Raw genomic sequence first — 121,896 nt, 5'->3', positions numbered from 1 at the left:
TTTTTGATTCCTTTTGAGTTTACGTTTGTATTTCATCCTCAAATTGTTTCTTTTTATTTTTTTCTCCTTGCCTTGTTTGGTATCATCCTTTTCTTCTCACTGAATTTAGTTGTTTTTTTTCACTGACATACTGCATTAGTGTTACTGATCTGAAATCACACAAAGAACTTAAAATCCTAGTAGTATTTTTTACTGTAAAAAACCCACAGACATCTTGAGCAAATATAAATTGTACATTTTGTAAACATATACAACTATTTGTCTAAAAATGCAGCCAATACACCTGCCGTTTTTTCATTTTGTACAACCATTTAAAAATATTACTAACTAAAATGAGAGAACAATCAGGTGTCGCAATAAGATGCCCCACAAATGATGTGTGCCAGTAAAAAATAAGTTTGTCCACCAAAAGACAGAGGAGAACAGCACAGGGATAAACCTGCAGGCCTGACAACAGGAGGTGTATCACTCCGCTGGTTTTCTACTTAGTGACAGTGTTTACATTGCAAATGTGCCTTAGTGACATTCATTAGTGCCCTCACTGACACACAAAACAAAACAACGACTACACAACAGAACAGCTACACAAGACAGCACAACACACTAAGTATACACTCCGCACTAAACGTCACAAATCTCCCACATCTAAAAACTCTCTCTCTCTCTCTCACTCGCTCGCTCTGTCTCGCTGCTGTTACCGTCACTCCCAAAACTCTCCCCTCTTCCTAAACAACCATATCCTACGTGTTGACTTTTTTTTTTAAATTGGTCGACATGGTACATTTTTCCACCAATAGGAAAGAGGTGGCTTTTTTTCCTTTCTTTACTGTTTTCGCGCTGTCCTTAGAAAACGCTTAAAACCCACACACACAAAAACGTGACGACAGTATTTAGAAAAAAGCGTGGCTTATATATATTATCATAACTCTGGATTTACTGGCCTGTAATTAAAATTTAAAAACTTTGAAGTCTGAACTTTCAGTGTGGGCTGAGATAGAGACTCAGCGTGGCTGCAGCTTGTTGCTATGTCAGCTTAAATTAGTCATGTGATTTAGAGGTGCAGCGTGTCCGTGGACCACGGAGGGTTAATAACACTCACCTTCCTTCCATTTCCAGAGTGTAACAACCGACCACCTGTGTTGTTCAAAATGTGCTCTGGCACAATCATAAGCATGGCTTGCTACTGAAAACAAGAAAAAAGCCGGTCCTGCTATGGGCTGAACCATTTGTTAACGGTTGAGGGGCGGGACACTCTGCAATATATTCAGTTTTAGCATTTATATTCACTGTTGACTGTAACTACGCTCAAACTGTTAATGCTATCTTATTTTAATAAACAACACTGTCATATGCAAGACTGGGGTGGCACTTGGGGTGGCACGGGATCATTTTAGGATGGCACTTGCCACCCCATGCCACCCTTCTAGATCCGCCCCTGCGTTGCGTACATATAAAAGGGACTGTTTTTGTCCGCTAGAGTGGGATTTTCACGGCATATTCTGCACCACATCTCTGCGCGTTTATCATTTGTTTGAAGCCAGCTAACCTGCTGCAACTACTTTTCCGAGAATACGCGCTTCTTTTGCGGTTCGGACTCCTTCTGACATTTCTTTGGAGGTGGAGGAACACCAAACTAATTGCTTAAAGGAGCTTGCTTCTTCGACATCTTTAAGAGTTCTAAACAAATGTCTGTCCACCTCCAGAAAATCTTATGTAAGCAAACTTCTTATCTAGTGCGCGTCTTTTATTTTGACAGCGAATACGCACCTGCGGACCACTTATGTGCACCCCTGGTTATACTGCAGGAGCATCACAAGCATTTAATATGAAACATTGCCAGCTTGGTGAAAAACACAGGGTGATCCTGAGATTTAATAATGAAACAGCAGCTTCAGATAAGACTTTCTGGTAGCTGAGATCAGCACCGTGTTAAGGACAAACACTTTGACCAGACTTTGTGTGTGTACATTTTTATTCACAAAGTTGTTGAAAGTGGGCAAAATCCATCAGAGTATGGATGACATGTCACAGTAAAAGACACTGAATTTAAACAAATGTGATTAAACAGAAGATTTCCAACAAAGACATAACACAGCTAAAAAAAATAAAAGGGTTAAAGTATTTTTAAAAATTCAAAATGAAGATAAAAAACAACTATTTGTATCAAGTTATGCCACATTTTCTCAAATAAAATAAATACAATAAAGTCAAATAGGTATTATTTCAAATAAAAATGTTAGTATAATATATAAGACAATGTTTGGTTTGTAGTGCCACCTTTTGTGTAGGAACACATGAGTAAAAATGTCATTGATCCAGCGTTGATGAATCATATCAAGAAGTCAAAGCCTTTATGCCTTCGACTTTATGGAAGCAGTTTTTTTATCGTTAATTTCTGAACTCTTCTGCTGTTTTTCCCTAACTCAGTAAGCCGTTGCAGAAATAACAAAATAAGCTAAATAGTGCACAGCGTGCGGTTCCTTTTTGTTACCCACTGATCACCGGTTACAAGTTGACTTCTTAAATTAACCTGTTTTTATTATTATATCAAACGTCATGTATCTGTTTTTTTCTCAACTCTCTCGCAGATTTCAGACAGGAGAACCAACATTTCACCCTCATTCTTGTTCCACTTTATCTGCTGTATTTGCTTTAAAAGCTTCACCACAATGCCGTGACCCGGATTCAAACCGGGGTTGCTGCGGCCACAACGCAGAGTACTAACCACTATACGATCACGGCTGCTCAGCTGCAGGCTGAACGTCCATGTAGTCAATCACCTTCAATCCACACGAGTCCATTTTAAACCCACTAAGCAGGACTGTACATGTTAAGTTTGACACGTTTAGGTCGTATCAACATTGGAACTACAAACATGTTGTGCTTTTCACTGCCAGTTACAGTCTGGATCTTGCTTCTTTTTTTTTTTCTTTTTTTCTTCTTATTTCACCGTAAACACTTGAATCTGCGTGTAACAGCTGACCTGTACGATGTGCAGAAGAGCACCAAAATGTATTTACGGTCAGACCACGCGAGGTCCCAGAGTTAATGCGGATACTGTTACTGTGCCACGTGCGTAAATGTGCGCATCTTAGACACAGAGTTTGAGATCGATATGAAGGAAAAAAACACAATAAAGATTGCAGATGATCATTTTCTGAGCAGCCGTGATCGTATAGTGGTTAGTACTCTGCGTTGTGGCCGCAGCAACCCTGGTTCGAATCCGGGTCACGGCAGAGTGGTTGTGATTTCACTTTGGGGAGCTTCACACTTTAAGTGGTGACTAGTTGTTTGTGTGTGTTTTCATTTTTTTCTTTTGTTCTCTTCTCACTCTACGTCCTGAGTACTGAGTCGGGATGTAGAGTGAGTACTCAGTACTGTTTTTTTGAGGCAACGAGTTTCCAAACATTTTTTAAGTTATGGGAACTAATTAGACTGTGCCTTTTTATGCCTTTGCCGACCTCTTGTGGTAAGATGTGATCATGTGTTTGCTTTGCTGAATTATTTGGCAGTTGCTGCCTTTAGGCTGCACTGATTGACTGATTGTCCACCTGCTCCAACTGCTTATGAAACATATGTGCAATTGAATAATGATTGAAACAATGATCATTATTCTGATGACAGCAGAACAGATATTCAAAATGAAATCTCTATTTTCTTTTAAAAACTTTATGCTCATACTTCTACCGCCATGCGGCATCGCCTGTTCTTTGATCAAGCGTTCAGAAACTGAGGAAACCACTGATAAAGGTATCCGTTTAAAAGGTATACTTTGCCTCATTCTCGAGTTATCGCGTGAGAACATTTTCAGAAAACTTGGCCTCTGACTTTTACCTCGAGGTTGAGGAAAATCCTAGTTGTTTCTTTCTTGAGTTATCACATTCACAAGATTTACAGAAATCTAAAAAAGTGTTCCAGTAAATATGTTGTTATACTCAGGGGTGCACATAAGTGGTCCGCAGGTGCGCACTCGCTGTCAAAATAAAAGACGCGCACCAGATAAGAAGTTGCAACGCACGTTCGCGCAGGGGCGGATCTAGAGAAATTTTCTTAGGGTGGCAAAGAAATCAAATGGGGTGGCAAATTCAAAGCCTTTTTTTCCCCCAAACACATATGCAGGTGATTACATATGGTTAAAATGATTCAAATGCAGTAAGTATACATGTTTTTCATATAAATATAGTCTATAACTTAATTATTGTCTGTAGTCCACATAATTACACACTTTAGTTACATAAAACATGTGAGTTTTGATGTTATGTACTGTATAGCCTGTATAATAAATAAATATGTAGCCCAATAAGTATAAACTCCAGAGAACTACACAACATGGGGTGGTTCATTTACAAACACAAGTCTAACTTAAGTTTCACAGTGTTTTTTGTTAGAAAACAATCACATTGTTACAGCTTAAATTACACAAAATGTCAGAAATCTGCACTGTCATGAACAAAAATTTAAACCTAATTTTTCATGATTTGTTGGATAAACCCACTGAGGTCTGAAATACAACTGCCCATTTTTGATTCCTTTTGAGTTTACGTTTGCATTTCATCCTCAAATTGTTTCTTTTTATTTTTTTCTCCTTGCCTTGTTTGGTATCATCCTTTTCTTCTCACTGAATTTAGTTGTTTTTTTTCACTGACATACTGCATTAGTGTTACTGATCTGAAATCACACAAAGAACTTAAAATCCTAGTAGTATTTTTTACTGTAAAAAACCCACAGACATGTTGAGCAAATATAAATTGTACATTTTGTAAACATATACAACTATTTGTCTAAAAATGCAGCCAATACACCTGCCGTTTTTTCATTTTGTACAACCATTTAAAAATATTACTAACTAAAATGAGAGAACAATCAGGTGTCGCAATAAGATGCCCCACAAATGATGTGTGCCAGTAAAAAATAAGTTTGTCCACCAAAAGACAGAGGAGAACAGCACAGGGATAAACCTGCAGGCCTGACAACAGGAGGTGTATCACTCCGCTGGTTTTCTACTTAGTGACAGTGTTTACATTGCAAATGTGCCTTAGTGACATTCATTAGTGCCCTCACTGACACACAAAACAAAACAACGACTACACAACAGAACAGCTACACAAGACAGCACAACACACTAAGTATACACTCCGCACTAAACGTCACAAATCTCCCACATCTAAAAACTCTCTCTCTCTCTCTCTCACTCGCTCGCTCTGTCTCGCTGCTGTTACCGTCACTCCCAAAACTCTCCCCTCTTCCTAAACAACCATATCCTACGTGTTGACTTTTTTTTTTAAATTGGTCGACATGGTACATTTTTCCACCAATAGGAAAGAGGTGGCTTTTTTTCCTTTCTTTACTGTTTTCGCGCTGTCCTTAGAAAACGCTTAAAACCCACACACACAAAAACGTGACGACAGTATTTAGAAAAAAGCGTGGCTTATATATATTATCATAACTCTGGATTTACTGGCCTGTAATTAAAATTTAAAAACTTTGAAGTCTGAACTTTCAGTGTGGGCTGAGATAGAGACTCAGCGTGGCTGCAGCTTGTTGCTATGTCAGCTTAAATTAGTCATGTGATTTAGAGGTGCAGCGTGTCCGTGGACCACGGAGGGTTAATAACACTCACCTTCCTTCCATTTCCAGACTGTAACAACCAACCACCTGTGTTGTTCAAAATGTGCTCTGGCACAATCATAAGCATCGCTTGCTACTGAAAACAAGAAAAAAGCCGGTCCTGCTATGGGCTGAACCATTTGTTAACGGTTGAGGGGCGGGACACTCTGCAATATATTCAGTTTTAGCATTTATATTCACTGTTGACTGTAACTACGCTCAAACTGTTAATGCTATCTTATTTTAATAAACAACACTGTCATATGCAAGACTGGGGTGGCACTTGGGGTGGCACGGGATCATTTTAGGATGGCACTTGCCACCCCATGCCACCCTTCTAGATCCGCCCCTGCGTTGCGTACATATAAAAGGGACTGTTTTTGTCCGCTAGAGTGGGATTTTCACGGCATATTCTGCACCACATCTCTGCGCGTTTATCATTTGTTTGAAGCCAGCTAACCTGCTGCAACTACTTTTCCGAGAATACACGCTTCTTTTGCGGTTCGGACTCCTTCTGACATTTCTTTGGAGGTGGAGGAACACCAAACTAATTGCTTAAAGGAGCTTGCTTCTTCGACATCTTTAAGAGTTCTAAACAAATGTCTGTCCACCTCCAGAAAATCTTATGTAAGCAAACTTCTTATCTAGTGCGCGTCTTTTATTTTGACAGCGAATACGCACCTGCGGACCACTTATGTGCACCCCTGGTTATACTGCAGGAGCATCACAAGCATTTAATATGAAACATTGCCAGCTTGGTGAAAAACACAGGGTGATCCTGAGATTTAATAATGAAACAGCAGCTTCAGATAAGACTTTCTGGTAGCTGAGATCAGCACCGTGTTAATGACGAACACTTTGACCAGACTTTGTGTGTGTACATTTTTATTCACAAAGTTGTTGAAAGTGGGCAAAATCCATCAGAGTATGGATGACATGTCACAGTAAAAGACACTGAATTTAAACAAATGTGATTAAACAGAAGATTTCCAACAAAGACATAACACAGCCAAAAAAAATAAAAGGGTTAAAGTATTTTTAAAAATTCAAAATTAAGATAAAAAACAACTATTTGTATCAAGTTATGCCACATTTTCTCAAATAAAATAAATATAATAAAGTCAAATAGGTATTAATTCAAATAAAAATGTTAGTATAATATATAAGACAATGTTTGGTTTGTAGTGCAACCTTTTGTGTAGGAACACATGAGTAAAAATGTCATTGATCCAGCGTTGATGAATCATATCAAGAAGTCAAAGCCTTTATGCCTTCGACTTTATGGAAGCAGTTTTTTTATCGTTAATTTCTGAACTCTTGTGCTGTTTTTCCCTAACTCAGTAAGCCGTTGCAGAAATAACAAAATAAGCTAAATAGTGCACAGCGTGCGGTTCCTTTTTGTTACCCACTGATCACCGGTTACAAGTTGACTTCTTAAATTCACCTGTTTTATTATTATATCAAACGTCATGTATCTGTTTTTTTCTCATCTCTCTCGCAGATTTCAGACAGGAGAACCAACATTTCACCCTCATTCTTGTTCCACTTTATCTGCTGTATTTGCTTTAAAAGCTTCACCACAATGCCGTGACCCGGATTCGAACCGGGGTTGCTGCGGCCACAACGCAGAGTACTAACCACTATACGATCACGGCTGCTCAGCTGCAGGCTGAACGTCCATGTAGTCAATCACCTCCAATCCACACGAGTCCATTTTAAACCCACTAAGCAGGACTGTACATTTTAAGTTTGACACGTTTAGGTCGTATCAACATTGGAACTACAAACATGTTGTGCTTTTCACTGCCAGTTAGAGTCTGGATCTTGCTTTTTTTTTTTTTTCTTTTTTTCTTCTTATTTCACCGTAAACACTTGAATCTGCGTGTAACAGCTGACCTGTACGATGTGCAGAAGAGCACCAAAATGTATTTACGGTCAGACCACGCGAGGTCCCAGAGTTAATGCGGATACTGTTACTGTGCCACGTGCGTAAATGTGCGCATCGTAGACACAGAGTTTGAGATCGATATAAAGGAAAAGGCACAATAAAGATTGCAGATGATCATTTTCTGAGCAGCCGTGATCGTATAGTGGTTAGTACTCTGCGTTGTGGCCGCAGCAACCCCGGTTCGAATCCGGGTCACGGCAGAGTGGTTGTGATTTCACTTTGGGGAGCTTCACACTTTAAGTGGTGACTAGTTGTTTGTGTGTGTTTTCATTTTTGTCTTTTGTTCTCTTCTCACTCTACGTCCTGAGTACTGAGTCGGGATGTAGAGTGAGTACTCAGTACTGTTTTTTGAGGCAACGAGTTTCCAAACATTTTTTAAGTTATGGGAACTAATTAGACTGTGCCTTTTTATGCCTTTGCCGACCTCTTGTGGTAAGATGTGATCATGTGTTTGCTTTGCTGAATTATTTGGCAGTTGCTGCCTTTAGGCTGCACTGATTGACTGATTGTCCACCTGCTCCAACTGCTTATGAAACATATGTGCAGTTGAATAATGATTGAAACAATGATCATTATTCTGATGACAGCAGAACAGATATTCAAAATGAAATCTCTATTTTCTTTTAAAAACTTTATGCTCATACTTCTACCGCCATGCGGCATCGCCTGTTCTTTGATCAAGCGTTCAGAAACTGAGGAAACCACTGATGAAGGTATCCGTTTAAAAGGTATACTTTGCCTCATTCTCGAGTTATCGCGTGAGAACATTTTCAGAAAACTTGGCCTCTGACTTTTACCTCGAGGTTGAGGAAAATCCTAGTTGTTTCTTTCTTGAGTTATCACATTCACAAGATTTACAGAAATCTAAAAAAAAGTGTTCCAGTAAATATGTTGTTATACTCAGGGGTGCACATAAGTGGTCCGCAGGTGCGCACTCGCTGTCAAAATAAAAGACGCGCACCAGATAAGAAGTTGCAACGCACGTTCGCGCAGGGGCGGATCTAGAGAAATTTTCTTAGGGTGGCAAAGAAATCAAATGGGGTGGCAAATTCAAAGCCTTTTTTTCCCCCAAACACATATACAGGTGATTACATATGGTTAAAATGATTCAAATGCAGTAAGTATACATGTTTTTCATATAAATATAGTCTATAACTTAATTATTGTCTGTAGTCCACATAATTACACACTTTAGTTACATAAAACATGTGAGTTTTGATGTTATGTACTGTATAGCCTGTATAATAAATAAATATGTAGCCCAATAAGTATAAACTCCAGAGAACTACACAACATGGGGTGGTTCATTTACAAACACAAGTCTAACTTAAGTTTCACAGTGTTTTTTGTTAGAAAACAATCACATTGTTACAGCTTAAATTACACAAAATGTCAGAAATCTACACTGTCATGAACAAAAATTTAAACCTAATTTTTCATGATTTGTTGGATAAACCCACTGAGGTCTGAAATACAACTGCCCATTTTTGATTCCTTTTGAGTCTACGTTTGCATTTCATCCTCAAATTGTTTCTTTTTATTTTTTTCTCCTTGCCTTGTTTGGTATCATCCTTTTCTTCTCACTGAATTTAGTTGTTTTTTTTCACTGACATACTGCATTAGTGTTACTGATCTGAAATCACACAAAGAACTTAAAATCCTAGTAGTATTTTTTACTGTAAAAAACCCACAGACATGTTGAGCAAATATAAATTGTACATTTTGTAAACATATACAACTATTTGTCTAAAAATGCAACCAATACACCTGCCGTTTTTTCATTTTGTACAACCATTTAAAAATATTACTAACTAAAATGAGAGAACAATCAGGTGTCGCAATAAGATGCCCCACAAATGATGTGTGCCAGTAAAAAATAAGTTTGTCCACCAAAAGACAGAGGAGAACAGCACAGGGATAAACCTGCAGGCCTGACAACAGGAGGTGTATCACTCCGCTGGTTTTCTACTTAGTGACAGTGTTTACATTGCAAATGTGCCTTAGTGACATTCATTAGTGCCCTCACTGACACACAAAACAAAACAACGACTACACAACAGAACAGCTACACAAGACAGCACAACACACTAAGTATACACTCCGCACTAAATGTCACAAATCTCCCACATCTAAAAACTCTCTCTCTCTCTCTCTCTCACTCGCTCGCTCTGTCTCGCTGCTGTTACCGTCACTCCCAAAACTCTCCCCTCTTCCTAAACAACCAAATCCTACGTGTTGACTTTTTTTTTTAAATTGGTCGACATGGTACATTTTTCCACCAATAGGAAAGAGGTGGCTTTTTTTCCTTTCTTTACTGTTTTCGCGCTGTCCTTAGAAAATGCTTAAAACCCTGTTGTGGAAGTTTTTCCACTTAAATAAAGCCTGCAGACGAGCGGTGAGCGGTAGCTAACATTCTTTAATTCAAACACACAAAGACATACAAACAAGCTTGTGGAGGGCCTGCATGTCTGCGGGGCAGGGACAGCAGAGTCTCACTGAGAGTAGTGTGTCTCTCAGTTAAATACTTTCTCCATGAACAAAAGGCAGTACACAGCTGTTTCACACCTTCCCAGAGTCCTTGCAGAGACAAAAGAATCTTCCTGTGAAGTGGTCTGCCTCCCCCAACTTCCTAACTAGACCCCCACCATTTGTCTTACAGTATGGGTGTCAGACATGTTAAAATCCAGTGGCACCAAGGCATTACAATAAAATAATGTGATTAATACATAAGTGAAAGAAATTCCTATACAATCCCACCCTTTGATTCTCAAATCAAGAATCACATTAAAAACCAGAATTTCTTTCCCGACATTCTGTATATCACATCAACATTATTTTACACTTAAAGGAGTTTCACACTGTGTATCCTAACTTCACTGGTCTCCCACCACCCTTTGTTCATCTTTAAACTTCCCCCCAATCTAAGCTTTCACATGCTAATGGCAACAACAATGATACAGAGGAAAGGTCTTTTCCAGAGTGTCAAAGTACTTTGCATGGCAAAGTGAAAAAGCATTAGATGGTCATTCTCAGTTCCCGATCATGGCTCCTGGTGTCTGTGCAATTTACAGAGTTGTAATTCCAACGCTGATCTCCCTCTGTGCTGTCACCTTTGGAGCTTGGCACGCTCTCTCCATCCCTCGATTTCCATTCCAACGCGGCTGTAGATTTAAGGCAGAGCACGTCGTACACCTTAGTTGTCTTCCTCAACGTCAACGTAGAAAACTCTTTCATTTTATTTAAGATTTTGCTGTTTAAAATCTCCTCGTGACAATCCTTTGGAAGCCCAGTGGTGTAGCCCACTGTCGTTTGTCTGCTGTCCTGCAGATGATCCCTGCTTCTCACTGGTCCTGTTGAAGCGTTCTCTCCCGGTCGTGGTCTGTATCTGCGTCAATCCTTCCATATCCCTCATGTCACGGTCTCTGTAATTTAAAAATGAAAGCTTCCACGGAAAACCCTCTTTTGCCCTATGTCAGCTTAGCACAATTAGACATGCACAATGAAGTTGTGCATTGTCTCTTAAAAATTCCCAGGGATTCCCCCTGGAGTAGTTTCACTCCAGGCCCTGTCTTAAGAAAAGGTAAAACATTAGCCAGCGGTGTGTCCTGCTGTAAATCATGTGATTGGATCATATGATTAGCCCTCTGCTGTGAAAAAGTGATGTTAGCGCAGCGCATCTGTATGCACACTTTCTCACAGTGACCTCTGCACTGTAAACAATACAAGGTCATGAAAACACACCGCTGGTAAATTCAAAGACACAGAAAGTGGCGATTAAAGGTTAAGTCTGCATGCCCCAAAGGTCACGCAACCTGTTGCTGTCATCTTTCTGCTCCTGTAAAAAGAAACATACATACATACATCCACCCTTTTGTCAGGTCAAGGTGGAGGTGCAATCTTGCATTCTGGTGTCAAGTCAGTCAAAGCTTTTGTCAGTCCAGTCAGTCCCCATTTTTTATTTGCTGACAGTAGAACCTCTCGTGACGCAATAAGTTTCTACTGCCAGCAATGACGTCATTTCAAAAAAAGAAAAATAATTTAGACTGGATTACATCGCTGAATCCTTTTTGGCAGGGACTTGTTTTCTGATTGTCCCAAATAAGTGGCTTTCTCCCGAGCCCATTTAAATTTTTTGGAGAAACTCACTTGCGATTGTTCAACATGTTGTGTAGCGCTTTCGATCCCGATCTTGCAGGCCTGCTTGAAAAGAGAAAATTGCCAAACAAAATCTCAGTGCACTGTTAAAAATCAAAAAATATGAAGGCCTTGTTTTAGAAGTTGTCTAAGCATACTCTCTTGAATTATAGATCAAAACAAAACTAATTGGCAGTTTCAAAGTGGTACCAAAATAAAATGCAAAATCCCCAAAACTTTCATTCACCAGTCACACACCTCACACAACAATATTCTATTAGATAATGAGTTTTGTTTCCCCCATGTAACCAGATGTGTGTTATGATAAGACCTCCCCCACACATCAGAAACCAGAAACTCAATAATCTACTAGTCCCCACTCATCTGACCCCCTGCAGCATTCTGTTCACCCCTGCAATGATTCAATCATCCTTCCCCAAAATAATACTAGTTCACTAGTCTATGTATCACTTCTTAACCCACTAAGTGAACCGGACAAGATGATGGTGACAGCAATGCATGCTTAAAATGCTATTTGGTCTTCATGAGCTTCATCGCATGTGTGTTTGTGTTAGTAGGATTAATGCATTTTCTGTTTGTGTAATTTTTGTGTACCTCTCTCTTTGCGGTGCTCCAGACACTTTTCAATTCTCCACGCAAGGCAGTCGTTTTTTCTTCCCAGTTTCCTAAACCCAAATTTCAGTTCCCACACTAAAACAGCCATGTTCTCCCCTGCTCCTTCCACTGTGGTCTCATCTCATCTCTCCCCCTTTGCAGCAGTCCAGTGAGTCAGTTGTCTTTCAGCTTTGTCCTGTGTTCTCCACTGTCTCATCTTGCCATTTTGCTCCAAGGGTGGCAAATGTCCAACTCAGACAGTCTTTTCAAAGGTCCATTCACACACAGTGAAGTTGCAGCTCGTTGGAAATGCGCATCCATCCATCCAGTCATGATGATGCCATTTTTCTCCTTGCTGTCACTGTCTTGCACAGCTGCTGCTGCTGGACCTTTTCTTCACTGCTCAGGGTGCTGCTGTGAGTTCTTGAGATCCATCTCGTTGTTCTGGAACTGCATTTCTTGTCTTCAGGGAGAGATTCTTGGAGCTTGTGTTCTCAGGGTGACAAACACATGGAAGTTAAGCTGTAAAACAATTCAGCCAGAATTTGGCTTGAGTGTTTCTAATGATGTTAACCTATAATTTCTTCTGACTGCTGAACGTGGAAAATTGATCCGGGTCTGCTCTTCACCTGCAAGTGACACACTGAGACATTTTGATCATTCTTCTCATTGCTTAAAACAACACGTCTCCCCCCTCTGGTTCTGAACTCCCCTTTCTTAAAAACCCAGAAAGATTGTAGTTGTTCTACATTGAAAATCACCAAACCCTCTTCCTATTTTTATTGCTTATTTTCGTCAACAACTCTGCTAAAAAAAAGAAATTTTTGTGTGTTCACCCTAGGGGAGCTGGTGGTCTGCAGTACCACCCTCTCCCGCTAGTTGGAAACAACTTTTGCACACATTTCTACACTCCTCTCTTTTTTTTTTTCTTGTTTTCCTTGTTTTTGTTCCCCATTTTCAACATTTTTTTTTTTTAAACCCCATTTTCACTCTTTTTACACACACAATCTTTTCCCACACAACCATTCTCTACAATCTTACACACCACACATTTACTCAGTTCTTACCATACAGTCACGCATTGAGTTTTGTCCCTGGCCGCCTGGTGGAAGGCCTGCCGCTCTACTGGATCTAGATCCCATTTTACTACACGAGGCGTCCCCCGTGAGGCCCTTGCCTTCTACGGACCAAGGAACGAACACCGCCACTCCGTGCACTATAGTATGCAGAAATGGACTCCGACAGTGTACCCGAACCGCTGTCCCTGTGACGTACTTGGACCGAACACAGGTCTGGGCCGGCTTCTCCCCAACAGCGCGCTCGAGCCAATGTCCTTGTGATGGACCGTACCCAACACAAGCCTGGGGCCTCAAACCACCAGGATTTTCCTCCCGGAGGCTCGAACTCCGGGGGCGGCCAGCGTTCCCCCCCTCGGCCAGACAAAAAACTCCTCATGACTGTATACAAAGTTAGCTACAACTCACCCATCTGCAGGAGTCCCCTCAAAGTTGATGGTCTCGGTGGTGGCTGAAACACGCGGCTCCGTGACTCCTCCATTTCCTTTGCTTCAACAGCTGGTAGGACAAAGGTACCTTTTCCCTCAGGGGTGATCAGCCCATCCCCGGAACCGTTGTTCAGCGACCACACGGACCACCCTGCTCACAGCGCCATTCTGTTGTGGAAGTTTTTCCACTTAAATAAAGCCTGCAGACGAGCGGTGAGCGGTAGCTAACATTCTTTAATTCAAACACACAAAGACATACAAACAAGCTTGTGGAGGGCCTGCATGTCTGCGGGGCAGGGACAGCAGAGTCTCACTGAGAGTAGTGTGTCTCTCAGTTAAATACTTTCTCCATGAACAAAAGGCAGTACACAGCTGTTTCACACCTTCCCAGAGTCCTTGCAGAGACAAAAGACTCTTCCTGTGAAGTGGTCTGCCTCCCCCAACTTCCTAACTAGACCCCCACCATTTGTCTTACAGTATGGGTGTCAGACATGTTAAAATCCAGTGGCACCAAGGCATTACAATAAAATAATGTGATTAATACATAAGTGAAAGAAATTCCTATACAACCCACACACACAAAAACGTGACGACAGTATTTAGAAAAAAGCGTGGCTTATATATATTATCATAACTCTGGATTTACTGGCCTGTAATTAAAATTTAAAAACTTTGAAGTCTGAACTTTCAGTGTGGGCTGAGATAGAGACTCAGCGTGGCTGCAGCTTGTTGCTATGTCAGCTTAAATTAGTCATGTGATTTAGAGGTGCAGCGTGTCCGTGGACCACGGAGGGTTAATAACACTCACCTTCCTTCCATTTCCAGACTGTAACAACCAACCACCTGTGTTGTTCAAAATGTGCTCTGGCACAATCATAAGCATCGCTTGCTACTGAAAACAAGAAAAAAGCCGTTCCTGCTATGGGCTGAACCATTTGTTAACGGTTGAGGGGGGGAACACTCTGCAATATATTCAGTTTTAGCATTTATATTCACTGTTGACTGTAACTACGCTCAAACTGTTAATGCTATCTTATTTTAATAAGCAACACTGTCATATGCAAGACTGGGGTGGCACTTGGGGTGGCACGGGATCATTTTAGGATGGCACTTGCCACCCCATGCCACCCTTCTAGATCCGCCCCTGCGTTGCGTACATATAAAAGGGACTGTTTTTGTCCGCTAGAGTGGGATTTTCACAGCATATTCTGCACCACATCTCTGCGCGTTTATCATTTGTTTGAAGCCAGCTAACCTGCTGCAACTACTTTTCCGAGAATACGCGCTTCTTTTGCGGTTCGGACTCCTTCTGACATTTCTTTGGAGGTGGAGGAACACCAAACTAATTGCTTAAAGGAGCTTGCTTCTTCGACATCTTTAAGAGTTCTAAACAAATGTCTGTCCACCTCCAGAAAATCTTATGTAAGCAAACTTCTTATCTAGTGCGCGTCTTTTATTTTGACAGCGAATACGCACCTGCGGACCACTTATGTGCACCCCTGGTTATACTGCAGGAGCATCACAAGCATTTAATATGAAACATTGCCAGCTTGGTGAAAAACACAGGGTGATCCTGAGATTTAATAATGAAACAGCAGCTTCAGATAAGACTTTCTGGTAGCTGAGATCAGCACCGTGTTAAGGACAAACACTTTGACCAGACTTTGTGTGTGTACATTTTTATTCACAAAGTTGTTGAAAGTGGGCAAAATCCATCAGAGTATGGATGACATGTCACAGTAAAAGACACTGAATTTAAACAAATGTGATTAAATAGAAGATTTCCAACAAAGACATAACACAGCCAAAAAAAATAAAAGGGTTAAAGTATTTTTAAAAATTCAAAATTAAGATAAAAAACAACTATTTGTATCAAGTTATGCCACATTTTCTCAAATAAAATAAATATAATAAAGTCAAATAGGTATTAATTCAAATAAAAATGTTAGTATAATATATAAGACAATGTTTGGTTTGTAGTGCCACCTTTTGTGTAGGAACACATGAGTAAAAATGTCATTGATCCAGCGTTGATGAATCATATCAAGAAGTCAAAGCCTTTATGCCTTCGACTTTATGGAAGCAGTTTTTTTATCGTTAATTTCTGAACTCTTGTGCTGTTTTTCCCTAACTCAGTAAGCCGTTGCAGAAATAACAAAATAAGCTAAATAGTGCACAGCGTGCGGTTCCTTTTTGTTACCCACTGATCACCGGTTACAAGTTGACTTCTTAAATTAACCTGTTTTATTATTATATCAAACGTCATGTATCTGTTTTTGTCTCATCTCTCTCGCAGATTTCAGACAGGAGAACCAACATTTCACCCTCATTCTTGTTCCACTCTATCTGCTGTATTTGCTTTAAAAGCTTCACCACAATGCCGTGACCCGGATTCGAACCGGGGTTGCTGCGGCCACAACGCAGAGTACTAACCACTATACGATCACGGCTGCTCAGCTGCAGGCTGAACGTCCATGTAGTCAATCACCTCCAATCCACACGAGTCCATTTTAAACCCACTAAGCAGGACTGTACATTTTAAGTTTGACACGTTTAGGTCGTATCAACATTGGAACTACAAACATGTTGTGCTTTTCACTGCCAGTTAGAGTCTGGATCTTGGTTTTTTTTTTTTTCTTCTTATTTCACCGTAAAAACTTGAATCTGCGTGTAACAGCTGACCTGTACGATGTGCAGAAGAGCACCAAAATGTATTTACGGTCAGACCACGCGAGGTCCCAGAGTTAATGCGGATACTGTTACTGTGCCACGTGCGTAAATGTGCGCATCGTCGACACAGAGTTTGAGATCGATATGAAGGAAAAAAACACAATAAAGATTGCAGATGATCATTTTCTGAGCAGCCGTGATCGTATAGTGGTTAGTACTCTGCGTTGTGGCCGCAGCAACCCCGGTTCGAATCCGGGTCACGGCAGAGTGGTTGTGATTTCAGTTTGGGGAACTTCACACTTTAAGTGGTGACTTAGACTTGGCATAGAAACTGAACATTTAACAGTGTTTCCTGAAAAGCCTCTGCTGTCTGATCATTTCCTGATTACATTTACAATAATTGATTACACAGCAGTGGAGAGTTGACTTTATCACAGTAGATGTCTTTCTGAAAGTGCTGTAACTAAGTTTAAGAATATAATCCACCCACTGTTATCATCTTCAATGCCCTGTACCAACATAGAGCAGAGCAGCTATCTGAACGCTACTCCAACAGAGGTCGATTATCTTGTTAATAATTTTACCTCCTCACTACGTACAACTCTGGATACTGTAGCTCCTGTGAAAACTAAGGCCTCAAATCCGAAGTACCTGACTCCGTGGTATAATTCTCAAACACGTAGCCTAAAGCAGATAACTCGTAAGCTGGAGAGGAAATGGCGTGTCACAAATTTAGAGGATCATCATTTAGCCTGGAGAAATAGTTTGCTGATTTATAAGAAAGCCCTCCGCAAAGCCAGAACATCTTACTATTCGTCACTGATTGAAGAAAATAAGAACAACCCCAGGTTTCTCTTCAGCACTGTAGCCAGGCTGACAAAAAGTCAGAGCTCTACTGAGCCAACAATCCCTTTAACATTAACTAGTAATGACTTCATGAACTCCTTCACTAATAAAATTCTTATCATTAGAGAAAAAATTACCAATAATCATCCCACAGATGTAATATTATCTACAGCTACTCTTAGTACCATTGATGTTAAGTTAGACTCTTTTTCTCCAATTGATCTTTCTGAGTTAACTTCAATAATTAATTCCTCCAAACCATCAACGTGTCTTTTAGACCCCATTCCTACAAAACTGCTCAAAGAAGTCCTGCCATTAATTAATTCTTCGATCTTAAATATGATCAACCTATCTCTAATAATCGGCTATGTACCACAGGCCTTCAAGGTGGCTGTAGTTAAACCCTTACTTAAAAAGCCATCTCTAGACCCAGCTGTCTTAGCTAATTATAGGCCAATCTCCAACCTTCCTTTCATATCAAAAATCCTTGAAAGAGTAGTTGTCAAACAGCTAACAGATCATCTGCAGAGGAATGGCTTATTTGAAGAGTTTCAGTCAGGTTTCAGAGCTCATCACAGCACAGAAACAGCTTTAGTGAAGGTTACAAATGATCTTCTTATGGCCTCTGACAGTGGACTCCTCTCTGTGCTTGTCCTGCTAGACCTCAGTGCTGCGTTCGATACTGTTGATCATAATATCCTATTAGAGCGATTAGAACATGCTGTAGGTATTACAGGTACTGTACTGCAGTGGTTTGTATCATATCTATCTAATAGACTCCAATTTGTTCAAGTAAATGGAGAGTCCTCTTCACACACTAAGGTCTATTATGGTGTTCCACAGGGTTCAGTGCTAGGACCAATTCTATTTACATTATACATGCTTCCCCTAGGCAGCATCATTAGAAGACATAGCATAAATTATCACTGCTATGCAGATGATACGCAGCTCTATCTATCCATGAAGCCAGGTAACACACACCAATTAGTTAAACTGCAGGAATGTCTTAAAGACATAAAGACCTGGATGGCCGCTAACTTTCTGCTTCTTAATTCAGATAAAACTGAGGTTATTGTACTCGGCCCTGAAAATCTTAGAATTATGGTATCTAAGCAGATTCTTACTCTGGATGGCATTACCTTGGCCTCCAGTAATGCTGTGAGGAACCTTGGAGTCATTTTTGACCAGGACATGTCCTTCAATGCACATATTAAACAAATATGTAAGACCGCTTTCTTCCATTTGCGCAACATCTCTAAAATTAGAAATATCCTGTCTCAGAGTGACGCTGAAAAACTAGTTCATGCATTTATTACTTCCAGGCTGGACTACTGTAATTCTTTATTATCAGGATGTCCTAAAACTCGCTGAAAAGTCTTCAGCTAATCCAAAATGCTGCAGCAAGAGTACTAACAGGGACTAGAAAGAGAGAGCATATTTCTCCTGTATTGGCTTCCCTTCACTGGCTTCCTGTTAAATCCAGAATTGAATTCAAAATTCTGCTCCTCACATACAAGGTCTTAAATAACCAGGCCCCATCTTATCTTAATGACCTTGTAGTACCATATCACCCTATTAGAGCACTTCGCTCTCGCACTGCAGGCTTACTTGTTGTTCCTAGAGTATTTAAAAGTAGAATGGGAGGCAGAGCCTTCAGTTTTCAGGCCCCTCTTCTGTGGAACCAGCTTCCAGTTTGGATTCGGGAGACAGACACTATCTCTACTTTCAAGATTAGGCTTAAAACTTTCCTTTTTGCTAAAGCATATAGTTAGGGCTGGACCAGGTGACCCTGAATCCTCCCTTAGTTATGCTGCAATAGACGTAGGCTGCCAGGGATTCCCATGATGCATTGAGTTTTTCCTTTCCAATCACCTTTCTCACTCACTATGTGTTAATAGACCTCTCTGCATCGAATCATATCTGTTATTAACCTCTGTCTCTCTTCCACAGCATGTCTTTATCCTGTTTTCCTTCTTTCACCCCAACCGGTCGCAGCAGATGGCCGCCCCTCCCTGAGCCTGGTTCTGCTGGAGGTTTCTTCCTGTTAAAAGGGAGTTTTTCCTTCCCACTGTTGCCAAAGTGCTTGCTCATAGGGGGTCATATGATTGTTGGGTTTTTCTCTGTATTTATTATTGTGCGATCTATTGTACAATATAAAGCGCCTTGAGGCGACATTTGTTGTGATTTGGCGCTATATAAATAAAATTGAATTGAATTGACTAGTTGTTTGTGTGTGTTTTCATTTTTTGTCTTTTGTTCTCTTCTCACTCTACGTCCTGAGTACTGAGTCGGGATGTAGAGTGAGTACTCAGTACTGTTTTTTTGAGGCAACGAGTTTCCAAACATTTTTTAAGTTATGGGAACTAATTAGACTGTACCTTTTTATGCCTTTACCGACCTCTTGTGGTAAGATGTGATCATGTGTTTGCTTTGCTGAATTATTTGGCAGTTGCTGCCTTTAGGCTGCACTGATTGACTGATTGTCCACCTGCTCCAACTGCTTATGAAACATATGTGCAATTGAATATGGATTGAAACAATGATCATTATTCTGATGACAGCAGAACAGATATTCAAAATGAAATCTCTATTTTCTTTTAAAAACTTTATGCTCATACTTCTACCGCCATGCGGCATCGCCTGTTCTTTGATCAAGCGTTCAGAAACTGAGGAAACCACTGATGAAGGTATCCGTTTAAAAGGTATACTTTGCCTCATTCTCGAGTTATCGCGTGAGAACATTTTCAGAAAACTTGGCCTCTGACTTTTACCTCGAGGTTGAGGAAAATCCTAGTTGTTTCTTTCTTGAGTTATCACATTCACAAGATTTACAGAAATCTAAAAAAAAGTGTTCCAGTAAATATGTTGTTATACTCAGGGGTGCACATAAGTGGTCCGCAGGTGCGCACTCGCTGTCAAAATAAAAGACGCGCACCAGATAAGAAGTTGCAACGCACGTTCGCGCAGGGGCGGATCTAGAGAAATTTTCTTAGGGTGGCAAAGAAATCAAATGGGGTGGCAAATTCAAAGCCTTTTTTTCCCCCAAACACATATGCAGGTGATTACATATGGTTAAAATGATTCAAATGCAGTAAGTATACATGTTTTTCATATAAATATAGTCTATAACTTAATTATTGTCTGTAGTCCACATAATTACACACTTTAGTTACATAAAACATGTGAGTTTTGATGTTATGTACTGTATAGCCTGTATAATAAATAAATATGTAGCCCAATAAGTATAAACTCCAGAGAACTACACAACATGGGGTGGTTCATTTACAAACACAAGTCTAACTTAAGTTTCAGTGTTTTTTGTTAGAAAACAATCACATTGTTACAGCTTAAATTACACAAAATGTCAGAAATCTACACTGTCATGAACAAAAATTTAAACCTAATTTTTCATGATTTGTTGGATAAACCCACTGAGGTCTGAAATACAACTGCCCATTTTTGATTCCTTTTGAGTTTACGTTTGCATTTCATCCTCAAATTGTTTCTTTTTATTTTTTTCTCCTTGCCTTGTTTGGTATCATCCTTTTCTTCTCACTGAATTTAGTTGTTTTTTTTCACTGACATACTGCATTAGTGTTACTGATCTGAAATCACACAAAGAACTTAAAATCCTAGTAGTATTTTTTACTGTAAAAAACCCACAGACATGTTGAGCAAATATAAATTGTACATTTTGTAAACATATACAACTATTTGTCTAAAAATGCAGCCAATACACCTGCCGTTTTTTCATTTTGTACAACCATTTAAAAATATTACTAACTAAAATGAGAGAACAATCAGGTGTCGCAATAAGATGCCCCACAAATGATGTGTGCCAGTAAAAAATAAGTTTGTCCACCAAAAGACAGAGGAGAACAGCACAGGGATAAACCTGCAGGCCTGACAACAGGAGGTGTATCACTCCGCTGGTTTTCTACTTAGTGACAGTGTTTACATTGCAAATGTGCCTTAGTGACATTCATTAGTGCCCTCACTGACACGCAAAACAAAACAACGACTACACAACAGAACAGCTACACAAGACAGCACAACACACTAAGTATACACTCCGCACTAAACGTCACAAATCTCCCACATCTAAAAACTCTCTCTCTCTCTCTCTCACTCGCTCGCTCTGTCTCGCTGCTGTTACCGTCACTCCCAAAACTCTCCCCTCTTCCTAAACAACCAAATCCTACGTGTTGACTTTTTTTTTTAAATTGGTCGACATGGTACATTTTTCCACCAATAGGAAAGAGGTGCCTTTTTTTCCTTTCTTTACTGTTTTCGCGCTGTCCTTAGAAAACGCTTAAAACCCACACACACAAAAACGTGACGACAGTATTTAGAAAAAAGCGTGGCTTATATATATTATCATAACTCTGGATTTACTGGCCTGTAATTAAAATTTAAAAACTTTGAAGTCTGAACTTTCAGTGTGGGCTGAGATAGAGACTCAGCGTGGCTGCAGCTTGTTGCTATGTCAGCTTAAATTAGTCATGTGATTTAGAGGTGCAGCGTGTCCGTGGACCACGGAGGGTTAATAACACTCACCTTCCTTCCATTTCCAGAGTGTAACAACCGACCACCTGTGTTGTTCAAAATGTGCTCTGGCACAATCATAAGCATGGCTTGCTACTGAAAACAAGAAAAAAGCCGTTCCTGCTATGGGCTGAACCATTTGTTAACGGTTGAGGGGCGGGACACTCTGCAATATATTCAGTTTTAGCATTTATATTCACTGTTGACTGTAACTACGCTCAAACTGTTAATGCTATCTTATTTTAATAAACAACACTGTCATATGCAAGACTGGGGTGGCACTTGCCACCCCATGCCACCCTTCTAGATCCGCCCCTGCGTTGCGTACATATAAAAGGGACTGTTTTTGTCCGCTAGAGTGGGATTTTCACGGCATATTCTGCACCACATCTCTGCGCGTTTATCATTTGTTTGAAGCCAGCTAACCTGCTGCAACTACTTTTCCGAGAATACGCGCTTCTTTTGCGGTTCGGACTCCTTCTGACATTTCTTTGGAGGTGGAGGAACACCAAACTAATTGCTTAAAGGAGCTTGCTTCTTCGACATCTTTAAGAGTTCTAAACAAATGTCTGTCCACCTCCAGAAAATCTTATGTAAGCAAACTTCTTATCTAGTGCGCGTCTTTTATTTTGACAGCGAATACGCACCTGCGGACCACTTATGTGCACCCCTGGTTATACTGCAGGAGCATCACAAGCATTTAATATGAAACATTGCCAGCTTGGTGAAAAACACAGGGTGATCCTGAGATTTAATAATGAAACAGCAGCTTCAGATAAGACTTTCTGGTAGCTGAGATCAGCACCGTGTTAAGGACGAACACTTTGACCAGACTTTGTGTGTGTACATTTTTATTCACAAAGTTGTTGAAAGTGGGCAAAATCCATCAGAGTATGGATGACATGTCACAGTAAAAGACACTGAATTTAAACAAATGTGATTAAACAGAAGATTTCCAACAAAGACATAACACAGCCAAAAAAAATAAAAGGGTTAAGTGTTTTTAAAAATTCAAAATGAAGATAAAAAACAACTATTTGTATCAAGTTATGCCACATTTTCTCAAATAAAATAAATACAATAATGTCAAATAGGTATTAATTCAAATAAAAATGTTAGTATAATATATGTAGCAGCCCTTGGCATCAAGAACGACAGAAGAGTCTCTAACGGGTGCAGCCATTTATTTCCTCACCACATACGGCTCATTCTCTGGACATTGAGCACCGTGAAAACTATAAAATAAGAAAAAATTGATACCCGTACAGTCCTTTTGAAGTATAACAATGAGCAATAACAACAATGAGCTTAAGTTAATTCAGGTAAGTTCAAACAAGTAATTCTGAGATATACAGTCACAGATTAAATAAAACAAACAGGGGTTACTTCAAACAGTATCAAGGGGTTACACAGTTCGGTTAAATAAAATATAACAACAGATCACCTCTCATCACATACCTCAGTCCGCTTGCCAAGGGTGCAAACTCCGGTGAACACTTAAACACTTCGGCCCGTTTCTCATGGGGTGCTGCTAGCTTGCATGACACACATGTCTAAGCTAAAAAATAGCACATGGATGTAAGTAACGTAAGTACAGAACAAAAAGGTTTTCAGATGGCTCACAATACAAACGCAGCAACATACCTTACATTAGAAACACACTTATCATACTTATCAAAGTATTATCGTAACTTACATGGAATTTGTACAACTTATTCCTGCCGCACGACAGACCGCTCATACACGTTACGGGGCATGCCTCTGAGCACATCTGTCCTTAGTGCGACTGCGCATACAGTTCCGACAACCCCCGCAAGGATGACTTATGGTACAGATCAGCGGTTCATTACAATAAATAAGAAAATGTTTGGTTTGTAGTGCAACCTTTTGTGTAGGAACACATGAGTAAAAATGTCATTGATCCAGCGTTGATGAATCATATCAAGAAGTCAAAGCCTTTATGCCTTCGACTTTATGGAAGCAGTTTTTTTATCGTTAATTTCTGAACTCTTGTGCTGTTTTTCCCCTAACTCAGTAAGCCGTTGCAGAAATTACAAAATAAGCTAAATAGTGCACGGTTCCTTTTTGTTACCCACTGATCACCGGTTACAAGTTGACTTCTTAAATTAACCTGTTTTATTATTATATCAAACGTCATGTATCTGTTTTTTTCTCAACTCTCTCGCAGATTTCAGACAGGAGAACCAACATTTCACCCTCATTCTTGTTCCACTTTATCTGCTGTATTTGCTTTAAAAGCTTCACCACAATGCCGTGACCCGGATTCGAACCGGGGTTGCTGCGGCCACAACGCAGAGTACTAACCACTATACGATCACAGCTGCTCAGCTGCAGGCTGAACGCCCATGTAGTCAATCACCTCCAATCCACACGAGTCCATTTTAAACCCACTAAGCAGGACTGTACATTTTAAGTTTGACACGTTTAGGTCGTATCAACATTGGAACTACAAACATGTTGTGCTTTTCACTGCCAGTTAGAGTCTGGATCTTGCTTTTTTTTTTCTTCTTATTTCACCGTAAACACTTGAATCTGCGTGTAACAGCTGACCTGTACGATGTGCAGAAGAGCACCAAAATGTATTTACGGTCAGACCACGCGAGGTCCCAGAGTTAATGCGGATACTGTTACTGTGCCACGTGCGTAAATGTGCGCATCGTCGACACAGAGTTTGAGATCGATATAAAGGAAAAGGCACAATAAAGATTGCAGATGATCATTTTCTGAGCAGCCGTGATCGTATAGTGGTTAGTACTGTGCGTTGTGGCCGCAGCAACCCCGGTTCGAATCCGGGTCACGGCAGAGTGGTTGTGATTTCAGTTTGGGGAACTTCACACTTTAAGTGGTGACTTAGACTTGGCATAGAAACTGAACATTTAACAGTGTTTCCTGAAAACCCTCTGCTGTCTGATCATTTCCTGATTACATTTACAATAATTGATTACACAGCAGTGGAGAGTTGACTTTATCACAGTAGATGTCTTTCTGAAAGTGCTGTAACTAAGTTTAAGAATATAATCCACCCACTGTTATCATCTTCAATGCCCTGTACCAACATAGAGCAGAGCAGCTATCTGAACGCTACTCCAACAGAGGTCGATTATCTTGTTAATAATTTTACCTCCTCACTACGTACAACTCTGGATACTGTAGCTCCTGTGAAAACTAAGGCCTCAAATCCGAAGTACCTGACTCCGTGGTATAATTCTCAAACACGTAGCCTAAAGCAGATAACTCGTAAGCTGGAGAGGAAATGGCGTGTCACAAATTTAGAGGATCATCATTTAGCCTGGAGAAATAGTTTGCTGATTTATAAGAAAGCCCTCCGCAAAGCCAGAACATCTTACTATTCGTCACTGATTGAAGAAAATAAGAACAACCCCAGGTTTCTCTTCAGCACTGTAGCCAGGCTGACAAAAAGTCAGAGCTCTACTGAGCCAACAATCCCTTTAACATTAACTAGTAATGACTTCATGAACTTCTTCACTAATAAAATTCTTATCATTAGAGAAAAAATTACCAATAATCATCCCACAGATGTAATATTATCTACAGCTACTCTTAGTACCATTGATGTTAAGTTAGACTCTTTTTCTCCAATTGATCTTTCTGAGTTAACTTCAATAATTAATTCCTCCAAACCATCAACGTGTCTTTTAGACCCCATTCCTACAAAACTGCTCAAAGAAGTCCTGCCATTAATTAATTCTTCGATCTTAAATATGATCAACCTATCTCTAATAATCGGCTATGTACCACAGGCCTTCAAGGTGGCTGTAGTTAAACCCTTACTTAAAAAGCCATCTCTAGACCCAGCTGTCTTAGCTAATTATAGGCCAATCTCCAACCTTCCTTTCATATCAAAAATCCTTGAAAGAGTAGTTGTCAAACAGCTAACAGATCATCTGCAGAGGAATGGCTTATTTGAAGAGTTTCAGTCAGGTTTCAGAGCTCATCACAGCACAGAAACAGCTTTAGTGAAGGTTACAAATGCTCTTCTTATGGCCTCTGACAGTGGACTCATCTCTGTGCTTGTCCTGCTAGACCTCAGTGCTGCGTTCGATACTGTTGATCATAATATCCTATTAGAGCGATTAGAACATGCTGTAGGTATTACAGGTACTGTACTGCAGTGGTTTGTATCATATCTATCTAATAGACTCCAATTTGTTCAAGTAAATGGAGAGTCCTCTTCACACACTAAGGTCAATTATGGTGTTCCACAGGGTTCAGTGCTAGGACCAATTCTATTTACATTATACATGCTTCCCTTAGGCAGCATCATTAGAAGACATAGCATAAATTATCACTGCTATGCAGATGACACGCAGCTCTATCTATCCATGAAGCCAGGTATCACAGACCAATTAGTTAAACTGCAGGAATGTCTTAAAGACATAAAGACCTGGATGGCCGCTAACTTTCTGCTTCTTAATTCAGATAAAACTGAGGTTATTGTACTCGGCCCTGAAAATCTTAGAATTATGGTATCTAAGCAGATTCTTACTCTGGATGGCATTACCTTGGCCTCCAGTAATGCTGTGAGGAACCTTGGAGTCATTTTTGACCAGGACATGTCCTTCAATGCACATATTAAACAAATATGTAAGACCGCTTTCTTCCATTTGCGCAACATCTCTAAAATTAGAAATATCCTGTCTCAGAGTGACGCTGAAAAACTAGTTCATGCATTTATTACTTCCAGGCTGGACTACTGTAATTCTTTATTATCAGGATGTCCTAAAACTCACTGAAAAGCCTTCAGCTAATCCAAAATGCTGCAGCAAGAGTACTGACAGGGACTAGAAAGAGAGAGCATATTTTTCCTGTATTGGCTTCCCTTCACTGGCTTCCTGTTAAATCCAGAATTGAATTCAAAATTCTGCTCCTCACATACAAGGTCTTAAATAACCAGGCCCCATCTTATCTTAATGACCTTGTAGTACCATATCACCCTATTAGAGCACTTCGCTCTCGCACTGCAGGCTTACTTGTTGTTCCTAGAGTATTTAAAAGTAGAATGGGAGGCAGAGCCTTCAGTTTTCAGGCCCCTCTTCTGTGGAACCAGCTTCCAGTTTGGATTCGGGAGACAGACACTATCTCTACTTTCAAGATTAGGCTTAAAACTTTCCTTTTTGCTAAAGCATATAGTTAGGGCTGGACCAGGTGACCCTGAATCCTCCCTTAGTTATGCTGCAATAGACGTAGGCTGCCAGGGATTCCCATGATGCATTGAGTTTTTCCTTTCCAATCACCTTTCTCACTCACTATGTGTTAATAGACCTCTCTGCATCGAATCATATCTGTTATTAACCTCTGTCTCTCTTCCACAGCATGTCTTTATCCTGTTTTCCTTCTTTCACCCCAACCGGTCGCAGCAGATGGCCGCCCCTCCCTGAGCCTGGTTCTGCCGGAGGTTTCTTCCTGTTAAAAGGGAGTTTTTCCTTCCCACTGTTGCCAAAGTGCTTGCTCATAGGGGGTCATATGATTGTTGGGTTTTTCTCTGTATTTATTATTGTGCGATCTATTGTACAATATAAAGCGCCTTGAGGCGACATTTGTTGTGATTTGGCGCTATATAAATAAAATTGAATTGAATTGAATTGAATTGACTAGTTGTTTGTGTGTGTTTTCATTTTTTGTCTTTTGTTCTCTTCTCACTCTACGTCCTGAGTACTGAGTCGGGATGTAGAGTGAGTACTCAGTACTGTTTTTTGAGGCAACGAGTTTCCAAACATTTTTTAAGTTATGGGAACTAATTAGACTGTACCTTTTTATGCCTTTGCCGACCTCTTGTGGTAAGATGTGATCATGTGTTTGCTTTGCTGAATTATTTGGCAGTTGCTGCCTTTAGGCTGCACTGATTGACTGATTGTCCACCTGCTCCAACTGCTTATGAAACATATGTGCAATTGAATAATGATTGAAACAATGATCATTATTCTGATGACAGCAGAACAGATATTCAAAATGAAATCTCTATTTTCTTTTAAAAACTTTATGCTCATACTTCTATCGCCATGCTGCATCGCCTGTTCTTTGATCAAGCGTTCAGAAACTGAGGAAACCACTGATGAAGGTATCCGTTTAAAAGGTATACTTTGCCTCATTCTCGAGTTATCGCGTGAGAACATTTTCAGAAAACTTGACCTCTGACTTTTACCTCGAGGTTGAGGAAAATCCTAGTTGTTTCTTTCTTGAGTTATCACATTCACAAGATTTACAGAAATCTAAAAAAAAGTGTTCCAGTAAATATGTTGTTATACTCAGGGGTGCACATAAGTGGTCCGCAGGTGCGCACTCGCTGTCAAAATAAAAGACGCGCACCAGATAAGAAGTTGCAACGCACGTTCGCGCAGGGGCGGATCTAGAGAAATTTTCTTAGGGTGGCAAAGAAATCAAATGGGGTGGCAAATTCAAAGCCTTTTTTTCCCCCAAACACATATGCAGGTGATTACATATGGTTAAAATGATTCAAATGCAGTAAGTATATACGTTTTTCATATAAATATAGTCTATAACTTAATTATTGTCTGTAGTCCACATAATTACACACTTTAGTTACATAAAACATGTGAGTTTTGATGTTATGTACTGTATAGCCTGTATAATAAATAAATATGTAGCCCAATAACTATAAACTCCAGAGAACTACACAACATGGGGCGGTTCATTTACAAACACAAGTCTAACTTAAGTTTCAGTGTTTTTTGTTAGAAAACAATCACATTGTTACAGCTTAAATTACACAAAATGTCAGAAATCTGCACTGTCATGAACAAAAATTTAAACCTAATTTTTCATGATTTGTTGGATAAACCCACTGAGGTCTGAAATACAACTGCCCATTTTTGATTCCTTTTGAGTTTACGTTTGCATTTCATCCTCAAATTGTTTCTTTTTATTTTTTTCTCCTTGCCTTGTTTGGTATCATCCTTTTCTTCTCACTGAATTTAGTTGTTTTTTTTCACTGACATACTGCATTAGTGTTACTGATCTGAAATCACACAAAGAACTTAAAATCCTAGTAGTATTTTTTACTGTAAAAAACCCACAGACATCTTGAGCAAATATAAATTGTACATTTTGTAAACATATACAACTATTTGTCTAAAAATGCAGCCAATACACCTGCCGTTTTTTCATTTTGTACAACCATTTAAAAATATTACTAACTAAAATGAGAGAACAATCAGGTGTCGCAATAAGATGCCCCACAAATGATGTGTGCCAGTAAAAAATAAGTTTGTCCACCAAAAGACAGAGGAGAACAGCACAGGGATAAACCTGCAGGCCTGACAACAGGAGGTGTATCACTCCGCTGGTTTTCTACTTAGTGACAGTGTTTACATTGCAAATGTGCCTTAGTGACATTCATTAGTGCCCTCACTGACACACAAAACAAAACAACGACTACACAACAGAACAGCTACACAAGACAGCACAACACACTAAGTATACACTCCACACTAAATGTCACAAATCTCCCACATCTAAAAACTCTCTCTCTCTCTCTCACTCGCTCGCTCTGTCTCGCTGCTGTTACCGTCACTCCCAAAACTCTCCCCTCTTCCTAAACAACCAAATCCTACGTGTTGACTTTTTTTTTTAAATTGGTCGACATGGTACATTTTTCCACCAATAGGAAAGAGGTGGCTTTTTTTCCTTTCTTTACTGTTTTCGCGCTGTCCTTAGAAAACGCTTAAAACCCACACACACAAAAACGTGACGACAGTATTTAGAAAAAAGCGTGGCTTATATATATTATCATAACTCTGGATTTACTGGCCTGTAATTAAAATTTAAAAACTTTGAAGTCTGAACTTTCAGTGTGGGCTGAGATAGAGACTCAGCGTGGCTGCAGCTTGTTGCTATGTCAGCTTAAATTAGTCATGTGATTTAGAGGTGCAGCGTGTCCGTGGACCACGGAGGGTTAATAACACTCACCTTCCTTCCATTTCCAGACTGTAACAACCAACCACCTGTGTTGTTCAAAATGTGCTCTGGCACAATCATAAGCATCGCTTGCTACTGAAAACAAGAAAAAAGCCGGTCCTGCTATGGGCTGAACCATTTGTTAACGGTTGAGGGGGGGAACACTCTGCAATATATTCAGTTTTAGCATTTATATTCACTGTTGACTGTAACTACGCTCAAACTGTTAATGCTATCTTATTTTAATAAACAACACTGTCATATGCAAGACTGGGGTGGCACTTGGGGTGGCACGGGATCATTTTAGGATGGCACTTGCCACCCCATGCCACCCTTCTAGATCCGCCCCTGCGTTGCGTACATATAAAAGGGACTGTTTTTGTCTGCTAGAGTGGGATTTTCACGACATATTCTGCACCACATCTCTGCGCGTTTATCATTTGTTTGAAGCCAGCTAACCTGCTGCAACTACTTTTCCGAGAATACGCGCTTCTTTTGCGGTTCGGACTCCTTCTGACATTTCTTTGGAGGTGGAGGAACACCAAACTAATTGCTTAAAGGAGCTTGCTTCTTCGACATCTTTAAGAGTTCTAAACAAATGTCTGTCCACCTCCAGAAAATCTTATGTAAGCAAACTTCTTATCTAGTGCGCGTCTTTTATTTTGACAGCGAATACGCACCTGCGGACCACTTATGTGCACCCCTGGTTATACTGCAGGAGCATCACAAGCATTTAATATGAAACATTGCCAGCTTGGTGAAAAACACAGGGTGATCCTGAGATTTAATAATGAAACAGCAGCTTCAGATAAGACTTTCTGGTAGCTGAGATCAGCACCGTGTTAAGGACGAACACTTTGACCAGACTTTGTGTGTGTACATTTTTATTCACAAAGTTGTTGAAAGTGGGCAAAATCCATCAGAGTATGGATGACATGTCACAGTAAAAGACACTGAATTTAAACAAATGTGATTAAACAGAAGATTTCCAACAAAGACATAACACAGCCAAAAAAAATAAAAGGGTTAAAGTATTTTTAAAAATTCAAAATGAAGATAAAAAACAACTATTTGTATCAAGTTATGCCACATTTTCTCAAATAAAATAAATACAATAATGTCAAATAGGTATTAATTCAAATAAAAATGTTAGTATAATATATAAGACAATGTTTGGTTTGTAGTGCCACCTTTTGTGTAGGAACACATGAGTAAAAATGTCATTGATCCAGCGTTGATGAATCATATCAAGAAGTCAAAGCCTTTATGCCTTCGACTTTATGGAAGCAGTTTTTTTATCGTTAATTTCTGAACTCTTCTGCTGTTTTTCCCTAACTCAGTAAGCCGTTGCAGAAATTACAAAATAAGCTAAATAGTGCACAGCGTGCGGTTCCTTTTTGTTACCCACTGATTACCGGTTACAAGTTGACTTCTTAAATTAACCTGTTTTTATTATTATATCAAACATCATGTATCTGTTTTTTTCTCAACTCTCTCGCAGATTTCAGACAGGAGAACCAACATTTCACCCTCATTCTTGTTCCACTTTATCTGCTGTATTTGCTTTAAAAGCTTCACCACAATGCCGTGACCCGGATTCGAACCGGGGTTGCTGCGGCCACAACGCAGAGTACTAACCACTATACGATCACGGCTGCTCAGCTGCAGGCTGAACGTCCATGTAGTCAATCACCTCCAATCCACACGAGTCCATTTTAAACCCACTAAGCAGGACTGTACATTTTAAGTTTGACACGTTTAGGTCGTATCAACATTGGAACTACAAACATGTTGTGCTTTTCACTGCCAGTTAGAGTCTGGATCTTGCTTTTTTTTTTTTTTTTTTTTTTTCTTCTTATTTCACCGTAAACACTTGAATCTGCGTGTAACAGCTGACCTGTACGATGTGCAGAAGAGCACCAAAATGTATTTACGGTCAGACCACGCGAGGTCCCAGAGTTAATGCGGATACTGTTACTGTGCCACGTGCGTAAATGTGCGCATCGTCGACACAGAGTTTGAGATCGATATAAAGGAAAAGGCACAATAAAGATTGCAGATGATCATTTTCTGAGCAGCCGTGATCGTATAGTGGTTAGTACTCTGCGTTGTGGCCGCAGCAACCCCGGTTCGAATCCGGGTCACGGCAGAGTGGTTGTGATTTCACTTTGGGGAGCTTCACACTTTAAGTGGTGACTAGTTGTTTGTGTGTGTTTTCATTTTTTGTCTTTTGTTCTCTTCTCACTCTACGTCCTGAGTACTGAGTCGGGATGTAGAGTGAGTACTCAGTACTATTTTTTTGAGGCAACGAGTTTCCAAACATTTTTTAAGTTATGGGAACTAATTAGACTGTACCTTTTTATGCCTTTGCCGACCTCTTGTGGTAAGATGTGATCATGTGTTTGCTTTGCTGAATTATTTGGCAGTTGCTGCCTTTAGGCTGCACTGATTGACTGATTGTCCACCTGCTCCAACTGCTTATGAAACATATGTGCAATTGAATAATGATTGAAACAATGATCATTATTCTGATGACAGCACAAAGACAACAGATATTCAAAATGAAATCTCTATTTTCTTTTAAAAACTTTATGCTCATACTTCTACCGCCATGCGGCATCGCCTGTTCTTTGATCAAGCGTTCAGAAACTGAGGAAACCACTGATGAAGGTATCCGTTTAAAAGGTATACTTTGCCTCATTCTCGAGTTATCGCGTGAGAACATTTTCAGAAAACTTGGCCTCTGACTTTTACCTCGAGGTTGAGGAAAATCCTAGTTGTTTCTTTCTTGAGTTATCACATTCACAAGATTTACAGAAATCTAAAAAAAAGTGTTCCAGTAAATATGTTGTTATACTCAGGGGTGCACATAAGTGGTCCGCAGGTGCGCACTCGCTGTCAAAATAAAAAACGCGCACCAGATAAGAAGTTGCAACGCACGTTCGCGCAGGGGCAGATCTAGAGAAATTTTCTTAGGGTGGCAAAGAAATCAAATGGGGTGGCAAATTCAAAGCCTTTTTTTCCCCCAAACACATATGCAGGTGATTACATATGGTTAAAATGATTCAAATGCAGTAAGTATACATGTTTTTCATATAAATATAGTCTATAACTTAATTATTGTCTGTAGTCCACATAATTACACACTTTAGTTACATAAAACATGTGAGTTTTGATGTTATGTACTGTATAGCCTGTATAATAAATAAATATGTAGCCCAATAAGTATAAACTCCAGAGAACTACACAACATGGGGCGGTTCATTTACAAACACAAGTCTAACTTAAGTTTCAGTGTTTTTTGTTAGAAAACAATCACATTGTTACAGCTTAAATTACACAAAATGTCAGAAATCTACACTGTCATGAACAAAAATTTAAACCTAATTTTTCATGATTTGTTGGATAAACCCACTGAGGTCTGAAATACAACTGCCCATTTTTGATTCCTTTTGAGTTTACGTTTGCATTTCATCCTCAAATTGTTTCTTTTTATTTTTTTCTCCTTGCCTTGTTTGGTATCATCCTTTTCTTCTCACTGAATTTAGTTGTTTTTTTTCACTGACATACTGCATTAGTGTTACTGATCTGAAATCACACAAAGAACTTAAAATCCTAGTAGTATTTTTTACTGTAAAAAACCCACAGACATCTTGAGCAAATATAAATTGTACATTTTGTAAACATATACAACTATTTGTCTAAAAATGCAGCCAATACACCTGCCGTTTTTTCATTTTGTACAACCATTTAAAAATATTACTAACTAAAATGAGAGAACAATCAGGTGTCGCAATAAGATGCCCCACAAATGATGTGTGCCAGTAAAAAATAAGTTTGTCCACCAAAAGACAGAAGAGAACAGCACAGGGATAAACCTGCAGGCCTGACAACAGGAGGTGTATCACTCCGCTGGTTTTCTACTTAGTGACAGTGTTTACATTGCAAATGTGCCTTAGTGACATTCATTAGTGCCCTCACTGACACACAAAACAAAACAACGACTACACAACAGAACAGCTACACAAGACAGCACAACACACTAAGTATACACTCCGCACTAAACGTCACAAATCTCCCACATCTAAAAACTCTCTCTCTCTCTCTCACTCGCTCGCTCTGTCTCGCTGCTGTTACCGTCACTCCCAAAACTCTCCCCTCTTCCTAAACAACCATATCCTACGTGTTGACTTTTTTTTTTAAATTGGTCGACATGGTACATTTTTCCACCAATAGGAAAGAGGTGGCTTTTTTTCCTTTCTTTACTGTTTTCGCGCTGTCCTTAGAAAACGCTTAAAACCCACACACACAAAAACGTGACGACAGTATTTAGAAAAAAGCGTGGCTTATATATATTATCATAACTCTGGATTTACTGGCCTGTAATTAAAATTTAAAAACTTTGAAGTCTGAACTTTCAGTGTGGGCTGAAATAGAGACTCAGCGTGGCTGCAGCTTGTTGCTATGTCAGCTTAAATTAGTCATGTGATTTAGAGGTGAGCGTGTCCGTGGACCACGGAGGGTTAATAACACTCACCTTCCTTCCATTTCCAGAGTGTAACAACCGACCACCTGTGTTGTTCAAAATGTGCTCTGGCACAATCATAAGCATCGCTTGCTACTGAAAACAAGAAAAAAGCCGTTCCTGCTATGGGCTGAACCATTTGTTAACGGTTGAGGGGCGGGACACTCTGCAATATATTCAGTTTTAGCATTTATATTCACTGTTGACTGTAACTACGCTCAAACTGTTAATGCTATCTTATTTTAATAAACAACACTGTCATATGCAAGACTGGGGTGGCACTTGGGGTGGCACGGGATCATTTTAGGATGGCACTTGCCACCCCATGCCACCCTTCTAGATCCGCCCCTGCGTTGCGTACATATAAAAGGGACTGTTTTTGTCCGCTAGAGTGGGATTTTCACGGCATATTCTGCACCACATCTCTGCGCGTTTATCATTTGTTTGAAGCCAGCTAACCTGCTGCAACTACTTTTCCGAGAATACGCGCTTCTTTTGCGGTTCGGACTCCTTCTGACATTTCTTTGGAGGTGGAGGAACACCAAACTAATTGCTTAAAGGAGCTTGCTTCTTCGACATCTTTAAGAGTTCTAAACAAATGTCTGTCCACCTCCAGAAAATCTTATGTAAGCAAACTTCTTATCTAGTGCGCGTCTTTTATTTTGACAGCGAATACGCACCTGCGGACCACTTATGTGCACCCCTGGTTATACTGCAGGAGCATCACAAGCATTTAATATGAAACATTGCCAGCTTGGTGAAAAACACAGGGTGATCCTGAGATTTAATAATGAAACAGCAGCTTCAGATAAGACTTTCTGGTAGCTGAGATCAGCACCGTGTTAAGGACGAACACTTTGACCAGACTTTGTGTGTGTACATTTTTATTCACAAAGTTGTTGAAAGTGGGCAAAATCCATCAGAGTATGGATGACATGTCACAGTAAAAGACACTGAATTTAAACAAATGTGATTAAACAGAAGATTTCCAACAAAGACATAACACAGCTAAAAAAAATAAAAGGGTTAAAGTATTTTTAAAAATTCAAAATGAAGATAAAAAACAACTATTTGTATCAAGTTATGCCACATTTTCTCAAATAAAATAAATACAATAATGTCAAATAGGTATTAATTCAAATAAAAATGTTAGTATAATATATGTAGCAGCCCTTGGCATCAAGAACGACAGAAGAGTCTCTAACGGGTGCAGCCATTTATTTCCTCACCACATACGGCTCATTCTCTGGACATTGAGCACCGTGAAAACTATAAAATAAGAAAAAATTGATACCCGTACAGTCCTTTTGAAGTATAACAATGAGCAATAACAACAATGAGCTTAAGTTAATTCAGGTAAGTTCAAACAAGTAATTCTGAGATATACAGTCACAGATTAAATAAAACAAACAGGGGTTACTTCAAACAGTATCAAGGGGTTACACAGTTCGGTTAAATAAAATATAACAACAGATCACCTCTCATCACATACCTCAGTCCGCTTGCCAAGGGTGCAAACTCCGGTGAACACTTAAACACTTCGGCCCGTTTCTCATGGGGTGCTGCTAGCTTGCATGACACACATGTCTAAGCTAAAAAATAGCACATGGATGTAAGTAACGTAAGTACAGAACAAAAAGGTTTTCAGATGGCTCACAATACAAACGCAGCAACATACCTTACATTAGAAACACACTTATCATACTTATCAAAGTATTATCGTAACTTACATGGAATTTGTACAACTTATTCCTGCCGCACGACAGACCGCTCATACACGTTACGGGGCATGCCTCTGAGCACATCTGTCCTTAGTGCGACTGCGCATACAGTTCCGACAACCCCCGCAAGGATGACTTATGGTATAGATCAGCGGTTCATTACAATAAATAAGAAAATGTTTGGTTTGTAGTGCAACCTTTTGTGTAGGAACACATGAGTAAAAATGTCATTGATCCAGCGTTGATGAATCATATCAAGAAGTCAAAGCCTTTATGCCTTCGACTTTATGGAAGCAGTTTTTTTATCGTTAATTTCTGAACTCTTGTGCTGTTTTTCCCTAACTCAGTAAGCCGTTGCAGAAATTACAAAATAAGCTAAATAGTGCACAGCGTGCGGTTCCTTTTTGTTACCCACTGATTACCGGTTACAAGTTGACTTCTTAAATTAACCTGTTTTTATTATTATATCAAACGTCATGTATCTGTTTTTTTCTCAACTCTCTCGCAGATTTCAGACAGGAGAACCAACATTTCACCCTCATTCTTGTTCCACTTTATCTGCTGTATTTGCTTTAAAAGCTTCACCACAATGCCGTGACCCGGATTCGAACCGGGGTTGCTGCGGCCACAACGCAGAGTACTAACCACTATACGATCACGGCTGCTCAGCTGCAGGCTGAACGCCCATGTAGTCAATCACCTCCAATCCACACGAGTCCATTTTAAACCCACTAAGCAGGACTGTACATTTTAAGTTTGACACGTTTAGGTCGTATCAACATTGGAACTACAAACATGTTGTGCTTTTCACTGCCAGTTAGAGTCTGGATCTTGCTTTTTTTTTTCTTCTTATTTCACCGTAAAAACTTGAATCTGCGTGTAACAGCTGACCTGTACGATGTGCAGAAGAGCACCAAAATGTATTTACGGTCAGACCACGCGAGGTCCCAGAGTTAATGCGGATACTGTTACTGTGCCACGTGCGTAAATGTGCGCATCGTCGACACAGAGTTTGAGATCGATATGAAGGAAAAAAACACAATAAAGATTGCAGATGATCATTTTCTGAGCAGCCGTGATCGTATAGTGGTTAGTACTCTGCGTTGTGGCCGCAGCAACCCCGGTTCGAATCCGGGTCACGGCAGAGTGGTTGTGATTTCACTTTCAGTTTGGGGAACTTCACACTTTAAGTGGTGACTTAGACTTGGCATAGAAACTGAACATTTAACAGTGTTTCCTGAAAACCCTCTGCTGTCTGATCATTTCCTGATTACATTTACAATAATTGATTACACAGCAGTGGAGAGTAGACTTTATCACAGTAGATGTCTTTCTGAAAGCGCTGTAACTAAGTTTAAGAATATAATCCACCCACTGTTATCATCTTCAATGCCCTGTACCAACATAGAGCAGAGCAGCTATCTGAACGCTACTCCAACAGAGGTCGATTATCTTGTTAATAATTTTACCTCCTCACTACATACGACTCTGGATACTGTAGCTCCTGTGAAAACTAAGGCCTCAAATCCGAAGTACCTGACTCCGTGGTATAATTCTCAAACACGTAGCCTAAAGCAGATAACTCGTAAGCTGGAGAGGAAATGGCGTGTCACAAATTTAGAGGATCATCATTTAGCCTGGAGAAATAGTTTGCTGATTTATAAGAAAGCCCTCCGCAAAGCCAGAACATCTTACTATTCGTCACTGATTGAAGAAAATAAGAACAACCCCAGGTTTCTCTTCAGCACTGTAGCCAGGCTGACAAAAAGTCAGAGCTCTACTGAGCCAACCATCCCTTTAACGTTAACTAGTAATGACTTCATGAACTTCTTCACTAATAAAATTCTTATCATTAGAGAAAAAATTACCAATAATCATCCCACAGATGTAATATTATCTACAGCTACTCTTAGTACCATTGATGTTAAGTTAGACTCTTTTTCTCCAATTGATCTTTCTGAGTTAACTTCAATAATTAATTCCTCCAAACCATCAACGTGTCTTTTAGACCCCATTCCTACAAAACTGCTCAAAGAAGTCCTGCCATTAATTAATTCTTCGATCTTAAATATGATCAACCTATCTCTAATAATCGGCTATGTACCACAGGCCTTCAAGGTGGCTGTAGTTAAACCCTTACTTAAAAAGCCATCTCTAGACCCAGCTGTCTTAGCTAATTATAGGCCAATCTCCAACCTTCCTTTCATATCAAACATCCTTGAAAGAGTAGTTGTCAAACAGCTAACAGATCATCTGCAGAGGAATGGCTTATTTGAAGAGTTTCAGTCAGGTTTCAGAGCTCATCACAGCACAGAAACAGCTTTGGTGAAGGTTACAAATGATCTTCTTATGGCCTCTGACAGTGGACTCATCTCTGTGCTTGTCCTGCTAGACCTCAGTGCTGCGTTCGATACTGTTGACCATAATATCCTATTAGAGCGATTAGAACATGCTGTAGGTATTACAGGTACTGTACTGCAGTGATTTGTATCATATCTATCTAATAGACTCCAATTTGTTCAAGTAAATGGAGAGTCCTCTTCACACACTAAGGTCAATTATGGTGTTCCTCAGGGTTCAGTGCTAGGACCAATTCTATTTACATTATACATGCTTCCCTTAGGCAGCATCATTAGAAGACATAGCATAAATTATCACTGCTATGCAGATGACACGCAGCTCTATCTATCCATGAAGCCAGGTATCACAGACCAATTAGTTAAACTGCAGGAATGTCTTAAAGACATAAAGACCTGGATGGCCGCTAACTTTCTGCTTCTTAATTCAGATAAAACTGAGGTTATTGTACTCGGCCCTGAAAATCTTAGAATTATGGTATCTAAGCAGATTCTTACTCTGGATGGCATTACCTTGGCCTCCAGTAATGCTGTGAGGAACCTTGGAGTCATTTTTGACCAGGACATGTCCTTCAATGCACATATTAAACAAATATGTAAGACCGCTTTCTTCCATTTGCGCAACATCTCTAAAATTAGAAATATCCTGTCTCAGAGTGATGCTGAAAAACTAATTCATGCCTTCATTACTTCCAGGCTGGACTACTGTAATTCTTTATTATCAGGATGTCCTAAAACTCGCTGAAAAGCCTTCAGCTAATCCAAAATGCTGCAGCAAGAGTACTAACAGGGACTAGAAAGAGAGAGCATATTTCTCCTGTATTGGCTTCCCTTCACTGGCTTCCTGTTAAATCCAGAATTGAATTCAAAATTCTGCTCCTCACATACAAGGTCTTAAATAACCAGGCCCCATCTTATCTTAATGACCTTGTAGTACCATATCACCCTATTAGAGCACTTCACTCTCGCACTGCAGGCTTACTTGTTGTTCCTAGAGTATTTAAAAGTAGAATGGGAGGCAGAGGCTTCAGTTTTCAGGCCCCTCTTCTGTGGAACCAGCTTCCAGTTTGGATTCGGGAGACAGACACTATCTCTACTTTCAAGATTAGGCTTAAAACTTTCCTTTTTGCTAAAGCATATAGTTAGGGCTGGACCAGGTGACCCTGAATCCTCCCTTAGTTATGCTGCAATAGATGTAGGCTGCCAGGGATTCCCATGATGCATTGAGTTTTTCCTTTCCAATCACCTTTCTCACTCACTATGTGTTAATAGACCTCTATGCATCGAATCATATCTGTTATTAATCTCTGTCTCTCTTCCACAGCATGTCTTTATCCTGTTTTCCTTCTTTCACCCCAACCTTTCGCAGCAGATGGCCGCCCCTCCCTGAGCCTGGTTCTGCCGGAGGTTTCTTCCTGTTAAAAGGGAGTTTTTCCTTCCCACTGTTGCCAAAGTGCTTGCTCATAGGGGGTCATATGATTGTTGGGTTTTTCTCTGTATTTATTATTGTGCGATCTATTGTACAATATAAAGCGCCTTGAGGCGACATTTGTTGTGATTTGGCGCTATATAAATAAAATTGAATTGAATTGAATTGAATTGACTAGTTGTTTGTGTGTGTTTTCATTTTTTTCTTTTGTTCTCTTCTCACTCTACGTCCTGAGTACTGAGTCGGGATGTAGAGTGAGTACTCAGTACTGTTTTTTTGAGGCAACGAGTTTCCAAACATTTTTTAAGTTATGGGAACTAATTAGACTGTACCTTTTTATGCCTTTACCGACCTCTTGTGGTAAGATGTGATCATGTGTTTGCTTTGCTGAATTATTTGGCAGTTGCTGCCTTTAGGTTGCACTGATTGACTGATTGTCCACCTGCTCCAACTGCTTATGAAACATATGTGCAATTCAATAATGATTGAAACAATGATCATTATTCTGATGACAGCAGAACAGATATTCAAAATGAAATCTCTATTTTCTTTTAAAAACTTTATGCTCATACTTCTACCGCCATGCGGCATCGCCTGTTCTTTGATCAAGCGTTCAGAAACTGAGGAAACCACTGATGAAGGTATCCGTTTAAAAGGTATACTTTGCCTCATTCTCGAGTTATCGCGTGAGAACATTTTCAGAAAACTTGGCCTCTGACTTTTACCTCGAGGTTGAGGAAAATCCTAGTTGTTTCTTTCTTGAGTTATCACATTCACAAGATTTACAGAAATCTAAAAAAAAGTGTTCCAGTAAATATGTTGTTATACTCAGGGGTGCACATAAGTGGTCCGCAGGTGCGCACTCGCTGTCAAAATAAAAAACGCGCACCAGATAAGAAGTTGCAACGCACGTTCGCGCAGGGGCGGATCTAGAGAAATTTTCTTAGGGTGGCAAAGAAATCAAATGGGGTGGCAAATTCAAAGCCTTTTTTTCCCCCAAACACATATGCAGGTGATTACATATGGTTAAAATGATTCAAATGCAGTAAGTATATACGTTTTTCATATAAATATAGTCTATAACTTAATTATTGTCTGTAGTCCACATAATTACACACTTTAGTTACATAAAACATGTGAGTTTTGATGTTATGTACTGTATAGCCTGTATAATAAATAAATATGTAGCCCAATAAGTATAAACTCCAGAGAACTACACAACATGGGGCGGTTCATTTACAAACACAAGTCTAACTTAAGTTTCAGTGTTTTTTGTTAGAAAACAATCACATTGTTACAGCTTAAATTACACAAAATGTCAGAAATCTGCACTGTCATGAACAAAAATTTAAACCTAATTTTTCATGATTTGTTGGATTAACCCACTGAGGTCTGAAATACAACTGCCCATTTTTGATTCCTTTTGAGTTTACGTTTGTATTTCATCCTCAAATTGGTTCTTTTTATTTTTTTCTCCTTGCCTTGTTTGGTATCATCCTTTTCTTCTCACTGAATTTAGTTGTTTTTTTTCACTGACATACTGCATTAGTGTTACTGATCTGAAATCACACAAAGAACTTAAAATCCTAGTAGTATTTTTTACTGTAAAAAACCCACAGACATCTTGAGCAAATATAAATTGTACATTTTGTAAACATATACAACTATTTGTCTAAAAATGCAGCCAATACACCTGCCGTTTTATCATTTTGTACAACCATTTAAAAATATTACTAACTAAAATGAGAGAACAATCAGGTGTCGCAATAAGATGCCCCACAAATGATGTGTGCCAGTAAAAAATAAGTTTGTCCACCAAAAGACAGAGGAGAACAGCACAGGGATAAACCTGCAGGCCTGACAACAGGAGGTGTATCACTCCGCTGGTTTTCTACTTAGTGACAGTGTTTACATTGCAAATGTGCCTTAGTGACATTCATTAGTGCCCTCACTGACACACAAAACAAAACAACGACTACACAACAGAACAGCTACACAAGACAGCACAACACACTAAGTATACACTCCGCACTAAACGTCACAAATCTCCCACATCTAAAAACTCTCTCTCTCTCTCTCACTCGCTCGCTCTGTCTCGCTGCTGTTACCGTCACTCCCAAAACTCTCCCCTCTTCCTAAACAACCATATCCTACGTGTTGACTTTTTTTTTTAAATTGGTCGACATGGTACATTTTTCCACCAATAGGAAAGAGGTGGCTTTTTTTCCTTTCTTTACTGTTTTCGCGCTGTCCTTAGAAAACGCTTAAAACCCACACACACAAAAACGTGACGACAGTATTTAGAAAAAAGCGTGGCTTATATATATTATCATAACTCTGGATTTACTGGCCTGTAATTAAAATTTAAAAACTTTGAAGTCTGAACTTTCAGTGTGGGCTGAAATAGAGACTCAGCGTGGCTGCAGCTTGTTGCTATGTCAGCTTAAATTAGTCATGTGATTTAGAGGTGCAGCGTGTCCGTGGACCACGGAGGGTTAATAACACTCACCTTCCTTCCATTTCCAGAGTGTAACAACCGACCACCTGTGTTGTTCAAAATGTGCTCTGGCACAATCATAAGCATGGCTTGCTACTGAAAACAAGAAAAAAGCCGTTCCTGCTATGGGCTGAACCATTTGTTAACGGTTGAGGGGCGGGACACTCTGCAATATATTCAGTTTTAGCATTTATATTCACTGTTGACTGTAACTACGCTCAAACTGTTAATGCTATCTTATTTTAATAAACAACACTGTCATATGCAAGACTGGGGTGGCACTTGGGGTGGCACGGGATCATTTTAGGATGGCACTTGCCACCCCATGCCACCCTTCTAGATCCGCCCCTGCGTTGCGTACATACAAAAGGGACTGTTTTTGTCCGCTAGAGTGGGATTTTCACGGCATATTCTGCACCACATCTCTGCGCGTTTATCATTTGTTTGAAGCCAGCTAACCTGCTGCAACTACTTTTCCGAGAATACGCGCTTCTTTTGCGGTTCGGACTCCTTCTGACATTTCTTTGGAGGTGGAGGAACACCAAACTAATTGCTTAAAGGAGCTTGCTTCTTCGACATCTTTAAGAGTTCTAAACAAATGTCTGTCCACCTCCAGAAAATCTTATGTAAGCAAACTTCTTATCTAGTGCGCGTCTTTTATTTTGACAGCGAATACGCACCTGCGGACCACTTATGTGCACCCCTGGTTATACTGCAGGAGCATCACAAGCATTTAATATGAAACATTGCCAGCTTGGTGAAAAACACAGGGTGATCCTGAGATTTAATAATGAAACAGCAGCTTCAGATAAGACTTTCTGGTAGCTGAGATCAGCACCGTGTTAAGGACGAACACTTTGACCAGACTTTGTGTGTGTACATTTTTATTCACAAAGTTGTTGAAAGTGGGCAAAATCCATCAGAGTATGGATGACATGTCACAGTAAAAGACACTGAATTTAAACAAATGTGATTAAACAGAAGATTTCCAACAAAGACATAACACAGCTAAAAAAAATAAAAGGGTTAAAGTATTTTTAAAAATTCAAAATTAAGATAAAAAACAACTATTTGTATCAAGTTATGCCACATTTTCTCAAATAAAATAAATATAATAAAGTCAAATAGGTATTAATTCAAATAAAAATGTTAGTATAATATATAAGAAAATGTTTGGTTTGTAGTGCCACCTTTTGTGTAGGAACACATGAGTAAAAATGTCATTGTTCCAGCGTTCATGAATCATATCAAGAAGTCAAAGCCTTTATGCCTTCGACTTTATGGAAGCAGTTTTTTTATCGTTAATTTCTGAACTCTTCTGCTGTTTTTCCCTAACTCAGTAAGCCGTTGCAGAAATAACAAAATAAGCTAAATAGTGCACAGCGTGCGGTTCCTTTTTGTTACCCACTGATCACCGGTTACAAGTTGACTTCTTAAATTAACCTGTTTTTATTATTATATCAAACGTCATGTATCTGTTTTTTTCCCAACTCTCTCGCAGATTTCAGACAGGAGAACCAACATTTCACCCTCATTCTTGTTCCACTTTATCTGCTGTATTTGCTTTAAAAGCTTCACCACAATGCCGTGACCCGGATTCGAACCGGGGTTGCTGCGGCCACAACGCAGAGTACTAACCACTATACGATCACGGCTGCTCTGCTGCAGGCTGAACGCCCATGTAGTCAATCACCTCCAATCCACACGAGTCCATTTTAAACCCACTAAGCAGGACTGTACATTTTAAGTTTGACACGTTTAGGTCGTATCAACATTGGAACTACAAACATGTTGTGCTTTTCACTGCCAGTTACAGTCTGGATCTTGCTTTTTTTTTTTTTCTTCTTTTTTTCTTCTTATTTCACCGTAAACACTTGAATCTGCGTGTAACAGCTGACCTGTACGATGTGCAGAAGAGCACCAAAATGTATTTACGGTCAGACCACGCGAGGTCCCAGAGTTAATGCGGATACTGTTACTGTGCCACGTGCGTAAATGTGCGCATCGTAGACACAGAGTTTGAGATCGATATGAAGGAAAAAAACACAATAAAGATTGCAGATGATCATTTTCTGAGCAGCCGTGATCGTATAGTGGTTAGCAAGGGCGTAGATTTGGTTTTGGCATTGGTGGGGACGGATGATTCAACCACCGAACCCTGCCCTGTTTCTTTTCTTTTTCCTTTTTGTCTTTGCTTCTTGATAAAAGGGGACAAATATACTTGCCTACATATGCTATTCTACATGCTTTTAAACCATTTAAAATTACAATTCAATATCCAGCGATTCAATAATCGCTGGATATTGGTGGGGACATGTCCCTTCTGTCCATGCCAAATCTACGCCCTTGGTGGTTAGTACTCTGCGTTGTGGCCGCAGCAACCCCGGTTCGAATCCGGGTCACGGCAGAGTGGTTGTGATTTCACTTTGGGGAGCTTCACACTTTAAGTGGTGACTAGTTGTTTGTGTGTGTTTTCATTTTTTGTCTTTTGTTCTCTTCTCACTCTACGTCCTGAGTACTGAGTCGGGATGTAGAGTGAGTACTCAGTACTGTTTTTTGAGGCAACGAGTTTCCAAACATTTTTTAAGTTATGGGAACTAATTAGACTGTACCTTTTTATGCCTTTGCCGACCTCTTGTGGTAAGATGTGATCATGTGTTTGCTTTGCTGAATTATTTGGCAGTTGCTGCCTTTAGGCTGCACTGATTGACTGATTGTCCACCTGCTCCAACTGCTTATGAAACATATGTGTAATTGAATAATGATTGAAACAATGATCATTATTCTGATGACAGCACAAAGACAACAGATATTCAAAATGAAATCTCTATTTTCTTTTAAAAACTTTATGCTCATACTTCTACCGCCATGCGGCATCGCCTGTTCTTTGATCAAGCGTTCAGAAACTGAGGAAACCACTGATGAAGGTATCCGTTTAAAAGGTATACTTTGCCTCATTCTCGAGTTATCGCGTGAGAACATTTTCAGAAAACTTGGCCTCTGACTTTTACCTCGAGGTTGAGGAAAATCCTAGTTGTTTCTTTCTTGAGTTATCACATTCACAAGATTTACAGAAATCTAAAAGAGTGTTCCAGTAAATATGTTGTTATACTCAGGGGTGCACATAAGTGGTCCGCAGGTGCGCACTCGCTGTCAAAATAAAAGACGCGCACCAGATAAGAAGTTGCAACGCGCGTTCGCGTACATATAAAAGGGACTGTTTTTGTCCACTAGAGTGGGATTTTCACGGCATATTCTGCACCACATCTCTGTGTGTTCATCATTTGTTTGAAGCCAGCTCACCTCCTGCAACTACTTTTCCGAGAATACGCGCTTCTTTTGCGGTTCGGACTCCTTCTGACATTTCTTTGGAGGTGGAGGAACACCAAACTAACTGCTTAAAGGAGCTTGCTTCAACTACCTTACGTTTCACACTCCTTTTATTATAAATAATAAAATTGTTACATGTTTAAATTCATAAAAAAAAAATGTCAAAATCAGTGTGTTAATGCTACCTTATTTTAATAAACACCACTGTCATATAACAAAGTAGAGTGGCACTAGGGATGGCACATGCCATCCCATGCCAACACAGTAGAGCCGCCTCTGATATCTAGCCTCTGATATCTAGGACAGGTGTGTGCAGTGGCCCGGGGCGCCTGTTTGGCGCCCCGGGCGAACACGCCCTCTGGCGCCGCCCCCCACACACACGCACACACACATATATGACCCTATATATGAAGAGAGAGAGAGTATGCATAGTATGCAAACGGCTACCAAACAGACATCATAATTCGTCATACAATGGGAACAGGACAATTCAACAATTGACACTGACTAATTAATATTATATTATTGTATATATTGTTTGGAGTTTAGTCTGTTACTGTTACTATTTTTACCATTTCTTCTTGGAGGAACTGTAACCCACATAATTTCCTTAGGGATTAAGAAAGTATTCTGATTCTTAATGTTTTAGGATACATGACCTGCCATTATCCAATGACACATCTGCTTACCTGTATCTTTTGCTCGTTTCTCCTTGTAGGAGCCATAATTAAATGTATTGAATTTTAATGATCACTGGGTTTTCATTTGTTTGGTTGCTATGGTGATGTGTAACGGGAGTCACGTGGGTGCTAGCGGTGACATTAAGAGGGCGTTGTCAGTCTGTCTTTCACTGGTTTGATTTTGACAGAGAGGAGGGCTGGGTAGCCGTAGTTTTTGTTGACCGCAGCACAACGAGTTTCCCCTTGTTGCATTAGAGCTGTGATGTTTTAAGAGTTTGAATCGCGAGCCGATCACATTGCTCTGTAAACTTTTCAAGCACTTTAATAAACAAGCAAGCAATTCCACCTCTCGCATTATTGCGTACAGTTGACAGCGCGTCAGGCAAATAGGCAGGCTCAGTCCCCGGCCTCTAGCGACTGTGGAAGTCGCTACACTCCTCTTCTTTTCTCTTTTTTTTAAACTTTAAAAACGGGTTGTGTGTGAGACTTTAAATCAACAAAATATAAAATATACATTTTAAATTGTTATTGATCCCTTTACCCCTGGTCCTAAAGTGTATATTTATTTTCTTACTCTTCTTATAGTTATTATTTGTTTACTTGCACTGCTGTAACTGGAGCCTCGTCGTCTCGTCTCTCTATATACTGGACTGTATGTAGCGGAGATGACAATAAAGTTTACTTTGACTTCAGCAGCGAGCAGGCGCACCGAGGGCTCTCGCGCTCACTTTTCCCGTATAGAATTTCGAAAAAACATCGGTGCAAATTATAAGTCTGTATCATAATGTCTGCTGTTTTCGTGTTGTTGGTTTGTTTTTATTTTGTTTTATTTTGCAAGTTGGTTATTAGACGCTGCTCCAGCCACCCAGAGAATCCCCCGCCGCCCCGCCCTCTCCTCCCTGTGCCGCAAGCAGCAGGCGCACCTCGCAAACGGAGGGCGCCCTTACTCCCAGCAAATGGGCGATAGAAAACCGATCGGTGCCTATGCCATTCCCAATATGCGCTGGCTGATGTCGGGGCAGCATGAGTACGAGCAATTTTTTTTTTTTTTTGCCGATGCCCGTGATGCCGCCCCCCACCACGATGCCGTCCCGAGCAACCGCCCGTGTCGCCCGTATCTAAAACCGCTACTGGGTGTGTGTCATGGTGGTCCATAGGCAGATGTCAATAAACACTATTCCCCCCACACCCCACTCCTGTCCGCCCACTTCACTAATCTGAGCCATGGTCTGAGTAACCCCTATCACACAGGTCACTCAAACACGGACTCTATTCAGACCAGATCTTTTTCTTTGCACTACTTCCAAGCACTTTACAACTTGTTGTCTAATGTGTGCCTTTCTATTGATTTTGTATTTATGTATATTTTTTTGTTTTGTTTTGAATAAATTTCTCCTGTGTGCTATTTATTCCTGCGCCTAGTATTTATATTTTAATCCGGCAGAGGTGGTGTGGAGCACCCAACATTTGGTTGTACATGTACAATGACAATAAAGGTCTATTTTATTCTATTCTATTCTGTTCTATTCTATTCTATCTAATCTGATGCTCTTCTGTTACGCTTTTTATAACATTGTAGCCTATGTCTGCATTTCGGAAAACGCATGAAAGTTTCTCTGTCATTTCCAGGTGACTCCATCGTCTGCATTAATAAAGAAAAAATGACTGCGCATGTGCCAGAATGAACCGGAAGCCGTATGTGCGCCAGGCGGAAGCTCTAACGTCCTTTCTGCTCCCGGACTGCCATCATGGTGAGTTCGCCATGAGAGTGTCAGCGATTTAATATCTTTTTTTAATGTAAATATGTAATTGCTGTGGAAAAAACTGGGGCCGTGTGTACTTTTAAGGCACTAATACACACATCTATGAAGTTTTTGTACAGTACTGTGTCAGTTTTACGTTTTAAATGAGGTATTTGTAAGATGTCGGCAGTTCCCCGCAACACAACGTGGTCTATCAGGCTGAGTGGGCCTGAGAGCTGAGAGGGGAAGCACGCTCAGTTCGTAGACTTAATTCGCATAACATAAGTCTCGCTGGTTGGGCGTAGTGTGATTTTAGGTAACTTATAAAAACTCTGTTAAACACACGCTTGTCTTCGGTACCTACCGTAGTTAGCAGAAACAGCGGCTAGCTGACGTTAGCTAATTGGTACAATGCATCGCCGGGTAGTCAAACAGTCTCCTTAAATGCCCCATATATAAAGTTTTTCGTATGTTCTGCTTTTAACGTTATATTTATTTAACAAAGCTTGTAAAGCACATATCTAACCAAACGGTGCCCAGCTTCCTCCTCAGCCTCTCGGCACTCTGATGAGCAGTGCTCTGCTCTCTTTTTCTGCTCCAGGTGTTCAAGCGCTTCGTTGAGATCGGCCGTGTGGCCTACGTCTCGTTCGGACCCCATGCTGGCAAGCTGGTGGCCATCGTGGATGTCATTGACCAAAACAGAGTGAGTGCTCTGGATTATAACTGGTGGGTCAGTGTGGGCCCCTACTTTTGACTTATTGATGTGAACTGTCTTTTGTGGTTTCTAGGCTCTTGTTGATGGTCCCTGCACAGGAGTGAGGAGGCAGTCCATGCCCTTCAAGTGCATGCACCTCACAGACTATGTCATCAAAATTCCCCACAGGTGAGTGTGGACACTGGTGAGATCTGTGCTGCCAGAATCTTTGATTCTTTGTAAAGTTAAAATAGCTGTTAAAACGAACACACTTGTGAAAGCCTTCTTACTGATAGCACATGCCTCAAAAGTGGTGGCAGTAGATGCAGGTTCAGACTTTTACTGTAAAGACCAGAACAAGGGGCTTCGTGAGGAAACGTCAGGTTTAACCTGAAGTTATGAGTGTGGTTGTTTCTAACAGTGTGCATCACCACGGTTATTATGCTGGAGAATTTAAGTGGTTTTTAGAGACTGTTGAAAGTCTACAGATTCTTAGAGCGGCTTATTAAATTGTTTTTTTGGTTTTTGTCTTATTTGTTGCAAAGACTTTTTAGTCCTGTGTTCAGCACTTTGGTCAGTAGTTGGTGGACTTTATAAATCAAGTTGACTTAGCTTCGATATTACTTATAGACAGAACAGCTGCTTTGACTTTATAGCTTGTATTACGTGTTTAATATAGTTTATATTTTTCTAATAATATAGTTTGGTGTTCATTTTTAAACTACGCTGCTCCTGTGTTTGGGATTGGTCATACGCTGGTGTTTGATCAGGCCTCTGTTCAGGTGATTAGTGATCATATTTAGTAATGGATATTCCAGCTATGAACAGGGCTGTAGAGCGCCGATGGGAGCAAGAATCTGGTTGTGTTTTGGTGCTGCTTTAGGTGTATATAATGTGAAACAGTAATGATCACCAATGTTATCGGTACTTAACATTTGTGGTGGTCCACAGTGCTCGCCAGAAGTTTGTGAGGAAAGCCTGGGAGAAGGCCCAAGTCAACGAGAAGTGGTCGGAGAGCAGCTGGGCCAAGAAGATCGAGGCAAGACAGAAGGTAAGGCCGTGTTTCACTTTCTAAAGTTTTTAAATTAGTGTTATGGGAGAAAGGGGCGCACTTAAACACTGAATTAAATAGTCTTTAATATTATTTTCATTGTCAAATCCAAAATAGTTTTGGAGAAAGAAAAAAAAAAAGAGGACGTGGATGTAAAAACCCATCATTAAACATCTCACGTCTGTCTGCTGGGTTGATAGATGTGATTTCATTATTTGTGATTTATTGATGGTGAAGACATAATCTCATTAAACGTGTGACCAGTGTGGTCTAAGATGCTGCTTTTTCCATTATGATTCCAGTTGTTTGTTGTATTCGTCTGTTCTGATGTTTGCAGTGGTAATGACTTCAGTTGGTGGGGGAAGCTCACCACCTTATCAGTAGCTGTAGAAAATACTGAACTGGTTACCACATAGTTCACATAGACCAGTCTGCCAGCACCAGTTTCATACACAACTTTGTTTCAGTCAAATGAAACTATACCACATACAATATACAAAGAAAAACTATCACAGTATTTTGGGTGGTACTTGCTGCTATACAGAACTGTTTCCGAAAGGTTCACGTCTGAAGACATAAGATTACACAAATGCTCCTGTGGGTTTAAGAGCAATGTTGTGATACCTTGTAGCTCACTTAGTGTGCACCTCAGAGCTTAAGGTCGGATCTGTCAAGCCAGTTGCTCAGTCATCTCATTACTAAACAAAAGTTAAAAAAAATAAAAAATTGCTGTGTATACTTCATTTTTGTGTGACTGTGTAACAGATTGTTCTAGATTAGTTGGTCACAGCAATGCAGAAGACTACAAACATGGTGACATATATAAAATGGGTTCATTACTAGGACACAAAGTATCTGCAGTGCAGATTGGAATTACTTCAAATGCTTAAAATAATCGACAGTACGATGAATAAAATGTGGCGAGCTGAGTATTCACACCTTACCCAAAGTTCATGAAGTCTCAGATCCAGATCAGGGATGTTTTGGTGAGTCTGAGAAGGGTGGTGGAAAGTATCTTCCCTTACTTTCTTAGACCCTGGTGCCTGTGATGGGAAAGGTTTCGAGTCTGGTCAAAGTTGTTGTGATGGAGATTCAGTGTTTTACTTTCACTTTTTGGCCCTCTGCCGCAGCTGAATGGATTCTAGCTACTCTTTATCCCTCTACATTCTTTTATGACTGAATCTATTCAGAACTTGATGTCAGTCACACAAAAAAGCAAACCACCCCCGGGCGCTCTCTGACCCTTGCCTCTTGGATTTCTTTGCAGAAGGCCAAGATGTCTGACTTCGACCGCTACAAGGTGATGAAGGCCAAGAGAATGGTAAGTGTGGCAAAAACACAAAATGCCTCAAATATGTGAGCCAAGTAACGAGCAGAGTGGCTTCAGATTATTCCTGAGGTTCAAACACGGGAACCCTCAGCGCTCAGAAATTTCCTGACTGTCTAACATGCTCTGTGAGGCTGCACTGTCACTATACACATGGTTAGAGCTTCTGAGGTTAGTGGATAGTGATTTAGTTAGTGATTGTGCCAGTAAGCAGTGTGCAGGTCAGTTGTGTTTATCCTCCAACAGTCACTGAATATTTTTTAATGCATTCTGTTATTTATTATTTTCTTTGCAGAGGAACAAGATCATCAAGCATGAGGTGAAGAAGCTGCAGAAGGAGGCTGCAAAGAAGTGAACAGTTTCTACAAAATAAATTTCCTGTTCAATTGTTCTCCTGTTGTCTTCTCTTCTTTTATCATCAGTTTGAAATTGCTTTAGACCTTTAAACCTGAGCTGCTGGTACATAGAAATACCCAAACCCAAATTTGATAACAGGACATTATCCCTAAAGCTTCCAAAACATTGTTCACATGAGGAACATGAACGGAAATCTGTCTGAAACCCGCCTGAGCAGTACACCAAAAAGTAAAACAAAACTATCATAATGTGACACTTGACTTGTGAACAGGTTATTTCTAGATAACTAAAACCAGATGTGGGGGAAAAATTGGCAAACCAAAGTAGAAGTAAACTATCCTTTTGAAAACTGATTCTGTGAACTCAGAAAAGTATCTGATGTTAAAACATAGAGCAAAGTAATAGAGTAAATGTTCTTAAAGTATTGGGTAAAATTTGTAGTCACAGCTTATTTGAAGCTTTGAGACTGGATATCTACAATACAGAGTTGGCTGCTTTCATAAAGTTAATTTTTTTTAAATTCAATATCTGTGCTGACCACCTTAAATCTTTCATCTGGGCATATGGCCTCCTATACAGTAATGCTTAAAAATACTGAAATGAACAAACAAACTGTAAACTTAAGAATTCAAAATAAAAAGTATTTTTTTTTAAGATCAAAGAACTATAATATCTCAGCTTGTGTGTAACCAGGCAGGAGTCAGTCACAACACTGTTAACACGAGCATAATGCAGAATGTGCAGGAGTATAACTGTTACAGTCAAATATATGTGGACCTGTGAGCAATGCCTAAGTTTGTTTTACATGAAGCTGATGCAGAAACATGCATATAATACACAGTGGTGCATAAAAATGAAGCAGAAAGCAGGAAATGAAGTGTTTGATACTCAAAGTTGTGTAACAACTCCTCATAAGGAAACCATCATAATCCTTGTCGATGTATTACAAAATATATACATTCCAGTGACACTGGTGTAATCACTATAAGAGTAATAAATGTACAAAAGGTCACTTCTGCCCAGTGTACTTTAATCTGTATAAAATGTCTTACTTATAGGCTATCTATTATACCTGGGATCAAGGTTAACCTATCCAACCACACTTAATATGACAACTGACAGTCAACTAATCATTTAACATAAATACTTCAGTTTTTAATTACTTTGTGCTTCCTAATTTAGCCTCAACATGTCGCTAAAGTGATCGTTGGTAGTAAGAGTGTGCGTAAGGCAAAAAACAAACAAACATAAAAACCGAGCGCCAAGAACCATTTTGTCTTTTGCCCACTAGATGGCAGTCTTGGTTAATCTTGGCTGATATAGTGGAGCATAGCCTCTTTGTCTCTATTTTTACTTAAAAACAAGTGATAGTTTTTCAGATGTTTAAATCTGAGCCGCTAAATGCAAAGCTGACGTGCGTCATTTTGCTCAGTAAATCATTTGTCTAAATAACACTGTTAGCTGTGAGATGTTTTGTGTGGTAATTATGTGGTAAAGCACAGAGCAGCTTTGTACCAGTTCTTTGAAACAGATTCCCGACTTTTCTTTTTAAAGAGCTTTTTTATAGAGCTCCCCAGTCCTGGCTGAAATAAGCCACCATGTTGGGAGATGCTGTCATCAGCCAAACAGGTTCCTCTTCAAACCTCAGAGAGGAGCTTGTAAATATTACATAACAGCGCGCTTGAACGTCTCCCAGCTGGTTGGGTGCACAGAGCAGGGACACGGAGATAATGCCAGCATCATGCGCCCGAGGACTGAAGGAGGCCTGCGGGCTCACAGGTCCGATTCACAGCTGCTCTGGTTTTTACAGTATCATTAAAACACAAATAACGATGATAACGAGCCTTTGTTCTGTTTTGGGGCCGAGCCGCATTAAACATCCCGGGATATATTTCACCCTGAAAGCGTTAAATGACTAATGCCGGGCTGTAGAGCAGGAGCACAGGTCAGTTAATAAGAAATGAGATAAAGTATATTTAGTGTTGTTATCGTGGGCCCGATAAACACGCTTTTCACTGAGCGTAGCTCTGACGTCAGAGATGAATGGTACCAATGCGCAGTGATCATGGAGCCGTCATTTACCCGTAACAAGACCGGAAACGCTCTGTGATGTCTTTCAAAATATAAGCAAAGTAAAGCTCCATTTTACGTCAGACTTCCTCTTTATTTCCATTAGAACAGCAAAAATCGGAGGCAATTTTCAACATCTGAAGGGAGACAATAAAAAAGAAAGATTTCTGTTAATGGCATTTTTTTTTCTTTAATACTTTGTGAAATTTTAAAGAAAATTTTTTTTGTTGTCATGCATTTTAGTACGTCACATATCTATAGTGCAAAATGATTAAGCACGTTTGCTGACTTGTCCCTGTGAATGTACTAGTTTAGTTGCCCTGACACAGATTTCTTCCTCAAAATATTATCAAACTTTGTAAGATTTGGAAAAGAATTAAAATAAAAAAAATAATAATTAGCGAGAAAAACCTGCAAACACTCGAGCCCCAAACTGTGCAAAATCCAGAAAGTTCAATTCAAATCAGATTGACTTTTATGGCGCCAAATCACAACAACAGCCACCTCGAGGTATTTTATACTGTAAGGTACAATAATAGTGAGAAACCCCTAAAATCAAACGACCCCCTTGTAGAAGGGACTTGGGAAGGGACAGTGTTTAACAGGAAGAAACCTCAGGCAGAACCAGACTCAGGGAAGATGAGACGGGATTAAAAAACACATTAATCCCTGAGGAGAGTCAGAGAATGAACTAATGAAACTATTATATATGATTATTATTTTCCCGCAGTTTTTGAATATATTTTTTAAATTCTGTATTATTTGTTTATCTATTTTCGCACATTTCCCACACTAGTTCCTTTACGCTTTTATTTTGAAAGCCACACGCCCTCGGTCGGCCTGCCCTCTGTGTTTACTTCACGCAGCTGAAAGCTCGGGAGGGAGAGGGAGAGAGAGATCCTGAGTTGACAGTGTGACACATTAACACGGGGACTCGCTGGAATGATCCGTGGCCGGTGTGCTGTCCTCGGTACCGGGATTTCCACTGAACTGCGGCCTCGTTAAAACCCTGCGGCTCACCGTCCGGAGCCCCGCGCGCTCCCGCAGGTGTAAATGTGCCAGAATGGACGCTGCTTCAGATTCCTCTGTGGTGAGTAGGACTGCTGTAGTTGCGTGCATGCATGCAATGCTGGTGGTGTTTTGAGGAGGGGGGTCTTGTGTAGTAAAGGTGTGTTAAGTCAGCTGGGCCTCCTTTGGGTTTGAGCTGGGGGGCACTTTTCCCCTCACTGCGCATCTTTCGGGTATCATTTTAGCATGCTGCCCGTGTCCGCTCGCCTCTCATATGTGCGCTGTTTGCGCAGGCTGCTCTTCTCCGCACTGTCATGTTGTTGTGGATGCAGCCAGCAGGCATGTTGACAGTTGGCTGGTCCCATATGGGCAGTAGCACCTATATGCGGGTGTAGGAAAAAATAAAAATGTGAGAGATAAAAGGCAGGGTGGTCATCTAACAGCTTTAACACAGAAAACCGCTGAGATTGATGAATCCGGTGTGAGGGGCGCCTGAAGTGTTTCCCGTGGTATAGGGCAGCTAGTTTACAGGGATGGAACTTTATTATACACCTTCAATAACATACAGAGGAGACATGGAAGTGCGGGTTACAGCGCTGAAGGAGGCTCATGGTGTTACAGTGTACTTCTTATATGCGTGAGGGATTGCTGGCACTCTAATGTTCCTGTTATTTCTGCATTAGTTTGTTATAAAACCACTGTCATTTACTGGCACAGCAGGAACATAAAAACGAAAATTAAAGCAGATAAAGTAGAGCATCAGGGTCAGGGATTTATCAGAGCTGCGTTGGAGGTTAAATTGCGTGCCTTTGACCCTGAAGCAGGAACTCTTTACTATCAAAGAGTTTGCATGTGAATAATGGTGCTTATATTTAGCCTATTGGTCTATACTTTAATCAAATGTACCAGGAAACTGATTTTACTACTAACTATAGATTTGATGACCCCACACCCTCTTCCAGTTTATCTCGAGTCTCACAGGCTGGGAGTCTGGAGCAGCAATTATAACAGGTCCTTGGCCTCATAATCTGCGTATGTGTACTTTTGTGCACGCAAGTACACACGCGCGCGCAAACCTTGTAAATCAATACTCCACCATCACCTTGGACCGGTTACACAACCAATCTCTTTGCGTGCATGACTGGCATGCAGTTGTACAGTATGTTCACATGTCGCAGAGACTAGAGGGATGGCTGGCTTTGTTGTTAAAAAACAAACAAAATTTTAAAAAAGAGAGCAAACTTCACCAAAAGTGCATTTTTGTACCTTGTTGTTGTTTCCATCACCAGGCGTTAGACTGGTCTCAGTCTGCTGAGATAAATATGAGGTTTAGATTTAGATGGACTAATGTCAATGCCCAGGTTTGCTTATCAGCACACAGCAACGCACATTGACCTCACCTAACTTGCCCTATTATCAGACGAGTGCACCAGTGTGTGCGCTCTTGAGAGGACTGTGTGTGTGTGTGTGTGTGTGTGTGTGTGTGTGTCTCCTTTCTTTTCTTCAGTGTCTTGAAACATTAACACCTACATGTTGTCATTGTCAAAGAGGCAAAGAGTTCAGCTCTGTTGATATTACTTTGCGTCTGTGTGTGTGAGTGAAAGAAAAATCAGAGCGATGAAGATGTCAGCCTCCTATTATAAGAAAAATGACTCACTCTTTTCTCACAGGTACATTTCTCCCAAAAAGCCCAAAGAGCGTTTTAGGCTTTCATAGTCTGATTTAAGCAACCGCAGATTGCTATGAGGTTAGAGCGGCTTTTATTTTGCTTTTCTTACTGTATTTAGTTGTTAGGTGTGTCCCCTGACAACACTTGTTTGGATCTGTGTTGTCTTTTAAATTCAGGTGAGTTGGACACACCTAGGCGAGGATCAGTACACAGGAATGTTCTTGGCCTGCAAATTGTGTGTTTTGTGTCGTCGCCATGCTCCTGGTATGCAGGTTCTTGGAAGCGGAATGGCATGCCTCCCCTGCAGGCATTGTTTCGTAACCCAGGGCCGTGAAGCAACACACTGCATGACGAGAGTAACTTGTGGCAATCGGGGCAGGGGCGTCTGACGTAAGCGTGTCGGAATTTGAGATGAATTAGTTTAGTTTGTCATCTTGGGCGGGCAAAAGGTGACAGATAGAAAATTTAAAATGTAGCCTGTACAGTATAATTCCTGAGCTAATGTGAATCAGGAGAAATAATTGAGTGGCTTGTTAGAGTGACGGAAAATGATGTGGAAGGTGTTTTAATATTTAATGAAGTTTGTAAAATTGTAAAAAAAAATATTTGGTGGTTAGTATAACAGATGGACACCGCTACCGTGAGGTAACCCATTAAAATTTAAAGTCTCTTCTTTGCTTGTTCTGTAATATAAAACTCAATTAAAATATTGTTTAAAAAATAATGAGAGTCTCAAAATAAGCATTTTTACTGTAACCATGTTGGGTTTTTTAATTTAGGAATTGGAAGATCTGACCGGGAAACCCAGCCCTCACTAGCTGAGACCTTAGCCAGAGAACATATGTGCAATCCTCCGTTGTGATCATGATTTCCAAAATGGACTTACTGTAATCCAGGCTCTCATTGGGGTTGCTAATAAAAACCAAAATGAGATCATTTTAATGATCATTTGGATTTGAATGAGACCCTAAACTAATCAGGAAAAGTGTTTCCACAAGTCAGGGCTCAGGGAGTTTTCCCTCATTGACTGCTGTAGGACCAGAAGTCCTTTTTGCAACCACTGGGTTTTCCCCCTGGTGGTTATTAAATGCCACTTTAAGGCACTTCCTTATTGGCTTTTTGGGCACAATTTCTTACAATATGTAAAAGGAAAAACAAAACAAAGAAATAACCTAATTATAAAAATCAATACAAGTTTTAAGAGCCCTTAAAATAACAGTGCATATGTCCTAGCCTTTTATCCTGCACAGCTGTGTCACTGAGACAGTAAATGCAACTCAGAGTAGGTGTAGTGTTTGTCTGTTGCCAAAAACTACAGTGAATGTAAAATACAAACGTGAGTCAAAACATGATCAAAAATATCCTCTCTGAATATAAACTTGTCACTATATTTCCTAATGTATTGTGTTGGGTTCTCCATATTTTATTGCTAGTTTCTGTTTTCATTTTTTTAAATTTCATAGCAAATAAAGACACTTTTTAAAAAATAATTGATATTATAAATGTAGTTATTTTGCTGTTTAGTTATACCTTAAAATATGTCAGTCTGTTTTTTTCTGACTCTGGCAGACAGCAATCCCATAGTCTATAAAAGAATATAGAGCTTTGGATAGGATGGGCTGTTGAACACTCATGGTCTCTGCTTGCTGTTCCCTGATGTTACTCTTAGTTCAGAGTTATAATTTATCCAACACTAGTTTATGAACAAATACCTACAAAGCTAGTTATATGGGTTTTAGTTATGCTTTGTTTTTTTGCAAAGTGAGATGCTGACCATGATAAACCATGACTCTTCAAGTTTTCTCCAAGCACTGTTAAAGATAACCTTACATAACAACTGGACTTTAGACTCTTGGCTCACTCTCTGCAATTAGAGCTATTATTATTATGACACTGTGGCTTTGGTCCAGCTAATGTCAAAACAATGAGCAGTAATGGTGAGCAAATATTAGTTCATCAGACAGGTTCATGATCCATTGTTTAGCAGAGTAAGTGACTATTATCATGAGTGGTTGTGTTTTGGTTTCTTGTATCTCTTACTGTTTTCACCGTTCTCACCCTCAGATCATAGCGAAGTGGGACTGAACTGAGTGGAGCACTCAAAACTCTAAATATTTGCCACAGCCAGTTGAGTACCTTGCTATCAAAAGCTACCTCAAGGAGATCAACAGTTAGCCCAGAATTAGCTCAAACACCACCACCACCAACCTCACGTACGTTCAGCCTAATCAGGAGGAGATGAAGGACTGACAGCTGAAGACCGGCAGGTGACAGAAGGCAGCTCCGACCTCCCCATCCGCCAACAGCCATGGCGGGGCTGAAGCGCCATCATGATGGGAAGATTGCAGGGCTGTACGACCTGGACAAGACGTTGGGTCGTGGACACTTTGCTGTGGTCAAACTGGCCCGCCATGTATTCACTGGAGAAAAGGTATGCTCGTCCAAGTCTGTACATGCAAGTTCGATGATTTGTTGCCAGTTACTAGATTTCTTCACTTTGAAAAAAAAGTTTCAGAATACTTTTACAGACGTCACCCTTGTTCTTAGAAACAGGCATACCAAAGAAGGGTGACTGCGAGCACTGATGAGACTAAATATTTCTAATAGTGTGATTCTGTTCTTGATGCACATCAAACATCTGTACTATCTCTACTAAGCACCTCTAAGTGAAGATAATACAGTCTGACTGTTTCTGTGCAAGTGCTTCAACAGCTGCTGACGTTACCAGTGCTGCTATTGTTCTAATCAGTTCTAACTTCTGTCTTTCAGGTTGCGGTGAAGGTGATCGATAAGACCAAGCTGGACCCGGTCGCACGGGGTCACCTTTTTCAGGAGGTGCGATGCATGAAGATGGTGCAACACCCCAACGTGGTACGCCTCTACGAGGTCATCGATACGGCCACAAAGCTCTACCTCATCTTGGAGCTGGGTGACGGAGGAGACATGTATGACTGCATCATGAAACATGAAGGAGGCCTCAGCGAGGAGGTTAGTGGGGCTAATGAACATGCAGAGGTGTCCTTCATGCAGTCTACCAAACCTTGAGTTACTTCTTTGTTTCTGTACTTGATCTTGGGTACTTGAAGAAAGAACCTTAACACATTAATTTAGTTTATCTGGAGATGGGAAGGGAAGCATTTTTTAAAAGAACAGAATTTGGTTGCATTGGTTTGGTTTATTTCTAGCTAGTATGAAATTGTGAGGAAATATAGTGAAGAATAGTTCAATGGTAGCCAGAAGCATTATATATGCAGATACTTGGAAGTTAATAAATTCTAGAGATAAGTAAGCAACAGTGATGCTGAAAGCAATAACACTGTAACTAAAGGAGGGCAAAAGGAGTCTTTATTCCACATTTAGCGGCGAGTTGAACAAAATTCCTTTGCGGATGCAAATTTTGTTTATCACAACATTGCATACAGACAACATGTGTTCAATGTGACATGTGAAAGAAAGATGATGATTATGACAATCAGATTTGTAATAAATCTTTTATAAAAACATACAGTTGTTAATAATCACTGTATGTTTGACACTGGTTGTTCAAAGTTCCCTTCACATTTTCTCACCTGTTTAAGAAGAGATGGGGTCGTGCCTAAAGGAAATAAAAAATCCTCATACAAGCACCTCTAAAACTCACTAACTGCGTAATAGTTATATTGTCTGTTTTATCAGAAAACAAAAGTGGAAAAACAAAGTGTTTGCCATGTTTCCGCGATCGTTGATGAGCTATTCCAGTCTTCTCGCTAAGCTAGCTAGCTACATGTACTTTCTGGCCACTTCAGAAAAACAGGAACAAGTTGCAAACACCACACTAACATTAGCATTCTGTTGGAGTTAAATATTCAAGTTCGAGTCAAATTTTCCCGCTCTAATTCTGCAGATCCTGACTCTTTATCTATTCCAAACTTTTCTCAAGCTAACTCTTGCTAACTTCTTTTTAGTTTGCTGTTTGTTTTCTGGGTCTTGGAGCATTTTTATTGTATTTTTTTACATTTGTCTCTCCTCTTTAAGGTGGCCAAGTGTTACTTTGCCCAAATCGTCCATGCCATCTCCTACTGCCACCGGCTACATGTGGTGCACAGGGACCTGAAGCCTGAAAACGTGGTGTTCTTCGAGAAGCAGGGTGTCGTCAAGCTCACCGACTTCGGGTTCAGCAACCGGTTTCAACCTGGGAAAAAACTAAACACCTCCTGCGGCTCGCTGGCCTACTCAGCGCCTGAAATACTGCTGGGGGATGAATACGACGCTCCTGCTGTGGGTAAGTCTGAAGAAGTGACAGAGAGTAGCTGCTGGGGTACATCTGTGGTGATTTATTTTAGTTCCTACAGCTTTAGCTTTACTAAAACAGGACACCCTCTGAGTTGTTAGTGCAGTGTTGTATTAAGCAGCAGCTCACATTCACATTCAATCACTGTCTCAGCTGTGATAGCTCTGACCAAGCTATATGGCCTGCAATGGTTTGTAAGGAACCTGTAGACCTGCTTGGCACACTGCCGGTATTATCAGGCAGCTGATAGAAGGAGAGGAGCTGTTCAAAGTTCAGAGCATGATAGCATACCTTGAAACCTGGAAATGAGATGATCCACAGCCCTGCAGTCCTGCACCTGCAGTTTATTTCTGTCTGCAGTTTGCTTTCATTTGCCTCTCTGTGAATAACAAAATCTGATATCAGATCGGGCTGAAATTGGTTTCTCAGCACTCTCTTCTTCTGTAATTGGAGCGCGCACTCACCTCACCATCAGTGTCACCACCACCACTCCCCCCCCATCGTCTCTCCCATCAATAGTGCTCCCAGTTCTTGCTGCTGAGGCGCAGTTAAGATATTGAATTATATTGTAACGGAAAACAAATCAAACATAATTGTGCAGAGTGAGGGAAAAGAGGGCAAGAGAAAGAAAGGGAAATAAGAGGGAAACTGACAGAGCGAGAAAAAGGCATCAGGAGTCCCTCTGTCTACCCAGAGGCCTCTCTGTCAGGAGCAGGAGAAAAGCATTTTCTGTTTTTCTGACTGAGTGGATTTGCAATGGCTATTTTCTTCTCCCTGCCTTCACTGCCTCTCACTCTCTTTTGTGCCAAGCGGTGTCCATATTTTGAAAGCAATAATAGTCTTATTTGACTGCGCGTGTGTGTTTTCGTATGGATGATGTGTGAGTTGCTGAATGTGTGGGGCCTGTCTGAGCACTTGTTAGTGGACATTTTGCGGCGTGTGTGTGTTTGTTCTCTGGACCGTGCATACTGCCTGTGCACTATTGCTCATTCAGCTGAGATGATGATGTTTTGATTGCAGGGATTATCCACCCAGCCGGGATGTAATATTGTGTGATTGTATCAGCAGTGCTGTCTGATGGGCGAACAGGCTAAATGGAGGCCAGCAGTCCTGACGTTCAGGTCTTTGAGGTAACCTGGGCTGGGATTACACTGCTGCCAGGCTACCTGCTGACAGTCTGTAGGGCAACTGAGCTTTTCCGGTGACTTGCCACATGGCGGTCGGCCCAGTTTGTTGCAGAGATAAGAAGCTGTCCTCGCCTGGCTTTCTCACTTCGGGCCTGCTTGGCATTGGTTTTTGTTTTTTTTCAGGAAGTGCTGAAAATATTTTGAGATTAAACGTGAGTCAGTCCTGCAGATTGTGCAGAAGGAGCCAATTTGCAGGAGGCAAACACTCCAAGCTTCAAGCAAACCACACAAAAACTATAATTATTTATAAATGGTGTCACATTGCTTCAAATTTAACTTCATCTCTCAGCTCTCACAGTTTTTCATTAGAGGTTAGTATGCTGTTTATTGTTGCTTGTCACTTAATGAAATATCAGAACATAGTGAAAATGCCCATCAAACCTTACTGCTGTATAAATGTAACTAACAATCACTCTGTATTTAAAATACTTGTTTTTTGTCACTCAGTGAAGCGATTTCAGCCTCAAGTTGAAAAATGAATTGGTCATGGCAGACTAGAAGTGAAATTAAAAGGAAAATTGAGACCCAGATATGTGTGTGAAACTGTATTCTTCTATGAAAAACTAAATGATTTTGTTGGACAAATGAGTCCTCTCTGTAAATATTCTTCGGTGTGTGGGCTTCCTCCTTTTTGTCTTCAGTAAATGGAAAGTTAAATATAGATTTCCTCTTCCTCTTCATGAAGCACAACCTGCACCTAAAAAAGAAATAACTTACCTAATAGTGATTATTCTGGGTACATGCATACTTTAAAGCATATCTATGCATAATGACCATACACAAATGGAAATGTTTATTGATTGATTGATTTAGAAAAAGATGTTGTATAAAGATGAGTAGGACAGGATGCTTGAGTTGGCCCACTCAGTGTTCAGGGTTAACCCGGTGAAGACACAAGGGACTGGTTATCCTGTTGGTTATCATTGTTAAAATGGTGTTCAGGGCAGCAAAAAGGATGTTTACACTGCCAGCTGTCACCAATAAAGAGTCGGCGTTGTTAGAGAGAGAGATGCTGATGTGCGCTGACGCGAACAGTGTTATCCAGAGATGTGTGAGCCATCTGGTTTATAAATAAAGTTATCGAGGAAGGAAGTTTGGCCGACCGCTGACGCAAGTAATGAGGGAGCAGGGTCGCGGTTGCTAGGATACGTTGGTTGGGGGTAAGGTGGCAGTGGGGACTGCAGCAGCATTTGCTCCCTCCATCAGCAGTATGAAGCACTCCTTCACTGCCTCAAAGCAATAAATCCTCACCACCCACAGTAAACTGCCACATTTACTCCACCAGATTGAACTCTCCTGAGTATCCTGGCAAACTGGAGTGATATGAAGACGTATCACCAGGGGTCCCGAGCACTGTAAACCCACTTCCAATCTGTTTACCTCCTTTTTTTGGGTCTTCTCAAACTTCCAAGTTAGAAGAGCACAGGTTTTGTTCAGATAGTAATTGTAGCATGCTGTAGCATGTGCTGTTCTTTTGAGAAAACCATGGACTGTATATAAAAGATGGACATAGCTACAGCGACATCACCCATTGCTTTTGCACTCCCATTTTAATTTTTTTCATTATTATTTTTTTAAGGTTTGCTTTTTTCTCTTTTTTTTGAGATAGAAATTGGCATATTTGGGCGCGAGGACTGAGTGCTAGCAAGCTTGTTTAGGACCTAGCTACCTGCTATATAGTCACACAGGAACTCACAAAATGACTGTGCACTGCAAAAGCTGGTTTTATTACATTTATCATCACCACTCTTGTCTAAGTTCTCAGTCATGCAGGTCATGATAGTCTAAGGAACTTGGGAAGAAAACGACTGGACTTCTTTAAGTTTTGTCCAAGAAGCTTCTTCAGTTCTAAAACCAAATGGTGGAGAGTCCCAGGTATCAAAACCCTAGTGGGGGCTGTCCCTTAGGTGGTGGTTGTCCCGCTATTAGTCATGTGTGCCATCACATTAGCCAAGGTGTGAAAAAAGGTGTGGGTCTTTACCACAGATCAGCTAGATCAGCTAATGCAAGATGTGAGTGGGGGTTGAGGCACGTGAGAAGGAATTTTAAGACTCCATTGTAGGTGGGAGACAGTTGGTGTTGTAAGCCATGCCCACTGATAAATGATGGTTGTTCACAGTGGTCATAAATAGCCTCCTTTACTCCTCTTTCAAACCATTTGTCTTCTAGGTCAAAAATGGAAACATTGCATAGCATCTTCGACCTCTGCTAGGGTTTAAATACCTGGGACCCGCCACCTTTTGGTTTTAGAGCCGAAGAGGTCTCTTGGCTGAGCAGTGAAACGTCTTCAAAACGTAAAGAAGCCTAGCTGCTTTCTTTCCAAGTTCCTTAGGTCACCACTCTTCTAAACACTGATGTAATGCCTAAGTAGTGAAAATTAGCACCTAGCTAGCTAACAAACACAATGAACTAGCTAATGAACAAAGAGTATCTCATAGCTGACAAGGGCCAAATTTATCTCAGGAAAGTCTAAAAAGTAATCTAAAAGGAGCGAACAGCTTGCAGCTGCTAGTGGCATAAAATAGTTTATTTCAGTTTGAAATCCAGATGCTGACTAGCATCTCTTTAGCTTCCATAATGTGACTTATTTCAAAGTAAAATGGAACATATTTGTGGGGTTTAATGTAGATGTGGGCAGATCAATCCAAATATTGATAGTATCAATACCAGTGGTTGTACTGATATCATATTGATATTAGTACTAAAGGATTGATACTTTATTTCTATCCTCCAAGTTCAGTATTGGGTTTACCTAATAAATTTGTTTTTTCTGGAAATGAGAAGATGCCTTTTTGTGTTGACTGTCACATCTATTTTACTTACAACCTATTGATTGCACATTTAAACAACACATGTCGACCCGAAGTGCTTTAAAGACAGCACATTTACATTTCAGGTCCAAAAAAACACAGTTTCAAAATGCATGAAAAGCAGAAATGTGTGTTTTGTTGTTTAAATTAATTATTGTAAAAAGTAAAAACCTCAGTAAAATTGCAAATTGATGATGATTCATCTAATCATGACACAATGGTCTCACCTACATAAGCTGACTTTATAAGTTAAAAATATCAGTATCAGTTTTGGTGTTGGCAATACTGGCCCTGTATTTAGTGGGTATCGGATTAATGTCAAAATTTGAAGTATCGCACACCACTAGTTTAATGGTCAAATGCATTTTATAGATGTTTGATTAAATCATTTTATGGTTAAGAAATGATACAGGTACTAAATTAGACCTGGATTTTGTGTTTTTTACTTAAGTCAATCTTAAGAGCAGACAAAGCTTACTATGAAATTTGCTGAAAAGGGGTCAAAACCGTGACTAAGACCGAGTCTGCTTGCTTTTATGTCACAGCCTCTGCTCGCAGTCTGTATATGACAGCAGAATGTGTGTCAGTGGACCATCCTGCTGACCCGAGCAGCAGTGGAAGCCCTGAGCAATAAAGTTGCTCTTTTGAATCAGACCAAGAGAAGCGTTCCATAAAATTAGCATTTGTATGAAGCTTTGAGGGATGAACACGTTAACCCACTTTCACTGGACGGCGCGTTTGTGTGGAAGCGCGTGCACCAGCGTAAGTGTGAGCATGACGCTGGCGGCAGGCAGCAGCACTGAGCTTCATCCTCGGTTAGACAGATGTGTCCTAAGCTGGCACACATTCATGGAAATGGCTCTGATCGAATATGATTCATGCTTCATTTGAACTTGGGGAAGAGACAGCTCTTGTTTTTTTGGGGGGTGGGGGTTTCTTCTTTATCTAGGTCACTAAGCAGACAGAACATACGGGCTTCACTTTGTTGAACAGTCATCTTTATTTTCTGGCCTTCTTACAAAAACCACAGTTTTTTTCTGACCATAATGACTCGTTCAGTACAAACAGACCACATTCTCTCTCTGTGTCTCTGCAGATATCTGGAGTCTGGGCGTGATCCTCTTCATGCTGGTCTGTGGTCAGCCCCCCTTTCAGGAGGCTAATGACAGCGAAACGCTCACTATGATCATGGACTGCAAATACACGGTGCCGTCGCACATCTCCCATGCATGCAGAGAGTAAGTAACAAGCGCACGCACATAGCCGCAAAGATGGACAGAGTACTCTGCAGGTGCTGCATATTTCATGTTTGTAGATGTGTGAAGAAAAGAGAGCAAAGAGAGAGGTGCGGTCTCCTTTCGTTGTCCTGCTTTCACTCAGTGCTGCAGTCAGCTGCTCCACCAGAGATGCAGTGCTGCGTTAAGTGTATCTAATGCACCCTTTAAAATTGGACTTCTATTTTTAACATTGTGAGGGTTTAACGATGAGTCAAAGCAGAGCTGGGCGAAATAGTTGCAGAATACATTTTGAACGGCTGAAGCTTTGCAGACACATACTGTTAGTGAACATGGCTTCATTGGGTCAGGTTGACTTTCACAAAGCACCCCAAATATTGGCACGTAGCCCAGTTTGTGTGATGTTTATTTGAACCCTCACCCAAATCTATTGCCAACATGGGCCTGATAAAACAGCACTTCTACCTATTTGTTTGGGTGATTTAGCCAGTGGATTTAGTATATCTTGCTAAGCCAGAGTGCAAAAAACAAATAGCTTGTGTGCAGACCCAAACAGGGTTCTTTCAGTGCCAGTACTGCTATTGTTTGGAGGAGAAACACATGCAGTCAGATATTATAAGCGCTAACTTCTAATCAAAGCTCTAGATTAGGTGCATTGATAATTTGCAAGAGAAAACGCATCGCTTCATAATCCTGGCTCATTTGTTAGCTGTGTGGCTAGCAGCTGAATAGGCAACACCCTGTTCCACTCATGTGTAGGTGTACAGCATGCACAGTTTGTTGGAAGCTCTGCATGCTGTACACCTACTTGTATTGCAGGCCTGGAGGCTTGAACTCGTGCCAGGAGGTTAGCTGTTAGGTTAGCTGATAAAGATTAATAGCCTACTGTTGCTATGAGCTATTTTACACATATAAAAACAATAAGTAGTTATAAAAAGAATAAAGAACCAGACAAATGAGATACCTTAGTTCTGTCCCATCTGTAAGTCTGTTCGGTAACATGGCATGGGTTTGGACAAAACCCTGCAAATGTAATAAATTGAAATTTTCTATTACCATTCATTCTTATTTCATTCGTAACACCAGTTTCTGCCTTTTAAACATTCCTACATCAACGGCCAGATGTTTCTCTGGTGTGTCAGGAGTACTTACCTCCACTGTGATTCCCTCCAGTCTTATAGGCCACATGCTGCAGAGAGACCCCAAGAAGAGAGCGACCCTAGAGCAGATCGAGAGCCATCAGTGGCTTCAAGGTGTCGACCCGTCCCCGGCCACAAAGCTATCTACTCCTCTGGTGTCCCATCGCAGCTTGTCGGAGGAGGAGCATGGCTCCATCATCCAACGCATGGTGCTCGGGGGCATCGCAGACAGAGACGCCATAACTGAGTATGTGTCCCTCTCTCATACAATCACACATAAGTAAAAATCAATGCAAAGCTGTTCTATCTTGTGTAATCTCCGAAAATTCGTCATGGTTCACTCGTCCCACTGAAGTGTAATTGAGTGTCTTCAGCAGTTTAATTGGCATTAACAAGCAGCTGGCAGTCAATCCTGAGCTGTCAAATTAAATCTCCCCTCCCGTCACTTCCCTTTTTCCACTCACGGGTGGGGTGAGGCGCTGATCTGTGTTCCATATATGCGTGTGCGCGTGCATACTTTTGTGCATTTTGGACCTCAATTTGATTTCTGTCTCCTCCGTCACAGGGCTCTGGAGTCTAACCAGTACAATCACATCACAGCTACCTACTTCCTGCTGGCCGAGAGGATGCTGAGGGAGAGACAAGAGAAGGAGCAACACAGCCAGACACGATCACCCAGCCCCAGCAAGGCCCAATTCAGGTACACACACACCCCAGCGCACATACACAAACATTTCCTGAGACAGACAGAATGCTGCCTCTGCAGTGCTGCGTACTGTCAGTTTACGCAAAACAAGTCTGACAGAGGATGGACAGACGGAGCCCTTTTTTTTCAGCAGGGATTGAAGGACACACTGAGAATAGAAGAGAGGCTGCAGATCAGCAACACTGTGAGGGATGTGCTACCAGAAATATCCTGCAACAGAACAAAAGCAGCGTCTTTTTATTTTCTCTTCTGAGAGACTGAATCTAACATTGAAGATTTAACTATGAAGTTACACTAAACCTCTAAAATAAAGAGAATTTTATATAATTGTATGAAAATATTAAGTAAATGAGATTAGAAGAAAAAAGTAATATAGATTAAAGAATAATCTCACTGCTTGTTTTGTGGATTCGACATATTTAGCTCTATTGTCTTGCATCACAATTTTAAGGCCAGTCAGAGTTGGAGAGGAGCATCATATTTCCCAAAGTGCCTTCAACCATCTCTCATAAATTCCTAGCAATATAGCACTGAACTTAAATTCAACCACTCAAACAGAATTAAATATTAACAGCATGGTCATTTACCACTCTTATTCTAATGTAGGATAAATGGAGAAAATAATGTGGCTGTTACTGTTAGAGAAATAAATAATTCAGCATTTTGTGAAATTTTCTTTGAGTCTCAGAACAAATCAGTGAAGCATAGCTAGCGGCTAGTTAGCTTAGCTTGGTGTAAACTGTTAAAATACGTAAAATAGTGAGTAAGACGAGGTGGAAGAGAGTCATTAACAAACACCTGAAGATCAACATTTTATACATGGTATCACTTTTTTACATTTACATGGTTTTAATGCATCCACAGGTTTTAATTAATGCACAGAGCCGGGAGTCAGTTAGCAGATAGCTTTGGTTGGAGATTTTAAATATAGAAAATTGCTAACTTTTGATAAATTGGTAGCTTACGGTATATTTGTGTACTTCATTTATCTTATATATGCTATAAAGGGGGTTTATTAGGAATCTTCAGTGTTTTATTTAGCTTTATATTTTTAGTTATGTTATACAGAACCAGGCTAGCTGCTATAAGTTTTTATGCTAACCTTTCTAGCTGATTACAGCTAGGTATTTACTCCATTTATTTATCAGTTTTTTTGTCTCTTGAAAAAAAAAAGTAAATGTCATTTTTTGCAACCATTGAAATAACTTAAGAATCGTATGTAATTTATTAATTCTCAACATTGTATTTGGCCCTTTGCAGGCAGTCTTGGCCCACCAGAGTGGATGTTCACCAGGATGTCAGCGATGGTTTAGGGGGTCCAGCTATCTCCCACCCTGGAGGGCCGCAGTCCCCTGCCCGTAGTGCTGAGAGCCTCCACAAAGGCCCCAGGCCTAAAACAGCTCTGCTAGATGTCAGCCAGCGGCAGGAAAATCACACTCCAGCATCCAGCCAGCAGCAGCAGGCACCACAACAAAACCAGGAGAGAGGGCTCAGACCTCTGGCAAAGCCCCACTCCAACCCCCTTAGGTTGGGCTCTCTTTCTTCAGTGGGTCCTGGAAAACCTCGGAGTCCCAGCCTTTTCAGCGTGGAAGAGGATGAGGAAGAAGATGGGGCAGAAGACAAATGTTTGCCCCCCTGTACACTGCCTTCTCAAGTGGTGCTTCGTTGCAAAGCTTCCTCCTCATCGTCGTCTTTGTCCGGTAATCGGCTAACATCTCGTATGAGTGCTCCAATTCTCAACCAGATCCACGAGGAAGATAAGGAGGATGAGGAGGAAGAGGAAGAGAGCAGGGAGTTGCAGGGACTTGGCCCGCCCAAACCCAGCCTCAGCCTCAATCTGAACTCTAGGATACCTTCACCTTCAACACTCATGTCCTCACCTAAAACTGTTGGTGCACTGGCACCAGTTGCCACGTTCACTCCTAGCTCAGAGACTAGCGATGATGATACAGAAAGTCACTATAAACCTGACACAGCAAGTCTAGATGAACATGGGGTTGAGAGAGGAGGGAGGAAAGAGGATGGAGAGAAAACGGGGGCAGGACAGGACAGTCCTTCCAACTGTGCCAGTCCTGGATCAGGGTCAGGCCAAGGTAAAGGCACAGCCAAGGCTGCCAGCGGTCTGGTGGAAAGCCTAAAGCTGATGAGCCTGTGCCTAAGCTCTCAGTTCCACAACTTAACGGGGGGAGGAGGGGGAGGTGGCGGAGGTGTTGCTGCTGGCAGTGCCGGCAGTGCTGGTGGAGATGCCCAGGACCGTCCCATGTGGAGAATGTGCATGGGCGGATCCACTGGTAGTTTAGATAAGGTCTCGCTCCTGGGTGGCCCCTCACCCAGGGGCAACCTGTACCACCAGCCCCCGCTGGGAGACGCACTGGCAGACCCGCTGCTGGAGGGTCCCTGCTCGGGCCGATTGAGGCTGGGAGAGCTGGACCTGGCCCGGGAAAACCACAGGAACATGAAGAACCGTGTGCTGCAGATGCCTCTGAGCGACAAGACTCTGTCCGTCAACATTCACCGGAGCCCCAAGGAGGGTCTGCTCTGCACGCCAACCCCACACAGCTGCTGCCAGGTCATCTAGAGCACACCTCCACACTCCTCCGCTCATATTCCTGCGACCATTATTATTCTGCTTTCATTTCAGTGATGTCACCACACGAATGCGCATTGTTTTTGCATTTCTATTTCTTCCCTTTTGTTTTGACACGCAGTGGTGAATAACTGGGAGGTCCAAATGCCAAAAATTGCACATTTAGAGACAATAAGTCTCCACGGAGGACACTGGGTGCAATGCCAAGTATGTGAAGCACTTTCAGCAGATTCAACAAAACACGGAAGGGGGGGAGGTCCTAACCGGCAGGTGTGTTTAAATGATGGTACCGAAGGTGCTCACACTTTTACACTCTTAAATACCATATGTGCACAACATTCACACCGTCAGCACTCTGGTAAGCCGATGAAAGGGAAAGCTGTAGATTTTTATTTAAAGTATCATGTTACATATCATCTTTTTGTTGTGTTTTGATGCTGTTTTTTAATATAATTTTTAAATTATATTTTGGACATTTTATCTTTTTTTTATTTTAATGCTTTGACTGAAAGAGTTAAGTGTTTTCACTGAAACAAGGACCAATACAGGGTGAAAATGATGACGGTGGCACACAATATTTTGTAGTCTTATCACTGTTTTATTTTTCTATCTTGAACATGCTCTATGGAAAAGGAAATGCACACTCGCTCGTCAAGTCTCTGCAGGTGAACGGCAGAGTTTGTACATATGTGAATATACCTAGCAGTACTCTGTACCTGTAGTATTAACGGTAACGTTGTATTGCGGTAGAAACCTGAATACTAGATCCTAACGCACCATTATTCGTCATTCCTACTGGATATCCAAGGTTTTGGTTGAACCCAGAGCTCTAAAGCTGTTTAAAGAGATCAGAAATCTCCACCGACACATAATCAAATTATTAAATGTGCAATGGCAGCTTTTTAAAGTGAAGTGGCCCTGTTTCTATGTCCGGTGGAAGGAAGAAAAATTTAAAACTGGGGCAAACCCAAACCATGTTCATCCCGTAGCTGTCCAGGATCACAGTAGCCACTGTTGTAGCGTATTCCAAGACAACAACAACAACAACAATCGAGGGGTTTAAATGGAAAACAACAACACCGCCCCTTAAAGTGTCAGCCTGTGTAACTGGATGTGTGACCCACCCCTAGCGGAATATATAACTTGACAGTGCATGTGTTTTTGCTGTAGCAACCTTACTCTTAACCCACTGAGGTCAAGCCACCTATTGTATCTACCTAAGTAACAGATTCAAATGGTCACTTTACTGTAACCTCACAGCAATACCAGCGACTGCAAAATGTACAACAATAATATATGTGCCATAAGATCTGTCTTGAGCATATTGTACTGTATGTATATGATAGAGATCTATTAAAATAAAATGATGTGAATGAAGTCTCATGTCTGTTTCTCGAATGTTGTAAAAAATTTTCTCTTTTGCCATCAGTGTATCAGAGGTTTAAAGCACAGATTTTATAGATAATAGCCATGGTGATGTCACCCCTTGGTTAATGAGGTCTAATAGATATTGCCTTTATTGCCTAATGGCAGTTACTATAAACCTGATTCAGCAAGTATGGTTGAATGTAGTTTCTGAAGTAAAGTTTTTAAAATAAGTTGTCTATGCACAGCCAAACAAGCCATGATTTTCAGTCTTTTTCTAATGTTATTGTCATCGACTTTAACATTTAACATGCTAACTGAAGCCTGCAGACTCTGAACATGGCACTGTGTGATCTTGAGGTGAATTTGCTGGGACATCCACTCCTGGGAAGACTGTGACATTGTGTTAACACACCTGAATGCTCCAGACCTGCAAACTGCCAAAACCTCTTTTATGATTATGCTCACACTTGCTGATGATCTGTTAGTCAAGTAAATTTGATTAGCAGCACCTGGCTTGTAAGGACGGACTTGGTTTTTCAGCAGACTCCATAAAGTCCTGTGAAACATTGTTTCTTTTCACATGATATATGTGAGGATCCACTTGGGTCCATGTGGCAGACATTTTCTCCTCGCAGAGTGAACACAGGGCTCTCTGTGGAGATTTCTTGTGCCCTCCAAATAATTCTGCAGACTCTTTCAGGCTGACTATCTGGCTTTAATTTTAAATATTAAAAGAATACTACTCATCCATTGTATATCTAGCCTCCTGCATTTTCTCAAGTGTAATCCCTATCAAATATACTCTCAGTGGGCCAGTAAAAATAAACACTTGTGTGAAGCAGGACTTGAAACAAAGATTTGACAAAGTACTGAGCAAAGCGTGTATACATGCAATAAATCATGCGAACAATCGGGAAATTTTCCACTTGGCCTCTGTACAAGCATCAGCCTCCAATGCTGAACAATGAAGCCAACAAGGTTGTAGCAAAACTGCAGTTCTTCTAATGACCACTTGAGTCTCACTCCAAAAGGGAGACAACCTGTGTTAAAAATGGCCAAATAAAGCTTAAAAGCTTGTGTTTACTGCCTGGTATAAAGGCTTGGCTACTGATGAGGCACAAAGTTACATGGATTGAATATGAAATTGTATTGTATTTGTTTTATTTCAGTCACTCACTTGGATCTCTGTGCCATGGGGCATTTTAAATGAAATGATCTGACAAATTACATGGCTAGCTTTGTGGTATAGATGGTATAGCCCGTCCAGGAAGTCTGGGTGTCAGTCAGTTAAATTCTTGCATTTTTTTTGATAAATATTTTGCTTGTTAGCAAAACTCACGAGCCCTAGTTGATCTTATCTCGGCCACCCTTTGTCCAAATATGGTCATTTCTGGGTCCCAGAAATAAACATGCCCCCAGCCAGAATGCTAAGATTGATGCTTTAAAAATGCAGACTGAAAAAGCCAATGACTGATCTCCATCTTTTAGATACAGTTCATGCTTCTGTACAGCGTTGCTTCTTTTTATAATAAGAATTGGCGACCCCTGCTGGTCATCAGAAGAATGAATATTTTAGACACTTCCATTTTGGCTTCGTGCTCAGCTTTTACAATACAGTAGGTATTAAATAACTGCTATGCAGCCATGTTGTTTGCTAATTAAGGTCAAAAGATGGGATAAAAATCAATGGTGAATGCACTGTTTGGCCAGCGCTGTGCAAACCATTCAGGAGAGTGGCACAACATCTGAGACTCTTGCTTCACGTAGTACTTATTTTTATGACTTTTGCCTCCAAAGCTGCCAAACCAAGTCGACTGTGGTTTAATCGTTCAGTTTTAGCACGTGTTCCACTTTTCACACATAATTTCTCCTAGGTAAGTGATATAGCCTAAAGTGCCACACCATAGGACGTGCACAATTGATGCGACATGTTTTGTGCTTGTTATCTGATGTCTAGAAACAGAAAGAACGGGGATAATCTCTGTGGAAGAGGTTTGATTCATCAGAGTGGGCCTGTGTGCGCTAAAAATTGTCCCATTGTGTTTATTTTCCTGAACGGTCACAACCCCTCCACAAACACAGCAGGGAGTTGTAATCTCTGCAACATCTGGGCTACTGTTCCACATCAGCCAGCTGTGAGGAAATCAGATCAGACCAGATGAGCTTTCGGGTCGATGCGTGAACCCGGGCGACCCACAGGCTCAGACACACACAGACACTCATACACTCACGCAGTGATGCCAAGCACAGCAACAGCGACACACGAACAAGCTGCCACAGCAGCCATGCAGGATAACGCACACGCAAATGAGCAGGTGACAAAAATGTCATATGGGTGTTTTTTTTAAAGAGTGAATGGATCGGCGAGGAGAGTGTGCCAGAATGAGGATGTCACGTGTGCACCGAGGCACGTGCTGGATTCAGATCCTATCATCTACCCACATCGTTCTCAGCAGTGAGAGACGTCACTCCCATCTGATTTCTCTCAATGTCTTTCTGTACATTCAAACTCTGTTAGTTCCTTCACTAGTTTGTTTTAATATACTGAAATCACTAAACATCTAGAATATGATAATCATGATGTAGAGGCTAAACTTGAATGAGTTTTTCAAGAGTATATCGGGGATCAGCCAGACTGACTTGCTGAGAGGAACTAGCTACACTAACAGCAGCAGACAGATTATCTAGTGATAACCTGTACTGTGACTCTTTGTAATGAGAGTATCCCCCATCCTTGAAGCTGAAATGCTAAACATTTAGAATGGAAAAAAGACTGAAAGGGACTGCTGCTAATGATGAACAGCATTGCCAGAATACGCACATCCCCCTCTTTTTTGTAGCACATTTCTTTCACAGCTCACAGTGTCATTTCTTGGCTGCAGCAAGCACTCTAAGCGCCAACTGTACTTTACCTGCCCAGCACTAAACAGCAGTCAAACTCAGTTAGCCACCAGCTTGTGAACAGTGTTAACTTAGTGGAGCATGTAGCTACTAAAGAGACAGATATTTCTCAACAATACAGAGCTAAAAGGGAGTAATTATTGAATTTATAACCATCAGATGTGGGTCTATAACTGCTGGGGTGTTATAACTGCTTCCACATCTGGGGTGCAATACATCGAGGCGCTTCCAGCCTATTGTTTCATTAGTATTAAAAATACATCATTGCACTTCTAACATGAACTGTAGTTTGAGTGGTATAAAACAACACACAAGTTGACACAGCCAACAGCTCATTCGCACCTTCATATGTTTGTTTCTACACTCTCTTGTTAGCTTTCTGCACATGTGAACACTCAAGGCGTGTCTGAAATGCACACTTTCAGCTTTAATTAAGGAGGTTTTACAAATATTTTTGCATTAACAATTTAGGAATTTACAGTTATTGTACACAGTCTCCATTTTCAGAGGCTCAAAATAATTGGACAATTCACCAAAGAGCAGTTTCACAGCCAGCTGAGGCTTGTTCCTTTTTTATTTCATGACAGCGGGACCAGACATAATACCTGACGTGGATTTCATATTTTATAGCTTTTCACCATCATTTCACTTATGAAGCTGAAAGACATTCGAGTGCAAATGAGACTGAAAAACCAAAATAAACCCATCAGAAAAAGAGTAAAAACCTTAGTAGAGGCCAAATCAGCAATCTGGCACAATCTCAAAAAGAATGGCCACAAAGCAACATCAAAAGGCCAGAATGACTTAACGAAAGTGCATGATGACAGAATTATTTCCATGGAGAAGAAAAGAAACTTCACAACATCAAGCCAATTCAAGAACACTTTCTAGGACATAGGAGTATGTTAGGAGTAAGGTCATTCACAGCAAGGTGCAAACCACTGGTTACACTTGAGAGCAAGAAGCCTGCACTGCAAAACCAACTAAAGAGATTCTCAAGGCAAAGAATTGGGATTTTCTTCGATGGCCAAGTCAATCTCAATCCAACAGCGCATCCTTTTCAGTTATTAAATACAAACCCGAAAGCAGAGAGACCCCCAAACAAGCAGCAAATAAAGGGAGGGGTCAAATAAAGGCCTGGAAGAGCATCTCAAAGAGTAAAACCCAGACATTTGGAGGCGTCTGTTAGTTCTACACTTCAGGGAGTCATTGCCAGCAAAGGGGTTTCATCTAAATATTATTTTAAAAATCCCTACGTATGTTAGCTTATCAAATTATTTTGTGTCTCTGGAAGACTGTGTATGAAAATGGCTAAACAGCATGTTCATCATAATATAAATGTTTTGTTAAACACATTGAATTTAAGCTGAAAGTCTGCCCTTCAATTTCATGTTGAATGTGATTTTGTCCAAAACAATTATGGAGCTAAGTGTGTAAAGTCTTGATTCAAAGCAACAACAAAAGACAACAGTCAATTGATTACTAAACGAGTCGTTCGGTTTGGGTATGGCCGTGTGTTTACGATGTACGGTCTCTGTACGGCTTAAGCTGCAGACTGAAAGCTGTATCTGTCAGCGCAACATTTAATCTGACTGTCAGAGGAGCTGAATGGTGAGGCTGAACTCCTGCCACCGAGCTGTCAGTGGAGCGGCTGATAAAACTGCTGCAAGAAACAAAGTCCCTCAGTACACACACATGCACAGACACACAACGCAGCACACAATTTCTGTGAGCCAGACGGACACCTCTTAGGCTAAGTGCAGCCTGCTGAGACACTGCACTCCTCTGTTATTTTAAAACTTAATTTCTTTGTGACTATTCCCAACCAGCAGCACACACACACACACACGCACACACACACACGCACACACACACACACACACACACACACACACACACACACACACACACACACATAGCAGTTAATCTCTGAGTACACACACGCTGTTTTGCCATCTTTTTTTATCTGACATTGAGAGTGATGTGTTTGTGTCTGTGTATATGTGTGTGTGTATATTTGCTCAGCTATCTTTGTGGGGACCAGTTTCAGTTTTCTACAGCACTGAGCAGTGAGATTTAGGTTAGAGTTAAGCCAAAGGTTTGGGCTAGAGAATGTCTCACATGACATAATTTTACAGTCTTATACAGTTAATGTCATCACAAAACTAACCACTTAAACGTGTTTGTGTGTGTTCATTTGATAAGCGTATTCATAGTTTAGCAGTTTTGTTTGCTCATGTCAACCATGCAAATTCAAGGACTGCCAGGCAGGACAGGCAGGAGGGAGAGCGAGAGGGGAAAATTCAATCTGAATCAATTAAAGGCAAATTTCATTAGCCGTGACAGCATGGAAAAGGGGAAACGGGAGGAAAACGCTACTGAGAAAGAAAACCTATCACAGATATTACACAGAAGGTGCCACAGGCATTCTCGCAATTTAACAACAAATAAACCTGTGAAACTCAAATTTTATGAGCAAGAAACAGAGGTGCTAACAGGATCCAGGAAATTTATGTGGGGGAAGCTACATTGGAAGCAGAGATGAGGCTCTAAGTGTTGGAAGAGTAGTCCAAAGACGCTCAGAGTTGGGTTGACAATGCAGATGTTACTGTTTGCAAGGACATCAGTGGGGATGGCAGACCTCCACTAGAGCCACATCCTGTTGGTTATGAAAGCTGGTTTAATTGATCTTAACTATGACAAAGGCCTGTTGGATGTTACCCAAACCCACAGAGAATTCTCAACCCGAAGGCAGAAATTCTGGCAAGAAAGCCCTTTGTGTCTGAACATAATTAACAATAGTAGCCTGTGGTCTGTTTTCACACATGGTATAAAGAACCTGCAGGGGAATGATAAACACTCATTGTTCAGTTTTAAAGTAGGACTCCACTCATTTTACAAACCCAGGCCAATTTATTAGTCATGGTGAGAACTAAGCTGTGCATAAAACAGATATATAAAGTCTCATGTGCACCAGAGAGTGCAGCTCGTGCTAAGAATCAAGCTATTTTTAAAAAATATATAAAACTTTATTTTTAGGTATGATGTTTGGAAGCAAATTCATAGACTGTGACGGCTGTAGCCACTCAGGGTTACCTGTTGGTTGTGGACTCATTTGAGGCCTCAAGTTCTGCATTTTGACCATTGCTGCTTTTCAAGTGGACGTGCCATTTAAAGGCTGATCTGATTGAGAAACACCAGAGGACGCCGCATGCAACTGGTAATTGAAAAATTAACCAACTCCAAGGCATGTCCTAAATGATAAATGATAACCCTGGCATTTGTTGTAGTTGTTGACTTGCTTTTAGATCTTTATTGAAGACGGAGTGTCTGTGGACAGTGAAGAGACAAACGAGAGCAGTGTGACTGAAAGATGGTGAAATGATCGCTAAAACTAAAAAATTATAGAAGAGTTAAAAACTGTTTCTTCATCAAAGCATTAATTTAAAGTAAAATTGCATTAAAGAGATTGAAACTTTTCTTGCATCAGTTGACAAGTGCACTATAAACCCTTACATACTATACTGTTCATAGCGCATGTCAAAGTCTATGCCAAAGTTTGAACTGTAGGTTGATTTACAATGTTTAAATAGTCTGCCTGACTTTAATAAATGTATGATAAATCCTTAATTTATGCTTCAGAGAGCAGCTATAGTTTATTTTCAGGATTTAAAACACTAATTTCTGGTATAACCATGTATAACCACACAACTGTACAGCTGTTAAATTCTGTCCTCACTGCTATTTCATATAAAAAAAAATCTTCACAACCAACATTTACAAACTCAGAGCATGCAACTAATAAACCTGCTTATTACAAACTCTTGCTTTCTGAGCAGTGGTAGGGAAACCTTGCATGTGTGGGATTTTCACATGTGTTTTTCACTCTCATTATAATCTCATGACTTTCCCGACTCCTCTTTAAATGTGTGTTTTAATCTCAGTTGGCTCAGCGTAAATAGATTGCGTTTTAATTATTTAAATTTTTTAAAAATATATTTGCATTCATATAGTGTTTTTTAGTCTTAGTGGCCTCTCAAACAGTTCATCGGCCTCTCGACCGTGGCACCTTCTGACCTCCACAGAACTGCTTTTCCTCATGTTCACCATACATGATCGCTAGTGTGCTGTTTTACTCCTTCTGTGTTTTTAGATTTCTCCATGATCCTTCAAAGACCATCAAGTGTCTGTCTCCGTGGGAACCTGGGCACATGTGGCGGGAACACAGGCAGTTCACACGACAGTGTCAAAACCTCCCCTGAACTTTGTCACTACTCTCCTATAGAGCGTATCACAGACATGACACATGCAGTTTCACAGTTTCAAGTTTTACTAAAATCACAGTTTTTCTCGTTTTGACCTGTAATTGTGAATAAAATCCAGAACAAATGAATCACAAACTGACATGGGTGAAATTTGACCTGGAACAGCTGGAACAGCCATAAGATTTATGTTATTTTTGCAACAATCAAACGTCAAAACTGGACACATTTGATCCAAATAGTATGAAAAGTTAAAAGGCTTTGCGGTTGCAATGTTCGATGTTCATATTAAACATGGATTAAACTTCACTGATGTCATTGATGTCACAGGTCTATGTACAGGTAATTCACACAGCTTTATACGTTCCATTTCAGACAGGTGTTACTCCCAGTACATTGCTTACATGACTCAGTGTGACATGCATGACATCAGTAAAAGGGAATGTTACTGTTATGGCCGTCTTATTCACTCAGCTCTCACTGTGAGCACAGAGTCCCCACCCACCTACTGTCAATCAAAAGAAAGCTGTTTTGAACCAGGTATCGGGAAAAAAATACTCCACTAGAGACAAAGTATAAAAATATGGAACTGGAATTGGGCATAATCAGTCCCCTTATGCAAGTCAAGGGCATTTTAAAGTGTATATACACTTACTTCCCACTGTGTTAGCCACACCTATTCAACCAGTCATAAATGCAAATATTTAATTCACCTAATATCTAAAGCCAATGTCAGCATGTCAGCAATTTAGACATGTAGACATGGTCAAGATGACTCAAAAACCAGTTTTGATCTCACAGGCCTACACTCAATATTATGAGTGTTTATGTTAACTTCTTTTTTACTACTTTTCAAAGTTTTATTTTGCCCTTTTTTCTGCCTAAGGACACTGTACACCTGCATAGGTTTTTATCTTCTGTGTTAAACACATTGAGTTTAATGAAATGTATATAAATAAAACTGACATTGTCATTGCTAAACATCAAACTGAACATAAGAAAGGGAAAGAAAGAAGACTTTGAACATGGTTTTGTTGTTGATGCCTGATGGCTCAATCTGAGTATTTCAAAAACTGCTGATTAACTGCAGTTTTCAGAGCATGGTCTGAAAAAGAGAAAATATCTAGTGAGCAGCAGTAAAAAATGCCTTGTGGATGTCAGAGGTGAGGAGAATGGGCAGACTGCTTCAAGCTGATTGGAAAGCAGCAGTAACTCAAATAACTTCAAGGTGTGCAGCCTTCCTCTCCTGTCAGCTAAGAACAGGAATCTGAGGCCACATTTAGCACTGGTTCACCAAAATTGGACAACAGGAAAAGCACTGACTGGTCTGACGAGTCTCGAGTTCTGCGGCCACATTTAGAAAGTAGGGTCAGCATTTGAAGTAAATCACTTGAAATCATGAAGCCATCCCACCCCACATCAAAGGTTCAGGCTGTTAATGGTGGTGTAATGGTGTGGGGGATATTTTCTTGGCACACTGTGGGCCCTTTAGTATCAGCTAAGCATCATTTATAAACCACAGCCTACCCAAGTATTGTGGCTGACCATGTTCTAATGGCTGTTTCCAGCAGGATAACACACCATGTCTGAAAGCTCAGATCATCTCAAACTGGTTTCCTGAACATGACAGTGAGTTCACTGTACTTAAAGGCCTCCACAGTCACCAGATCTCAATCCTTAGACACATACCTTTAACTTGATGCTACCATTTCAACATGGACCTAAATATTTAAGGAATGTTTCCAGCACCTTGTTGAATCTGTTCTTGAGCTAAAAGGAGAGTCCAACCTGTTAACTGTAGTAAGATGTACCCAAGAAAGCGAACGGTGACCAGTGTATAGCCCTCTGAAGTATGTGATTTGCTGTTATTTATCAGGGGAGTGGCCTAAAACGAGTACCAATGTTGCTCCACCAATCTACACACATGGGGATGGCAGGTTAGGTCAGGGGTGTATTGTGATCATGTCCCTCCACTTAATCCGTTACAGAGAAGCAGAGTGATCCAAATAAACATACATATGTTTACAGCTTTGACATGGGGTTATAAATACTCAATGTTTAATTTAGTATTATTATTTAATATATGATAATAACCACAGATTATGCATATATATGTGGGTAAAGAAAGCTTAGCTGTGCTTTAAAATCAAAGTAAACCAGCAGCTGGGACGAGCGTGGAAATCTGCTTGGTGACAGGAAGTAGCTCTGAGTCCAAATTTAGTTCTGCAGGATCAATAGTTTCAGTGAAGAGAGATAAATTACCACCTCTACAGGATTTTATGAATCAGTAGCACTGCTACTTCAGCAGCAGTCCCAGTGATGTCACTGCTGATGATCCTTAATATAAAAAGTTTTAATGCCTCTTTGGATTCCATTCAGTCCTTCTGCGAGATGAAGAGAAGTCATCACATCACCAGCTTTTGTGCCACACGCGTGCAGAGAACAACCATCCAGATGGCAAACTCGGGGCTCTGGCTCTGTTAGTCTTCCCTGAAGCGCTCAGTCAGAATTTAAGTGCTGAGATCATTAAGCTCTGGCGCTTTCCGTGTAACGTGAGAGCCGCGATGTGCTGTGAAGTGCTCTCGCTGCATAAAGGCTGAGAACATTATGGAGTTCTGGGGAAAAAACTCAGAGCACCCTTCAGATCTTTGATATTTCAACTCCCTAGATAGACAGATAGAAAGAAAGGAAGATATTACTTTTTTTTATTCTACACTAATTTCACTCCGCACAATCTTTTCTGTTGTGCAAATGTCTGTCTGGCTGCTACTTCTGTGGCTAAAAATAAACGCCCGGACTGTAAATATCATCAGTCACCGATGGGCAAACTATTATTGTTCGGATTGTTCGGAGGGGAGTGGAGCTGCCTGTGAATGATGCATGCATCTAATTACATTGTTTGATTGCCACATGAAAAATTAACTTAATTGTCTGTCAAAGTGGTGATGGATGCATTTAGCTAAGCAGATGTTTTGGACTTAAAAAAAAATCCTCCTGGAAAACTGTCTGATGGATTAACTCCACATAAAAAAAAGGAAATGTATGAAGAAAAGTGTTCGAGCATTGAGCAAACTTACAGCTATGCGACCCGGAAATAGTCAGAATAATATGCAACATTACTGCAGTCTTGTAAATAAATGAGACACCAATTTTCCTGATGCTTTGGCAGCTCCAGCCTGTGTGTGTTTCTGCTGATTAAAGCGACACCGAGAGCCGATGGCTGGCGGCAGCAGTGCCACAGTGTGCGCTTCTGTAGGCGCACACCTTTTATGTGCAGTTATTTCAGGCCCTCAGGCTTTCAATTATATCCAAACCCAGTATGAAAGCTCCTGTCACTTCTCTCACTTGTTTCCCTTTTTTGTAATGAAATGATTTCATGTCCATGTGACTGAGTGGGTGACAGAGAGAGACAGAGACACGATGAGTAAGCCTCCAGGTCTATTAAGCAAGTGAGGACAGTGGTCTGTGCTCATTGTGTGTGTGTGTGTGTGTGTGTGTGTGTGTGTGTGTGTGTGTGTGTGTGTGTGTGTGTGTGTGTGTGTGTGTGTGTGTGTGTGTGTCCTCAAAAAAAGCAGTGCACGTGGAGCCCCTGCTGAACGGTCCTCGCTTCTTTGATGATGAGCCAACCGACGTCTTCAAGAAAAACAAACAACCCATAATCACCCCGTCCAACCACAGCATCGCTTCCTCCAGGTCCACAATCTAAATGACTCCGTCTCCGTGGCTACCCTGTTGCCAGGAGACAGTTCGGGTGGGCCGGGTTGATGTCTTAGTAATGATGGAGACGGGCAGAGCTAACAGAGGGGTTACATCGGTAAAGGCCACGGTGCTCAAAGCTCAGAAATAACATTCAAATAATCTCCTGCACGGTTTAGTGAAGTGCAACCTTCAGTGCCAACTTTCACCTTCAGCATGCCGCTACAGCACTAAAGTTTTCTTGTAAACAAAACTCAGGCTATACTTTATGTTTAGCTTCTAATCAAAGATACAGGGTCACCAAAACAACCCTGACTCATCAGGGCATGGACACCAGACCTCTGTGGGGTGGTAGATGGTGCCTCCGTGAATCATCTTTGCACAACCCCGCTTATGCTTAAAAAGATCTGTGGAGTTTGGGGGACATCTTGATTCTTTGTCCTTTAATTTCAATGTTAAACAAGCCTTTTCCATCTGATAAAATATCACCCAAATTAGTGATGCAGACACCTAGTCAATGCATTTCTTACTTCTAAATTCAATGTGTACTTCCTTGTTATCAGGTCGTCCCAAAAGCTCCCTGAAGAGTGAGGAGTACTAACAAGGACTTTCTCCTTCCATAAAAAGTCTTGAATAACCAGACATCATTATATCTTAAAGATCTCACAGAACCATATTATCTGAAAATAACTGGTGGTGGCAGGTGGCTGCTCCTCCTTGAGCCTGGTTCTGCTGCAGGTTTCTTCCTGTTAAAAGCGAGTTTTTCCTTCCCACTGTTGCCAAGTGCTTGTTCATAGGGCTTTCTCTGTATTATTGTAGGGTCTTTACCTTACAATATAAAGCAGCCTGAGGTGACTGCTGTTGTGACTTATAGCTATATAAATAAAACTGAATGAATAATCATGCTTGTATAGACTGGGGCTTCTTGGGAACTTCCCATGATGCACTAAGCACTTGAACTCCACATTCGGTGCATTTATATGGTATCCCATCGTCTGCCTATCAAAATGATGACTTTTCTCTCTCATAATTTGTATTTTTTTCTGATCGCTGTGCTCTTTTTTTCCTTCTCTTCTTCCCCTCTCCCATCTTAAAATGGAAATCTTCCTCCCCACTGTTGTTTAAATTGTTGGATCATTGGGGTTGTTTCACTTACACTGTAGGATCTGTATGTTTCAATATAAAGCGAGTTGATAAATAAAATCCATAAATTTAGCTCAGTGCAATTTTATTTTGCTTTGTGCTGTTTCTCAGTGCATTTCCTGAATACTTCTTAAGGTGCAGCAGGGTGTATTTTCCTGCTGGGGAGAATATCTCTTTGCCATAGCTGGGTCTGCAGCAGTGTTTTGGCAGGTTGTGCATGTAACATCCAAATATATGCCAGGACCTAAGGTTTCCAGGCAAACTGAAATAATCAGTGTTGTTCACTGCGCCTGTCAGTGGTTTTAATGCTGCGGCTGATGTGTGTGTTTTAAATTGTGTAGTGTTTATTTTGATGTGGAAAATTACAAAAGAAGATGAAGCTTGAATTTCTCCAATTTACTGAGTTATACAATAAACAGGGTTAAAAATGGATTTAATGGAGTGTACAATACGACTGGAAAAAGAGCAAACAAAAGGACAGATAATAGTATTTTTGCACACTCACACATTCACAAAATTAATGTCTCACAGAAACATGTTTCCTTCGTCTTTGAACAGAAGTCCTATTTTTAGTCCAGCACGCATCTCTGACCCTATTCTGTCACTGCAGTTGTGACTTATCAGCAAGCCGAGCGCCGTACTGCTCTTAGAGCATCACTGTCCAGGTCTCCTGAGTAGGTCACTCAACTCAATATGCATGTGAGGCTACTTTGTGTGGGATTCGCTGGCACGAGTGTGCAAAACAGAGAGGCGCTGATGCACGCACGCTGTTACGGTGCTGCCATCTGCTGGCCACTTTCCACACAGTCACAGCGGCTCTTCTTAGAAGTGAAAAGGTTTCCTAAAAATCCCATCCAGCCCTTTGCCCCACTTACTTCTCCCTCATATCTCTCACAGAGCGGGTGAGGGGTCAGAAAAGGAACAGTCTGTTTACTCTGTCTAGATCCATACAGAAAACAACTAATTCCCTTGAGATGACATTTCTTCAGTTTTTTGATAAGAGTTTCCCAACAAGTTCTAGGAAAAATGTTAGACCCAGCTCCTCTTCCCACAATCTCAAAAACATTTAGCAACAAATGCAACACTGGCTGCATTTTACAATTATTTACAAAATTGTTGTATGTGTTCGAGGCAGGATAAATAAACCTGTGGCACCGTCTGACTTCAGATGCCGGGGCTCATGGAGTATTAGACAGATGATGATGAATCCTCAATCCAGCACTGATGAAGAGTCTTACAGTATAACACTTCTCTGGCTCTCCTGTGTGTTTTCTCACTGCTCTGTTCCTTCCCCTTTCCATTTCTCCTCCGTCCTGGCGAGAATCTGAAGCACCGTCTGGTTGAAGTCCTCAGGCTGGTCTGCGAAAACATAATGACCCGCTCCTCTGATCACCTGACAAGCGCACACACAGTGGAGGTGAAATAGTTTTGAGATAAAGGTGCCACCGTTCCACAAGGCAAATAAAAGTAACTTGACATACATACAGGCAGATTTATGCACTAAAAATGCTTAAAATCTTGCTTAAAATGTATTTTGAACCTTGTACTGACAAAGTTAAAGGTACAAAATGTAAAATAGAGAACCTACTCGGATTTCCACATCTGGCCTGGTTTTCTTGAATGCATATCCAGAGTGGCTGTCAATACTGGACCGGGATCCATAAATGAAAGAAATGGGAATTTCAACCTGGATCTGGCCGATCCTGTCTAGCATGGGCCTCTTAGCCCAGCCGTAGGGAACGGTCATGTTCTTAAAGGCTGTCTCACCACTGAAATGAAAAAATAGAAAAGAAAAATGCAGAAGCCCCTAAGATCTTCTGAGAATGGACATATTTGTGTATGGATGGTTTAAAATGTTTGTCACCTCGGAGTCAGGGCATTCAGATGATAGATGTAGTCACACACAGTGTAGTCACTGAACACAGAGGAGTATTTCTGCTTGAAGTCTGACCTGATGGTCTGGACGAGCATCGGGCCTAAAAGAGACGCACAAAAAAAAGAAGGAGATTTAGTTACAGTTCAGACCTTTGAATAGAACAATGGCACCTTAAGCAGACGTTTGATGTTCGGTGCTTTACCACTCCCCCGACTCAGAAGGAGCTGGGGGGGTTTGCCATAGAATTAATTAAAGGCATTTAAGGTGGAGTTACTGCCAATTTTATCCTCATATTTTTTGCTCTTTGACTCTTCCAGAGTAATTACTGCATTATTCACAGTTCAAAGTAATCTATATTTATGTCATTTTGATCCGAGTTCATCCATAAGCAGTTTTAGATCCTCTCTCTTTAGCCCAGCTATCTTCTGATTGGCTGCCCCACACAGACAGAATATTTAACAATATATAACAGCAGGTGGGTGGGGCTTCTTGTGCTCATAGCTGTGTACCTGAGATGTTAGGAATTTCACTATTCCTCCAGCCTGGAGGAAGGAAGGTATATGTGTATTTAGATTACGATGCCTCCTGTGCAAATTCCTTTGGAGGTTTTCGGGGCGTTTCCAGCCAGAAGACACTGGGATAGACCCAGAACTCAAAAGTTAAGACTATACATCTCATCTGGCCTGGAACTGTCTCAGAATTCCCTGCGAGAATTGGAAAACACTGCTGGCAAGAAGAACATCTGGCAATACCTCCGTAGCCTTCTACCAATATTACCCGAGCTCATCTAAGTATAAAGATGGAAGTGGATGGTGGATGGAAGCATTTAAAATACTTCTTGTATTTTTTAAAAGTGTATTGTTTTTATAGGAATGATTTTCTTTCCTGGGGGATTAATTTTGAAATGATGCAAGAACAGTGGTATGGCATGGTTTAGATAACTGGGACATTTTAAGCCAACCCCATCACTGCTGATAATTATATGTCACTTAGAAGTTAAAAACATTCAAAATACAGAGATGCGCAAGAGAAACAAATATGTGTTTATTCAGGTACAAATGTGTATTTGTGTGTGCTAACCTAGAGGTCCAGCCAGTCTGAGACCAGCCAGAGGGTTGAAGGGGCTCATGACAGCGCCAATTGCTCTGATCCACATTGGGATGGAGTTGTGGTTGGGGTTCTCTGGGCGTGCTGGGAATCCCCACGGCTCCACCAGCAGCAGATGCTTTACCCTGCATACACACACATGCAGTTACCTGATCAAATGTACAAACTAAAATGTAGAAATTCAATTAAAACTGCAAACATTTACTTCTTTTTTTTTAATATATATGGGCGTGTAGTTTATTTGGCAAGTGGTGCAAAAAAAATGAGAGATGGCTAAACTAGAAAACCACCTGGCACTGTGTCCTCTCACCCGCGCGCGCGCGCACACACACACACACACACACACACACACACACACACACACACACACACACAAAGCACCTGTGTGGGTATTTCAGCGTGTAGGCCGCAGACAGGTATCCTCCGAGGTTGTGTCCCAACAGCACCATCTCCTGAAGCCCCACCTTCTCCCTCCACTCCTCCAGGGCTTCCACAAACTGATCCTCGGCCTCCTTGGGGTCGGTGCTGAACTGGGGACGGCTGCTCCTGCCAAAGCCCAGCAGGTCTAGAGCGTAGACCGGTCCACTGCTGGAGAGAGAATCCAGGTTGAGAGCCCAGAGGGCGACACCACCTCCGAAGCCGTGCAGCAGAACCAAAGGAGTGGTGGGCTGGGTTGGGGGCTGTGGGACACACGGGGCTGCTGACTGCTGCTGCTGCTGAGTGGAGAAAGCTAAGGTCCACAGGTAGTTGCCGCTCGATATCCGAACATGCTGCCTGGAGAAAGGCCGCTTCACAGCTGTGGCAGACGGAAAAGATTATAGGGCAGGGATAGAGAAACTGTTTTAACTCTGACTTTACGAAACACATAAACTACAGATTGGAAACAGCTACATCAGACACACTCACTCTTGAGGATTTTTTCCTCAGCATCTTTTAGCTGAGAAGGAGAGGTGGGACACCAGGAGGGAAGCCAACTTGATATCCAGGAACTGTGACTCAGACAGAAAGGATACACAAAAACATGCACGCAGGACACATAAAGCACGTGCAAACCCAACTATAAACTGACCTTTGGCTATATGATATTTTTGTTATCAGTGCTGCTGGTATGCAGTACTTGACAACAACATGCAATCAATGTCCAGAAAGAAGCCCAAACATGTCTTTGTTCTGTGTATTTTGGGTCACTTATGGTCAAATGCATTCTAAATGAGCACGATTTTAACATTTGGAGGACAAACGCAGACGCAGATAAGATAGGGTGACCATATTTTGATTTCAAAAAAAAGAGGACACTTGGCCCAATCATGAAGAACTTTAATAATACTGTTTGCTTAAAGAAAACTTTAACATATTTTAACGATGCCTTCTCTGTGCGGTTAATGACTGGTGAAATGTAAAAAAACAAAAAAAAGTCATATAGGGTTTTACAGGTCAAGTGCAAAACGTTTGGTCACCCTAAGATAAGATTAAAAGTTTTTTTTTTTTTTTACAATAAAGTTTTGTATAGGAAGTCACTCACACAGCAGCCAGAATTAACGGGAAGATTCGGGCTCGAAAAGTTTTCACTTTGGACGTTTGCCAGCAAGCGGGTGGCCTGTATATTTACATGACACCGTTTTCCTATAGGTTTGGTGTGGATGGATCTATTTTTTAAATCTACCTGTGAATACACTAATGCGGGTTCACACGAAGAGAACAAAGTTGTGTTTGTTGTCACACAAACGAACAGCATTCACGCTGAGAAGAAACAAAACGAGAAGAAGAAAAAACAACTAGCATGTCCAACATGAAGAAGGAAGAAAGAAAGAAACGAAAACAGCTCACCTCCGCTCCTTGGCAGGTTGTATCTCCTCCGCCATCCTTCGCATTGTGTAGCCTGCAGTGAGGGTCTCCTCCCGAGCTTACGAACCTGTTGAAAAACTACGGTCTGTGGTGCTGCATTCAGGTACATCCGGACGGAAAATAAAAATAGCTGCCTAACATAATAACTACATGCTGCTTAATTAGAATGCTGTACATTTCATAATAAGTTAGAGTTCAGCTATCTCTCCGCTCATTTAATTCTTGGGGTTATTTTATTCTTTGAAGTTGGCATTTTTCAGCGCTTCATATTTGTTTTTTCCAACTGTACTTGAAGGTAACATCATGATTTGAACCTCTGTACTCAGGTTGGCTAGGTCACCTTCTTGACTTTGTGTAACTTATATTGCTAATATGCTTCTTTCGCACAGCAAGTCTCATATAGTTTAATACAACCGAACTAATGTAGGCTATAAAACGCTTAAACCAAGGAAGAAACGTTTTAAAAGAGTTGCCAGCGACACTAATTAGCATGCTAATTAGCATGCCAAAGCTAGCTCTAACAAAATCCTTAATTACATACATTTCCAAAAATATGTATTGTTCCCTTAAAAGTTTATACTAATGCCACTTGCATAATTCTTATATTTAATTATATTAGGTTGTAAAAAATTTAAAGCCTGTTTTAAATATTAAACTATTATCTGCATTATCGCTACTATGACAAAAGTAATCCTGTAAAAAGTAGTTTATTTAAATTACATCAAACAGCAGGCCCCCTTTTAGCCAGAGGCCTTTTTTTGTCTGTATATAAAATTTAAATACATTTGTGTTTTTAGGTATTGTAGTGACAAACCCAAGGATATTCTTTCTCCCTTCAAGCTTACATGCAGGCTAAAATGGACAGAGAAAATCAGTCACGTTGCATCCCTATCGAACTTTTTTCTAATCATTTTTTCTTAGTATAATTTAAGATAAGGCAGATTACATGAAAAGTTCATTATCTTCAAGGATGTGACTGTAAAGTATGATTATGTTTTTGCAGGAATAGTCCCTTCACTATCTTTTCTACTCTTACTGTGATTCTCATTAATTCTTAAAGGGAGGGCGTTATAGATTTATAGGCGTGCTAGCCTTGAAAAGCTCATGAGTGTCCTTCAAGAAATTATCCCGCAGTTAGTGTGTTCTAGCTGCACATTTAAAGGTTATTTGTGTGTTTTGCAAAGCCTCATCGAGTAACAGTCTGCTAATGAATTCAGCAAATTGTTATCCGATGTTGAGTAAAATGTAAGTAAAAAGTTCTAAAGGGACAACAAAAAGACTGAAATATATGTGTGATACCATCTCAACTAATTAGCTTGATTAGAAGCAAGTCAGTAACATAATTGGTTTTAAAATGAGTGTCCTACGCAGGCTGACTCTTTCACATGTAAAGATAACTGAGGGACAACACTCTGTGAAAGCATGTGTGGCCATGTATTTAAAGTGCAAAGTTTCTGGATGTAAAATGACAAAGGATTTAATTATTTACAGTACGTTATATCATTCAAGGATTCAGGAGTGGTCCATGCAAGCAAAGGATAAGCCATAAAATCCATACTGAATGACCGTTATCTTCAGCCCCTCAGGTAGCACCATTATTTTACATGTGAAATCACTGCAAAGGCTCAGGAACACCTCTGAAGCACAATTTGTGAATACAGTCATAAATGAAGGTTAAGAGTAGAGTACCTTAAAAAAAGAGATTAAAAAAATGATCAAACAGATATCAACATGATGGTATGGAAGCAGCATTGGTGCACATGGCATGGGTAACTTGCACATGTGCGAGGGCACCGTTAATACTGAATGATACAAAACCAGTTTTTAAAAATGAAAATAGTTCAGGTATCTCAGTTTTCACGCAGAATGTCATGTCGACGTAGCTCAAGAGTTATCCACTATATTGGACGTTACATAGCCACTGGTCACTAGAGAAAAACTGTAGATTCCCTAAAAGGTTGGTGAATGGTTCCTGGAGGTAGGTGGGTGTCACTGTGTGAAATCACTTGCAAAAAGGGTGCTGCACCTAAAACCTCCTTGTAAATGCTTTGGTCACTGTAAGGTTACCACAGTTACCTGTAGTTTACATGGAAGACGCCAACTTCTCTGCAAAAACTTGCAAACTACTTTCCGAGCTTTAGTCAAGCTGTGAAAAGTGCAAACGAGACTGAAAAGGTTTACCTTTCAAGTAAAAGTTGTGCCTCAGCTCAGCACCCAACACTTTTCAAAAGGCACAACTTTTACTTTGAAAGCAAACGATCTCTGTTTCCAGTTTTCATAGTTTCACTACAGCTCCAAGAGTAGTTTGTGAGTGTTCACATACAAACATGCAACCTACAGGTAACTCCATCAATCTGCTAGTGACCAAAGCAATTCCAAAAGGGTTTTTTGGTGCAACACCTTCTTTGTGTCTGATTTCATCTAGCGACAATGGCTGTCAGGAGGGTCACTGACTGGTCTCTAGGCCTGTGAGTGCAGTTTTAACAGCAGCCAGCAATCTCCAGGAACCAGTCACCAACCAGTTGAAAAATGGAGATTTTTCCCTCACAGGCAGCAGTTGCCACACGGTCATGGAGCGGTCTCTAGGCCTGTGTGACTGGCCTTTCGTACACACAATCAAGCACAATGAAAAGGGTTAAATGCTATTTTAACATGTCAAATTTTTATTTACTGTAGCGCCATTTGTCCATACATACCACTTCAACATTTAACATACATCTTAAAATGCAACAGTGCAACATGCCATCACCAGTAAAATGAATAAATAAGTTGGTTGCTACAGTATTTTCCTACGTGTCAGAGTAAGAAAACAGTTTGGTTTGCTGGTCGACTGCTGTCCTCTGCTCTGGATTGTTTTCATTTCTTTTCTCTCACAGATCGAAGTGTATTTGGTCCCCAGACAGTATTGTCTTTATTTTCAGTGCAAGCTGAATTCTTATTTTAGCCTTGTTTGCAGTATAGCATTGCAGTGCTAAAGTAATTTTAGTTTAGGTTTAGCTGTTGTTTAAGCAGCCTGAGGCAAAGATATGTAGACCAAAGAATGGAAATCCACCCCTGATCCCCCACCAGCAAATTGCCTATGTTTAATACAGTACATTATATAAGGAAAAATCAACATTTGACTACCTGTGCTTTCATTTCTCTCTCACAGATGGGCAATAGCAGGAGGTTCCTGTCAATCCTGGTCCACAAGGTGGCGTACTTCCTTTACACACACACATACGTTAGACACACATTCTCTGGCAACTTTGTCCTTCATTCCTCAAACACAATTTTCCTCTCATACCACCCACTTGTGATTGCTCTCAGACTATGGGTTGACTGAGTGGTTCCTGAGTGCTTCATTTCCTTTGCTCCCATAGATGCGCACACTCATTCTCCTTGTGTGTTACTGTCCGTTCACTCTGCTGAGTACTCAGAATTTCATAAGCCAGTAGACAATGAGGCAGTAGCCAAGCCCAAAGAGCAGAGGTAAGCCCGTAACTGTCTGGAGACCAGTAACTGGGTGAAGCTTTTAGTGAGGAGACTGCATAAAGCTGCAGCAGAGAGCCGGCTTGCTCGTCGAGCATCACAGCCAAGTGCTAGTCATGCTAGCTCGAGCCTTTTGTTTTATCTGAGGATCAAAATCAGTAACCCGTGGTCTGGCACCAGACTGACTTAAACAAAGAGTCTGTTCAGTCTCACCAGTCCTGGGACAATCAAGAGGAAATTTCAGAAAATATGGCAAAACCTTTACAATTCAGTGTAAAATTGCTGCAGGTGTGCGGCTTTATTGTGACATCAGAGTGGATGCATCAGATTTAGACAGTTTTCCAGAGATCTTTACACTGATATTTAGATGCGTCTTTAAGTGAAGTTTTATTCTGTATGTCGGTTAAGGTTTAGCAAAAAAATTCCACCAGTTTCCACCCATTATTTAAATTACCTGACAAAAATACTGCTAAAAAATCCCAAAACACTGCATTTAGATGTCAAGTAACCACAGGAGTCAGGCACGCTGAAGCTGAGTCCCCAATCAATACGACATTGTAATGCTAAGCAGGTTTTGAGTATGTTATGTGTTTATACTGGAAAGGGCATACAATTAAGTGTACTTCCCCAAAACAGAGTACTTAAAGCATAAAGAAGTGTGTGCTGTAGAGGTGCGCTATTGTCCCAAAATACAATGTACAAAAACAGGAAAAACACCAAAGCATTGCTAACTACTGTAAAATATTTAGTGCTGAGACACGTGTGAAAAAATCTTTAAAAGCAACATAAAAGGAACAATTCTGATTATTATTTTTGTTCAGTTGCAGTTGACGTAATGACGTGTCAGGTTAAAGTCCATCTTTACATGTGTGGCATCGTTTCCTGTTAGAAAAGCTATTGAATTTTCACACAAAAGAGCACAAAGGCTAAATTATGTCCCAGTAAGATACACTACCAGGTTACATACAAAATGAGCGCTATTCTGCTCTGATTGGCTGCCACTCACAAACAGAGGGTTTGAACAGCAGGTGAATGTCAGGATGCAGGTGTTTTGGAAACAATCCTTCAAAATGAAAATGAAAAAACGCAGGGGAATCTCGAAGTGTATGACTGTTGAACTGTAGTCTAGTGACTTGTATTTCATCACTAACTCATGCAGTGATGTATATCAGAAAACCAGCAAATTGCAGGATAATTTAAATGTTGATTTATTAATTACAGACCTTTGCAAAAGTCTCAAGCCACCCACCATTTCTTTATATAGTGCTTAGAAATTTCAGTAGTTCATATAAATATATGTAAACATACATGGAAATACAACATCTAAGGCACAATTCTGATGAGCTTGAAATATTTGGTATGGATCGCCTTTATTCTTTAACACAGCCTGAACTCTTTTAAGCAAGCTTACTCGTATTTTTTTTAAGTCGTCTTCAGGAATAGTTCTCCAGGCTTCTTGAAGGACATTCAAAGCTCTTGTTTGGATGTTGGGTGCGTTTTGCTCTGTTCTATGTCAGGATGATCCCACACCGCTTCAAAAATGTTGAGGTACGAGCTCTGGGGAAAAAATCCATGACTGTTGTGTGTTTTTCCAGGTATGATTTTACTGCAGTGGCATTGTGTTTGGGGTCATTGTCATGCAGAAACATGAAGCTGTTGCTGATCAGATGCAACCAGATTGCATTGCATGGTGGATCAGTGATCTGATTGTACTTTCCTGTGTTCATAATTCCATCAATTTTGATTTTCACCACTGGTTCAAATGAAGCCCCCAAAACCATGACAGAGCCTCCTCCATGTTTTACAGATGGCAGAGTTAGCAACATTGTATTTATATAAATGTAGCCAAAGAGTTGACGTTCAGCATAGCTATTGTCCACACAGGCTTGTGTGTGACATTGTATGCTTTTCTTAATGTAATTTGTTACGAGTCATTTATCATCTATTTCTTAAACCTGTCCATAGTTTTGTACTCTTTTGTGGATTATATTGTGAATCAATGAATGAATAAAACCATACAGAATACAGTGATTGAAGGTACTGTAATATTTTCAGTCACATGTTGTGTGTGCGTTAGAGTGAGAGAGCACTGTGTGCAGCTTTGCTCAGCACAAACCCTCCTTACATCAGTCTGCAAACTGTAAGCACAAACCAAACTCTGCCATGAGTTTATGGGCCATAGCCCAGTGCAGTATGGGTAATAACAGTGACCAGGCTGTTAGCAGAAGAAAGAGATGGGGATGGAGGAGAGGCGGAGGGTCTGTCTGGTTGCTAGGATACGTGGCCGGCGCCAACAGCGGATATGATTTATAATGGCCAGTCTGACTGTCTCGCTTTCTGCACTTGTTTCCTTCTTCCTCTCCTCTCGCTCACTTTTCCACTGACTCTCTCCGTCTTCCATCCTCATTTCTATCCTCAGACTATCTAAAAACTCTGCTCAGCCACCACAGGGGTTACTACGGATGTTCCTGATATTAACACCTGTGTCCATCATGAGATAATGTAAAGAAACTTTAATTTGTCTGGGGATAATGACAATAATCATTTAGAGTCTTTTCTAATTATATATATATATGAAGGTGAAGCAACGCCAGTGTCTGTGCATGTTCAAGTGGTCATGCAAAAGCTGCATGCATGGATACTATTGATTTTACTGAGACTTGATCCAGCTCAGGATGGTAGAACCCTCAGGGACAAATACAGAGAGGAAGAGGGTGTACGAGGACACTTGATGGAGGGTCACAAGGGGAAATGGAGGTCTGCATGTAAGATGAAAGCACATAAGGATGGATCTTGAGTGTTCGATTGTGACATTGAGTCTAATTAGCGCTCTTGAAAGATATTTTTGTTGTTAAAAAATCATATTTCTCAGGGAAAAAAAGGCATTTGGTTTGGGATTTGCCTCAGAGCAGCATTCAGCCATATCACCAGGCTCTGAAAGTTTCCACTAAAACACAGACTAACATGATTACTCTTTGCTTAGTGACTCCTCCAAGTGGAGTGACACAGGTTTTTACAGACAGACTTTGATGTTTATTTTTAAATCAGGGGCAGATGACACTGATTTCTGTTTGATTTTCATGCACGTCTCATCTGCTGAGGTTTTCAGATTTCTCACAGCACCTCAATCAAATTACAAAAACCTCACAGCGAAAAGAAAAAAATTTAAAAAGTCAACAACAGTGTGGTTCTCCAGAAACGGCTTCCCATTCCCATTCCATTAGGAATAGTCCAGCAGAGACATGTTGTCCTTGAAGGTCGGGGCACCACAATCAAAATTGTACTCAGCTCAGTGCTGGGCTATAGGCGCATATATCCGTGCATCCCTACGTGAGAGACCACTATTTTATTTTATTATTTTTTTCAGAATTTCAATTAATTCAACATGAAGCCTTTGAGAGCATCCAAACCATCTGAACTGGGGTTAATGGGAGGCCTGCTGCAGGTAGCTGTAGTTCCTGTGAACCCTAAAGAGCACCCAGGCTAGACACACGTTTTCTACATAACCAGATTATGTTACACTTTAATTAAGATCCTCACAGTAATCATGTTTTTATTCTTCTGCTTTATTTCTTATATAAATCAACATTTAGCTGCACACGAGCGTAACTGGAGCTCGCTTTAGATGAGTTTTATTTTGAGATACTGCGGCTGTCGGTCCTTTATTTCAACAGATTGCAAGGCATCTCAACTGCAGGCCATGGCTTGTTTATAAGGCACCTGTTATACTGTTTTCTTTATTTTTGCCATATGTGTGTGTGTGCGTGCGCACAGAGATGGAGGGGATTAAAGTAGAGTGGATCGCAGCTAAACCAGCTGGTTTCAGACAGGATGACCTGAGGGCTTGAAACGAGGCCCAGTATCTTACTGTAACGACCACAGCATACGTCAGTATATATGTCTGTTTGTGCCCTAGCTCCTCCTTCATGGGTGGGCTGATCTGAACGAGACTTTGCACTAACGTCGTCACACATACATTGATTATTAGCATCTATATGTTTTCTTTTAAAAACAAAATCCCAATTCTTTTGATTTTTTTGTTTTATATATCATCTTAATTTCATCCCACTCTCCCATGAATGCTGCATTATGTTCTATGCTCCATTTGTGTTTGTTTCATGAACCCTACGGCATGTTTTGCAAAATTTAATGTAAAACTGTTTTTGAATTTAATGTTTAATATTTTTTTTATAGCAGACTAAATCTGGAGTTGGTTCAGTTAAAATACAAAGTGTAAAGGCTCGTCGTGTTTTTACCGGTGAGAGTTGCTTCACACAGTTTGCAGTGCATCTTATTTTCTTTGACATCAAGTGTGAAATGTGTCCGTACGTCTGCTCTTCCCTTCCTCCCAAGCTTTCACAATTCATTGCATTTTCATGAGAAACACGGAGCTCGTCGTACCGCCTCAGAAAATAAAACCAACAACCAAAAAACCAAAAAAAGCCAGGAGGGCAAATTATACGTGCATGTCTAACCTTACTGCACAAAAAGATTACTTCTGATTGGATTATCCACCTTTCTACACAACTTAATTAGTTCTGACTGGGTCTCATCTCTCAGGAATTTTTTCATCTCGTTTTTATTTAATGACGAAAGCACCGATACACCTAATCATAGTTTTTATTTAGTTTCCATCTTGTATTTGTAAGAAGAAAAACGATGAAAATGATGAAAATTATTGGGCAACAAAGTTAACACTGGTATAACGGCAGCAGTTTGAGGTTAAACGATCAGTTTGTGTAAATTTAGACTTACAAACAAGATATACATTAAAGTGTTTATTGCATGTATCCTAAAACTACAGGTTAAATACGTACGACCTAAGGTTTACAGTTTAGGTTTTGTGTGTATGTGTGTATAATTCTGATCATTCTGTTGTTATATACAGTGATACAACAAATAGAAATAAGATAAAGATTAAGATAAATTTACTACAGACAGTTTTTACTAGTCTTACTAGCAAAAGTCATAGGTGGTTTTTGCTAGTGAGACTATTAAGGATTAGTTTATAGGATTATTATTTGCAGAGCATCAAATAAATGTCCTTCAAATTTGTTACATAGAAGTCTTCTTAGTTTTACTTTCACTTCCTTAAAGGATGGTTTCACATTTTTCAAGCCTGTCTAACAGTACTCACACGCCTATACACAGTGACAGTTTCAGGTCACTGTAATCATTCCTCCTGTCCATACTGACTGCGAGGAGATCCCTCCCTAAAGCAATAACAGACCAGGGAACAAAATCCACGGTCATCATTCTGTGCAAATATACACGCTTTGTTACGCAGGTCAAGGTGGTATCTCTGTTACTGACAGTCTTTTCACTCCTTCTGTTCACTGTGGCGTTACAGTGGAAGAACAACAACACAAGTCACTTTGCAGAGTGTACTGTCACTCTCATTTTTAGGTATTTAAAATAATTCAATCGTAACAATCCCGCTGGGGTTAGGAACTTGTTGGTGAAAAGAGAGACAGAGTTGTTCCGTGGGGAGTATGCTTAGCTGTAGCAGCTACGATGTTTCAGTGTAGCTACAGTAGGTTCATGCTTCCCTGCTGTGTCTGATCTGACAAATGAGTTATTCTGTGAAGCTGAAATGTCTCACCCGGTTAGCTGTGGCATCACCACCCTTCCAGTCTGGCTTCTTAACTCATCTGCACTTATGAAATTAGATTATTCGATAAAGCAGCTAGCCTGTTATTCTCTTCATTCTGCGCCCATAAGTGATCCAGGAAGACATTCAAACTAGAGTGTCCACATCTCTCTTTCTCTCTCTCTCTCCGTCCGTCCACTGTCTTCCAGTAAATGGAGGATAATTTTAGAGCGATAAAGAGCCCGGAGGATATCGAGGGGAGGGAACGCGCACACGCACACACAACAAGATGGTCCCTCATTCCCTGTTGCACCTGCTGACCCCACAGGATCCACCGAGATCTGCTACTGCTGAATGTGCGGCTTGTATACACACACACACACACACACAGGAATGCGTACGCACTTTGACTAATAGGCCTAATGCTTCCTGAAGAGGGCCCAGCACTGCATTAGCTACGGATGTGGGATTGATTTAGAAACTGAAAGCCTTCTAGCGTGTGTATGGGTTAGTGCTTGTGTATATGTGCTTGTGGGGGGAATGTATTGTACACTCAGTGGTCTTTTTTCTTCAGTTCCACTCGTTTTGGCATTATTTATAAATAAATGAAGGAGTTTTACCAGTTTTAATGAAGGCTGTTCAGTGATGATGTATAATGTTTACATATGCAGAGTTTCATGCCACAGTTTTATTCTTTTCAGAGCGTCGAAGCCTTAGAACGAATGTTTTGGCTGTCATCAGACACTTAAACTCTCCTACTAATTTTAGCCGTAACAGAAGGTCTAATTAAGGCAGCCTGACCCCTCACACCAATTAAATGGTGGTGAATCTCAGGAAAACATTAGTCCTTCTAATGTTGGATTAATTCCTGACATCAGTTATAAAAAAATTAAATTAAAAATATCATGGATCGCTCCCTATTTCATTTCACAGCGGGCCTCAGTTCAAAGCGACGCAGACTGAACATGTGCAGTTTTTAACATCAGTTGCTGATAACAGCTGCATACAAATGCAAATGCAATTTTTTAAAAAACCCCAACTTTTTAGACTTTAATGTGCATAAAAAGTGTGAATAGCAGTTCCAAACACCACTCAAAAAGCAGGTAGAAGAGCAAGTCGTCACAGAGACAGCAAAACCTGTTATGTTAATGCAAAACTACTATAAAATGAAATGCATTCATGAAGAGGGGTCAAGTTGGTTAAGATGAAGTGAATATCATAAAACAGCAGCTCAAACACCGGGGAGTTATAACTGGGGATGTTGCGGCAGGCCTACATAAAAAGGAGTCTTGGTTCTGCGCTGCTGGTGAGGCGTGGACATGTAAGTAAAAAGGACGGTCAGGTAAATCTGATGCAGGTGATTCTGCACCAAATGTAACAACTAGCACAACAACAGAGACTACAAAACGCCGAGGCATAGCCGAGTCTCCGCTTCGCTTCAGTGGGTAATGATGGGAGGCCGTGGCGTGCTTTCTTCTCAGAGTTTCTGACTGTATAAAGGTTAACTAGTTAGGATGCCACTTGGAGACTTCACAAAGTGCCTTGTTTATTTTTGAGAGTAATGTTACACACTAAAGTTGTACTTTTGTCGTATCGTACTCGAAACTTCGACATCACCAATCGGTTTACTTATGCCCAGCATTCCTCCTGGGGTGTAGGCCATCAACAAGGGATCCTCCAAGGTGTTCAGTTTTGAGTTATAGTCTTAATCTGATGTCAGGTGTGTATCAATTTCTTGTATTCTTTCGAAGGTCTCATTGCGATGCATTGCATTCTTTGGCCTTCCTCTTTTTCTCCTCCCTTGGAGCTTCCACATCAGGGCTTGTCTGGTGGTGATGTTGTTGGTTGGTTTCTTCCTGTCCATCTCCATCATCTTCTTCCCATCTCTCCCTCTACAGGTACTTGCTTCACTTTTTTCCCCACAGGTCGTAATTGCAGATCTTGTTGAGCCAGTAGACCTTCAAAACTTTCCTCAGCCAGCTGTTGATCAACATCGGTATCTTATTAATTCTGCATCATAGAGCAACATGGATTTCACAATTGGTGTTCAAGATTCTGATCTTGGTGTGTTGGCTTTTGAGTATTTTGAGTTCCAGATGTTCTGGATCTGGACACTGATGGTGACCATAACTTAGAGGATAAATTTCATGTTGTATTAAATAGCTCTGCTGGTCTGTGTGACTAGAATTGTTTTGACACACAAACCAAAGAGTCAGAAAGTCAGATTAGCACATTGTGTGAAGTTGTGCTTTTGTGGATGCAGAGAAATGCCGAGAATACTTAGTTTGGTTTAGGTGAGGGTGCTGCCTGGGTAGAGTGTGCAGGAGACAGGACGGCTGCTCATTAGCTGTCAGTACACTGTACTAGTATCAGCGCTGCAAAAATTGGAGCAATCAGACATCATCAGCAGACGCTGTACCGGAAAAGTGGCAAATTAAAGGACATTGGTGCCTTTACATGCATCCGCATTGGATATAGTATCTTGAAAATCTTCAGGTTTATGGTGTTTGTGCGACCTGTGCAAAGGGGTAGAGTTACACTGCCTCTTTTTTGCAGTAAAATAGACTTAAAATCTATTCTTTGATTTGTGATCATATTCTGTGCGTTGTTTCGTGTAATGGTAAACTTAACCCAACCTTAACTGTCTGGTCTTCTTGTGTTTGCTGGTAAACATCGGCAAACCATAACGTAATCTTAACGTTGAAGCCTTGTGGAATTTATAGGAGAAACAAAGAGGCCATGGAGCGTGGCATCTGCTGCCAGGTGAATGACAGTCGGTGCTGGTAGAAAGAGTGAGAGCGAGGGCCGAAGTGGAACGGGTTAAAGCGTGCTGAGAGCAGAGGGCGAGGTGGCCTGGGGGGGAGGAGAAGAAGAAGAAGAGCAGAGAAACAGAAAAGCAGACGTGGAGGAGGAGGTGAGGAATTGATGAAGCAGAAAGCTGGGTTATTCCTGCTGTGAACCTATGTGTCTTTGCTCTGTGTGTGTGTGTGTGAGTATAAATGGCAGGCTTTGGCAGTAAATGAAACTGTTTATCAGATCAATATGGCCATCATCTCCCAGATGACTGTGGCCTCTGCTGAAGAGCAATCATAAATCACAACCAAATATGGAGGACAGCGATCTATACCTACTGAGTTTGTCGCTGCGTGCGTGTCTGTGTGCACGCGTGTGCACAAGGATGGACGCGGCTCTTTGTTTTTGTCTGCGGTAACTCGTCGGTGACAGTGTTAGTGCGTCCCGTGTGAAACAGTCGTCTTCTTTCTCTCGATGCTCTGGTTGAAGCAGAGATCTGAGATGAAGCAGTCACAAAATGGAGACAGGAGAAACACAGACCACACCTTATGTTATGAGCAAAAGGGAATAAACACGCAAACACACACATCGTGCGACACATCCTTCTCCATAGGGTTAACAGCAGTGCTCTTGCTCTGTCTGATGGCCCCCAGTGCTCTCACTCTGAATAATGTAGCCTCCCGATATCAGTGACAAGAGTCTCGAAACCAAAATAGCATCTTGAGCTCCGATAAATATAGAAGGTAATTAAATCGGCAGCAGGAGAAAGAGGCAGAGAAAAGCCAGGGAAAAAGGAAAGGTCTGCTTTATGTGCGAGGGTAAAACTCCCCTCTGCAGGGGATCGCGGGGATCGATTGAACGCCAGCAAAACGCCATTCGTTGTGTGGCCTTATTTTCCTCAAACTCGCACTGTCGATTTTGTCATTTTCGGGGTAGATTTGCGTGCACGCACACACACGAGATGTGGAGGTTGAACTGTGTGTGTTTCAGGGCCTTCAGAGCGCAGTGAGTCAGCACTATTTCATCGGTTAGTTCTCATGAGACTCGGCTGTATGTGAGCGCCGGCTGCCATCTGCCTCTTGCCACTCTCTCACCCTTTTTACTGCCTCTACCTGCCCCCCTCCCCCCTGTAAAAATCAGATGTTTGCACTTCATATGAATATGAATCAGGGGATTGATCCTGCGTGTGGCACAGGAGTGGGGGGGTGAAAGGTTACCGGGGAGGTTTTGGATGTGCTTGTCAGAGCAGCCTGGCCCCCATCTTGACATGATCTCCCTCTGGGAAAGTGTGTGTGTGTGCACGCGTCCACTCAGTGACATGTTGTGACAGAAACTGACTGACAAGCTCTTTGCAGCTCAACACCAACCACTGCAGAGAGACTAATGATGACATCTCTCAGGCCGTACACATTGCTTTCTTTTTCTCCCCCTCCATCTCACACACACACACACACACACACACACACACACTGAAACACTCACACTCACGATGTCTTCCTATCCCTCACTCTCTTTGTCTTGTGTCTCTCTCCCTCGACTACCTCTTCCTCTATCACACGCCCACACAGACAATGGCATCCTGTATATTGTCTCCCTGACGCAAAGGCGCAAACACTTGCACACACACATTCGAATCAACACACACACTCACACACTTAAATTCATGCCCACAGTCATACTAGTCTGCATGACAAGTATTTCTCAAATGCACATCTTCTTTTCTCTTGCATTGTCTGTCTTTCACTCACATGCACACTCTCTCTTTTTCTCTTTCTCACACACACGCACACACACACACACAGACACACACAAACGATGCACTACTCTCTCTGTCTTGGAATTTTACATTTTGATGAAGGAGGAAGCACGTCGTCCAATCAGAGCGGGGAGAGACCATCTCGGAGCAGACAGCAGGGAGGTTTGGAGGCAGTCGGCCGGGCCCTCCCTGTCAGCTCTGGCCCCTTACGTCCCCTCGGCTCGGTGCGGCTGGTGGTACGATCCACCAGCGGCTCGATAAGAACCCCCTCCTCTCTGTCTCCCCCTCTTCTGTCAGTGCTAGGGTGTAGCTGCTGATCCCATGGTACAGCAGCGAGAGAGAGAGAGTGAAAGGGAGGAGGAGGAGGGACATCAGGTGTCACAGCTCTGCAACCCCAGTTGAAGCTGCATTACCACGACAACCAACTCCGGGGGTGCCGCCAGGTGAGTCTGAGGACACACACACACTTTGATACACATGCTGTACACATGAAGTGACTGCACATGCAGGAATGTGTTGAATTGGCAGAATTACATGCACAGGTATTCAGCTGCTGATGTGCTCCGGCATGTGTCACTTTTTGGGATGCTGTTAACACAATAGTGGAGCTGAGTGGAGTGTGTTTGTGTGTGTGTGTGTTTGTAGCCATGCCAGAATGTACAGTATATGCGTATATGTGTGTGTGCGTACGTACGCCATCCCTCCCTGTGGTGGTGGGAGACAAAGGGTCCCCTCTGTCTGGCGCTGTAGCACCACCGCTCACACCGCCGCCAATGGGTGGGAAAGTTCTCCCTGTCAGCAATCATATGTGATCAGAAAAAGCCAAAAAAAAAAGAAGTCAAATAGGATGCCCACCACCACCACCTCCCACCACCACCACCTCCCACCCCATCCTCGTCGAACACTCCTGACTCACGGTGATAGGAGGACACGGTCACAGCAGATGATCAGCCGGTCGGTGGGGGTGGGGGTGCGCTCTGAGGACACGGAGGCTGAGAGGAAGGGGGAGGGAGGGTGGTTGGCGGTCATGACACTACTGTAATGTGTAATAGACGTACAGAACGGGGTTAAAATCTGTGTGTCCGGGCTGGGGTGGGGGTGGGGTGGGGGGGACAGTGGGTTATCTGCCGTTCACATGACTACATGCGTGCATGTGACAGAGTTCGAGCGGGCAGGAAAAAAAATAGAACAGAGAGAGAGATGAGGAACATAAATGTGCCAATCCTCCGGCCGTTACTGACCGATGATCCCAGACAAAGGGGCGTTGGATCATATGTGCAGTCTCGTGTCGTGGGTGGGTGGCTGGGTGGGGGTGATGGGGGTTGGGTCCGTACATTGAATGGTATACGCTCCATAAACGCCTGCAAACTGTAACGCGTGAGCGTCATGTATGAGTATGGTGTCGTTCGTCTCCCGAAGATCACACGTGTGAGTTGCATTGCGCCGCTGTGTGCGTGGTCCTCTCTGACACCCTCGTTCAACCCGTCCCATTTGACAGCCGGTCATCATCCCACCCTAACCCTCCGCCGTCTTGCAGCAGCAGCGGCACCAGCAGCAGAGCCTCCCTCTAACAAGGCTGTGAACTGGTTCAACCCCGTCCATATGACACTAAATTATCAATCCCCTCTTTGTGTCAGCTACTGTAATAGATGTTCTCATATCCTTAGGTGGCCTTTGTTAAATCCTGCCCATGTGACTGCAGATCTTTGTGGAGGGAGTGCAGTCTGGGGAAGTTTATAGTCCTCTTGATTAGCATTTTATGGGCTTTTATTTAAAAAAAAAAAGGGGGGGGATGCTGTATCAGACAGTTGGACACTTAAATTAATGAAGATTTTTGCATTCAGAAAGACCTGTTTACTTTGGACAAAAATATCTCTTACGTAAGAAGAGACTATTCCATCTTTTTCCCACATCAGGTTTGTGGTGGTTCGCGCAGTGTGAGTGAGATAAGAAAGTTAGGTTCTGGAGGGTCTACGAGGGAGAAGAACCGGGCTCAGACCCGTGACAGACAAGTGCACTGGACCCATATTCTGAACACAAGGCACAATGCGTCAAAGTTAAACAGATGGGGGTTTATTAATTGCATGACAGGTGTGGGCTGTCATTCAGTGCTATTCTATACATCGTAAGATCTGAGTCATCCATATCCTCCCCAAAAAAATGAAGCTTTCGGTGTCCAAACTGCACAGTCTGTGAGGGAAAATGGTGGTGACAAGAACGAGCTGTACGTTTCTCTTTCAGTGTCCTTTTCTTCTCTCTCCCTCCTTTCAATTTATTCCATTTCTCACCCTTCCATTTCCTCTTTTCTCCGAGCTCATATGCACACACTCATTCCCCCTCCTCCTCCTCCTCATCCTCCATATGTGAGCACTGACAAGCTGTAGGGCGTGCCCCCTCCCCACACACACACACACACACACACACACACACACCCACATCCAACACCGTAATGTACGTTTACAGCGAGCCATGCAGCGTACATACATCCACGCCATGTGGAGTTCACACACGGCTGCACACTCAACTGACACGCCGGCCGTCATACGTGTCGTGGGTTTCCACTGAGAGGCCCCCCACACAGAGACACACTTCAAAAAAGACGTCGAAGACCCACAATTAAGGCGTCCTCTTATATATTTTGGATAATATGAGGTAAGTGGCACAACACGGTTTGCTCGTGTGACGGCTGTAACGCTGCAAAATGACGGCGTAAGCAACAATTACCCTAATTGAAGATTCCAGAACAGTCCTGCAAAATGGCTGCCGAGCCGACATGCCGTCTGTGATGGCCGACAAGAGTGTGTAGGTTTGAGGCGTGTATAGCTGCGCGTGTGTATTTGTCTGTCTGTATGCCTGATTGTATATAAATGTGTGTGTGTGCGATAAGTCTATATGAGAGTAATCCTGCGTTTGCTTTTCTTTTTTTTTTCGTTTGCTTTGTGTCAGGGGAAGTCTCCGCTCGCCGGAGAGCTCTGCTAATCCATAATTACCCACCTCAGTATACCTAGACTGTAGGAGCCATTATGTCAAACCGTCTTACTGTAACAGTTGATGATTATGTTTCCTGGCTTCGGTGAAAAAGCGCAGACGTTTAGCTTTGAGAAGAAGACTCAACCTCTCCGTTTTTTAATTTTTTTGGCTTTCGGCTTCACGACGGCCATCTTCAAAACGTCTGCGTTATCACAAGATCGCCGTTAAGGTGCTGAATGTGTTCTGCCGAAGAGCTGACTTTGTTGTTTCTTTACAGCTCTCTGCCTTGGCCAGCCCAGGACCCAAATGCACGGCCAGCACCACGTCCAGCTACCCACCCATCCATCCGCCCAAACAGCCAGGCCAGCCCTGCGCAGAACTGGCAACTCGCAGGAGTCATCAGGGTTAGTGCTCCATTGGCACGCCTCTGTGCCAAAATCATATCGTAAACCTATAGATCTGCACTTAAACCCAAAGGCCAGACAATCAGATAATATGGAGGAAAAACTGAAGCGGATGAACGAACAAAGAGCCGGTAATAAAACAAGGCTGCTCCTCGCAGGCACAATCCGAGCGACGAAAAGCGGCGTATCCTTGTCATCTTAAGGGGGGATGGGGGTTTACTGACGGCCATTTTGTTTGTTGACATCCTCGGATCTCTTCATGCGTTTACACAAAGAGCACAGAGTTCATTTTCCTCATCAGTTCTCTTCTGACAGCAGCCCGATACATTATCTAAGAAAGAGCAGCTTCCAGAGGTGGCTGCCTGCTTAAGTACGCACACACGCACACATGTAGTCGCACACGCTTTTGTACAGAGATAAGCAGCATTCTTTCATTTACATACCCACTTTTTTCTGCTCTTATTAGCCTACACACACACACACACAGATTATAAGCATCACTGGATTAAGTTAAAGCTGTGCCGTTTTGCTAATAATTCAAATACTGCAAGTGCTCGCCTTTTCTGCAGTTCATCAGGGAGACACTCTAAAAAGACAAAGCTGAACTAAATGACTACCAGCGCTCAGGCCTTATCGCGACTGTGTGGGTGTGCGGCTTGTGTGCTCATGTGTAAGAGAGAGGGACGGCGTGTGTGCGCGTGCACGCCAGAGGTCGGGCGTACACATTCAGATCTCTGCCGCCGCTTCCAATGCATTTGTCAAGCGATGGCATGGACACAACGTCCTGTCGAATAGCGGCGAGGAAAGACGGAGACGAGTAACGCGCCGCCGTACGTTCACACGAGACGGGCCTGCTGATGGGGTGTGTCTGTGGATGTGTATGTATAGGTGTGTGTGACATAAAGAGAGTATGCGTGTGAACGTGAGATACCTCTGCTATTGATTGAGTGTATAATTGTCTCCCCTACTCTCTCGCTGCCAACTACTGTAATATCAATACAAAGGAGCCATTAGCTTAATGCCTATAAATACAATAGAGGCTCCAGGGGGAGAAAAAAAAGGCAGCTTGGCTTTAAAAAAAACAAAAAACAATAGAAGAATTTAAGAAAACGTCGAATATGATCTTTGAAATTACCTTCTACTCTTAATGGGGGACCAGATAACCGTAAACACACAGTGTTGTTTTCTAAATGAGACAAACGCACATCCTGCGATATTTTATCCGTCATAATGTCTGATAATTATACGTGCTGTTACAGAGCAGTACAAGTAGAGACTCACTTAAAAGAGCTTCTGGTTTTCGGTGCTAACCTAAGGACAATTTAAAAATCGGGCCATAAAAGAGGTAAAGTTAAAGAGGCCAAAGTAAAGACATAATCTTGTTTTCTTAAAGTGTTTGAATGGAATGATATGGATGCTCACTTTGGACTAAAAGGTAATATGAGGACATGAGTGTGTGTGTGTGTGTGTGTGTGTGTGTGTGTGTGTGTGTGTGTGTGTGTGTGTGTGTGTGTGTGTGTGTGTGTGTGTGTGCGTGTGTGTGTGTGTGTGCGTGTACCTGTGTTTGGCAGAGGGCCTTTCAGACCTGAGTAAAAAGGAAATGGATGCTTGGCAAATGCTCAGCCAGCATCTTTATCGCTGCTGCTCTCAGAGCTGACCACCACAGCTCCTTAATAACAGACACACAAAACACAGAGTCACGTCTATTTATACTCGCAATAACACCTCGCAGCCTGTCAGTACCTTTCTAGAGATAATATATAAGATGTGCCGCCATACAGCGGACCTCTCGACTCCATTAACGCAGACAGTTATCATCTGATTTAAAGATAAAGAGGAAGGAAACGGGGAAACTATAGAAATCAGCATTGTGACCATTTTTTTTGTTTTCCCCAGCGTGTGATGATTTGCTAAAAAAATAAAATAAATAAAGAGGAGGAGAGTTTGACAGAAGTGGACATTGCGGTTAATAATGTGGGTCTAAAATGCAGAGAGGGGAGGATGTTCTCCACAGCAAAGCTTTTTGCCTCCCTGGCTTCCTTCCCAAGACAACAGACATCGTCATTTTCCAACTCAATTTACAGACGCATTAGGAGATGCTGAGACGCGCCCAACTCTCTCAAATGCAATCAGCCCGCCTGTGTGTTTTAAGAGGAAATTGAGGGTGCCTTCTTTATCGACTCCTTTTTGACTTCTCCTCTCGTCTTCTGGAGACTCGCTGTTTTTCTTTTTCTGCATGCAGACTTTATTCACAGCCAACCTTTCCTAATTTGTCTCCCTTTTACATGAAAATCTGAGCACGTGTGTGAGGACTGCTGAAACCATTCTGTCAAAGCTTTAGATGTAGTCATCATTTATGCTATGGTAGGTTCAAAATATCACTGCTCTTTAGATTTCAAAAAATCAGGTCTGTCTTTAGCTGCTTGGTTAATGTTCATTCATCTGAGCACGTTTTGCAAATTTTTGATTATTTTTAGATGCCGAAGAACAACAAAGCCCTTTAAGTCCTAAGATTTAAGGCCTCACGTCTCATGAAAAGAGGTTTTTCAATCAATCTCACAGTTTTATTTCAGTTAATTGTTATTTCTAAGCTTCTTTTTTTTCACAAAGGGCCCATCTAAAATGAAATGCAGGGCTAAATGTTAAATGCAGATGCCACAATCGGTGCTTTTTTACTTTTCTTCTTTGCCCACCACATATTTACTTAATTACCAAAAATAAGCTAGTTTGATAGTTTTGTTTCTGTTGATCTCAGATCCTGATATAAATAAAGAAGCACTCTTTAAACCTGGCTTTGTGAAACCAGCAGATTCCCACTCTCTGTCTCTGTAATTGATTTCACACGTTTAAGCTTCGCAGTAGTTTTGTGAGTGTGCTTAGTGGGAGACACTCAGGACAAAGTCCGCTCTATCCACGTAGTTCCAGTTGCACACCACAGCAGCTGCCTATATCCTGCAACGTGCAGCATCCTGTTTGACCCTTAGCTAAACATATGACTAATTGCGAGCTCAAGGTAATAAAAAAAAACAAAAAACTGAAGAGGCAGGAGCAGACAAAGGAGGAGGGCCGGCAGCGGCAGAAATCAGAGGAAGAGATGGAGAAAGCGGCGGTTGAAAGAGAAGAAAGAGACGCGTTTGAATAGATCTGCCATTACGCTGCCTTATCTTTCGGTTCCTGCGTTCTCGCACAAATGTCAGATCATTCAGCCTCTTTTTTCACCCTCCATTTCTCGCAGCATCACCCCATTTCTTGTACCAGCTGTTCACTCATCTGTTTCACTTTTGATCTGCTCATTTTTGCATCATACTCTTTCTCTCTGCCTCCTTAACAATTTTTTTCCTCCCTCTCTTACAAGCCTTAAACACTCAATTTTCTTCAATAAGCTCTGCTCCTGAATCACCCTCTGAGAACTCGCTCACATGTATAGCGCAAATATTGATTATTTCTCACGCGGTGAGCACACAAAGCGTTATTCGTATATGCTGTTAAATGGCTTTTTTTTTTTTTTTTTTTGTCTGCCGAGCAGCTGTGTAGATCCATAGTGCTCAGGTGGAGGTGGGGAAGTGAGGAGGAGGGGTGGCGGAGGGGGGGTCTCTCTCTCCTAGCATGTGGACGTTATCTTGAAACGAGGGGCTGGCTGCCATAGCAACCATATGATGAAGCAGGCAGGGCTATTTAAAGGAATTCAGCTGCTGCTCGCGTTCCCGTCAGCTTCACACCGGTCCAGCGAAAGACAAAGAAATAGATCCCCGTCTTTCCGAGCCCTCCGATCTAATGCCCGGCATTACGGCTCGGTGACAAAATGGAGAAAATGTGACACAGGGAGCGTCTAAATGTAGACGTACTTCCCTTAAACAACTTAAAAATACTGAAATATTCTATTTTGTTTGGTTTTTTGTTGTTGTCTACAACTCCTCAGGATGTATTCTCCAAGCACCATTTGAAGTGTTTTTAATAAATCAGCTTTAATCGCAGCCTTTCCGGCAAATCTCGCATCCAGCTTCTAACTGCAAAAAACCGAATGCACTTCCTGTTTTCTGTTAAAATATAAAATGTAGTTAAAGCTTGATGTTTGTGGTATTTTTTTTATTTTACATTGATGTGTATATGCTTGAATTATCTGCAGAAGGGGCCACTGTACTGTGTAATGTCTCAAATTATTCATGACAAATAAACCCATACTTTTCCTCCAGAGAGGTATTTCTCAGTGGACAGCAGCAGCACACGAGGAAACAAGTGCGAGACGAAGAACAACTGCTGTGCACGCACGCACACACACACACACACACAGGAAAGCAGAGAGAGCGCACAAAGGGAACACACTCCTCGTACGCCGCTTTCTCTGTCAGTATAGTCATTTGAAGATGCAGACTTGAAGGAAAGCGTACATATATTTCCTATTGCCCTCTTGAGGAAATTGGATTTTAGCTTAGCCTCCCATGTGTCGCAACATTTAACTGATGAATGAGAGGCAGTGCTTTATTTTTCTTTTACTTCTCCATCTCAGCTTTACACCAAATAAGCCCCCACAGGAAGCTGTTATGAGCACAGTATTCAGGATATAAAAGTTAGTTTTCCCAAGTCAGCAAATTAAGGCAGAGATCAAATAAGCTGCAGCAGCCTGGGCGATCCAGGAGTGAAACAGTGATGTTTATTAATCAAGGGGGGGAGAGAGTCCAGACAGCACTTCATTTTCGACCTTAATTGTAGGTATTTGTGTGACGTTTACACAGTTTTCTAAACTGTTAATGGTTTAATTAAGAAAATAATGGGAAGGTTAATTTATATTAAACATGACAGCTAGTTGCAGACTTACTTTAATGGGTCTGTTCCAGAACAAATTAGCATCAGCTAGAAAAGTGAAAACGGGATCACTGGGTGGATAGGTGATTCCTCCTCTCTCATTAATGTTCTTTTATCATGCTGATATTCACCACCATTTTAATTTGAAGTGCACAATAACGGATAAAACCACTGGTGTTCTTTATCACTGAGTCGAGCCCGGCGTGCTGTTCCAAAGCCTGTGAGAGCAGTCAGGAAGATTTAAAGTGCTTCATAGAAGCAAAATTATGAGTGACCTCTCTCGTAACACTCCCTCCGCTCGTAATACTCCCTCCGCTCTTCACTCTGCTCTTTATCTCACTCTAATCCCAACTCATTTCATATGCTAAGTAAAAGCTTATATCCCCTCTTCACTGTACGTACACACACGCACTTCATCGCTGTGGCGTGATTATAAAATTTGCATAGAGGATGTTTTCGGAGCTGTGGAGAGCTAAAGCGGGGGGTTGTGGGTGGTCTAATGTCTGGCAGGTGTAGAGAGGTGGGGCAGAGACTCCCAGAATCTCGCTCACGTCTGGATTTACGATAACCCAACAAGAGGAACCCAGAGAAAGTTCCCTCGTGTCTCGATGTCTCTCTCTCTGCTCGCCTCAGATGGTTTCCTCGGATTCTAATTTGCATCTTCTTCTTTCTTTTTTTCTTTTTTCACAGCTGCCACAGATGTAGCGAAGATTAGGAGAGAGAAGAAGAGGCATAGCTGACTCTGTGCACCCAGGGAGGATGCAATGAGGTGGAACTGCCTCTCAGCTTCCCATTGGAAAAAAAAAAACTTTACCCATCAGAGCGCCATCTGCTGACACGGACATGGTGGGGCGGGACAGCTGGTGTTGTGAATCAGGCCGCCACAGTCCAGGGACCGGCTACTTCCCAACACCAGGGTCTCACCATCACCCCTCACATCTCATTGTGCGTGTATTTGTCAGCTAATGTTCTAGTTTTGTTGTTGTTGTAGTCTCTTACATTCGTTCATGTTGTTACTTGTTTGTTTTTTGTAAAAACTACTTCTCACTTGACTGAAAATGAAATTGCCTGTGTTGTAAATTACACACTATAATACCTGAAAAAATACAACAAAAAACCCAGTTGAAGTGCCATTGTTTTAAAGTAGTGAGTAAATCTTCCCAAAAATGTGGAAAAAATGAGACTATAAATTATCTATAGTTTTAGTCTCTTGGAAAACAAATGTTCAAAAAATGAAGGGTAATTAAATAAAGTCGTCAAAATATTTCTGAGAACATTTGTCAGTTTTTTTGTTGTTGTCCCAATTATAATTTGTAAGCAAAATGTCAGAGTTGCCAATACTCCTCACTAGTTCCATCCATATTAAATAGGAATCAAACAGTAATGGGATCCCACAGGGCTCTATTTTGGGGCCTTTATATTTGACTTTTTGACCTGTCCAGGTTGTACCCTGCCTCACGATCTGAAAGTTTCAGTGACGTAAATAAACTTCATTTATGACTGGACATTTGGACATTTATGGTTTCGTGTGATAAGCCCAAGGAAAGGGCTTACTGTGGTGCCAGCGCTCTTGAACTTTAGTGCAAACTGACTGAATCACATAAGCCCCTACACATGTGAAACTTAACATTATAAAATGTGATGAATATATGGCATATCAGTTTTACCTCCTTCTTATTAATCTGCATCCATCATAATGCTGCATTCATCTCGTTTCCCCGTTTCAAGAGATGCATGATCTACTTGAAAACTATGCACAAAATACATAGCATACCTTTTTCAGACATCTGCATGAATAGCTAGGCACAAGTGTGGTTGATGGAAAGAAGTATATAAAACGCCTCTAAAACTAAGCCCTGCTTTCAGGATGCTATAGCCATAATTGGTCATTTTCAGTCAATTCAGAAAAGAACTACGTAGAATGCACTCTACACACACACAGTTTGATGCAGAGAGATGTCACGTTTATTTCTGACTTTTTGTGTGACAGTTCACAGTCTGGTCAGCACCGGTGTCAGCTTTTTTTAAGCACACCTCTCCCACCTTACTAAAAAAACGGAAAGAAGACTGTCATCAGTCCAAACGCCACCAGCTGTGTTCTCACCTGCCTCCCCAGCACCGCCCCGTTGAGCTCACTGCACCACTCCTCCCCTGCAGCCGAGCCCGAGACCACACCTCCACCACACACTAATATCAAACAATTACAGTTTCGGTTCACCCGCACATCTACACACAGTACTTACTGCACCACTCTAGTTCATGTGTTAGTTTTAGACCTTGGATAAAAACAGTTTTCTATTTCATCCCATTAATGTACTTATTACACTCACATGAGAATGTGCAGCTATATCGTACATTGGCTAAATATGGCTTGAGGGCTGGAATGTGATCCTTGGACTATCTCACTCCAGTCAGTAATATCCTTAAGAAAATTAAACAACCCTTAAAAATGAAAATGGGAAGGGTTATGCAGGGGAATCTCAAGGTTTATGACTGTTCTAACACTGCACTGCTACTGAACTCTACTCCAGTGACATGTATTTCATCACTCATCCAGGCAGTGGTGCATATCAGACAACCGGCAAAATGCAGGCTAATTTAAATGTTGATTTATTATTTACAGTACTGTGCAAAAGTCTCAAGCCACCATTTATTTCTTTATATATTTCTTGGAAATGTGGAAATATGTGAGGTGATTTATTGAAATGTGCAAATATAAAAGGAAATACAGTATACAAGGCAAAATCGGAGATTGTACAAATCTAACAAGCTTGAAAGTCAATATTTGGTATGACCACCTTCAACACTACCTGAACTCTCTTAGGCAAGCTTACTCATAATTTATTTAAAGAGTCAAGGAATAGTTCAAGGCTTCTTAGATATTCAAAGCTCTTTGGATGTTGGCTGCCTTTTCTTCCATTCTCTATTAAGATGATCAAGATGATCCCACACTAATGCTGAGATCCGGGCTCTGGGGAGGCCAGTAAATGACTTATAGTGCTCCATTGTGTGTTTTTCTATCCAGGTATGCTTCATTGACAGTCTGTTTGGGATCACTGTCATACTGAAAAATAAATCTGCTGCCAAACCATACATTGCAGATGGTATTGCACGGAGTTCAATGTCTGATGGTACTTTTCTCTGTTTAGAATTTCATCAGTGATTGAAATTATAAACACAGATATTATAATTTCAACAAGATCCTCATTGCAACTAGCTCATGTAACCCCAAACCAAGACAAAGTCTCCACCATCTTTTACTGATGACTGTAGAAACTCACTGATGTGTTTCTCTTCTGTCCTCCTATGTACTTACTGATGACCATCCATCCCATTCAGGGTTGCAGATGTGCTAGGGATAGGGTGAAAAGCAGGGTATAACCTGAACAGTAACCTGTACATTAGTCTGTACATACAGTGATGTGAACCAAAGAATTTTGGGTTCATTACGTGATCAGAAATGTTGTTCAGTCCACTTCTTTTGTAATTTGGCATACATAAGCCTTTTCTTCCCAGTTCCCTTTCTTAGGAACGGCTTCTTTACAGCCAACCTTTCACTTACAACATTTCTGACGAGGCTTTAGTGAACAGTAGATGGATCATCTGAAGGGCCAGATGCATGTCTCAGGTCCTGTGTCAGGTCATTGCTGGGTTTTTTTTCCCTGTTTCTTAAGTACATGACTTTCAGTTGCTGTTCGTCTGCTGTGGAGAGTTTTTGGCAGGCTTTTTGGAACCATTTTTCTTAACTCTTCAATGATTCATGGGTCAAGTTTTAGTCATTTAGCACATGAAAATATTCCTCTGAAAATAGTCCAATACAGGGACAAGAATGAAAATGAGTGAAAAAGCAGACAATGTCCAGAGAAGACTTTGAAAGACCAAAGCCTGGAGAACTAATGCACAATCATTAGAATTAAAATTCTCTTTGAAATAAGTTTGTATTTACAGCAATTAATATGATTTTATTACATTAACATAGTACGAGATTCTGTTGGCTTTAGACCAAAATTCCTGGTAGAAGCGTCCTTAAATAAGCTCAATTGTTACTTTTCCTTTGAGTACATTCCAGAGCCTGTACTTTGTTGCTATTACTTGAGTGATTAGGTTAAATCATTAACTTCCACTATTACAAGAGTATTTTAATACAAGTATGTGCACTTCTAATTAAGTACAGAATATCTATAGTTGGGCCACCTCTGGTTAAAAGTTAGTATGGTTATAGAAGTTATTTGTATAGGCAATGTGCGCAGGACGGCTAAGAAACGCAAAACGCTCTGCGCATGCGCAATGATTCGGGCACACCTAAACTCGCCATGTCAATCTCAAATTAACAGTGAGAGGCAGCAACGCGAGTGCCAGGGCCCCGAATAGTAACGTAATGATGGTTTAAGAAGAACAAGTTCCAGCGTTACTCTGAAAAATACTTTTATAGCAGCCTGGTAAACTATTTAATAGGTTTTGGAAGGCACAGTTTTAACTGTTAGCATGTTTCCATCTTCTAGCAGGGTGAAACTCAACAGAGTTGCGCTAAAAGACGTTGTTGGGTTAAAGCTGACCCCGCGGCGGAGACGAGTCCCAAAGTTACTGAATAGAATTTCGCCTGAAAGCAAAAAACAAGAGAAAAACTTTGATTCCGTGCAGCTAATGTCAGAGAAAGATACGGTGTCACCTCCGGGCAGCAATGAACCCGACCAAAACTTAACGCACACAATGGATTCCGAAAAGAAGACACAGGCGCCGAGCACTCACGACGAGGAGGAGCCGGAGGAGAATGGCTCAGGTACGCAGAAAACAAAGAGTAAAGTAGACTCTGAGTCACGAAGCGCTGATAAACAAGACGGGCCGAACACTAGAGGCAAGTATCAACAGAGCAAAGGGGGGGTCAGAAACATGTGCCTCAGACCGCGGTTTATTTGGTGTGTTTGCAAACGGTCAGACAGCGCATGGTTCAAACGGCTCCATGGTAGGACGAATCCAAGGAGTGAAAGGTCCAAATATCAAATGAAGCTGACAAGCCAGGCGACTCTGGCCAGGAGGAAGAGACAAACCGATTTAACGTCGGGTAGATGTCATTTTAGACAGTGCGACGTTAATGGTAAAAGTGGTGTGGCACGCCGGACTAAAAGCGTGAGGGTCGGTGTTGGAGAGGGACGGAGTTCAGTGAAGGCCACGTCCGCCGGGTGTGATCCTCAGCCCGCTGCTGCTTCTGCAAAATCGGGACAAGTGCGAATGGAAAAACCCCGCCGAATCCCAAGTAAGGTGCACTTTAGCTGGATTATAATTTAGAAGTTTTAAGGTTAAAGGTTTTAAGGTTGGTTAAATTGAACTGCCTTTAAATTGATTTTACAATTGGGCGTTTGGTGATAGGTTTATGCTTTTAGCTAACTCTTTGCTAATTTGTGCCAAATTGTGTCAGATGCTAAGCTAACAATGTGGTAAAGTCCTACTGAACACGATCCAGTTTTAGTGGATATCATGCAGTTCATGGTTGAACCTGACATGAAGGATCATTTTAGCTATTACTTTCCCGGATTGGAGCTGATGGAGTTTAATTATACACTAACTAGCAGCCTGCTAATAGCAGATACATTTCCTGTTCATATAGTTGGCACTCGTCTTATTTGCTGAACATGAGCTAGATTGACTAAATAAATCCCCGGCTGTATATTCCTATTAAGGTTTTTTAATATAATCTATTTATTTTATAAAGTGTATAAAAACAATGTTGTTACAGATTTGTCCCCATATTGGACGTGATAGTACCACCGGTTGCTAGGGAAACATGCCTATTCCCACACTTTTTGGGAGTGGTTCTTATGTTCTTGGACGTTGCTCAAAAAGATGGTGCACTTGCCTGTAGTTTTTCATGTTTGTCTGCAAATACTGATCTCCCAGCTGGAGTAAAACCTGAAGATGGTCTTGAAAGTAAAAGTTGTGACTCGGAGCTCAGCCTATGCAAGTCATTCACTATCATTTAAACCAAAACCCCAGTAATATGCCAGTGACCAAAGCAGTCAAAAGTATGTTTCATCCAAATGTTTTGGGGAATACACCTTTTTCCCTAGTAGCAGGTGGTTGCCAGGGGGTCTCGCACCCGTCTGTCAGCAATCCTTTAGCGACTGCCATTAACCTCTAGCATCCTAAATTTTCCCTCATTACTGATGGTTGCGGGCCTGTGTGACTGAGGCCTTATTCACTTGCTCGTGATAGTCAAACGTCCAAATGGCAGACAGTTTAATATCACATGGTTAGTGCTTCACATATCGACAAAACCTCAGTTGGGTAATTTGGGGATTGTCTCACAGCCTGGGAAGCTGTTCCACATGGCTGCCACTCAAGAACTGAGTGAACCTACTCTTTACAGTTCTTTATTAGAAGTGGGAACGTTAACCAAATGTATGTTTTCCAGGCTCAGTCGGTCGTTGTTACTGAATCATAACCAGTTATAAAGTAAGAGCTTTTTTTTTTTTTTCTTTCTCTAAACCTTAACACACATTTACATTTTTGTATTTCGAGTTCCCTAAAGTCAATATTTTTTGAGTGATATTTTGGTTAGATGTCTGAAATAAGATCTCTGGTTAACACAAGCTCTAGACATTTTTTTCCTGCAATATAAAATACATCAGTAAATAGTGCCCCAGTTGTGAATTTTTTTTATTTTTTTAAATTTTTTTAATGCTGTCCATTGTCCCAGAGAAGGTGTTTTCTAGTAAATTATGTGTACATTGTCATTACACTGAACACAGAACCTCTGTGGTGAAACTGTAGTTCATTTATGGCCTAACAAAAGTGTTATAATTTAGTGTCTTCATTTTCAGAGGATTCTTGAACAAAAGTGAACGTGTCTTAACATTTATTTTCTGTGGAGCTTATTTTCTGACATAATTCAAAACCTCTCTGCCTTTTTGTTGTACCAGTCACAATTATAATCACTTATGGGTTAGCCTTCAAAAAAAATGTTGTGCCTGGGTAGCTTCGGTAAATTAAACTGATATGAAAATCGATTTTTATTTTATTTATTTTCTCAAGGGTGAGACGTTAAGAAGGACAAATCCTAACAAAGTTCTTCAAGAAGCAAGTCTCCGCGACTCAGAAGCCATCTCAGCTGATTTTGAAGCCTATACCTAAATGAACAAAGAGAGCACCTTAACTTTGAGTTGTCATCAGAATTTAAAATTGTATGCGGAAAAAAAAAAAGTCCCTGCTCATCCTGACAGAACACTGAGCAAATGCCATTGTACTTCATTTGAATAGACACTGTTGATTTAATTGATCCATGAGTAAATATATCCACCGCGATAGCACCCAGCAGCCAGCATGACGTTGAGGGTAAGGACAGGGCATAAACAGGCAATAAGAGTGAGATAATAAATACACAGAATATACAGTATATACACAGTTTTAAAATTACACAGTTTTAAAATTTTGACTGATTTGCTTGATTTCTGTTCAGGTTTTTTTTGTTTGATGCCTCTGTGATTAACTGGTCTGTTTGACTTTCCTGCCTCTAATGAAATCAGTCACTGCTCTAAGCCTTTGTCCAAGATGGTGAATGAGATGATCCCAAATGGTGCCGATATTGATTGGAATCGATACTGTTTGAAAAGCAGTTAATAAAAAAAAAATTTAAAAAAAAAGGAAAGAAAAGAAAGCCATGGTGATGTTTCTTTCTGATGCTTAGGTAAATCATTGTTATTTCGTTTTGCACTCTCTGACAGTGTTTTGTTTCCACTTGCAGATGTTGATAGACATAAAGAGCCAAACCTCTCCGGTCTTGCTGGTTCAGAAGTGTTACTAAGAAGAGCCGTCGGAGCCTCCCACTGTGGTCTATGTGGGGAATGTAAATATACTTCCCCTCAGCGCAAGGCGCCGGGTAAGCTAAAAAGGCTTAAAAGAGCTAGCCCAGGGTCAGAGCCACCTGCTGCTCAGTCAGAGATCGAAAAAGAAAACACAATCACTCAGAGCTCTAAGATTATCGTGTGGATAAACCAGTATCCCAAAGTGATCCTTTGTGACGTTGCCAAAAAATGTGAAGCTTGCGGTCACGATTGTGGGTATGTGTTACCGGATGCTCTCGAGAACAAGGTTGTGCGTTGCTTCCAGCAGGAGATGAGAGCTTCATTACGGTTTTGGCCTACTTGTTTAAGGCATAATGAATCAGAAACTGAGAAAAAGGCTCTGTTTAAAAGTAGCAAGTGTTGTCCAAGTGCTCAGGATGAGAAGACCGTCTGTCAGTCTCAAAGTCTGATCCGCCAGAACCACCTGGATGAAGGCATGCATTCACAGCCATTATCCCATCATACCGTGAGTCCTTTCCACCAGAGTCAGACAGGCGAAGACTCTGCAACTTGTTCTGCTTCTTTTTTACTAGATGAGCATACAAAGACAGGCAACTGCAGAGGTGGCATGCGTGACAGAGATGCTGAAGTGGACTTTGGTCCAGGATCTGATCCAGTAAGCCCAGAGACTTGTAGAGAAAAAGGAAAGGTAAGGGATAGCATTGAGTGCAGCAGCACTTTGGACTTCGCGCCCACAGATAAGTGTAGCGCTTCAGGTGGTCAGAAAGGCGATCCCACAAATGCTGATGGATCACACGTGTTGTCAGATCTCATCGATCATGTTAGTGACGAGGAGACAGATGCACCACAGTCGTACACTTGCCAGAGAGTAAGGGCGTATTTGAGAAAAATACATTTTTCATGTGCACGCACTTACATGGCCTGGCCTTTCTCAAAGACTTGCACAGCAAATGCTTCTACCACAGCAGGGACTATTGATCCATCAGCAAAGGATGGGATTGACTCTGCAACAGTTAATCAAAGTATGCCAGGTTCATCCAGTAACCTGTTCAAGGACATTCCCCTGAAGGCGCCTACAGAGAAATGGGAAGAGGATGGAGAAAGCGTTTTTGCTCAGGGAAATGAGAAAAGGCACAGAAAAGACATGGAGACCTCATCGCTGTTTAACCAGCCTGAAGAGTCAGAAACCAGACCTAATTCAGATACGGCATCATTCCCCCCTCCAGCTCAGTGTGGAAGGGAGCGTGGCACTGATGGAGTCTCAGCCTCGGCTTTGCTAGTTAATGGACCAGAAACTGTCACCTCCATATCGACCCCTTCCCCCTCAGTCCTCGGCCTGAGTGACTGGGACACTGCCACCACTCTGTCTCCTATGTCATCTCCATTCACACAGGGCAGCGTGAGCAGCCTCTCAGCCACAACATCTTCTCTCCCACCTTCATCGCTTATTCCCAAGAGAGTCAATGTTGCTGACAAAATATTGTCCTCCTGTGAAGAAGCCCAAACAGCTTCTTCCTCTCCCTTTGTTCCTCTGCACACCCTTGACTCCTTTCATTCATGTGAATCCTCTGTCCTTCCTCAAGATGAACATGAAAATGACAAGGAACCGTTCCCATGCAGGAGCCCCCCCAGACTGGACCCATATTATTGTGCAAGTCCGTTTAGGGGCAATGCTTCAGTGGGTTCACTATTGTGCAGCATCTCCCAGGAACACTGCGTAGAGTCAGACTCGAATGAATTCATGCTTCCACCTTTGCTCTCCCCTGTCCATTCACCACACTGGCAGTTGTGCCAGAGAAGCTTCTCGTGCTGCAGCTCAAGCAATACAGATGAGGAAAACATGGAAGAAGAAGAGGAAGAAATGAACAAAGATGCCAACAACTTGCCACAAAATGATAATTGTAAGGATTGTCTTGAGCACCATATTGAAGAGTTGGAAAGAGACTTGTCAGACTTTACAACTCCTGAGACACTAAGGGAGCCTCAGTCTTCTCCCAGCAGTGAAGAAGAAAGTGATGACGAGGAGGATGTGGAGCAGGGTAACGGAAGTTCTGAACAAGTTTCCTTACATCGTAAAATAAAGCCCAGCCTTAGCTCAGGTGTTCTGACAGAGCCCTGCTCTTCTTCCAGCAGCGACGAAGAGAACGGTGCGGCCTTGAGTGATGGAGAATCACACTCAGACACAGAAGAGGGATCAAGCCTGTCTAAAATAGCAAACAGGGAAGAGGATAAAACCCAAGGAGAAGCAGCTGGTGATTCTCAGCCTGGCATTTTGGACGAGTTAACAGCCTACGAACAGGACATCCTGCTTGTTGACGTGATCCAGGACGACCCAGAACTGTTTGACAACCTGCCTGATCAAAGTTTGCTGAAGCTGGGTCCTACCCGAGCTGCCGAGGCTCCGGGAACCAAACCTGCTGCTGTGGTGAATACTCCAAGAAGAGATGGAGCGTCACAGGAGCTGCAAGAGAGGTAAGGTCTTATATTTAACATTAAGTCCTGCAAGTGACAGATGAATTGTTAAATGCTTTATAAATAAAAGTTATTTTTGTTCTAGATTGGCTCCGGTTACTGTGGGTTTGCCTTGTGACAGTCCCGATAACACAGGTACGATCAGTGCGCAGAGAAACTGAGCCATGGTGACAGTGTCTTCTATATTTTGTTGTTTCCTTTGATATGTATAAAGTGAAAATAAGACAAAAGAAGCTAAACATTTTTAAAAAAGGAAAATAAGTAAAAATTAAGTAAAAACAGTAGAACGCTCGGTAAAAGTAAAGGCATGTCAGTGTTTGTGACTCATCCTTAAGTTCTGCCACACGAATGGGACACAGTGCTCGTCTGACAGCCAGAGTCTGTGATTTTTACCTGTTATGATCTAAATTAACAGGGTTGCTGTTAGGGCTGTTCGATATAATGATATATATCGGATGACCATATGAAAACATCTATTGTTTCATTTTACACTATCATTTGTTTCGTGGTGTCACAAAATAAATTGTTTACGGTAATATTTTTTTCATGGTTTTGATGGTCACTGTAGAATTAATTTCTTCAAGTTCTCTCTTTCTCTTATATTTAATATAACCACACTACGGACGGACAAGCGACTGCTTTTATGTGTTGTCATTAGCAACAATGACAGTAAAACCATCGCGTGGCTCCGCCGTCCGCTTATTTTCCAAATAAACTTTTCACAATAAAGCTGAAGATCCTGTTAAGATTTTTCAAAATAAACGGAATCACGTGAAATAGTATGCAGAGTGTTTACGGACAAGAAGCTAAAAAGAGCCGTCAGGTGCTAAAAAATCAACCTTAGAACAGGATTTTGCCTGCAGTGCGCCGTGTAATAAATGCTCACAAATAAAACTGTGGCTGTTTCAACTTGTGTCTTAAAATGTAGTTTAATGCATCGGTGCCCAGCTGAAGCCACTTCACGCAAGTCAAGTTGCCCGAAATTCACAGAAAATGTAAAATCTTTGTGATATTTATCATTGTTGGGATGATAAATGTCTTATATCAGGATATGAGATTTTGGTCATACCACACAGCCCTAGTTGCTGTGAAAGAAATCGAGAAAGCTGCTTGTGTTTTTTTGTTTTTTACAGATATAGATAAACAGCTGGAGTCTGGAGTTTTATGGCTTCACTTACTTGCTGGAAAGAGCAGTCCGACTTCAGTTAAAGCAATAAAAATGTCCTGGTTGATTCTTTTATGTGGCTAAAATCCACTTTGGCACCTCTGCAGCAGTACATTACTAAGTTACTTAGTTCTTGCATTGCTCCAAATTCTCAAACTGTTTTTAATTCAAAGATTAGAGAGACATGTAAACTGGTTTTACTGAGCTTACTGAAAATCCCAACAGCTCCTAAATGAGAAACTCACTGCTTTTAAAAGGA

The 121,896-nt window shown here is 41.2% G+C and overlaps 3 protein-coding genes and 10 non-coding genes across 13 annotated transcripts; 7 read left to right on the top strand and 6 right to left on the bottom strand.

Moving 5' to 3' along the window:
- Positions 1–3,164: 3,164 nt before the first annotated feature.
- trnah-gug (transfer RNA histidin (anticodon GUG)) lies at positions 3,165–3,236 on the top strand. Its single transcript has one exon. It is a non-coding gene; the product is annotated as a tRNA-His (tRNA).
- Positions 3,237–7,190: 3,954 nt separating this feature from the next.
- Positions 7,191–7,262, bottom strand: trnah-gug (transfer RNA histidin (anticodon GUG)). The gene has a single exon. It is a non-coding gene; the product is annotated as a tRNA-His (tRNA).
- A 421-nt stretch (positions 7,263–7,683) lies between these two features.
- Positions 7,684–7,755, top strand: trnah-gug (transfer RNA histidin (anticodon GUG)). The gene has a single exon. It is a non-coding gene; the product is annotated as a tRNA-His (tRNA).
- Positions 7,756–16,186: 8,431 nt separating this feature from the next.
- On the bottom strand, positions 16,187–16,258 carry trnah-gug (transfer RNA histidin (anticodon GUG)). The gene has a single exon. It is a non-coding gene; the product is annotated as a tRNA-His (tRNA).
- A 413-nt stretch (positions 16,259–16,671) lies between these two features.
- trnah-gug (transfer RNA histidin (anticodon GUG)) lies at positions 16,672–16,743 on the top strand. The gene has a single exon. It is a non-coding gene; the product is annotated as a tRNA-His (tRNA).
- Positions 16,744–31,408: 14,665 nt separating this feature from the next.
- Positions 31,409–31,480, bottom strand: trnah-gug (transfer RNA histidin (anticodon GUG)). The gene has a single exon. It is a non-coding gene; the product is annotated as a tRNA-His (tRNA).
- A 422-nt stretch (positions 31,481–31,902) lies between these two features.
- trnah-gug (transfer RNA histidin (anticodon GUG)) lies at positions 31,903–31,974 on the top strand. The gene has a single exon. It is a non-coding gene; the product is annotated as a tRNA-His (tRNA).
- A 4,687-nt stretch (positions 31,975–36,661) lies between these two features.
- Positions 36,662–36,733, bottom strand: trnah-gug (transfer RNA histidin (anticodon GUG)). The gene has a single exon. It is a non-coding gene; the product is annotated as a tRNA-His (tRNA).
- Positions 36,734–37,143: 410 nt separating this feature from the next.
- Positions 37,144–37,215, top strand: trnah-gug (transfer RNA histidin (anticodon GUG)). Its single transcript has one exon. It is a non-coding gene; the product is annotated as a tRNA-His (tRNA).
- A 6,722-nt stretch (positions 37,216–43,937) lies between these two features.
- Positions 43,938–44,009, bottom strand: trnah-gug (transfer RNA histidin (anticodon GUG)). The gene has a single exon. It is a non-coding gene; the product is annotated as a tRNA-His (tRNA).
- Positions 44,010–48,050: 4,041 nt separating this feature from the next.
- Positions 48,051–51,569, top strand: rpl14 (ribosomal protein L14). Its single transcript, XM_065469880.1, has 6 exons — positions 48,051–48,115; positions 48,708–48,809; positions 48,895–48,989; positions 49,752–49,851; positions 51,119–51,172; positions 51,474–51,569. Exons 1-6 carry the CDS (start codon positions 48,113–48,115, stop codon positions 51,531–51,533), a joined length of 414 nt encoding a protein of 137 aa, XP_065325952.1. The 5' UTR covers positions 48,051–48,112; the 3' UTR covers positions 51,534–51,569.
- A 2,891-nt stretch (positions 51,570–54,460) lies between these two features.
- LOC135933200 (SNF-related serine/threonine-protein kinase-like) lies at positions 54,461–71,586 on the top strand. Its single transcript, XM_065471213.1, has 8 exons — positions 54,461–54,695; positions 58,347–58,713; positions 59,052–59,270; positions 60,297–60,543; positions 65,646–65,787; positions 66,958–67,170; positions 67,489–67,623; positions 68,890–71,586. The coding sequence occupies exons 2-8, from the start codon at positions 58,591–58,593 to the stop codon at positions 70,205–70,207; spliced, it is 2,397 nt and encodes a 798-aa protein (XP_065327285.1). The 5' UTR covers positions 54,461–54,695; positions 58,347–58,590; the 3' UTR covers positions 70,208–71,586.
- Positions 71,587–84,035: 12,449 nt separating this feature from the next.
- On the bottom strand, positions 84,036–88,431 carry LOC135933036 (1-acylglycerol-3-phosphate O-acyltransferase ABHD5-like). Its single transcript, XM_065470898.1, has 7 exons — positions 88,397–88,431; positions 87,476–87,558; positions 86,951–87,365; positions 86,543–86,694; positions 85,451–85,562; positions 85,175–85,355; positions 84,036–84,979 (listed from the first exon to the last, which is right to left on the bottom strand). Exons 1-7 carry the CDS (start codon positions 88,429–88,431, stop codon positions 84,860–84,862), a joined length of 1,098 nt encoding a protein of 365 aa, XP_065326970.1. The 3' UTR covers positions 84,036–84,859.
- Positions 88,432–121,896: the final 33,465 nt, after the last annotated feature.

Source organism: Pelmatolapia mariae, linkage group LG22, assembly GCF_036321145.2.
Source record: "Pelmatolapia mariae isolate MD_Pm_ZW linkage group LG22, Pm_UMD_F_2, whole genome shotgun sequence".
In the NCBI taxonomy this organism is placed as follows: Eukaryota; Metazoa; Chordata; class Actinopteri; order Cichliformes; family Cichlidae; genus Pelmatolapia; species Pelmatolapia mariae.
The sequence above is the reverse complement of the archived record's forward strand: the minus strand, read 5'-3'. Positions and strand labels throughout refer to the sequence as shown.

Excerpts from the sequence above, each read along its gene's own strand:
- rpl14 (XM_065469880.1), top strand. Across the intron at positions 49,852-51,118 it reads AGATCGAGGCAAGACAGAAG|AAGGCCAAGATGTCTGACTT; the intron begins GTAAGGCCGTGT and ends ATTTCTTTGCAG. Across the intron at positions 51,173-51,473 it reads TGATGAAGGCCAAGAGAATG|AGGAACAAGATCATCAAGCA; the intron begins GTAAGTGTGGCA and ends TTTTCTTTGCAG.
- LOC135933036 (XM_065470898.1), bottom strand. The coding sequence starts at position 88,431 with ATGGCGGAGGAGATACAACCTGCCAAGGAGCGGAG. Across the intron at positions 86,695-86,950 it reads ACGCTGAAATACCCACACAG|GGTAAAGCATCTGCTGCTGG; the intron begins GTGCTTTGTGTG and ends GTGTGTATGCAG. Across the intron at positions 85,563-86,542 it reads CAGACTGGCTGGACCTCTAG|GCCCGATGCTCGTCCAGACC; the intron begins GTTAGCACACAC and ends CGTCTCTTTTAG.
- LOC135933200 (XM_065471213.1), top strand. The coding sequence starts at position 58,591 with ATGGCGGGGCTGAAGCGCCATCATGATGGGAAGATTGCAGGGCTGTAC. Across the intron at positions 67,171-67,488 it reads GACAGAGACGCCATAACTGA|GGCTCTGGAGTCTAACCAGT; the intron begins GTATGTGTCCCT and ends CCTCCGTCACAG. Across the intron at positions 67,624-68,889 it reads CCCAGCAAGGCCCAATTCAG|GCAGTCTTGGCCCACCAGAG; the intron begins GTACACACACAC and ends GGCCCTTTGCAG.